Source organism: Cyprinodon tularosa, unplaced genomic scaffold, assembly GCF_016077235.1.
Source record: "Cyprinodon tularosa strain WSP-4 unplaced genomic scaffold, ASM1607723v1 ctg403, whole genome shotgun sequence".
Taxonomy (NCBI): Eukaryota; Metazoa; Chordata; class Actinopteri; order Cyprinodontiformes; family Cyprinodontidae; genus Cyprinodon; species Cyprinodon tularosa.
The window spans coordinates 360,213-504,391 of record NW_024039123.1 but is presented as its reverse complement, the minus strand read 5'-3'; the positions used below and the strand labels follow the sequence as shown (position 1 = coordinate 504,391).

The following is a 144,179-nucleotide window of genomic DNA, read 5'->3' as shown; positions in this document are numbered from 1 at the left end:
TGCTCATTTCATCAATATCCTTAACTTAATGTATAAAAACATATTCATATATTTTTACTTCATTTCTATAGTCTTGTTACAAGTCCATAACAAGACCAACACACATTCCTGATGAACATCTTCACCGGTTTTGATCTTTCTTATCAGCTTTCCAGCAGACGAGGATGAAAAATTATTAATTTAGCTTTTCCTTCCGTCTTTCGTCACACCGCATCAGTCTGCCATTGTGTCTCCCTCAGTGCCTCTTTTTTATGTTTATTCTCACAGCCTTCCTTTGCAAGTCTCCATCACATTCCTCAACTGTTTTCTACAGGAAGGGATGGTGAATTTAATTCCATAATAGGATTTAGTGGCAGTGTAATTCCCAGAACTGTGGATTTTCTCATGCATAGTGTCTGTACTAAAAAAAATATTTACTGCAGGAAATTTCTAAGGAGGTCCATGGGAGATGATCTGAAATGTTTGTGAATAAGTAAAAAATCATAAAGCAGCATTTCAGCAGTAATAAAATAAATTTGTTTTGTTTTAAATGTTGGAGTACTAGGGTTAAAGATCATGAACAAATTGAGAAACACAAGCACAAATTCTAAAGCTTGTATAAGTATAATCATATAATAAAGGATATGTTTTCAAAGACAAACTTAAAAAATAGACCAGGAAGATGTGAAGAGTGTCACTTCATACATTGCTCATTGGGCTGCCAGGTTCACAAAGTAATTCTTCAAACCTGCATAGCAAGGAATCAAGAAATGCCAAACTTCTTTAAAACATTTGACCAGCTTTTACTTAACAGGAATCCCTTTCAGGTAGGGTGACAATATTTTCATTTGGGAAAACCAGGACACCTTGCAGCGGGGGTGGGGGGGTGGGGGGGGTGATTGATTGAAAGAACAAATGTCTCATCATCGGGATTTGCTCCGTGATCAAAGGAAAGGTTACTTGGCGCAGAACAGTGGTAAAAATTGGAGGTTCAGTTTAATATAATACAACTCTGTGAATAGTTCCGTCTGAAATGAATGAAAATAGTTGTTTTAATGGTTATTGAGTCAGATTTTTGGCGGTAATGTTGAGTTTGGCTGTAATTTAAGGACAGATTCTAATAGATCTGCGGAGTGGGAACTATAAATCTGATAGGAGTTTAATTTTTTTATTGTTGTTTTGCACAATATGCTTAACTAAGTATTTTTTGTTGTTGAATATTAGAGATTTTGCAGATATATTTTTATACATACATTGTTTAGATTTACTTATATATTTCTACCCCTTTTATAGAATAGAATAGAAAATCCCCCAAATTTACAGCAGCAGAAAGATTATTGAAAATGGTCACACAAATGAGGACCTTAGAAAAATGTATAAGAATAACATAATAGGGAAGAGTTAAAATATAAAAAATAAAATTCTGTAAAGTGTTTTAACAATATAAAACTGGAGAATAAATAACCAATATGCAGCTATGGACATTTTTACAGTAATGGATATTTGAAAATAGCAGCAACATCAGAGATGTGCAGAACGACAGCAGCAGGTTATTTAAATGACTAAAATTTTTCTATCATTACATTTGATTTTATTTGTTCCTGCTCCCGGTGGTTGGAATCTTTATTCCACTCTGGATTCTTGTGAGTGTAGTCTTTGTTCACTTTAACTTAAAAAAAAAATAAATAAATAAACAAACAGTTTTGAAAACCTCGGTATTCATTCTTTTCCTGCTTTGTGTGTCAACTTTCACGGTTGCTAAGCAACAGAGCATACGGCGGTAAAACCCGCCGTAGGGTAGACCTGTTCGAATTTACAGCCAAAACTCTTCCGGCCTCCTTATTTTCAAGGACTTCGAAGGATCCAGGTAGACCGCGTCCTTGGAGGATGCAGCCCAGGTTTTCGAACAGAGCCTCTGATTAAGAGCAGGGCTGCCCGCACTGACGCGGCTCAGAGATTACGTCACACGGAGCATTGTGCGCAGTGAAATCAGGTTATTTCCTCACTTTCTAAAAAAAACCCGGGACGCCCGGGACAGGACGTGAAATACGGATATGTCCCGGGAAATACGGGCGTTTGGTCACCCTACTTTCAGGTGAAAAAAAGCATCAAATAATAATTATGGACAATTTATTGGTAAAAATGCTGAACTATTCTCGAAGTGAGAATAAATTTCAAATAACCATCGGTCCATAAAACCAAATAAAATTTCCTAGGTTCTGCAATAAATTATGTATAATTTATCTGTTTTACTCTGTACAAAAATAGGATTTGATCCAAAGCAAATGCTTTGTTTCTAGACACGTTTCAGTCAGAGTCATTATGGAACTCACTACAAGCATGAAAATAATATAGTTGTAACAAACCAGAGAACCCTTCACACTTTTGTAAATATTTTATTAGACAATATTATGTGAAGACAGATAAGATAAAATTAGACTTTATGACCATGTAAAGTAATTAGTGTATAGCTCATATTGAGGTCTAAATTTGCATTCTTTTTTAAATAACTCATTAGATAGCTGTTTAAATCTAAAACGCTGGCAAAAAGTGAATAAACCCCTAACATATTCTGCCACCATTATTTTCCAGCACTGCCTCAATTCTCTGCAAAAGGCTAAATAGAACTTTTATGTGGGTTACTAGACTATAACCCAAACTCTTACCCTAGCTGTTGACTGTTCTTTTGTTGCACAATATATTATGATGTACTGTAGCCCATTTTATACTAGAATTTAAATCACTTCTAGCAATTACTTTTAAATAGCAAAAAATGTAGTTATCAAGTGAAAAACTAGGTTTGAATAACAGCTGACTGATTGCATAGAACTCCTTTGTCAAGTCTGGAGCACTCATAAAATTTGATTCTGCTTGAAAGAAGATTAGAAATAGGAGAAAAATAGTGAATGCTGCGTTTTCTACTAAATGAATTGCATGATAAGAACAAATGTATTCATACGAACACTTCAGGCATTGACTCAACATCAGTCCCTCACACTGAGCATGCATCCAGATCCAGCCACAGTAAGGAGAAAAAACTCCCTTTCACGAGGAAGAAACCTCCAGCAGAACCAGGCACAATGTAAGTGACCTTCTGCAAAGGCCAACTTGAAGTTCAAGTAGACAGACAATACAGACATACAAATTAAAAATAGAAATACTGATCTATAAAAAACTTTCTGTGACAGAAATGGTATATCCATGGCTGAAACTTCTCAAATATGACACAACAGGCCCAGACCTATGATAAGGCCAGCCATGAAGTTTTCCTTAGTCTGCTTAGGGGCAAAATATAGATTTTCTAATTTTTCTCAAAAACATGTCAATAGTACCTCACCGAAAATCTGGGGACAATAAGCAGTAATTTAAGACATCAAATTCTACCTTCCTTTTTTTTCACAAGATCTTTCCAACTCGGTCTAAGTGATCATCTGATTCTGGCCATCTATTCAATTTAGTTCTCACACAACTTCCAAATAACAGCTAAACACCTAGACTCACAATTATATGAAGATGTGTCTGTCACAAAATGTCCCTCTGGAAACTCCTTTCAATTATATTTATTTTTCTGTTTGTTGTAAAAATCACACTCATTTATTTGAGTCTAGGGTGCAGTCTCCCATAGCAGCATCAAGAAAAATAGTTTATTGTCTGTAAAAGAATAGTAACATTTAACAATAAAGATCTTCATGTTTACTGTAGATGTAGATTACAGCAGCTAGAATTAGTTTTGGGGGGCATCCGTCATCCCTGCCTCACATCCACATCAGATAGAAGACTTTAAAACAAAGGTCAGTTAAATCATGGAGTTTTAAGATAACAGCCTGGACACAAGCACACACACATACCAAAGCATACCAAACCCTAAGCTAAACCCAATTCAAACCTTGGCCCTAAACCTAATCCAGTGCAGAACAACTTGTGAGGACCAGAAAATTGTGCTCACCTTACGACAACCGGAGCTCACTTTGCTTGTAAAATAAGAAAAATGATTCCCTTCAATGGCCAAACGGGGAAACACACACATAAAGCACATCACACAAAGGTCAGTTTCTCCCCAGGACTCCTCTGACTGCAGCTGTGATCAAGTGGCTGAACCTTATGACCAATCCAACACGCGGCCTTTGCCACATGTTTTGCTTCTCCTTTAATGTCCTTTCCCATTTTTCATTCACTCTATTTGCATTCACTCTATGTAGGTCTGCCTTACCTATGTTATAAGATACAATGTACTTTAAACAATAGGATCTTAATCTTTTATTATAATTGTACATTCCAACAAAATGTATCCTCTGCATATAACCCCTCACTCCTGAAGAAAGACAGCAAGCACTTAGCTTTAACCACCAGTCCGCCACTCCCCGGAGGCTACAACTCCTATAAATTCATCAAATTGTAGCGCTCGCTGTCCTTGCACCTCCGTTCCTTTACTCTTTGTGGGGTCGGCAGTAAGAACACTATCATGGGAAGGAAAGAAACTCCAGACTGCTGTGCTGAATCTGGACAGCCTTCAGCTTTGTGGAGATCATTCCTTATAGAAAAGCACACCAATGATACTTGTCATATTCGGACAGCAGTCTTCCACAGAAAAACCCAAGAAAAAACAAAAGTGACACATGTAGTAAATGGCTCTCTAATATAAAACTAAATATATATGAAAGTGTGGATATTTACATGTATCGCAACCAGTACATGTGAAATAATTTCTGTTGTTCAACACCAGGAAGTGGACTGTGCTTATATATCTTGTAATGGAAGGGATAGTGGTATAGCTTCAATGTGGTAGATAGGAATTGGAAATTCATGGAAAATATAAACTAATAGTTCCCTATTTGTTTAATATGAGTAAGCTAACTAAAAATTAGTAATTAGATGTTGCAAAAAATATTAGTTGAAATCCAGCCTCTAAAGAAATACCCTTCATTTCCTGTCATCTTTACCTAATCATTTTATCACCTTATCTCTAAAGCCATAAATATATTTCTACATCCATGCCATTCAGAGCACAAGGCTTATGTTTATGCAAGCATTTCCCCTCAGGGGGTTAAAAGTGCAGACAGAAATGTAATAATGCACGTGTTGTACGTGTGATAGTGTGGTCCTGTCACATTGCCTCTGACTGATCATGCATCCTGACTACTTAGCCACAAGGGTATCTCTTTGGATAAGTGATATAGGGTGTATTTTGTTTTTATTTTTTTGGTTGGGGGCTTTTGCATCACTGTATTTTTTATTTTTGTTTTTTATAAGTACTGAGCCATCTTCATCAGCAGGTGAACAGAGGGAGTCTGGCAGTTAAAGAAATGAATGCTCTAATGGTGCGGGCTACCCGGTTAAACTTAATTAAGGTCAGAATTTCTTTGGGTAAAGGGTTATCATAAAAAGAAGAACAGATGTTTTTTTTTGTTTTATTTTATGAAGATTTTTGTATAGATCAAATTCTTACTGAAATTAGTTAATAAAATTACATATTGCACACAGAATTACATTTCTTGTAAACATCTCTAAGCCACTAAAATTGAGTACAATGTGATTTAACTCAGTATATATGTACAGTATCTTAAAGGAATAGTACACCCAAAACATGATTAGCCTTCATTTTCTACTCACCCCCATGCTGAACAACACTCTGGAGTACTTTTTTGATATCTCAAATGCATCTGGAGATCTGTGAGGCTTCTTGCTGTCTGCTGACATTCAAATAATGGAGGTCTATGGTGACCGAGACAGAAAGGTCCATAAAAGTCCACAAAAAACGTGTAAATATTCCTCCATACTGCTCGTCCAATCTATTCCAAGTGTCCTGAGTGGGTAGCATCCAGAATTTACTCGAAACGAAGTCATTTAGAATGTTTTTAGAGCATACACAGTAGTGTATAGGATTTCCTGAAAGCGCGCACATGCGCGCTCCCGACGCTACGGAAGCCGGCAGACCAAACCAGCGCATTCAGCTCGGCAAAGAACTCATGCTCTTCCTCAACACTGAAGTCCTCAGACATTTTTCTTTCGTTGTTTCTTTCTTTGCACAGGTAAACAGCACATTTCTTCTTCTACGCTTGCATTAGTGGCAGAGCAGACGCTGAATGCGCACTTTCATCTGGTTTGGTCTGCCGGCTTCCGTAGCGTCATGAACGCGCCGGCGCGCGCTTTCAGGAAATCCTATACACTACTGTTAATGCTCTAAAAACATTCTAAATGACTTCGTTTCGAGTAAATTCTGGATGCTACCCACTCAGGACACTTGGATTACATTGGACGAGCAGTATGGAGGAATATTGACACGTTTTTTGTGGACTTTTATGGACCTTTCTGTCTCGGTCACCATAGACCTCCATTATTTGAATGTCAGCAGACAGCAAGAAGCCTCCCAGATCTCCAGATGCATTTGAGATATCAAAAAAGTACTCCAGAGTGTTGTTCAGCATGGGGGTGAGTAGAAAATGAAGGCTAATCATGTTTTGGGTGTACTATTCCTTTAATGCTATTTAAAGCCTTAGGGAAGTCATATTTAAATTTCAAATCATTCATGCTTAAAGATGTATATAAATGTACTCTTTATCATACCATATTGTCCCAAAATGTAGAACATCTCTATATTTAAAAAAATCCTGTCTTAAAACCTGTATTTTTTCCCTCGTTATTTTATGCAGGCCAGTTAGTTATACGTCAGCTTGTACACCTAAATGCGGCCAATCATTTATCAACACACATCTGTACATCTATACATCTTTCAATCAATTTTTTGGGGTCATAGCATCTTGATTCATATGTTGCAGCTAATATATGCAATGTTTGAAATAAGAATCATTTACTCTTCTATTGAGTCACGTCCCAGTGTTCACGGGGATGGACGTCTGTGTCTTCAGCAGGCGTAGAGCTAACAGAACTGGCAGCGTTGCGAGACAAGGTCTCAAACATGTACGGCTGTAAGTCTTCTACACCAAACGAAGCTTCTGCCACCCTGGTGTCATCTTCCACAAAAACTTCACCCCTGCTTTCCTCCTCTAAATAAAAAATGTATGACAGAGGAGACATCCACAACCTCCGACACAAAAATCTTCTCCTCTTGCATCTTTCCCCTGTCCATACCATTCCTTGACAGTGTCGTGGCTAACTGCTACTTGGTCCCAATGTAATTTACCATTGGGAACCTACTAGCAATAAGTTGCCAACTAGTGAGCAAGATGCTTCCGAGACACCGGCCACAATAAAACTTGCTTGCGAACCTTCTGCCAAAACAATCCCGCCCCCTTGGTAAACGACCAATCACATTCACTTTATTCACTCGTGTAAAGTCGGGCACCACTCGGGAGAATTCAGAACTGCAACCGTTGGAACAGCCGCTTCCCTACAACTATAAGCTTTGGCTAATACCCTCTAAACTAAACTTTGCTTGAAAGTAAGGACATTTGAGTTTGATTAATAATTTCTCTTTGCAATAAAACGTTTGCCACTGGAAAAGATGATAATATCACCTCAAATCATGCATAATTTCCTAGGAAAATGCTTTTTTATATGTAGCAACTAAGCTGGCCATGTGGGTCACAAAAATTACAGTGCAGGGGGAGAATCCAGATGAGATTCTACCAACATTTGCACAGTGCTGTCTCTTATTTTAGGATGCATTCACACTGATTGCTGTGTCTTCAGTGATTTTCAGCGAGCATCACGGGTTCACCACTGTGCAATTCAGTGGCTTCACCACAAACAAAACATAATCGTAAAGGAGGAGCTTGAGTTACGTGAAGCTGACACCCAACCCATGTAAAAAAAAACTTTGCAGATAAACTGAATGGCAGGTGCTTTGTTAATAAAGGTTTGTGCAGTTAAAATTATCAATCGTGCTTTTTGTTTCAAAGATATTATAGATAAGTATTAGGTCATTAAAATGTCAGCTAAAAGTTCAAATGAAGTGTACTTTTTAGTGCTACTTTAGTGCAGGTTTGTGCAGGTAAAACTGTTGTTTGACTGCTTTGGTTTTTCCTAAGGTCCAAATTAGTGTTTCCTATAATCTTTTTCCTGTTGTAAACATCAGAATTTCCAAATTGTGGGACAATAGGGGGATTTTCTATTCTATTCCATAAAAGGGGTAGAAAAATATAAGTAAATGTAAACAATGTATGTATAACAAAGATATCTGCAAAATCTCTTATATTCAACAACAAAGAAATACTTAGTTAAGCAAATTGTGCCAAATAGCAATAAAAAAATAAAAATCATATAAGTTATGATAACCACACTGCAGATATATTAGAATATGTCCTTAAATCACAACCAAACTCATTTACACAGTAACAGATAAAAACCTTTAGATAAATCAAACATTACCGGCCACATATCTGACTCAATAATCATTAAAACAACTATTTTCATTCATTTCAGACGGAACTATTCACATACTAGGATTATATTAAACTGAACTTCCAATATTCACCACTGTACCTTTCTCCTCTGATCACGGAGCAGCCGGGTTGGTTCTATTTGCAATGAATCCTGGGATAACCAAGGATAGGTAGGATACACTGGACCCATCCTTCAAATCGGGCAGAAAGAAGGACGCATTTGTATCCTGCATAATGATGAGTCTTGGAATCTGACCAGACCTCGGCGCCACTCTATGACGTAATCGGCCTCCGAATATGGCCCTCTAATGATGCATCCCATAAATCCGAATGCAGCCTTTATATAGGAGACATCTAGAAGGAAGCCAAGGGGAAACGTAACAACAGGTTCATGCAACTTGTGTTTATCCAAGCAGGACATCTACCTTCCGGTAGTGAAGTACTAGTATCAACTCAAACAGTCTATTGGATTTCACCATTACAGCTTAAGCAGATCGTCTCGCCAACCAGCAGTCTATGCACTGAAGGAACTTCATCTATCTCCACTGCACCACCAGTTTCACCAGGGAAACAATATTTAAGTGAAAATCAGCGATAATGTTGCTCTCCAAGGTCTGAGCACCGAAGTCTTAAAATAACTGTATTATTCAAATTCTTCTATTTGTCTTTTTTTCCCCGTGTGAGTTATTTTAGATTGAAATGACTGTGAAACATAAAGCAGTTCTAATCGACATTTTTAATGCCTTCTAGTCATGTATTAGCTTTCACAGTTACAATTAAAACCTTTTCTGCGATTCAAAATTACTTTGATTTTAAAATGATTCACAAAAAATAGTGAAAAAAATTTGTTGATATTAAATATGGTACAGAAAATTCTGATTAAAAACTCCAAAACAACCGTATGATTAGCAATAAGGTGCACGGGTGAATTGACATACCAGCAAATGACAGAAATACTTGCATGAAGAAGGATTAAGATTTTAGTCCATAAATAAGCCTGTCTAAACATGCAATCAAGTCACAGCACACATTCAGCAATGAGTGTACAATGGAAAGAGGAAAAGAACAGGACAAAGAGTTAAAGAAAAAATTATGAAAGTGCAAGTCAAAATGGCATGATGCAACATGTTTACCTGCTTACCAACTTGAACTAATCTGCGTCTCTCTCACGCAGGCAGGCTTAAATGTTTTAATGTATTTTGATACTCCTTAGAATTTCACTTTAACGACATTCCCAAGGTATGATTCATGTGCAACGTTTTTTTTTCCCTTTTTAACATGAGTAATTTTTCACCAATCAACATCTAAGATAAAAACAGTTTAAAGCACTTATAACAAGTCATTATAAAAGTGATGGATTATGTAAGATCAAATGGCAGCTTGCCTACATAAACAAGTCTGAAGTTGACTCAGATCAACCTGGCAGAGAGGATCTCTTGTGATCTCTGATTTATGGTTAGGAATGGATGTATTGAACATTATTCACAGTGGATATATTTCCTATGATAAGCAGCATTAGGATGGGGTCACCTTCGTTGAGTCCAACCTTTTAATCTCTGATCTGATTTTTTCCATGTCACTTTGACTGCGTTTAAAGAGGCCCCAACTACACAGGGTGAGCACATCTATGCTGATCTGTGCAGATTAGTGTACATGTTTTGTTCACTTCTGCATCTGTGCCAAACAAAGCAAAACAATTTCCCACATTTTAATGGGAATGATTATAAAAAGTTATTAAAAAATACTAGCAAAACCCCACTGAATGAGTCTATGAAGCATCTCTTAAACCAGAACAGATGTTTTTGTTGTTTCTTTTTTCATCGAGTTGAGAGTAATAAGCTGTGCTTACATGCACCGTCTACCAATCGTTGTTTTTTTTCTATCAATCTAAACAAAACTGAATTGCTATAAAATGCATAGGAACCTAGAGACTACTCTATGGTCCCAAATATATAGTATTTAATGGTGATCTGAACAGCTAAAGAAAATCTCAATGGTTTAATGAAAAGAAACAAAAAACTAAGCTGCTATGTCCAGATCAATGAGCTAATGCTACGTTCAGACTGCATGCAATGGAGGCAGCAGAAGCTTTTAGTTTACATAAAAAGTCTATGGTTGATGCACATCAAGGCACATAAAAAAGGTCCTGTAGCATGTTGCAAAAAGCAGAAGCAGTGCATCTTGACGCATCTGATCAGTCGAGCTTCTGAGCACCTGAGGCACTGCACAAGCAGCAGCTGCTGGAGTTGGAAAAATTTTACTTTTGCTGCTCGACACAACAACCAGTTAGAGAAGCTGACCAGGGAGCTGGCAGGGAGAGGATGCAGTGTGGTGTGCAGTATGATGACTCCACTGAAACAGTTTATCGTTTAAATTAACTTAAAATTTCGAAACCTGACGGCAAAATATGTTCACTTTTATTATTCTGGTACAATATGAGTAATAATAACAATATCTTTTTTTAATCATTATAAGTTCAATTATATTTAATTCATTAGAAATGTATTTAGTGAAAAAAATATAAATAGCATTTAAATGTTACTTGCCTATTTTGCCTTCTGTATATGTTGCTCAATCTGAATTTCCTCACCAAAAATGTACAGGAGCCAAAATGCCAGGTTTTCATCTTCAGAATGCAAACTGTTTTAATAAACATTGTTCAGTAAGAAATAGAAACTTGGCTAAAGCTTAAAGGAGAACATAAAGGGACAGCAGAGAGAGATATTTAAAGTGACATCAGAAACTAAAAGAGACAGAGCAGCACCGGAGATTGAATAAATGAAAGAGAAGGAGAAGGTGACAAAGGAGAAAAGGAGGGAAAATGGGGGACACTGACAGTTATAGGAAGAGAAAGCCCTGAGTTACATCTTGAGAGAAAGAAGTGCTTTAGTGCTAATCTAAAACTTTTATCCTCACTCTACTTTAAAAAAATGAAATAAAAACATGAGACATGACAACTAAATCTGTCTTATGTGGCAGGTCACCAGGAAGTCATTTGAGTGACTGTTACATCATACTGTACAATAGAATAAAGGTTATTGTGTTATAAGCGTTGACACTTTTGCTGGGCATGCCCATATCACTAAAGATGCCTTCACACCTAAGGCGTTTTGGGCGTTAAGGCATCTGATTTACATACAAAGTCTATATTGACAACCTTGCGGGGTCCAGTAGTGTGTCTCAGCACAGGGAGCGGCGTGTCAAAGACAGGCACTCAGCTCTGCAGAAGTGATAGAAGCTATCACTTCTGCAGAGCTGAGCGCCTGTCTCCCCATTAAAAAAAAAGAAAAATAAATAGATATGAATGGATAAAAGTTTAAAGGTTTAAAAAAATACAGGAGAATGTATTTGCATCCAGTCTGTGTGGGTTGATCCAGAGAAGAGGGGACATGTTGAAGATTGGACTGGTAGGCACTCTTTGGACCCGGAGGAGCACTGGAGTGGACTGTCACTTGGATTTCCGTGAGGGACACATTGGGAGGTTTCTCCCCTGCTCAGTGTGAACTCAGACAAGACAAGGTTAGACTCAGTGAAACAAAAACTCAGCTAGGCTCTGTGAAACAAAGACTCAGGTTAGACTCAGCTAATCTAAGCATGGCTAGAGTACCCAAAACTGGCATACACTCTGGCGTTGATGTAGTGACAGTCCACTGCTTAAGTACTCCTCCAGATAATGATCAAAAGAGCCGTAGGTGTGCAGGGAGGACCAACAATGACAGGGCGCCACCTGGTGGTGGAGGGAGAGACAGACACAAAACAGACCACACAAACTGGATTCCTGACAACTGGAGCCCACTAAGAATGTGTAATTAGAATCTTGAAAGAACCCAGTACATTTATCCTTCATTGATTATTAAAAAAGTTATTTAAGTGGGTTAACATTAGCAAATCCTTTATTTATTCTACAATGTGTAACTTTGTAGAATTAAAGCAACAGGCAAGTGCACACAATACAATCACAAAAGGATTGGGAGATATAATAAAAAAAGATGGATTAGAAAAAGAAAACACTATCAGCATAATATTATCAATACTATTATTATTCAATTTTAATAATCAAATAACACAAACACAGAAAGTTTCCATGATACATCAAGCTTAAATGTAAAAAGCGATACTGACCCTGTATTTTCTTGGTATTGTATCGATTAAAAATTTCCAGTATCGCCCACCTCTACCGAAAAGCATTTTTTTTCAATTTAAAATGAGACGAACTGATTAAATCCAAAACTGGCACTACTCATATTGAAAGGTATTTTCCTGCCAGAATGGTGGCGTAAACACAGCGAGTCATGTGGCATGTGAGTAAACTATGGTACTCAGAACTCATTTTCTAAAAATTTGCAGGGTAAATCAATTAAAGACAAGTCAAATAACTTTAATTTTGAAGTCGTAGAATTTTTAATAAGTGTCTCTGAGACATTTGCTATTTGAATGAAAATTCTTTAATTTTGCCTGGTTGGTGGATTACATTCTTCCGTGTTGCTGTGTTGTGGAAGCTGCATGCACAATGATTAGTGTGACTCTGTTTAAAAGAGGAAAATAAAAATAAAACTTAATCACACATGCAATCAATTTCCGAGTCTGTGATCCCTCAAGCAATGCTCTAGTAAAGACACAACAAATTCTGTCTTCCATTGCTCTGTCATTCTTTATGGGTCTTAGATTCCAGAGAAAAAGAAGCTTGTAAGAGAAGTGGATGTGGACAGACAAGCAGTCCTCAATCTTGCCAAGATGTCAGCATCAAGAGTGCCCTGAAGAATAAGTGGTTATGCTTGATGCATCAGAGACAGGAAAGGAAAGAAGAGGTATGTTATCTTTATCACCAAAAAAGGATCAAATTTACCATACTGCATTGTATGTTGTTAAAAAACCTTGTGCTTTTTCACTTCAATTTCACTTTTTTTAAGGTCAGATTGTCAACGATGCAGTACTACTTTGGCAGCTTTTTATCATTGACAAGGTAAAGTGTCAATAAAAAAATATATATCTGACATTGTAGAATTATTTTTATTATTTAAGTTTCAGCTCTATGCATTTCAAATAAGTGAAAGGTTTGTACAGGGAAAATGTGAATGCTTTCTATACAGTGCATTTATTATTTTTTTTTCAGATTTTGTGTCTGTAAATGCTTTGTATTTTTAACCTTATTTTACCACCTTTTCTGAAAAAGAAGTTTAATGCTTTTTTTCTTTACTTATTTTATTTTACAGGATCTAGTGCTTCCAACACCAACAACTGTGCTGACAAACTGTAAGAATGAAAACACATTGCAGAGTGGGAAAATGGATGGCACCGAGATACTCAGTGATGATGGCTGTTGCAATTTCTTTTCCTCACATCTTATATGCTGAGTATCCCCAAAACTCCCAAATCCTTCTGAAAGCCTTTGCAAAAAAGAAACTGCACCTATACAAAGGTTTGGGTCTCTATTGATGAGATATGTGTGTTTTGATCAGGTTGATAAAAATATTTTCTATTTTTAACTCTATGTTGATTAAACTGAATGAATGCCAATATTATTCATCTTTATGAATAGCTTTATGTTACTTTGTTTCAGCATCTGTATTACAGTTAAGCATTTACTTTTTTTATTGGCATTTAGGTATTTGCCCAAAGAGAACAGACTTGTTTTTTTAAACTCTGCATCAAACTGTGGTGTTTTTATTATGGGGAAGGAATGCCCATGAATATATAAATGCATCTCTTTTAAAGAACCATGTATGGGCCTCTTTTTTTCTCTGTAAGTACTCTGTTATAGGTTTGTTGAGAGATCCCTTTATAACAACTCAGTTTCATCAGAGTATGAATAAAAACAGCTTGAATAAGTCAGTCATGTAAAATAAATCAGTCATAAAATTACAGTTGGTATGTTTTTTAATGTCCTTTTTTGGGTTTTGTGGCCGGAAAATTTAGATTTCTCTTCTTCCATATATTTAGTTATGCTATTTATCCAGTGAAAATTGTTTTTACTCAGTTTGTTTCACCCTCAAGGCTGAGAAAATGTCTGAGTAAGGGGTGGTTGTAGACTAAACATACTTATTCCCACGACAAGCCAAATTCTCTCCCAAGCTTTGTTAATGTGTTTGTAATTTGGTTTGACTCTGAAACAACCTTCACAGATTTTCATCAACATAAGTAAGGGAGACAAACTCTGTCTAGTCAGAACAGGGCAGATTACTGTGCCATAAGGGCCATATGATGAACTGTTCTCTTTGCAAAGATATGAAAATAAAGTGCTGACTTAGTGAAATCCATCAGTCTCCTTTTATTTAACTGGGGTAAATAGTTGAATACTTCTTTCCCACTACAGTCTCGAAATATAATACATGCAAAGAACCTTTCATGAGCGGTTTTTAATTGAATCAACTCTGTCAGGAATGTGATAAAGAACCTGTTATGCTTTTTATTTATGCACCAACTAAATAGGTTCTTAAAAGAATCCCTGTAAAAAAGATTATTTGTTGAACTCATAAAGGTTTTTGGTTTCAAAGTTACACATTGAAACTAATATGGTTCTTCAAAGAGCCACATAATATAATAACCTGCAAGTTTGCAAGTGAAATGGTATTAGTAACATTTCCACCACTCAATAAGAGATTCTAACTCTATTCTTTTTTTTTTTTTTTTTTAGAGAATAAATACAATCTCAAAAAATAATGTTTTATCTACCTATTTTCATTCTGAATTTGTTTGAACACACTTTAATTCTTCTTAATTATTTTCATTCCAAATTCTTCAAGGTTCAACTTTGGTTCTCAAACAAAAAACAACAACATAGTGAACTGAGACATTATTGCATTACTTTATTATTTACTTTATTATTATTATTTATTATGTTGATATAACCATTATTATTTTATTTTTTTATGTGTTGCTGTATGAGTTCATAGTTGCTTGGCAGTTTTCTGTTTTTTTCTTCCTAACTAAGATCTTTTAAAAGAAATAACCCCCAAGTTTAAATATCTATCTTACTAAATTCTTATATCTCGTATTTATTTTCCATATGTGTACAAACAGTTTGCTGTTTGACCATGACTGCTCTCATGCTTACTGTCTTCCTAGCAGAACAGCAATGTAGGCATGTGGTGGTAGAAAATGCATCAGACCAAATTTGATTAAATATTAAATTGTAGCTAAACATGCTGTGTAAACATGTGATTAGCTATGTTTACATGGACATAAGTTATGGGAAGCAACAGCTGATTGGAATGCTAGTTGAAATATTCTGATCACATATGGCAGGATGAGAATGAAATTGAAAACCAACTGAGAGGGATAGTTTATAGCATACTTCAAGTTATCCTAAATGAGGCAAGCTGACCTGAGTGCACATGTGGTTAATGGTCTCCATATTGATTTTTCTCTAATTCTTTTAGTTCAGGATGTGGGGAGCTATGGACCAATACATTGCTCTCCAATGCATTGGACCAACACAATGGAAACAATACATTGCAGGATAATGTTTTTGATCTAAACCAGGAGAGGGATCTAAAAAAACCAAAACCTGTAAGGAGATTACCAAAGGTGATCTTTTGATGTTTATTTTTGTATTTCTATGATCAACACAGCAGGGAACAAGGGCATGGAAGCCAGAGAGACTGCATGGAACAAGTCCTAAAAAAAGAAGAAAAAACTGATAGCATGCATTGGATAGCAATAGTGAGAAGAAAGGCCTCATTATCTCATTGAATCAGGAATCAATCTGGCATAGGCCTCATGGAGCACGTTTTTTTTTTTTAAAGCTAGTTCACATGGCAAGATTTTAAAATTCCATCCATCCATCCATCTTCTTCCGCGTATTCGGTTCGGGTCGCAGAGGTAGCAGCTTCAGTAGGGAGGCCCAGACGTCCCTCTCCCCAGCCACTTGTGCTAGCTCTTCCGGGGGAATCCCAGGGCATTCCCAGGCGTGTTTTTTCAGCATGTTTCTTCACGCTGAAGAAACATAGTTCCTCCAACGTGTCCTGAGTCTCCCCCTGGGCCTCTTCCTGGTGGGACGTGCCTAGAACACCTCACCAGGGAGACGTCCAAGAGGAATCCTAATCAGATGCCCGAGCCACCTCAGCTGGCTCCTCTCAATGTTGAGGAGCAGCGACTCTAAGTCCACCCCGGATGACTGAGCTCCTTACCCTATCTCTAAGGAAGAGCCCAGACACACTACGGAGAAAACTCATTTCAGCCGCTGGTATCCGGGATCTCATCCCTCATCTATGGTCATGAGCTTTGGGTCATGACCATAGATGAGGGTAGGAACGTATAGATCGACCGGTAAATCGAGAGGCCTTGCTTTTTGGCTCAGCTCCCTCTTCACCACAACATACCGGTACAGGGCCCGCTTCTCAACAGACACCGCACCAATCCGCCTATCGATCTCCCGCTCCATCTTCCCCTCATTCGTGAACAAGACCCCAAGATACTCCTCCACTAGGGGCAGTACATCCTTCCCAAGGACTTCACCCAGAACATTTAGCTGTCATACTGAAATACATTTATTCTTATCCATGATTTCAAGTTTGTACTATTTTAACAAATGAAGGGTCTGTGTGCAAAGTTCTGCACTTACTCAGGTGTTACCCACATTTGATGTCCAGCTATGTTCCTATTTCTGCAATGATAGTGATTAATGTGCTTGTCATCCCGGTACGAAGAACACCAAACAAAAGAGACTTTTCATCTGCAGGGATTGTAACTCACCTAAGGAGATGATATTAACCCAGCCCATGACTGTGAAAATGTTTCTTTTTTTGCACAGCAAACCTAGGAGCAAAGCTTGAATATCAGTGCGTAAATACCACAGTTCATGAAAATAAACTGTGACCATAAATTATTAAGAGCTCTGAGGTATTTGGAGCCCAAGGTAAATTCTTTAAAAATTATTTTTAACATTCTACAAGTCGTTTTTCTTATGTTAAAAACAAAAAGTTTTGTCAAAAGAGGCTTTTTTTAATGGATGTATTGTTTGCATGCTACAGACAGTGTATTTCCATTTGTGAGAGAAAGAAAAAAACGTTTTTATTAGACTTGTTTACCACTGATAATCTTGAAGTGCAGTATGCACTAGTATGACTCATCAAGCAATAGGATTGCACTGTTAAAACAGTATTTTACTAAAGATGCATAAATAAAGCAAACACTCCTAATGTAAATGAGCGGCTGGTTGTATAAAATGTGGTCACTGCATAGCTCACACCTATTACACATGGGCTCAGGCAAGCTTTTAATCTGGTACAGATTATAACAAATGACGATTGCTCACTGGAGATGCTCATAATGCAGAGATAAAAGCCTAGGATGTGGTTATGAATAGATGCTTTCTCAGTTGTCCCGGGGGGGGGACACCACAACGTAGGATATTGGGCCAAGACAATCCAACATGTTGGATTTCCATGATCTACAATCAGAAGGGTCCCGGAATTCTACAGAGTTGACCAGGTCAATACACAGAACAATTTCCCTGACATCAGGTAGATATTCATATAGAGAGGTGTGGATATCTGGGCCACTCAGAAGGGAAAATCAGGGGTCCGTTTCATGAAGCAAGTGTAACAAATTCAGATTAAAATCCACAACTCTATTTATCCCGCCAAAAGTCAGGAACTCTTAATTGTTCGGTTTAACAACGGCTGCTATCAATTAGTTCAGTCAATTTTAACAAGGTCCACTCAGAATTAAGCGCGTGTGCAACAAGTGGGAAAAGCCATCATCAGTGGGGCACCAATTTGACGAATCTCAATGACAACAGGAAGTGCTTATCTCCTCCAACTGGAAGTAGAGATTTTAATGCAGAAATGCCCAAACCTGTACACCTTTTATACATGAGCATGCATACATACCACGAGAGTTTAGCTTCAGGTGTTCACAGATACACACTAATACTAAGCTGCAGCTACAGGGATATATTCTGTGCTTGAAGCTTTTTTGATGTTTACGTTGGTTTTCTGTTGTTTCTGTCTTCTTTTTGTTGTAAAGTTTTCCGTCCCTCTTGTCTCACACAGATGTGGAAGCAGACATCTAGGAGTTACTGTATATCTTCTGCGTTGTCCATTTTTGCTATTTTATTTTATTTTTTCTCTTTTCATACACTCTTTCCTGTATCTATCTCTTTCTCTCTCCCCTTAATTCTTATCCAATTTTTCTTTCTCACCTTTCTTTTTTTTTTTCTGTGTCCACTATATGATTTTACTCCCTAAATAATTATCAGAAACCGTCTTTGGGCGTAATATACCTTTATCCCGAGGGAGAATAAATGGGTTTTTTGGAAAAAGAAAATGTGTAATGTACCCAACTGAAGACTAAGTATTAAACCAGAAAGAACAGAACGCATCATTACAAGTGCTATAGTGGGGGTGCAACATTAATTATCTGCTCCTCCTATGGGGCAAAACATCCCCTGAAATATTGAGCAGAGCACAAAACTATCCAAATCTATAACACCCGAACAAACAGTAACTTCTCTGTAAAAATTGAAAGCTGGAGAAATTGTTTCCAAAAAAAACAGAACGCTTCAGCCCAGCTACTGTTCAAAAAACACTTATCTCGAATAAAAAACCTGATGTAAAATAAGCACAATATCCAAAAACACCAAACGCACATGAATAACAAATCAAAAATCTTCACGTCTTTATGAATTATTCATGGATAAATTATTCTGAATCTGTAATAAAGCACTAAAAACACATACAAAAAATAATTTAATTGTGTAAATAGTATTATTATATACAGATAAGATGCAACACATTTTTTAAGATTTCATTTAGTGCAACAATCTACAACAATATGCCACCCAAGGGAATTGAAATTATACAATGGTACGATACAATGGATCAAAAAGATTCAATGCTTGAAAAAGCCTAATTTTACCATTACTTGTATTGAGCATGGGGTCGATTTTCAACTAGCTGGTTAAATTGGATCATTGGTTTAAGGGGCTCTGACATTGCCATTACAACCATGAGGCAAAAGCAAGACCAGAATCGGGTGTGAAAGAAGTACAATACAAGACATCTGATGCTGTGAAGATTTCAAATAATCTAGCAAAAGTAACTGATTTGAAGTCTGGTTAAATAGGCAGGGGAGCAGGTAGTAAGCATGAGCACTAATGAGAACCGGCAGAGCTGCACAGGTGGGAAGAATTAGTGATAATGATGCCAAGAGCAGAGCTGAATCTAAACAAACCAATTACTTTCCTGAAATCATAACAAAATGCCCTATTTTGTAACATAAACCATATAAAACATCCCATATGAAATTATAGATAAAACAAAAAATATATGTAAAAGAAACAAATAACATAATACCTATAAGAATAAACTAGCACCCCAAATCCACAGACATAAAACACATTTTAAACTCCGTCAGAAAACAAATATTTTCAGAGTGTTGGGAGCTGGAGAAAATTCCTTCTTTCTCCAGCAGAGTCCGCCGTGGATCCTCTGAGGGAGCCTCCTGCACAGCTGCAGCTCATCTAGATCATCAGAGGATCCACTACTTAAGCTGCGTTCAGACCTTGCCTCAACGCCGCAGCGTTGTTCCAGTTGGTCAGCGTTAAAGCCTAGATCTTTGTTGTATCTCCATGACTTTGAATCCAGGTTGGATTCTAACCTCTGTCTCTGTGTTTCCAGAAAACCCGTGCCTCCTCCGTGAAAGCTCAGGAAGAGCTAACCTGCCGAGCCGACCCTCTGAGCCAAACCCTACAGATCCTCAGAGAACCTCCAAGCAGCTCTGGACTAGAGCTGGGAAACCAAGGTCAAGGTCTGAACGTGAGACGCTGAAGCAGCAAACGGACTCTGCTGACAAGCTCTTCTCCAGAACCAACAGTGACTCTCCCAAAGAGAACCTCAAGAACCCTCAAGACTCCGGTGAAACCTGAACCCAGGCCCGAACCAGATCCTGTACATTCTGTGTGTTTGTGCAGAATAAACTCTGTTTAACTCTACTCCTGCTCCCGCCTCAGTGGTGTTCTGCATAATTGGGAACCTCCTTGAGAACCAATCATGACAGAACGCTGCGGCCAGCAAGATTTCCCAGCGGAACCCCTCTGGAGGCTTCTGAAGGATCTCCCGACCCGGGTTCAGAACCTTGAGGACCTCCTCCGTGGGAGCCTCGATGAATTGGCTAGGAGAATTGAGTGCGCCATCCGTGATATTCAGGACCGGCTTGTGGACTTAATCATGGGTGAGCTCAACACTCGACTTAATAGGTCTCCGCAGGAGCTTTCCAGACAATCAGCTCCCAGAGCGGAGCCCGTTCAACTTCCGTTTCCCGAACCGGAGCCTGTCACGTCACTTCCTGAATTTCGCCCGTCTCTCCCAGAGAAATTTTCAGGTATCCCTAGCAAGTGTAAGGGGTTTTTGTTTCAATGCCGACTTATTTTCCAGAACTCTCCAGGCAGCTTTTCCACAGATTACAGGAAGATAAACTTCATCCTTTCTCAACTAACAGGTAGAGCCTTGGAGTGGGCTCAGGCTAGATTTCCCACTGACGACAGTCTTAATGGCTATTATTCAGACTTCATCTCCGAATTTACTCAGGTTTTCAACCAAGATTCTGACCAAACAATTGACTCTCGAGCTCTGTTAAATCTTAAACAGGGGAACTCCTCTGTAGCGGATTTTTCCATAGACTTCCGGGTTAAAGCTGCAGCCTCAGGCTGGAATGAATGTGCACTTAAGAGTGCATTTTTCAACGCTTTAAACGAGAATTTAAAAGATGAACTCGCCACACTCGAGACACCTGAGACCCTTGAGGAACTTATCAGGCTGACAATTAGTTTGGATAACCGTCTTCGAACCAGATCTAAGTCTAAGATTAGAAGCCATGTTTTACCTGTTTCTGTTTCTACAGCTAAGAGAAGGGACACCCCTTCCTTTGTTTCTCCCGAAGAGGCATTCAGCACAGAGAGCCGTGCTCAGCCTGAAATTATACCTGTGTCAAAGGCTCACTTTGCTCCTCCAGCTTGTGAACCTGCTGAGGGGGAGCCTATGCAGATTGGTCACACCAGGCTCACACCCGATGAGAGGAAGAGAAGGTTTAAAGAGAAACTTTGCTTCTATTGTGGTAAACCTGGACATTTTGTTTCTTCTTGTCCTGCGAAGAAAAGGCTTCGGGGGTCATCTAGAATTAAGAGGAGTCTGGTGAAGCACGATCTAAATAGAAAGTCTCCTCATCTTTTGTTACCTGCCACTCTGTTTTGTTCTGATCAGACTCTCACTCTGTCGGCCTTTATAGACTCTGGTTGTGAGAGGAACCTTATCGACCCAAATCTGGTTCAGCAGCTGAACATTGAGACCATCCCTCTGAGGAAGCCTTTTAAGGTCTCAGCCATAGATGGAAGGAGTCTACACCAAGTTACCCACAAGACTCAGCCTCTGCAACTTCAAGTTTCTGGTAGTCACCAAGAGACCATAACCTTTTTGGTTTACCCTTCAGCCTGTTCTCCTTTGGTTCTGGGATATGAGTGGTTGGAGCGACACAACCCTCATATAGATTGGGCTCGTAGACACGTTGAATCGTGGTCTCCCTCCTGCCATGCCTCCAGTCAGTCAACCAGTTCCCGCTCCGCAGAACCTTCTGGAGTCCCTCTTCGGCCGATCCGAGCATCCAGGGGCCCTCGGTGGGCGCCTCAGGACACCTCGGAGGCTGCTCCGGTGCCGCAGTGGGCGGCCCCGCCCTGCACCTTTTTCTGAGCTGCTACTAGGTGTCTCCTGGTAAAATATCTGAGACTTTCTTTGTTGACGTCCACCTTTTGTGGATTGTTTTTTGTTCTGGGACTCAGTTTGTTTTTTCCTTTTTATTTCCCTCCGTCCACCCTGGGTGGGTTGGTTTTTTGTTACGGACTCAGCTTCTTGCCTACCTAGTTTGGTGCCCCCTGCGCCCACCCTTGGTGGGATGTTTTTTGTTGCTTCCTTGTCTCCCTAGGTCTTGTCTGTAGCGTCTGGAATCCGCCCTTGAGGGGGGGGTACTGTTGGGAGCTGGAGAAAATTCCTTCTTTCTCCAGCAGAGTCCGCCGTGGATCCTCTGAGGGAGCCTCCTGCACAGCTGCAGCTCATCTAGATCATCAGAGGATCCACTACTTAAGCTGCGTTCAGACCTTGCCTCAACGCCGCAGCGTTGTTCCAGTTGGTCAGCGTTAAAGCCTAGATCTTTGTTGTATCTCCATGACTTTGAATCCAGGTTGGATTCTAACCTCTGTCTCTGTGTTTCCAGAAAACCCGTGCCTCCTCCGTGAAAGCTCAGGAAGAGCTAACCTGCCGAGCCGACCCTCTGAGCCAAACCCTACAGATCCTCAGAGAACCTCCAAGCAGCTCTGGACTAGAGCTGGGAAACCAAGGTCAAGGTCTGAACGTGAGACGCTGAAGCAGCAAACGGACTCTGCTGACAAGCTCTTCTCCAGAACCAACAGTGACTCTCCCAAAGAGAACCTCAAGAACCCTCAAGACTCCGGTGAAACCTGAACCCAGGCCCGAACCAGATCCTGTACATTCTGTGTGTTTGTGCAGAATAAACTCTGTTTAACTCTACTCCTGCTCCCGCCTCAGTGGTGTTCTGCATAATTGGGAACCTCCTTGAGAACCAATCATGACACAGAGATGTATCCGTTTTTGCCACCCAGAAGACGCAATAAAATTAGTCTACTGAATCAGTCCATCTACTCAACAAAAAATGAATGGCTTGTGAAATCTTTTCATATAGAAAACCTTACTAAGAGTTCCCTGAGTAATGAAGAAGCTGATTTATGTCAGATAATTGCCTTTTGAAAAAGTGACAGTTAGAGAAGCACCCCTAGATAAATTATTTGAAGCCAATGAAATGCTGTAGATAACACCAGCGTTAAAGATGTAATCAATAAAAAAGAAACAGGAGAGAGAAAAGGGTAAAAAAAAGCTGTATTTTGCCAATAAAGTTCTATTCACCAATATGCCTGTTTCAGCAGTTAGCCTGCTTACTCTGCCAAAATCACAGTGAATTAAAGGCAACAATTGCAGTGCAGAAAGGCTGCTTAGATAGCCTCAGTAAAAATGTATGAGCTAACAGTACACACTGGAGATGCTTTAGGAAAGTGGAAAGAAATATGAAGGAAGGCATCATTGAGAAAAATGACTGACGGCAGGCAGGAACAGCATGTTTTACATATAAGCAGAATACTGATTTAACTGTGCAATTTGTAGAGCCACGGGTAGGACTGATTGCTTAATTTGGTTGACATTTTCCTCTCATCCAACCATCGGTGGGTCCAGTATCCCACTTTGACAGAGCATACTTGAATACATTTAACCATTTCACTCCTATTTCTTAAATCAATTCCTTTGGCTCTATACATAATTCTCTCAGTGTTGCAGTTTTGGTGAGACCTGGGCTCTTATTTTCTGCATTATTATTGCATTCTTAAGTGAAATTTCTGTTTAAAACAATCAGCCTACGTTTCTTCCCCCCCAAGATTCTTCTGACTCCAACTCCATTAAATAATAGACAGACAAATTATTTCACATTTAGGAATACCTCACAGTATGCTAATATGGTCTATAATGTGCCTTCTGACCTCTTCTTTCTTTGCCTTAGCCCTGTCTTTGTGTACCACGCATAGTGCAAAGGGACATCCTGTCACCCAGTGAATAGTGGCTGTTCATCTCTGAGTACAGCTGTGCCCTTACTACCCTTTCAGTATGACCCATATTCCACCAGAAACATGTCCTGGAACTTCTTAATGGGCTTAGAAAAATGCCTTCTTTTATTATCTAGAGACAAGATAAGAAAAACATTAAAAAACAATCAACTGGACTTTGTTTCCAAGTTTGAACATGTTTCCCTTCCCATCCAGGAAGCATTTTCAATTCAAAATGTCAGAAATAGCATTGAGTTCCAGGCTTTATCCATTAGCCCAACAAAGCCTTGTTTTTGTTTAGAAAACATGCAAATTGAAAAGGACGAACGGGTCCACCCCTTCGGAATGGTGGTCGTTTTGTTAGCCTGCAATGCCCCATACATGTCTATGTCTCTGAAAGGGGTGTTGTTAAAGCAAGGGTGTAACTTTTTAATGAAAGTTGGTAGGGACACTCGGGTGGTGGCTGATGGACTTAGAGTTACTCAACCCAAACGCTTTCATTAGGTTTTTGTATTTTCCAAAAATTAGCTCAAACATAGATTTATTGAATACACTGATATTTATATTTATAGATAGGGAGATGCCTTTTAGTGCATTGTATATAGTCCCAAAAACATTAATGACAATAACAGATTCCGATGCTAAAGTCGATATATCGTGCATCCCTAGAATGTACAATTTCAATTCCATCCATCCATCTAGAAGTCTATGGATATGATGCATTTTAAATATAGCTTAACATTTTTTTTCTTGTAAACATTCTGCTAAACTTGGAGATATGTTTTATTGCATGTAGCATATCCCAGTGAATCACTTTTACCCTAAATCTGCAGCTGTCCCTATTTCTCTCTGTGCTCTGTTTAACAAGATTTATGACCCTCTTTAACTAATATAATTATGCGAGAAACTAAATTTCAATATATGTAGAAGCTCTGCAGTCTGATTCTGTCTGTACTATAATGAAAACGTTGTAATTTTAACCTGTAACTGTGAGTCATGGTCCTCTGAGAAGCCCAGCTTTTTTTTAACTAGTAAAGAAGAACACGTTTTTAGCTGAAAAAGCTAAGTATGTCTAAGGAACCGTTTTCGGTGGTCGGTTAAATTTTTTTAATCAACCTGTCTCCTAACTTTTACTTAAAAATACATCGAAGTAGCTCCCATTTAATGCTGCTGTGTGTCTCTCCTTCAACCGCGTAGCTACTTTGTACACAGTTAAATGCGACCGCAGAAGTCTGAAAGCGATAGATACGATGATGTTACACTGAGAGGTGGGACATGGGAGCAGCGCCAGAGAGGGAAAAAAAAACACTCAAAACGCTCTGAATACAGTTATCTGCACCCAACCTTTGCTAATCTAAAGGAGCGGAAAGGTGGAAAAAAGCGGAGATTATTGCTGGGGCCTGTCCTCAAAGAGTCAAGAAGGGGGTGATATGTCCACACCAGTCCTTCAGAAAGTTACGCTTGTGCGTTAAAGGGAGATTTTGGCCTGGCTGAATAGGCGAGGTCTTCTGGTCGCCTGTAAAGGGGTTGGGGTTGTGATGATAGCGGGAAGGGTTCAACTCAATTGCTGCATTGTAGTTTTTGAAAGCTAAAATCTATGTCCACCCCCCTTTGTTTAAGTATGTTTTTTCTTTCTTAACATAGATGGCTTCCTTCACGGTCCACTCAATCCTAACCTGACACCGCCAGATGGATTTGCTCCACATATCCAACTGGAAACCTTCCTTTGAAGTAATTTGGGGAAGGGGCGAAAATAGTGGTTATCTGATTGGCCTATGTTGGTGATAGACGGGCCAAATAAACCAATCAGATCAACGAAGCATATGACGTACTAACAGAGCGACGACGAAAACACAACCACAAGATCAAACTCTTGCCGAAACCAGTCGGGAGAGGAGCAAAAACATCTTTTCCTCTGAGAAAAGCCTCCAGAGCAGTGTTTTGCTCTTCTTTCAGTGAAGAAATACTCTGTAATTCCGATAAAACTTGCTCGATAGCCACGCTAATGCTAGTTTCATCGTCTGAAGCCGCCATGTTCTTTAGACTGAACCGTCGCGCTTCTCGTTGCGTCACACCTCAACCCACCTCAAAGCCAACGTTGATTGGACGTTCGTTTGGTGAACGGCTCCAAATTTTCTTTAACGGAGAGTAGCCAGACTGATCTGCGAGTGAAACCTTGAAAGTTCGCGAGATCAGGATGGTCTCACGAGGCTATCTCAAACCACCTATCTTCAAAGAATGTTCACATGATCCATCTTCTCCCCTGCTGGGCATCTACAACACCTATTTTACCCATGCACCCTATAGACTTTAGATAACCACACCTAACTCACAGCCTCTTCTGCCAGCAGCCATCAGGAAGACCGCTGGGAAGCCTCCTGGCCAGAAATTGCAGGCTAAAATGCAGCTTTATTCGTCAGGTAATGAGAAAGCTTAATTCCCAGCATTGTCACCGCTCCCCTTTCTGTCCCCTGCATAAACAAATTCTACACCCGCACCCACCTGCCATCACCAGGAGTATTTCTTTTCTATCTGTTAAACAGTGGCAATTAATGAGCAAGTCAGAATCTAAACCACAAATGTTATTATCCATCTAACTCATTGTGTGCAAGTGTCAGCCAAGGGCTGAAGAAAGGCAGCAGGCAGGTGCATTCTGATGTAGCAGGTGGTTTATTTGCAAGGAAGTGGAGCAAAAAGAATTATTTTTCTTTACAAAAGAAGAAAAATATCAACTCATTGGTTATTTAGCAAAATTGTCAGAGCTGAAAATAGGGTTTTGCTCCATGAGCTTGATGCATAAGCTGATGCGTTGGTGTTCCATCACTACCTCAAAGACTTTCATTCATTTTGCCTGAACCTCCCTTAAGAAGAAGTATACATCAGCTAGACAATGAGAACAAAGGCTATACAAACCAAGGACCAGAATTTGTACACCTATCAAAGGCTGAGTAGATCTGATGGCCAATTTCAGAACCAGATTGTTGCAAAAACAGACTTTTTTACAACATTGTATTCTTTGAGTTTATAGGAACTTCTGAGATGCCAGTGACTGTAGAAGTTGACCGTCTGAGAAGAGGACAGCTTCCCTGCTGCAGGCCTGGCAAATGAATGCTACAGAGAACTCTGACGTTTCCAAAATGAAGATGACCATAGGTTTTACGTCTGGCAAAGTTAGGGAAACAGTTTTCAGCTAAACCACTAATTTTTCGATGATTTTTGCTAATGGTAATGACATGTTTTTTTTTTATGCTGACATGGTTTGAGCTGTTGTTTTTAAAACTCAAACACACTTTATTTCACAAAAGGTTTTCAACAGTGATGTACTGTCAATGTTTAGGTGCTACTCTTGTTCACAGCACATTTGAATACCAAAAAATGACCAGAGTTCTTAAAGATGAGTCCCCTGATGTCCTCTAACTACTAGCTCTATTGTTTCATAAGCGAAGCCTAACGAAGAGAAAAGAGTTCCAACCCTTGATTATACCATTGGAAACACACACATAAACCTAATAATCAATTAACTTAGAGTTATTTATCTCTGATTAAGCAAATAATTTCATCAAATATTCTTTAACCTAGTAATACTTTATTTTATACTTTATTTTCCTTTTGGATTTTTCATTGTGAATTGGTTTGAATCATGGACATTTGAGCCGGTAGCTGATCTAATTACTCACTTCATTCAGGTGCCGTTCCCTTCCCACGCTCTAATTATCATTCATCTTGTTCACCTGTTCAGTCTGCTTTATATACGGTTCAGCCCGGTTATCAGAGCCAGCTCATTGTCCTTAGTTATCCTAGTTCATGTCCTGACTCTTGGTCGCTTGTGTGTCGAGAGGTTGTTAGTGTTTGTCTCCTGTTTCCAGATTATGTCCCAGCTCTTCTCCGCGGAGCCCTCAGGGTTTTTGGCTTGACGTGCCGGGGGAGCTCGGGTTCGGGCCTCTGCAGAGCCCTTAGTGTGCGGGGGAGGCCAGTTTCAATTCCCATAATCCTGGCTCCTAGGTGGAGTACAGTTTACAGTAGTAGTTAGTGTTCAGCAGTTATCCTGGTACCATGTCATGTCTCTGTCCCTCTTGACCACTGAGCCCATCTGTCTCCATCTGAGTGTGTCTGTCTATGCTTGCTGCTGGACTCATAGTACTCTGAACCTGCCTAAACACTGTGGATTCCTAGAACCATGGATCTGTCTGTTCTTGTTTGGATTGGAACCCCTGGTCGGGCTACGGACTCCTGGATCTCAGAATGGTCCTGTTCTTAACTGTTTCTCTAACCTGGATCAGTCTCCTGCCTGCTCACTGGGGTTGCTGCATCAATGATCTACATCAATCACTTCGGACGGCTCAGCTGCGCATCTCGAGGGCAGTGCACTGGCTGATTCTGCCTCTCCCGAGATATTCTGACGATAATATTCTGTCAGATTATCATGGTCACTTACCTGTGTTTCTCCCACGACCAGAGTGCAAGTGATGGGTTGTGTCCCGCCCCCCTCCTAGCGCTCCATGTCCGCTGATTCACAGCAGCCTACATTTCAGTTTCTGTTTTGTTTAAACATTTTTGAAACTTCCCACTGTCTGGCCTGCCTAAATACTGGGTCCATCTGTCCCGTTTCATGACACTCTCTTCTGGCAAAATATATTGATGCAGGACATGATCAATTAGACAATCTGGGGTGCAACAATCCGTGTAGATTAAAAACACTAAGTTTTACAATTATTATGAGTTTGCATATATAAAATCACATTTTTAGATTGTATTTTTTTTCCTTTTTTGATGATAATAATATTATATATAACAATAATACATTTGATCTCTCAGGACTGTTAATAACAAAAATATACTTTACAAGGTTATTGAAATTAACACATTACATTAACACATTAACGCATTAAATTAACACATCTGATATAACAACCCTTCTAGATTAGATGACAAATGAGAAGAAAAAATTCCTAATTTACAGTAGCAGACTCCCTCACCAACTATTGTCTTTCCACAAGACCGTAACTCCTGGACCGTTCAAGTATAGAGAAAATTGAACCAAAACGTACTAGGGAGCAGAGATAAAGGCTTGCTTCACTACAGTTCTAATTGCAGTAGCACATAAAGCCGGGCATACACTGTACCATTTTTTTGCCCTTTTCTGGCCAATTCGGCAGTCGTTCGAAAAATATTTTGACTGGACCGACTTACAGCCTCATCGTGCACCCTGTAGTATATAGAGGGGTAACGTGGAGCGATCAGACTCTAGTGACCACCTCCTGATCAGGAATCGTATGGTGGGGAGAAAATGAAACATGTTTGAAATCCAGTTGGCCCTGCAGAGGAGTTTGTGGAAAAATCTTGCTGTTGCAGCAGAGCTATCAGCGTCTACCAGAACTTTTGTCCCTATTTCATTTCGAAATAGATGATCATCACTCTTTTTTTCATTAAGAATCCAATGAAGGCTGAGTCTTTTTTAATTAGTCAAATGAGTTTGCTAAAAAGTTTAGATTTGTTGGCCCCAATAAGGTGTGTTAAATAGAATAACGAATGAGCATAAAGCACAACATTTCAGTGTCAGGATTGTCTTCCACTGGACATTTTGTTTCTACTATAATTAAAGCTTAAATTAGATGGACGGCCATGCTCTGGTAAGTTTTCTGTGCAGGCTCTTTGTTTTGGAACATGCAGTGAACAGTGCTCTTTGCCTGCAAAATTAAGGGATTAGTTTATATAGCTTGCAAACCCCTATTCATTTTATTTTGCGGTTTTGATTAGATGAAATAGAAAATCAAGAAATGTATGTAAATTTTACAGCTTAATAGACTTGATTAGACAGACTTTAGGTGTGGTAAACTGCTTTATCTGAAAATAATGTCTCAATAGCTTTGGATCTACTTTAACTGCTTAAGATCCATTAAAAATAACTGAATTACAGAGCCTTTTGTGAGCTGCCCAGCAAACTGCCTGGTGTTAAATTGCGGCAACCTGATCAATATTTCTCCCATTCCAACAGGAAATGCCATTAGCTTAGGTTGCTACATTTCCACTTATTGTTCCATTAAATTCAGGAAAACATGAAAACTCTTCTAAACATTACTCTAACCTCTTGGACACTAGGCCTGTTTTCGAGAAATATGCTTAAAAATAACATGCCCAAAATGAATTGAATATATCTCAAGAACTACAGAGTTTATTTTAATTGTTTTGGTATCAAAATAAAGGCAAGACCCTAGAGAATATGTTACAGGTCTAAAAACCATCTTGGGGCGAGTGCTGAGGACCCAAATTTGGGTCCTCATGTTATGAAAAGGCTAAACAAACACAATACATGCATTATATACATACACACAAACATATATATATATATATATATATATATATATATATATATATATATATATATATATATATATATATATATATATATATATATATATATATATATATATATATATATATATATATATATATATATATATAGATAGATAGATAGATAGATAGATAGATAGATAGATAGATAGATAGATAGATAGATAGATAGATAAATGAAACTATCAAATTACTGCACTTTTTCTGTGTGAGTCTCTTCAGGATAAACTTAAAACTAAATATATAATTACTATTCATATGAACTTGTAAATGTTGAATCTAAATGTATATCTTAAATATTTTTTTTCATCTAGATATCAAATCTTAATATTTAATTAAATCTAACTATATATCTATCCCTCTAAATCTTATGGTAATCAACCAAAGCCCTTTTAACAGTTAAGAGATTTAAGAGGTAGATTTTAAATCTTACATGTCAGGTGTAGATATACATATATATATATATATATATATAATTTTTTTTTTTTTTAAGATTTAGATATAAGATAAAGATTTAGATATAAGATAAAGATTTTAAATGCACATTAAAAAATGATTGTATACTTTGGATGAATTGTAGATACCCCTTATTATGGTTTTGTCTCTCTGTTGTTTACCTCAGCCTCAAAGGAAAAGCACCTCAGCTTTTTGTGCCAGAGATGATTTAAATGCTCAGCATGCAACTCCATCAGTTCTTCCTGCTGTTTTATACTTTATTTTTTCACATTTTCCTTTTTCATTTTCACCTAGAAAACAAGGTCAGAGCGTCATAGAGAGTCAACTCCTAATCTTTTAAATTAATGGAACACATTTCAGACTCTACCTATAATTTAAGAATGACTGCATTTTTTTCCTCTGAGAGTTACTTCATTTCATAGTGCATAATGTGTTTTAAGCAACACTTGCAGGACTTAAAGCTCAGGTACATGCTATAATAAAAAAGATTTCTTCCCCTTTTTTAAAAGCTAAGATTTGAAATTCAATGTCTTATGCCACACAAATTGATATTTTCTTGCGCAAATTACTTAGCATATTTGATTTATAAAAAAAAATAAAAAAAATCAGACAAGTAGTTATGCTCAGAGGGATTGACAGAACGGAAAGTTGGATGACATCTTGCAGACCTAAGGTTGTACATCATACTTTGTGAGGCAGGCTACGGGAGCTGACATTATTAGATCAGTAATGGTTCATTAAATCTTGACAGGACATATTCTCCTACAAAGGTATGTGGACAGAGAGTTAGAGGAAAAGGAAAGGGAGGGCAGACGGGCAAAGAGAGAAGGCTTATCACAGAGAAAAGGGGAGGGAAAGGAAAATAATTCATCAGTTAAAAGGACAAGTTTATGCTTAGTGAAGTGATTAATTGGATCTCATTTAGTCAATGGAAGCAGTCTCCAATAGTTTTTATTTTTAAACCTCATTGTATCTATTGGGAGATAAATAGTTCATTTCAATAAATTAAAATATCTTTGAAAAGTTTTGTTTAGCTATTTAATTCAACAAGTAAATCTCATAATTTTCAAAAATTAATGACATAAGGAAATATACAGCTTAAAGGGGAACAGCATTTTTCTTTAACATTGGGCCCTTGATTTTACGTTATTACATCATGTTCTACTCACCCATATGAGTTTTGTGTCAATTGGAGCTGTTCTGAAGATATTCCGTTACGTTATATCCAAGTAACGTCTTCCTTTGGGCAACGAGTTAAAGGCACAAACTAAACTGTTCATAATGTATTCTTCATCGTACGCCAGCATTCATAACATGTAGGCGAATCACTGTCCCCCAGACATCCGCGGTTATATTTTTTATATATATATATTTTTTAAACAAAGCGGAGTGTGTATGATGTCATCCGCGCGCCGGACTGGAGTTGTGACAGGCAGCCCGGGCCACAGGCGGCTACGCTCCACCCCTTATATTCATTCGGCTAGCTAATTTGAATTTTTCAATTCCATTTGGAGAGCGAGATCATCTGTGGTAGTAGCACTAGACATCTTCCAGGCATGTGAGGAAAACTAGCAGCAGTACAGCGGACAGCATAAATAAATGGTAGCCGGCGCGCGCGGATGGGTTAGGTTAATTGGCTTCTCTACAACCCTTAGGTATGAGTGTGCGTTTATGGTTTCTGTTTCTCTGTGTTGCCCTGAGATGGACATAAGCCGGACATAGGCACTGACCCCACCGCAACCCTGAAAAGGACTAAGCGGGAATAAATGGATCGATGGATGGATGGATAATAATCAGTGTTGGGCACGTTACTTTGAAAAAGTAATTAGTTATATTTACTAGTTACTTCTCCCAAAAAGTAATTGAGTTAGTAACTGAGTTACTCCACAATAAAAGTAACTATTGCGTTGCTTTTGCGAGTGTATGAAATTAATAACTGGGGATGTCTAATTCTGAAATCCTGTGTTTGGGTTGTTATAGCGAGCATGCACGTTTCCTGTCGCTTGCACGGTGAATCGTGCCTCCGCACTGTGCGGAGATGCAGGGGAAACCCTATGTGATGGGGAAACGCAGCTCGACGTAACACCGGTGTTTCCATCTGGAAAGCGCTGTTTTGCCGCTGGAGTCCTCCTCACTCTCCATCCTCCCCTCTCTCATGACGCGCGCACGAGTCCTATCATTAAAAAAGGTTAATTGTGCGACCTGAGTAACGTGCAGTAACGGGTTGTCGGCAATTGTAACTGCGTTATAGTTACAGTAAGAGTAATCATTTTGATTACTCGTTACTAAAAAAAGGTAGCGGTGTTAGTAACGCCGTTACTTTCAACGCTGTTACTCCCATCACTGATAATAATTTTGCTTAAGCGAAAATGAAACCTGGAAGACTCTTAATCAGCCAAATCTAGAACACCTGCCAATATCCCTTGCTCTAGCATCAACCAATCGAAGATGGACCACACCAGAGATGGCAAAAGTACTCACTTTCAGTACTTGAGTAAAAGTACAGATACTTGTGTTAAAAAATACTCTGGTAAAAGTGGAAGTACTGATTAAACTTCTTTACTCAAGTAAAAGTAACAAAGTACAGGCTTGTAAATTTACTTAAAGTATAAAAGTAAAAGTAGAAACCACTTTTTTCATGCCGTTGCCTACATTTTAAATGGATGTCTGCCAATAGGACTAGATCTCCATTGTGTTCATTTTCAATCATCTCGTCGTCCATGCTAACGCCACCGCCACCAAGCTGCAATGATTTGCCGCAAATGAATACCGCAGAATCTGTCGATTCATCTTGTAGTGGTGCGTCAAATGCAACGTAGATTCCCATCCAATTAGATTGAATTTGGTATTGATGACGTGAAAAATAATAACAGGAACTCCATTGAAATGATTCAAAGCTAAAGTAACGAGCCAAATTTTTTTAAAATGTAAGGAGTAGAAAGTACAGATATTTGTGTAAAAATGTAAGGAGTAGAAGTAAAAAGTCGCCATAAAAATTATTAGTAAAGTAAAGTAAAAATATCAGAAAAATCTACTTGAGTACAGTAACGAAGTACAGTATTTGTACTTCTTTACTTCCCATCTCTGGACCACACCCTCTCCGAAGCAAATAATCTTGAGAAACTCCACCCCATCTGCTCCCTCTCTTGTAGTCCACTCTTAGACCCCCTGATACTCTGGGTTATTCCACCACCAGTGTCAGAGCCCCGGGAAGGAAGATTACTTTAATTCTCGTCCTAAGTTATTCATCCAGCCTCATTACGACTTACAGCATAATGTCTTCTGCCGGGGTTTGAGCGCCAAAGAATTTATTTTCATTCAAGTCAACAAAATATTTCTAATTGCTTTGTTTGTGAGTATGAGTCTCTCCCACTAATTTGTATTTATTTCAATTTCTCTGGATATGCAATTGGCCACTGGTAGTACACATTGGTATGAGGTCACCAGCCCCCATCTATCTATCTATCTATCTATCTATCTATCTATCTATCTATCTATCTATCTATCTATCTATCTATCTATCTATCTATCTATCTATCTATCTATCTATCTATCTATCTATCTATCTATCTATCTATCTATCTATCTATATATCTATCTATCTATCTATCTATCTATCTATCTATCTATCTATCTATCTATCTATATATCTATCTATCTATCTGTCTATCTGTCTGTCTGTCTGTCTGTCTGTCTGTCTGTCTGTCTGTCTGTCTGTCTGTCTGTCTGTCTGTCTGTCTAATTATCTATCATCTATGGGTCAAATCTTTCATCAGGATAGTAGGATACTGTTAGTACATAAAATTTTACAATTACCTGTGAATCTTATTCCCTCCAATTCCTCAAGCTCCATATAGTAAATACCATGAATCCTTAAGTTAAGTTAGAGATAGACCAGATGAGATACTCTATAAGGATTTCTGGCTATGAAATGCCTTTAATGCTATCAGTATCACAATTTATACAAAAAATATCTCTTGAGTGTATTGCATTTAATGTCAACAGTTTAGCTTGCTGCTGAAATTATAATAGTAACAGTGCCATCTGGTGGCTTTGCTTTGAAAGACACAGCTTACATAGAGGCATGTGTTAACATGAAGCCATTTAAAAGGAATTCAATGAACTATTTTGGATTATATCTATTGCACTAATCCTATGTTGAGACTAAGCAAGAACGCTCACACAACTTAAAGAGTTGGTGATAGAAAAATGTTTTTGCAGTCTTAGCATCTTAATGTGTTTTCCAAACAAACTGGATCCAAATGAAGTCACATTCAGATTCTATCAAAACACTGACACTTTCGGATAAATGAGCCATGCCTTTCTATCTCAATTAAAATCTTTGTTCCCTAATGAGAAGCTTCACTGGTCAGGGCAACATGATGCATCATGCATAGAGCTATCTCAAATAGGATTTTAATGAATACCACTATTGGAAATAGGTCTCTAAGTGCTTTGGGAAGATTAAAAAACAAGTTTGAAAGATATTAGAATAATAAAATTCGAAATCAATTGCACTTGTTACTTCCAAAAAAACAAAACATTCAAATTATTACACACTAAAGCATTTTTATTTTAGGCAGCAGACATTATAATTATCTCTATTCTCCCACTCTGCAGAATCTATTAGTTCAATCTCTAACGTTATGCTCTCTCTACTTTTTCTCATAGTAGCTTTGCCTCGCCTTTTCCTGTTTGGCTGTGACACTATCCTAGAGAGAAATATCCGCTGTGCTGCTGCCATCAACACCTTTGTTTACAGATGTTGGAGATCTGCTTGTTTTTCCAGTGTAGTCCTGTTTTGCTGACTGTGACTGGCTGGATGCGCTCTCTTCATCCTTTGACATGGGAGTTGGCTCGTAGCTTGTGTGTCTGGCTGTCTGTTTCCTGGACAGGGCCGGGTTATACAGCTGCTTTTTGTATCTCTGCTTCTGTGTTCTTGAACCCAAGTCAGCCTCGGCTGGTTCTGCTGGAGGTTTGTTCCTGTTAAAATTAAGTTTTACCTCTCCACTGTCACTACAAGCATGCTTAGTGTGAGGGATTGCCTTCGAGTCAATGAGTCGACACAATCAACTGGCTTTCCTTAAATAGAAAACTTTGTATCAATTTGACTGTATGATCTGGTGAACTGTAAAGTGCCTTGAGATGACATGTGTTGTGAATTGGTGCTATGCAAATAAACTGAATTAAATTGAATAATTATAAATGTAGCATTAAAAGCAGCTTATTGCATCAACAGAGGTTAGCATTTATTTTTGTACAACATAATACTGTATACTGTATACAGTTGTCCCTCAGACCAAAAATTGAAATAACACAAAACAAACAAAAAAAGGAATATTAGTCTGCAGCAGTATTAGTCTGCTGGATATCATATCCAGCAGACTAAAAACTTTTGAGGAATTTTCTAAGAAAACCGGATGTGTCCTATTTTTCATATATACACTATATATACAATAATAATAATATCGTATATATATATATATATATATATATATATATATATATATATATATATATATATATATATATATATATATATATATGCTAGATAGGCACTCAATGAGCGCAACCATCCGCCAAGAAGGACATTTTAAATAGTGACTATCAATCATTACCAAATTGAAATGAAATCTCTTGCTAGAGGCACATTTCTGATAAAAAAAAAACATCCATTAAATTTGCACATGTTGGGAGCTGGAGAAATCCCATCTTTCTCCAGCAGAGTCCGCTGTGGATCCTCTGAGGGAGCCTCCTGCACAGCTGCAGCTCGTCAAGATCATCAGAGGATCCACTACTTAAGCTGTCTTCAGACCTTGCCTCAACGCTGCAGTGTTGTTCCAGTTGGTCAGCGCTAAAGCCTAGATCCTCAGTGTATCTCCATGACTTTGAATCCAGTCTGGATTCTAACTACTGTCTCTGTTTTCCAGGAAACCCGCGCCTCCTCTGTGAGAACTCTGGAAGAGCTAACCTGCCGAGCCGACCCTCTGAGCCAAACCCTGAAGATTCACAGAGAACCCCCAAGCAGCTCAGGACTAGAGCTGGGAGATCTAAGCCAAGGTCTGTTCAAGCTAAGATGTGAGACGCTGAAGCAGCAAACGGACTCTGCTGACAAACCCTTCTCCAGAACCAACAGTGACTCTCCCAAGGTTAACCTCAAGAACCCTCAAGGTACAATCTGTGAACCTGTGGAAATCAAACCCTGTCAGCAGTCACTAACTGTGCCATCTCCCACGCAGACTCCGGTGAACCAGTTTCCAGGCCCGAACCAGAATCAGTACATTCTGTGTGTTTTGTGCTTTAATAAACTGTTCAACTTTTCATCCTTGTGTCCGTCAGTGGTGTTCTGCATAACTGGGTCTCCTTCAGTGAACCCATCATGACAGCACATAGTTTTACAGTTCATCCTGCTAACACACCAATATTTCCTATTCTTGTTTCTGTAAAATTCCTCCAGATTTTTAAGTCCAATGCTGAGCCTGTAAATAGTCACTGCTGCCATCATCTGGTTTAGTGAGGAACTGCTTATTCTGCCAAATATACCTATATGAAAATGTTATAGAATGTTAAAAAAAAAAAAAAAAAAAAAAAAAAACATCCTGTATCAATATTATACTCTGAATCATCACCAAAATGTTATGTATTGTTCCTTGGCATGAGGCACACTTGTGATAAACATGTCATTAAAATCCACCTATGACTTACAAGTTACCCTTTTGCTGCACAGACAGAGTGACAAACAAAAAACAAACACACACAAACAAATGCTGCCAATTAATATATATATATATATATATATATATAGCAAATAAGTATTTGAACACCTGACTATCAGCTAGAATTCTGACCCTGAAAGGCCTGTTTGTCTGCCTCCAAAATGTCCACCTCCAATCTAATTTTTATTCTAAATTAGATGCACCTGTTTGAGGTTGTTAGCTACATAAAGACACCTGTCCAGCCTATACAATCAGTAAAAACCCAACTACTAACATGGCCAAGACCAAAGGGCTTTCCAGAGACTCTAGAGACAAAATTGTACACCTCCAAAAGGCTAGAAAGGGTTACGGGGAAATTGCCAAGCAGCTTGGTGAAAAAAGGTCAATTGTTGGAGCAATAATTAAAAAATGTAAGAAGCTTAGCATGACTGTCAATCTCCTTTGGACTGGAGCTCGATGCAAGATCTCACCTCGTGGGGTCTCAATGATCCTAAGAAAGGTGAGAAATCAGCCCAGAACTACAGGGGAGGAGCTGGTCAATGACCTGAAAAGAGCTGGGACCCCCATTTCCAAGGTTACTGTGGTTAATACACTAAGATGTCACGGTTTGAAATCATGGATGACGCAGAAGCGCAAGGTCAAGGCTGGGTCTTCCAACATAACGATGACCCGAAGCACACAGCCAGGATAACCAAGAAGTGGCTCTGGAAGAAGCATATCAAGGTTCTGGCGTGGCCTAACCAGTCTCCAGACCTAAACCCAATAAAGAATCTTTAGAGGGAGCTCAAACTGTGTTTCTCAGCGATGGCCCAGAAACCTGACTGATCTAGAGACGATCAATGTGGAGGAGTGGGCCACATCCCTCCTGCGGTGTGTGCAAACCTGGTGAAAAACTTCAGGAAATGTTTGCTATATTATCTGTAATTGCAAAAAAAAGGCTAATGTATCAAATATTATTATTTATTTTTTTTCTCAAGGGTACCAATTTTTGTTTGCAGCTGTATCACACAAATAACTGGTTAAAAAAATCATATATTGTGATTTATAGATTTTTGTTTTTAAAGATAACGTCTCTCACAGTGGACATGCACCTTGGATGACAATTACAGACCCCTCCATGAGTGGGAGAACTTGCAAATCCGCAGGGTCACGAGGAGAGCTGGTGCCTATATCCAGCTGTCTATGGGAGAGAGGCAGGGTACATCCTGGACAGGTCACCAGTCCATCGCAGGGCAACACAGAGACAAACAGGACAAACAACCATTCACGCACACACTCACACCTAAGGAGAATTTAGTGAAGCCAATTTACCTAACAGTCATGTTTTTGGACTGTGGGAGGAAGCCGGAGTACCCGGAGAGAACCCACCATGCTCAGTGAGAACACGCAAACTGAATGCAGAAAGACCCTGGGTCTGGAATCGAATGGCTCTGGAGCGACATACGTCGTACCTATAGTTCTGTGGGGTGGGCAGTATTTATAATCAGACAAGCAAAATAGATCATGTGTTGTATTCAGGTTTAGTTTCACACATGATCAGTCTGGGACTCCTCCTGCTGAATTTGTTTGAGGAAAGGAGGGATATTGAACAGAACTTTCACCTGATAGGGCGAACTCCCTGGCTACCAAATTAGTTTTAGCCAAGCAAGGTAACAAATGAAAATGTGAGCAGACACCATGAGAAACTAGAAACACTTATCCTTGTAACAGACCTCCCAATGCAAGGCATTCTGGGTAGTTGGAATCTTAAAGGTGGGATAAAACACATGATGTATAACATGGCAGCAGAGACAACGTAAGCAAAAGAAGCCAGACCAGCAAAACTGAACACATTGCAGAAGTATCTATTCTCATACTGTAGTTTAACAATATTGGTTATAGTGACTTTGTAAAAAAAAAAAATGATTTAAAAATGTTTGTAAATGTATATTTTACTAATGTATATAATAATACATATCAATTTAAAAAATATATATATTTAAATCAGAGTTTAAGAAAACATATTCAAGCTTTGTTAGCATGAATATGCTTGCTTTCATTTTTTTTCTTGGTTATCTTTGTTGCCTTAGAATTAAATAAGTGTCTCAATCAGCTGTTACCTTGCTTAGCAAAAATAATAATTATTGAAATTATCTCATGGTGTAAATATGGTAAGACATAAGTACAAATTCTAAATTAGAAAACAAATACACTTCAAATATGGCTTGTAAGATCCTTAAATTCATTTCACTGCTTTCATTATCATAAAATTAAAATGCAAACTCTCCACAAATCAGTTTCTATTCTAGTCTAAATAATTAATGTATAAGAACCTAGTTGATAAAAGTCACACGGAAAACGATTATTTTCTTCAGTTGTAAATTTTATTACATTTTATAAATGCATAACAGCAATAATATAGCAATACAGGCCCCATGAAAAAAAATCTGTTTCTCATAACTCCACACATACTGTAAAGTTGAAACATCGCTCCAAAGGTTCTATTAAATACTCTTCATGTCTTATATTAGTGCATATGGTGTAATCAGTAAAACCGAGGCATACGCACTTCTACCAACTCCAAAAAAGTATCAGCCCCACCTATTTATCAGCTCCTTTCTTATTTATATCTGATGATTGAAAGTTTATGGCTTTAGACTGTTGCAATCTATGCAAATTATTCTCCTCTGGTGCTTTTCTGACAAGGTAGCCAGCTTGCAAACATTACACATTCTTTCAAGGGGTCTGGAACAGTAAAACAAGCAGAAACAAACTTCAGCAGAGGACATAATACATCATCTTAGCACTACAGGCATAAATAAATCGAACAGGAAAACAAACAAAAAACTACCCTTTAATTTACATCATATCATAAATTGAAGAGTGTGCTTGTTGAAGAGAAAAGAGAACTGAAATATTCAGAGAAAAAGTCACTCTATATTATCAGGTAATTCCTCAAAACTCAGAGCAGCATTTTTATAAGAACTGTTATGTTTTTTAGAGCCTGATACATTGCAATTTGCTTGGTTTATTATTTTATTTATTATTTTGGCTCTTGCTTAAAAACAATAATCAATAAATTAAATCTTTCATTGAAATCTAGTTGTTACTAAGGCTAAATTAAAATGACTTGGAACTAAATTACTAAACCAAAAATGATGTACTCAAAAATTGTGTTTTAGTTTTTGCTGCATTAATACTGCAAATGTACATTAGAGGAGATAAAACATGAGAAAGCAGCATGGAGCAAAGTCTGTAGTTTATGTAAAGCAGAAGCAGGGAGGGGCTCTGCCTTCTGTCGTCTGCTGTTCAAGGTGAATGCAGCAAGATGCTAAGGTCAGATGCTTAAAATGATCACAGATTCATGCTGTGTTCTCTAAAGTATCAATGAACACTTAAATTAATCTACCAATTAAATATGTGTGGTTCCAACCTGCAGAACCAGGTTGTCTTCGTTTTTCTATTCCATTTGCACAACAGCATATGAATTTAATTCTTAGTCATTGTTGCTTCATATGTGGACAGTTTGATTTCATGGAGGTTTAATTTAATTGAAGTTATATTGTGTTTTTTTTACGTGTTCCCTTTATTTTTCCAGCAGTGTATATTCAAGTTTCTTCATCATTATTCAGAGCCTACAGAAGGTTTAAAAAACAAATGCATAAGCTAGACGTCTTTTTTCATATTTAACGTAGGAGGGAATTAAAAATGAATTGTTCTTTTCTTTTTTTTATTAAAGGCCAAGTTAATAAAGAAAAAAGTTATTTTCTTTGTTGGTTTAAAATTGAAAAACAAATGAGACACATATTATTTTGTCATCCAATCTGTAGTTAAATATTTCACCGAGAAGAAATGTTCATTCACTGTATCACAAGTTACAGTACAGCACACGTTTCATGGAGGAAAATGGTGATGTCCCAACGTGAACAAAAGTTGTCAACGTCTCGTTTCTTCCATCCTGGGAAAGCAGGACTCTTACATACAGCAAAACATGCTTCACGTCTAATGAACCAAATTTAGGTTTTTTATTTTAAATGGCCCTGATCACTTATATTAAAAGTAACTAATGGAAATTGCTTCTGTCATCTGATTCTTCTAATAAGCCATGTAACTTGATCCTGTTTTATAACAGGTGCAATGCTGGTGTGTGACCACAGCATGCAGATCTAATATTGCTCACAGTGGTCTTCAGTGTACTCAAGGAAATGAGTATGTATGCCCAGACACATGGAACATTTAGAAGGAAGATTGCTCATAATTTGGGATTTCTTCAAGATACTATTCAATGTTGCACTGATATTTCTGTTTTATCTTTTTCCTCTTCTACAAGCACAGCTTACATAAACATAAAGAAAATACTTAATAGCTATTGTGTTTGTGTTGCATGTATTTTATTTCTCCAAGTGGTAACACCTTAGTAAGTATAGTCTCTGGAATCTTTTTTTTTATTTTTTATAAACCACTATTCTATTTTGTATTTCATATATATTTTACTCCATTACATTGATAGAATATTGTATACTGTAAATACATCTTTCTATGTAAATGATTTCTTATTCAATATTACTGTGTTGAGAAGATTTTGTAACAGTATATGTTTTTTCCTTTGACATGCATTCCACTTTGAGTTAGGTAAATAAACAGGACATGTGGTAGGTGGGGCCTGGCTGGGCGTAGTCATGGTGCAGACCTGTCAGTGCAGGCAGCTTAATGAAACCAGACAAACCCAGTCAGGCTCTTGCGCTGCAGGAGGGCTGTGGAGGCCCACCTTCCAGAAGGTTACCAGGCAAACTACAAGCTGCTGACAAAAAAGAAGAGCAACACTTGGCCTTTTATTCTGAAAGGGGTAGGAGAGTGAGAACTCAGCCCCCTTTAAATGCAAGCAATGTTTGTTCAGCCTTTCGAAATATTTTTTTTTTGTTGTGCTAGCAAAATTCCCTGTCATCAGACATATTTTTTATTCAAAATAAGATCTCAATATACATGATTCTCTCTTTTTTGACTATGTACAGAAGTGCAAAAAAGTCAACATTTATTACCTTTATCGCCATAGTATTCCCCACCCTTACCCCTTGTTGTTTGCAGCTGGCAAAGTTAAAGGCTAGTACAGTGGATTCAGTTCCCTCGCTCGCCATGTTTACCTTCACCATGCCAACAATGCCTGTAAAAGTGATTTAATATGCAGCTTGTTTTCCAACATGGCCCAATTTCCAGGGAGAGTAGAAATAATAAAACAATAGTTACTATTCGAAATGGATAAAGTAGAAAATAAAATTTTCTCTAAACATCAACTAGACTTTTAGATAATATTTTTAAATTATAAGACTAGTTAAAAATCTAACAGCTGTTAAAATATTAGTCAGTTATTGACTGTTGTTGTCACAGTGACAACTCAGCCTGTCTGTTTCTATTCTTTCAACACTGTTAGTCATATAAAACATCTTTGCTCAAAGAACACAGAACAACTAGAGAAATTAATCAAATGCATACAGTTCAACAATATGCATAACGTAGAAAATATCAAGCTTACAATCATTATCATACTAAGTGTAACATTACATGGAATCTCAGGACGCTCTGAATGGAGGACACACAAACACACACACACACAATGTCCCTAATATAGTCATTATTATAAAGATAAATATCATCAGCAAAACTAAAAATAGGAACTAATATCTAAGTATAAAAAACAAAAGAAAAACACTCCTTTCCTAAGAAAAAAGAAAGAGTTAAGAAAACACATGCAAGAATCACAAGTGACAATCACTTAGTGCCTTGTGTGTGTTGTAATATGGCGTGAATTAGGCAGCTGCATGGTTTAAAATGGCATGTTGCATTGTGCTGACCCAATGGTACATTCTAAGGCTTTGGATGAGTAATACAATCAGTTTGAATATTCTGACACTTGTTAAACCTGACCTATCCAACAATTAAATATGCCAACACGAATCACTTAAAAACATAGAAAAAGAAAATAAAAAATGGACAAACAAGTAGTTAGATCTACTCTAAAGATCCAAACCTTCTTTGAGCTGGACATCCTTTAAAAGACACTCCCTCTAGTCTACTCATAATCAACACGTATTAACACTGACACAAAAAGACTTTGGGTGACTATCTGAAAAATGGTTTTTCGGGTATCAAACAAACACTCTTAAATATGTCAGACGATATATACAAACACTCACCACTATTACTTTTCTTTGAAAACCTGCCTTAGTTTCTGCATTACCATATACAAGAAAAACAAATCAAGTTATTTGATCAAGTACACATTCATCAGAAATTGCTTTACAGATTTTCTGTTTGGCCTTACAGCAGTTATTTCATTTATTTCTATCATTCTATCAGTGATATTTTTATCAAAGAGAGAGTCTTTGGTCTCTCATTCAAACCTACATGCAACTTAAACTGTGTTGAAAAAGTATCAATACCTTGCATTATTTAATTTTGTCACTTGTAAATCACAAACTTAAAAATATATATTCCCGGGATTTTCTTATGACACACCAACATAGAGTAACACATGAGTGTAATGTTCAATAACCCTAAAGTATGTCTTAAATTTTGAAAACTAAAAATCTGAAGTGTATATTTAGTCTTGATTGCTCTGATCTCCTTAAATGAAATCCTATTGTTTTTAAAACCCACCTGCAGGGCAAAACATGGAGTTTGGCTGAAAACAAGCATGCTTGGCATGGGGGGGATTTTTCAGCAGAAGAGAAAACCTGACTAGAGTTTATATCAAATATTGAAGTAAACTGTAAGTAAAATAATAAAGTAAACCGTAAGAAACCCTGTTAGATGCTACAACAGACCTTCAATTAAGGGAGAGTTTTGCCTTACTGTACACCTACATTTAACTTAAATTGCTACAGCACACTTATAAGGGTTAACAAAGAATAGGCTAAGGTTACAGTCTCTATGTATGCAAAGATGATACAGAGACATACAACAAATAAGTTGCAGCTCTGATTAAAGCAAAATGTGTTTTTTCTGATTGTAGTTTGACAAAATGTGAAACGGAGTATGAATATTTTGACAACAGACTACCCATATTGGCACAGACAAATAGATCTCTGTAGATACAACTGTTGTATCTATAAACATCTGACATAAGCCAGCTATAAAATAATATAGTAAAAAAACATTTTTCAATCAGTAGAATATTTAAGTAACTGAATCAAATAATCTGGAGTGTTATATAGAAATCATATGAAATGATTATGACATGCTGTCCCGAAACAATCTAAACATTTATGCATGTTTTAAAGGGAATTGTTAAGTTAAAATTTTTTGTAACACTGAACGAATACAGCTTCTAATTATTTTGAGATGTATGGCACTTTACAGGGATCCCTGTGGGATAAAAGACATGTGCTTAAGAGACAAAAAAGTAAGTTACAAAGGTTTAAAAGACATCTCACAGACATTCAGTTGTCTTTTAGCCTCTAACTCTGACTTTTCTTGGGTAAATTTCCTCATAACAGCTGGAAAAATAGAGCCAGAAAAAAATAACATTATGCATGCATATGTGGTTCAGTCAGATTATCTGTTCCTTTACCTTAAATTAAATGCAAGGTGCACCTCGGTGTAAACAAATGAACACATTAGAATTCAGAGACCAACAATCAATGAATAAACAGATAACATAAGTCTTTATTCTTGGTCAGCGGATGTACCTATTCAGTCCTGATGACACCTCCACAAGTTAACCTTATGTTGACATTCAAAATGTGTCTGGTGAATAAAGGTTAGTTGCCTCTGCAAACATGAGGCACGCATTTAAATGCAAATGATGCTCTTTTATCAGTTGTTGTGTGACCGTGGTGAACTTCACATGAGAACCTTTCTAATAAACTGTTCCTTCTATGTTGACATGCAGATTTACTCCAAACCAATCCAGCTCTTGTTGTATGAAGGTTCACCTTTAATCTTAGACTTCAGACCAGCTCACTCCATCTCCAGATCCATCTACACAGATTCACAAAAATACAGCAGATTAGAAACTGTCACTATTATTATTAATGTTTATTCATTAATTAAATCAATTTTATATGAGGGGCTTCATATATAGATTGAGTTTGCACACAGAAAGCTTAAAGTGTAATGTTAAAACCTAAAAAAAATATTGGGATGTATAAAAATTAATATGTGAAAGATTGCAGGAATCTGTGCATATTTTTGACCTATAATGAGGATTTATGGCAGCAACGAAAGTTTTTTCAATTGACAGGTATAAAACCCCTAAAATATAACTAATCAAATTTTAAATGGACATGCATAACTTTACAAATGTCTTTTTATTAGACCCTCTACTAATAAAACATTTGATGATTAGACAGACACTTCATTAGTGTTATGTGCTTCGGGCACATTATGATTTTTGTCTACTTCTTTTCTTTGTTTTCTTACAGACTTTAGTTGAAGGATCTTTTGTTAATATATTTTGGGATTCTTTTAGCGAGTTAATTACGTTAATTTGTGGTGCTGTCGTCCGCCTATAAATAGGCTGGCTTTCAGCATGTTGGGGCGTTCCTTTCCAACTTCGTTTGGACGCCGCTTTCCACCTGCTTCCATTTGTTCCATCGTGCGCGGTGCGCACTTGTCTTGTCGCTGCGGCCTGCAGCGGACGTTCCAGCCTGCCATGCGGTATTTTTGTTAACCGATTCTTACCTTCTTTTCTTGTGGTTTTTGGCCTGGCGGGACCGGTTGTCCTGTTTTCGATTTTTCTTTTGCTTAGGTTATTTTTGGCCTTTAGTCCGGTACCAGTAGGGGCTTCGACGGCCCTGTATAGGGTTGGCCCCCTGCTGTACCGTTTTATTCTGTTTGATCGGCCTGCCAGGTCCAACTTTCTGTTGTTACTTTGGGTTTCTATTTTTACTTTTTGGGGCACAGGATTTGAGGGCCTTTAACCTTTTTCTCTTCGCAGAAAATCTGAAGAAGCCGAACCAAGAAAAACTAAATCGGAGAGAATTGATAAATAAAATAATTTTTTTTTGAACCCTCATCTTTTGTCTCGTGTCCTCAAATATGTTGTGCCCTTGGTGGACGTAACAATTAGTTCATCACCCATAAGTATAAGCGTGTAGCCAAATTTCCATGAATCTACCTCAGGTCAGAAGGTCCCACGCTCTTTTTGTAGATGTGATATCAAGCGCATTCCTGTTAAATGGATCAAATCTAGCAAACAATTGAAGTGCTATATTCAAGAAGGAGCAGAAGAGTGCTGCAATTCTGTGTTTTGACCACAGGTGGTTTTATCATTAAAAAACTCTGTCATGCCTCTTTAAAATTGGCAGATAAAACTAGGCCACATTTAGTCCCGTACATACAACACCGTAAAACACCTAACAATATGGGGACAGTCCCCTGGACTGGCAGACTGCAGTAGTGGTTCCCTTTCATAACAAAGGGGACCGGAAAGGTGTGTTCCAGCTACAGAGGATCAATCTTCTCAGCCTCCTCGGAAAGGCCTTTTATAACGGCCATACGGTCGCTGGCATAAAGTCAGACCTGTTCCCGGTGTGCGTTGGACTCTGGCGGGGCTCCAGTCTCCCCATTTCTGTTTATAACTTTTATAGACAGGCAATGGGAACAGCCATGGCCTGGAGGGAGTATGTTTTATGGAAATTATTCTGGGCTTTGCATGTTTTGTAGCATATCAGGTTTAGCAGAAACTGAAAGGAATGGATACAGATGAATCCAGCTATTTAGAGCTTAATCTGCTTTGAATCTGACCATGGCTCATTTTTGTTTGGGAGGGGTAGGATGGAGGGGTTGATCAGCACAGAAAAAATTCTTAAGTTTTGTATTTTAATTTTCTTATATTTATGAAATGAAATGTTGTTCGCAGCAGTTTGAGATATCTATGTGAAATGCATAAAACATATTTAGTATTATCAATGTTAATACTTAAATAATTTTCATTTTTACTTTCAACCTCATGACTTAGTATCTCATCTTTCTTTTAAGGCCATTTTAAAACTGACGGTATCTAATTCAATCCATACACATTTTAATGGGGTAAAAGTACATGTGAACCTGGGACCAGTTCCAAACAAGCTGGGTGCATAAAAAGGAAGCGTGCTCTGAGAAGATGTGTGTGTGCGCGGTTTTATACATCTGAATTAATGTATGCAACATAAGTTTTGAAATCCAAGGCTACCTCTAACTTTTTGTATTAAAGCTGATTTGTTCAATTACATATAGTATATCAGGTAGTGAGGGCAGAGAAAGCCAAGCACATAGATTATGGTGAGTGAGCAAGGAGCAGGCTGAGCACAAGTGCAGAAAGTGAGCTTAGCACAAGGACAGCTGGAGGAGCTTAGTTTGTTAGAGTTTAGAACGCACCAGACCTCTATTGCATGAGCGTGTGTGAGATTGGTAACTGTCTGTTGAAGTTTGTGGCACAAAAAGAACAACATTGTAGGAGGCAGTAATACGTACTGCCCCTAAAGCTTATGTAGTACCAGACTGTCTTGGTTTACTTGTACCTCTGCTTTCCACCAGCAAAGCAATATATCAAACTTAAAACAGATTGTTGGCACATTTTTGTATCTATCTATGAAGTTTAGAATAAAGTTGCAAACATGCATGCAAAAAGTTCTGCGGCCACAAAAGAGGAATTAGTACAATGACAAACAGTGGAGAGTAGGTTTTTGTCCATGTGGACATATATGGACAGTCAGAATTAACCTTAGTAGTATAATATCATAATCTCACATGCTGCCAACAACTTACTTAAAAACCTTCATTATTCTTAATAATTGACCAGCTTTTTTTATTTTGGGGTATTTAATTATTTTGGTCACTTTTTTGGTGAATATAAATTTAAATGTATGTCTGTTTGATGCTTAAGTAGGAAGAAGTACATACTGTATGACTGAGACTCCTACATCTGGGTCACATACTTGTGACTATTCAGATGATCTGCAGATATTATTGGAATCTGACAGAGAGGAGAGAAGAGAAGTAATGAAAAAATAACCAAAACAGGGATAAATAAACAAGAGGATCAAATAAAACAAGGACAATTCACTTTTAAAAATGTAAAAGATGTGCTCAGAGATTGTGTACTTAATCACAGTCGGAATAATTGGCAAAAGATTAGAAACTACCCTTGTTTATTGTTCATGCATTATAAAGAGGCATATCAGAGTCATAATACAAAGGACAGACAAGCCTGAGCTGAGTTACCCAGACATGAAAGAGAGCAAGAGGAGACAGGAGAGGAGCAAACCTGATTGGCTGTTGCTGTTGCAAAGGGAACACTTGTGGCAGATGTGGCGGCTGCAGACACAGTGGCTGAAGAAGCACCGTGCATCATGGGTACTTGGGGGGGAAAGATCACACAAACAGTTGAAACAGCGAAGATTTAGCCCTATTCAAAATTTGCACCATTTGCATGTCTATTTAGGGACTGCTTATAAATATGAGAGAAGTATTGTGTTTCTTTAAAATGCTGCAAGTTTGAATTCTTAAATATGCAATATGATATTTTTTCATTAGAGTAAGTGCAGCGAATGTAAGTTCTCCCAGGCTTACCTAAAAGCAACAGTCTTTCTTGCGGAATTAGTAACTTAAATAAGAGGACTCAAAGTTGTTCAGGCTCAGTGAGTAGTTTAAATTGACTTTGGAAGAAGGGGATACTCATAAAAGCTGTATAAAAGGATATTGCATTTTCTACCTTGGCCTTGCTTATTCATTTGAGCTTTGAGTTGTAATAGTACATGCTACATAGATTTATAAATCACAAATTTGAGATAATGTTATTATGGTGATTGTTAATGTACTAACATACAAGGCAAGATATTACCTCTACTTCTTCTATGAATACTTACAGATCAGGCTCTGTAGGAATGAACATAGACATTTTAATTTTGTAATTTATTTATTTATTTTTTTTTGAAAGGGGAATCAACATCTAATGAAATAATTATCAGCCGTTGATTGTTTTACATAAAGTAGAGATTGCAAAATGTCTATAAACTTTGGATTGGTGCAAGTACTAGGTGCTCCTAAACACTTGTGATCTGTCATAACTTTTTTAATATTGTTAGTTACAGTAAGCAATACCTCAATCTGCCCTGCGTTCTTGAACAAGTGGAAGCTAAACCTCCAAATTTAAAAAGAGTCTTAGCTAGCACTTAAAATGGTTGTTGCAAAAAGGGATTCAAATTGTGGGAAATATTTTAGTTTCTTTAGTTAAAAATTAAAATTCTCCCATATTAAATAAAATTTACAAACTGATACTAAAATGTGCCTAAGAAGTTAGCGAACTGAAAAGGAGAATATAATAAAGAAGGGACATTTCAACTGCAACAAGCATTAGGGGATTTGCAGTTAAAAAGGGTGGACATTTCTTTTTTTAAAGATGTACTGAATATTACCATAAAGCATTTTATGTTTGTTGAACCTGCCAACAAAAAGACTATAACTTAATTTTGAGTTTTGCAAAGCAAAGAAAGTGCTCAAATAAAAAAGTGAGTATGTGAGAGAAGAGACCATAATGGATTCAAACAAAATCAGTAAGGAAAGCTGGCACCTACCAACACTTGTTGCAGGTGTCATGCACAATATCGAGCCTGCCCATCATGCATTGCAACAGAGATTGGAGTAAATGTGGGGGACACATCAAAAAAGTGTTTTAGAATCAGACAATATGGAACTTGACCTGGATGTGAATTAATGATTCTAAGATTAGGTTAAACTGTTGTGCAAACTTTAATTGCTTCAGCCACAATACTGATTGTGAAGATTATTAACATACAAGGTAACCTAAATTCAGTGTTTAACTGCTCCATTGAAATAAAGTTAAATATTAGCGGTGGCCTCATTTTAAAATCTACCCCACAGCAACTGTTTGTGACATGAAACATTTGAATGACCTGCTTTCTGAATCCCCTAAGTGGTTTGTAGTGACTTGACAGCCCAATGGAGTGAGACATATGAGGAACTGCTGGAAATCAATGGCAAGCTATTCTTAGATTGTCAGATGAGAATACTGGCCACATTGTAAGATGACACTGCAATGCCTAAAAAGTGCACTTCAAATAAGCTGTTCACGTATGTGTCCATTATAATACTAGATATATGCGTTAACAAGAGAAGTAATCCTCATTATATTAGCAGAGGATGTATCATCTAAATTAAACCATAAAATCCTGTCAGTCAAATCTATAATCTACACAGATTCTCAGAAGCCAATAATTGATTATTTATTCTACCACCAAACCTTAATTCTTGCAGTCCCGACACAGTTTCTTACAAAGATATCCATACCCCTTGAGCTTATTCAAATTTTGTCACACTGAAACTGATCTTTCTTTAACTACAATTTTAAAAAGAAAAAGGATTCCACAACAAAAAACAACCATTATTTAGTAAAATTTATGAAAATCTGTAAAGTTTGCATTCCTTTTGTCTTCTTCTATTTTTACACGGATATCCCAAGGAATAATTCCCAAATAGTGTCTGTATTTGATCTTGCTATTGTATCTATATGACCATTGACAGGACAGAGTGTGGTAATATGCCAAAAGACTCATGGTAACCTTGAAGGAAAATCTAATCCATAGCTCTGGTGGGGAAATATGTTGACAGCAAAGTTATTATGGGTGCAATCAACAAATTTGATCTACAGTATATAATAACGTATCAAGAAGAAAGCCAACGTTAAAAGAAAGCCATAGGGAGGCTCATTTTGACCTATGCTATGTGTGATAGATAATTAAACTGTACACCTCTCTGAACACACCGTCCATCCAGTAAATTAAGATGGGGTAGCAGCATCAAGGAAAAAAAAAAGGTTTGCCTTTAGCAGAACATTGACCCTAAATATACAGTCAGAGCAGCAATAAAAAGGTTCCTTCTAGTCATGACTTGAGTCTAACTGGTAATCTATCCCAAAACTTAAAAAAAACACGGTCCTTCTTTAAAAAATCTGATGAGCTTACGCTATATGCAAAGAAAATTTGGCAAAAATGTTGGTCTAGATGTGCAAAGTTGATTAAGTCTTACACCAAAAGACTTGCTGGTATATTGCAGCAAATGATAGTATTGAATGGAAAAATTACACCGCTCATTTCATTTTCTTGTTTGTAAAATTCTGGTATGATTTCTATTCCAATCCACAATAAAAAAAAAAACAAAAAAAATAAAAAAAAGCTTTTTTTTTTGTCTTTTACATATAGTAAAAAGTCAAAAATGCCATTGAATTGACTAAATGTGAAAAGGCTCAAGGGGTATGCACATTTAAATAAAAGCAATGTATAAAGTAAAGTTCATGCAAGGTTATTAATCAAGTCACTAACACATAAAAACACACATTCAGCCAATCTATGGTGATGCCAAAACAGAAAATGTGATTAAGCAGCCTGTATGATTACAACATCTGTATATTATAAAGGAACCAAGGTCTTACCTGACGGTATGAAGGCAGCCTGCTGCTGAAACTGCATGTTGGCCAGGGCCTGTTGATACTGGAAAACGCCAGCATTGAACATAGTGTTGGCACCGTTGGCTTTTTCAAGTGCAGGTCTCTTTGGTAAAGGAGGCAAGACAGGAGGGAGCCCCTGATGAGGGGGGACAACGGCAAAAGAAAATAATGGTAAAGAAAGAAAACAAAGAATGGTGACAGTGATAGATAAGAGAAAACAAAAGAGAGAACTCCATTAGAAGTTTAAACTTCCTTTTCAACAGAGCTCTTAAAAGTAAAATAAATAAGCAGTGTCCAACAATAAAAGGATCTGAGCAGCACAAAATGTAAAGATATTCAGCTAGATCTACAAAACAGTCAATATACAAACTTATGATTAATGCTAAATAATCCTAACAGTTAATTTTAAGGATAATATAAAGCAGTTTCAGTATTTTTTTATAAACTCAATTATACTATTAGATACAGTTGTTGTCATTAGTTAGTAAAAAGATAGATCTTTAGAAAAAGTTGAAATGAAGGTTTCATGGTAATATTAATTGACATGTTAATACTGTTATGACTTCTTTTCAACATTTACTCATGCGAAAGGAAAACTAATGTCAACGTGCAATAACTACTAAGATATGAATACATTCCACAACTGTAACAAAAGATTCACCAAAAGGTGATGAACTGATACTGCAGTATGTCAACAAAAGATTGTGATGTTCTGAAACAATTACATAATTTGGAAAGTTTTCAGGTGCTGAAATTTATCAGTTCGTCACCCCTCAGTGTTCCCACAATTTCATTACTTAATCACCAATTGTATATACGTATGTTTAAAACTGTGGCTACATGCCAAGCTAAAAGTTGAAAAGTTATAGTACCAGATCAAAAGTTGCATCGAGGGGCCGCTTCAGTGATTTGACAGGCGACTGAGTCTTAATTAGCAGGCAGCGAGCACATGGTGTGGCAATGGGCCAATGGGATTCAAGCACAATAACATAAACCAGCAAGCGGAGGTGCATCATGGGAGGCAGCGGTACAGTGTGGGTTGTAAACACAAAGAAATGAAAAAAAAAAACAAACAAGGAAAAAAAAAATCATTGGAATGCAATATACACCACACAAGACTATAGCATGCACATACTGTAGGGTTACTGAATTAACAAAGGCCCATTTACTGTTAGAAGAAAGCTGATGCTCACAATTTCAAACTACTGTTAGCAAGGTGTTCTGCTTCAGAAGTGAGGATTTTATTTGATTAATGAATGGATAAACAAGACAATCAATACATATAAATGTAGTTTTAATCAGAACATATTTCAATGTTAATATTTTAAGTTCACTGGCTTCAGTATTAGGCTTAGAAACTAGTGTGGAAAATGCCTGGTGGTGTATTTAATTCTACTGAACAGTAAACCAAATCATTCATTCTGCCCTTATGTGTTTTTACTTTTACCCCCCCCCCCCCCCCCCAAACAGCCTAAGCTGCACGAGCTTTATATTAAACAAAACAGTCCATCACAGGTCACTATTAGGTTAATTCAAACAATAATTCATTAATGCAGCCTTTTTTCTGCATTAAAATGTTTTGGTGTAAGATATTTCTGTTTTCTTCTTAATTATTTCTTTAGAGTAAATAACTAAAGCTGATAGGCATGGCAATGGATTATGAGTCTGATCGGTTTTTATTTCCTTGCAACATATTTTCTGTTAAGACACACATATATTGCTGAAGCTTGAAATGTGCAATCCCATATGTCACCCCCTGCTCCCTCTGCTGCGCTGACAGTCAGGTCTGAGCAGTTACACCTGCAGGAGCTCCAATTTGCAGGAGCTGCTGCACCTGGGAGGAGAATTATTTATTCCTGGCTTCCCCAATGGGTAACCACCAGATTCTTACCAGTAATTTGTATGAGTAGACCACCCATAAATACTTGTTTTAACCTGAACTCGACCTGTCTTGTTCCTGTTTTTCTCTCTCCTACCCTGTCCCTGTCTGATACTCGTATTGGCCTCTGATCTCTGGACAATGGAGTCTTGCCCCATGACCAAGTCTGTTTGCCAGTAGCCATCTAAACAGTTCCATCAATTGTGTATGACCCATTCCTGGACCTCTGATCTGCATCTGTCCCTTTGGAAGCTTCTGCCTGGTTAGTGTGTTTCCTGTTAAAGATTCTCTTGCCTCGATCCTGGATTCCCCACTAGTCGACTCCTTCTGGAAAACATCTGCCTCTTGGACTGCTTCTCTGTGCATGATCCTCAGAATGACTGCAACTCTGTCTCAATATTTTCACTACATTCTGCCAGAGGTGAGAGATGTGCAGTCAACAAGTCATGTGCTTGTTCTGCCCAGCCACTGAAATAGCTGAGTTCATTCTGCACAGTGAATTGAATTGTGCAGATTCGACTCACCTGGTTCAGTGGCTGAGTAGAACAAATACATGTCATAAAGATGACTTGTGGACTCCACATCTTCCACCTCTGCATGCTACGTACGCCCCTCCATCAAGTGTCACCCGGTGGAAGTGCACCCAAGGGTTCGGGATCCAAAACATGCAAACATAGCCACTGGGATCAATTAACAGAGCCAGGACAAGCTCCAGGCTTCTGAGAAGGATAGTACCTTTCAGTGCATCTTCAACACCATTGACTAGTTCCCTGCCACTAATCATGTTCTCCTCATTACAGTTATTCCAATTCCAGTTAGGTTTCCATTTCTGCAGCACCAATTTAACTGTGATAACACTTCTTAAGATGAATTTGGGGTCTTCAGATATGTGTTTATATATAAAAAGCATATATTAAACTGTCATAATAATTTATTGCCTGTAAGATGTCATGATTATGACAGAAATATATTAAAAGTGTGTAAGAAAATTAAAATATCAAATGTTTTCAGACCAGTAAACAGCTATCCTGTTTTTCTCTTCAGCTCAGAGGGATTGCTTCCGACTGCATCTCTGGTGAAGGAGCAGCTGAACAAGAGCAGTGCAATACTTGTAGTCCATGTGTAGGACTGTTGCTCTTGATATGCTATTTCCAGCATCAGCCCACTACTAATGAAGCTTCCCTAAATCTTTATATGGATTTTACTTGACAACCCGCCTAAGTCTCTGCTTCTTCCTGAAGGCAGTGTATGTTTTCAACTAATCAAATTTTCTTTTGTTCAATTTTCTTTGACTGTGCTTGGAAAAAAAAAAAGCAGAATTTGAATCACGAGTTTCTTAGCAGTATTTTGTCGCTGACCCTACCTGTGGGGGGTGTCAATGGCTTCTAGACATTGGTCAAGTAAGTAGCCTTCCCTCAGATTGTAAAGGTCATATTGCCATTATACAACATTTATACATTGAAATGATGTTAATTTTGGTTTGGATTGGGTTAAATTCAAAAGTTTTCAATTTTAGGTTTGCATTATATGTAAGCCATAATAATCCAAATTACAAGATATAAATGTTTGGAAAACTTACAAAATTATCTCTGCTTAAAATACATGAATGGACAAATCTAAGTATAAAAGTCTGATTTTGGTGATGCTAATCCTCTTCTACGGACACCTGGGCAATGTCATCTCCAGCACTTGGCTAAGCAAAACGTTGCATCCCTGGAGATTGTGATCACTGCATTGCACAACACATTAAACTGAACAGCGGCATCCACAGAGTTGTCCTCTCAGCAAAAATTTAGCACAAGTTGACTATTGACTATGAACAGCGAAATACACAGCTAATGAAGCAGCAAAACAACGGCGAGCAAAAAAGGAGCAAAAGGCTCAGTCATATACTAACACATTCATATAAGCTCACACACACCATGTACATCTGATTGCATAATTAGTTACAGTTTTACAGTTACAGTTTTTACAGTTTTAGTCAATGTACTGAGGATAGAAAAATATTTTCATATATTATAGGTAACATAATCTGTAGGATGTGTATGTTTTTATGCTCCAATTTTATACATTTTTCAAGGCAAATGAAAAATACTTATTTTGGAATAACAATCTGAACATTTAAAAAAAAGGATATATGGTAATAGAACTGTTTTAGATGTTTACTTGCTTTAGCAAATGTAAATATTGGACAGATAGATACATACCAAGGCTGCAGCCGCCGCAGCCTGGTTGACTTGATGTTGAGCGGCTTTAATTTTGGCCTGCAGGTGAGCTGGAGGGTGAAAGTACTTGCACTTCTCCCTCGTGCAGCGGCCCTTTATGTAGTCCATGCACACGGTGACTGTGTTGTCATTGGTGTCAATCATAGTACTATCTGCCGGATGTGCAAAGCGACAGTCGTTCTCCCCTCGTGCACAGTTACCTCGCTGGTATTCCCGGCATACCTAGGTTAGAAATATACAGTAAGCATGTTGAAACCTCCGTCCATATATGAAAATACACATCAAAGAAAATTATAAAGTTGCCAAAAGATTGATTGACTTTGACTTTTTTCTGTTGTTCTTATATCATAATTGCTAACTACAGAGTATTTTATTTGCAGTGACAGGAAAAAATGTTCACAGTTTTTTACAATAAAAAATCTGAACAACTATAAATATTTGTCCCACTTAAGTCAAGGTCTAGTAGAGCCTCCTCTCAGCTACAATACAAGCAGCAAGTCTGTAGTGGTATGTCTCCTTTAGCATTGTAGTCTAACAATCTGATTTAAGTGTGGATTTTAAAGGGTTTTTGTAAAATATTGCTATGGTTTCATCTAAACAATTTAATCAAACCTCTGCCTGTATGTTCACAGTTTTGTCCTCCTCAAGTCTTTTGCAACCTCATACAGGTTGTCTTCAGGAATTTTCCAATATTTAACTCCAACATCTTTCAATTAACTTTGATCAGCTTCCCATGAATTCATTAAATATAACATATTTTGCATGTAGAGGAGAGAGAAACATTTTAATCTCCTTTTAATGGAGGACTATTTGCCACATATTTACTGTGTGCTCTACAGGCTTTTTTCTCCTTTTTTTGCAAACTGCCTATTTTAATCTCTTCTTTTTCTCTTTGTATTTGTTTCCTAAAGGCCATAGAGTGCACAACTGTTCTGTCAATTTATCTCTCTCCCATCAAAATTGGTCATTTCTGCAGCTATTTTAAAATCACTTTTGGCATCTTTTTGCCTTTGTAGGTATTGCTGACCTGCAAATGTATGTGTAAGGCCATTTCTTGGTGGCATTGCAGCTTTATCATATTTTTTTCATTTTCAAATCAAAATTTAAATTGTGCGAGGAGATTGTCTAAGAGTGTTTTTGTGAAATCCAACCCTTACTTTAAACTCCTTGCAACTTTATTCCTGACTTGTCTATTATGTTGTTGGAATTATTAATGCTGATTGTTATGTAAAGTTCTCTAACACAACTTGTAGACCTTTGCAATGCAGCCATTGCTATACAGGGTTCCAACTGCATACTGTACAGCCAAGACATGTATTTAGATCTGTAATTTTAGAAGAAGCTAATATAATTGCCTGATTAGGTTTATTAAAAAAAGCAAACAACATTTAGTCTGACATACCAAAATATAGATACAACATTCTGATAAGAGTAAACATGAAAAAGTTTAATTGGTATGATTATTTTTGCTGTACACTGTACATTTAATTAAGGACTCAGTTTGTTATTTGTCATTTCAAAGCTCGAAAACCCAAAAGACTATACAGATCTACCCAATCTATCTAACCAGTTTGATTCATAAGCTGATCATTCTTTGAAGAACGTTTGCAAATTCTCTAGTCCAGTTTTTTTCAACCCCGGTCCTCAAGGCACACTGCTCTGCATGTTTTGGATGTTTCTGAGCTTCAGCACACCTGATTCAGATGATTGCAGTTCAGCAAAGCCTGATAATCTGCTATCAATTGATAACAGGTGTGGGAAAGCTGGGAAACATCTAAAACATGCAGGGCAGTGTGCCTTGAGGACCAGGGTTGAAAAACACTGCTCTAGTCCCACAACTTGCATTCATTGTTTAAATGAGCATTTTTTTTGTGTGTGCTGTCCCAAAGGTGGACAGAAGGGGGCAGCATTTCCATAATCTGGCACAAAACTAAGGAGAGACATAATTGCTTCTGTATGAAATTTACGAGTTTAAGTGAGGCCCATGGGAAATACAAGGCTGGTTACCCTCAGGGGAGGTTTTAACTGACGCAATCCTCTGAATACACTTAATGAATAACACAGAGAGATAGACATAAGCTGTGTACACCTGAATAAACTTTTTGTTGTAACTGAAAATAAATCCTAACCCTAAAAAAGCAATAACCTCCTATCTCTGGCCAGCTGTGTCTCTGAACAGCAATTTGAATGTTAACTCTGACCGAATCCATATTTTCACAGAATGCATTTTTCATGACCTGAATTCACCTTAGATGTGTTAACAGAAGGCCATTCTACAAGTAATCAGTACTGCCTGACACAAAGGAAGGATACTGCATATTACATACATCTTATTTATTTCCTATTTTTTGCTAGACCTGCTTGAGTTTTTTTTTTTTTTTTAAGATTGATTGCATTGTCAGGTAGACGTTGGTGGAGCAAGCAAGAGGAAGAAAAGATGTTAGCAGGGCTAATGAATAAGGAGAAGTCAACTGACAGATGAAGACTTCTGAGACAGAGGTGCTGCATAACAAATAGATTTTAAGAGATGAATAAATGATACATACATTTTAGGTGTGAACCGATTAGGTTCTCATTACAGTTATGCAGTACCAGGAGAGAAATCAGTAAAACTAATTCACTTGACAAACACACACAGGCCCTCCTACTGTATTCATATTTACGCCCACAGGATAACTGTCCCTATGGAACATCTGCATAACCAGGGCTGCAAGTAAGGAACAAACTGTTTAATGCATGGATAAGAAGAGAGATGGCAAAGAAATATTTTTTCAGCAAAACAGTCTACAAGACTGTCTTTCTAAAATAGATAAATAGTCAGTAACAATATCTTATGAACTGTCTGGTAAAAGTATATTTTAATATTATTCCAGCAAGCGTTATTTCGCATGAAACACAATATATACTAAAATATGTTAGGCAAGTCTGTTTTTAGAATTTATTTAAGAAATCATGATCGAAATTACAAAAACAGGCAGGTTTTTAAATCAGAACATAAAGCGATTTGAACCATTAACTTACTACTTTTTACTTTAACTCAATACTTAGCAGCAGTACACCTAAACATGCTTTACTGGGTTTATTGTGATAGTTAAGAGGAATTAACATAACTACAGTATGAAATAAAAGGTTGGACATGTTTTTATTTTTTATTTCCTGACTTGGCAAAAAACATATCCTCATAGATCAATTCTGAAACCACTGTGTGTCTTTTTGAGGAAGATTTGTTAAGAAGTCAGTTCCCTGCTTCATACAGCAATGTCATTAAGATCCAAAACGTTCAGTTTCCTTGTGATACTACCTCAACAGGAACCAGTATTTATCCCCACTTTGAATAAAGACATATGTGCACCTTCTCTGGTGACAACTCTTGCTCACATTTAAGCTTAATCACTCTTTTGTTTATGAAATCCAATCTGATCCATTTCTCTTTTTGCTGTTATCTTTGTCTGTGACTGCCTCAAACCCTCCTCTGATGAGCACAACAGGTCTACGAATTGATTTCCAATCGCCTGCTCCATTTCTCTCTCCCATCATTGACCCATTGCCTTGCTCCGCATGTCGTCCGCTCATTCACCACATCCAGTGACTTACCCCCATTAATTACCCTGCTACCAAGCATTACAACTCAGATGCAAGCTTCCCTGTGTTCTCACATGCCTCCTGCCTGCCTCCAATGATTTCTCCATTATTCCGCTGCAAGTGTTTCCCGAGTGCAGCTACATAATGGATGAGATTGACTTACTGTCCAATTAGTAAGCGAGGGGAGGAGTGCTCATCAGGTTTCAAATGAGTAATTGTTTTCATAGAAAGGAAGCTTTTTTAATACAGAAACACACTTTCTGTTCAGAACTACTTGCTGTTTTGCCAAACGATGTTGTCTGCTGCCTGTTAATTGAAACTACAAGCCTAATGTTTATTGAGAGATAATCTCATTAGTGTCTTTTTCCCTCTGCTTAATCTTTGGCAAAAACTGAGTTATGGTAATAATGTGTAGTTACTGTGACAAAAAAAATGTGCAAGATACATAATTAAAGTCTACAAACAAAATTTGTTGAGGCAAGACTTTTCAACTCCTGAGTTTATTATTCAAATAGGCATCAGTCTACATTTCAAAGCCTAGTCTGTGTGCACAGTTTGAAAAAATATCTCTTGGAGCTGTGCTGGTTTGGAAAACGGCATTTGGAAATTACAAAAAAACATTTTTATGTTTCTATAGTTTCTTACTTTTTAATGATTTATTCAATGTTTTATTTATTTTCTGTATGAATTTATTTCTCACCTCCAGTCTGTCTGTCCTCATAAGCTTCTGCGCAGCAGCGGCGGCAGCAGCGGCAGGTACTGGGATGCTGGGGTTGCTGGTGACCAGTACAGGTGCACTTGGCAAGATGTCAGCGGGCATCAAGCTTGGTGACACAGGGCCAAGGTAAGGGTTAAATGCAGCGGCTGCTGCTGCAGCAGCATTGGCATTCGTTGCAAGGCTGGGCGTGACTGAAAACATGGGCTGCAGAGCAAAAGAAGGAATTGGATTAAATTAAGCAAAATCAACCAGAAACAACCCACTCAAGTTACACAGGAACTTACCAATGTATTCAGAGACCGTGAAGATTTACTTAGACATCGTTATACATTTTATCTAGATTTATTTAATATCATACATAAAGCAGTACATAACTATAAGTGGATGAAAAGGAATACACATTTTCAGTTTTCCGATTCTAATATTGCTTCCCAATATGTGTGCTTGTGCGTTCTCCCGGATGTTGTTCTCACCCCTCCCCATTTACCGAGTATGCATCAGAGCAGACTTGTCCGTCTTTGAGATTGACAGCTGTCCCAGCATGCACTGCAGCAGCAGCAGCTTCCAATGAAGCACTCACAGAGGTCAGGGTATTAAGATAAAAAGTTATCTTTTCTGTTGCCGTTGTTCGGTAAAAGTACATTTAAAAAGATAATTTGAGGCAAGAACATTATACTTTTAAGCGTCACTATATAGCCAATTTACCAATTTAATGCGTAGTAAAAAAAACAACACAGGTTGGAGGACCGCGGCAATAAGAGAACCTCTGAGGGTAACGGCAGCCGTGTCTAATCCTAGCAGCAGCCCTCTCTCGGCATAGCCGCGTGTGAAGGACCTATGGCTCCGATGGTGAGTTTTTTGTTTTATTTGGCAAAATGTTCATTTGATTTGTGTTTATCTGACTGTGTTAACTATTATTCCCCCAATGAATGAAAAAGTAAGAATTTGTTATTATGTAGAGACTATTAATAACAGGAGGTGAAATGCAGCTTCAGACTAGCCGATGGTGTGGTGACGTCATCAGTACGCTTCTGTTCCAATTGACCCATATTTATGCTGCATACTCCCGTTCCCCCCCAAGTCCACACTTTTCTTTGTTCTTCTCAAGAAGATAATTGTCAAGGACATGAGTCCGTACTCACGTTCTTGTGAATTGAGAAACGACCTAAATCTTAAAGGTTTGATGTGGAATGTATTTCAGCCTCCTTTCTCTGTTGGCTCAAAATATAACCAAACACTACTACTTGCCCACAAGAGTGTCTGCAAATATTAATGTTGGAATAAATCCAGATCTTTTTAGAACATCAGTAAACAAAAGGATTATGGAGACCAAGGAATAAAGCACGCTGGTCAGGGAGAAAGTTGGGAGGTTAAAAACATGCATCAATTCTACAACACCTTCATGGACCACTGTTCAGTCATCATCTGAAAATGGAACAAAATGAAATAATTTCAAACCTATGAGGGTGGAGCCATCCACATTAACTGACATACAGTATCGAGCAAAGAGAGCATTACCCGGGGAAGCAACCAAGAGGCCAATGGTATCCCTGGAGAAGCTGCATACTAGGTGGAAGAATCTGTTGCTATGAAAATGTTTTATCAAAATGGAAAATTGAAAGCCATGGATAAAAAAGCCAACATGGCAGAGGGCTAGTTAGTCTTTCATTTGTATTGGTCAAGGGACAAAATCTGCTAGACCCTTGCCTGTTTACATGTTAAAGTTAATAAATGTGGTACCCATCAATTAAATAAAAGAAAAACCCACATCATTACAGAAATTACTTGAAACTGACAAAACCATTATTAAATAAAAATCTATAAGAATGAATAAATGAAAGTAAGAGATTACTTCTCTTCCATCCTTCAACAGAATGATTTTAAAAATAAACTCATATCACAGGCCTGGACAAAATGATGAGACCCGCTAGATTATATTTTGTTGCACAACCTTTAGAAGGAATCACTGCAATCAAATGATTCCTGTAACTGTCAATGAGACCTCTACTCCTCTCAGCAGGTATTGTATTTTAGTCCACTCCTGATGTTTGTTGGTTTTTGGTTTTCAGCCGTTTTGCTGGGAGATTTTGCAAATTTTTAGTCTGTTAATGTGCAAAAGTCATAGATATACCCCAAACTACTTGCAGCTGTAATCTGTTTTTTTTTTTCTTTCTTTCTAAAAATAGCAAAAACAGTAACTCGAAGGAGAAAAGGGGTGGTTCCTCACAGCATTTACTCATGAGTTGAAAAACTGCACAATATTTAAAATGTTTTAGTTTCTTTCCACTTACCAACTACTAGTTTGTGCTTCGCTTATGAAAAATCGGAATAAATATATACAGACTTCTGTTGTTGTAATGGGTATGTAAAGATTTGCAAATTATTATTGTGTCCAGCCATGTAATAATAAAAGGTGTAAATTGCACACAGATAAAAAAAAATGGAAAATTTAATATACAGCAGTAACCCATTTTCAAGGCAGCTTTTAAACTGCCTGTACTTCTATAATGCTTTAAGTTCAAGTTCCCCAAAGAGCTTTGCAATACATTGAGTCATTCAAACTCATAGTGGTAAGCTACAGCTGCCAGGGGAGACTGACAGAAATAAGGCTGCTTAACCAGCACCACCATGCCTCTGACTGCCAACTGCAGGTAAGAGAGGTGAAGTACTTTGCCCAAGCACACAGCAACAGACAAAGTGTTGGCTTGAACCTACTACCTGCCAGTTACAAGACAGACCCCTATCCAGTGGTGGCTGGCCCATAGGGGGCCCTCCCTAGACATGAAAGGGAAAAGTCATAAATAATATATATATAGATTTTAAAAGTATTATCAATGTAAATTTTACTTAATAGTATGCAGCTACATGTAAAATGAATTATTAAAACAGCACCCTTACCAATTGAGTCTCATTCAACAGTGCATTTCCACCAACGTATCATTTTTTTCTTGGGCGCTTATTCAAAGCGGCAATCAGCATTGCCAAAATTAACGGCTTTGGGCCTCATTTAATTTTCGCCCCTGCTACAGTGATATAGGTGATGTAGCTAGTAATCAGTCAGGCAGTGAGGTACAGATTATGGCGATGATGACAGTTGAACTTGAAGAGCAGCTTTCACACAATTCAGTGAGATCTTTACTGAATTACCCTTCTGTGAGAAGGATGATGGTGGAAAAAATGAATGTAAAGGAACTGGGACCTGACAAGCCCAAAATAAATTTAATGCAGCAAACCAAGGAAAAAGCTAAATCATACAACTGGACTTTTAGCAGGAGTTGGTTCCAGTGTAAGTCGTGGCTGACAGCCTCTGGGACAGCTAATGCACTTTTTTGTTTTGTGACCAGAGGGATTTGACATGGACACAGTCTGGACAGACAGACTTGAAACACCTCTCTGATCTCAAAGCACTTTTTAGAAAAGGCAAAGAAGAATGAACAATCTGGGATTCACATGGAAAATAATATAATATAGTGTACTTTTTCTAGATGTTTGTTAATTTGCAACCAAAAATAAACTCTTAAATATACACATTCTCAGAAAAAAAATAGTTTTTATATATTAAGAAAAAGTATAAAGCTGACTAATAGCTTCTCCATGATTAAACTGGCACATTATGTTTTTTAGGTCTGTGACATTATATTGGATCATGCAAAACACAGATTTACCTTCACAAAGCCTCAGAAGGGCAACATTTATGTACAAAAAGAAAACCTGTACATGAAAATCATGTTTTATTTTTTATAAAGTGTTTTATAATGTTTATTGTTGTGAGCCTTCAAATCAGTATACTTGTGTGATAACTATGTATATGTTTGATTAGTTTTTGATATACGTCTTTTTTCAATTTATAGCCCCCCCTGGAGAAAAAAACCCTGAGCAGCCACTGCCTCTATCTCCCTTCAAGGTGGGAGGAGTTCCCTACAGCTGAAAAAATTTGTAATGCCATCAAGGCAGGTTAAAGAGTGTATCTTCAATGAACTTTGTATCTAATATAAGTCCAATCTGGTGTTCGCATATATAGCGGCCATACCCCAAGAAGATACAATTTCCTCAATTGGTCCAAGACGTTTGAAGAAGATGGTAGTGAAACTAAACAAATGACTAGGCGTGTTGGTTTAATAATTTTTTGCTCATAATGGTTCATGTAATTAGTTAAGTATGTGAAGATAGAATAGGGTTATTATAGAACTAATTTGGTACATTGTGCTACACCATTGCGTCTAAGGTCACAAGAATGTGTCATAATCAGCTAGAGTCACAAATAAGGTATATACTTATACAGTAATAGTCCCTGTAGGTGTCTGCTATATCCTAGAAGCTAGTGCTAGAGCTAATAACTTTACCAATGCTAGGACTGTATGCATCATCTGCTCTGCCATGTTCGCTAAACATGTAATGCTTATGCCGCAATTAAGCATAGCATGCTGCTAGCATTTATTTTTGCACTAATGGCACCTAAAGTGTAAAGTTACCCATGTAAAAAGATGATTCCACCCCTGACAAATTAAAAAAAGTTTAACCAAAGTGGTGGGTGCCCAGAGACCCTAAGGCACATTAGCCGAGAGGCTTAAACAGGGGTGCGGTCAGGACATGGCCGCTAGCTTAAAGAGAGTCAGCAGAGGGACACTAGTAGCTATGCCACTGATGGATCTTTTCAGGTGGATTCTTTCATCCCCTTGACACAAGATGTTGAAGGAGTTTTTTTCAAAGCCCAGTGGGCCAGAACCATATCGGTTTCATCTCTCTGCTCCAGCACACTGCCCAAAGCCAATGACGCCAAAGAATGATTTACTATGGAGTAGGGTTGCCAACTCCCTGAAAAGAAAGAAAGGGACACCTCATGTGCGTGCCAGGTGACCCGATTACCTGTACCCCTCCTGGCAAAATCTTTTTTTTTAGCCCCCCTTTGTGTGTGAAATGATTTTTTTTAACTATTTGACTAAAAACTGTATTGAATTAGATGCATATTTGTGACATAAAAACATGGAAAACAAATAATTATCCAGCAAGTCACTTTAATACAAAATAACAAACTTTGCTGAATAAAATAAGTATCTTAAACATAAGTCTGTCCCGCTTAACTTCAAACTGTAAAAATGAATTTAAGACAATAAATAAATATTGCACATAGAATCTTAGCTCGGCCATTCTCAACTACCTTAGGAGGTGTCTTCCATTTTGACCTTGGGACTTCCAGCCCATACTCATGGCAGATGTTTCTGTACACTATGACAGCTACCTGGTAGTGGCGTTCCATGTATGCACTTCCTGCCTGCATTTTACACCCTGCTGTTATGTGCTGTATTGTTTCAGAGGCATGTATTATATATATATATATGTATATATATGTATATATATATATATATATATATATATATATATATATATATATATATATATATATATATACATATATATACATATATATATATATATAATACATTTTAGGCATCATGAGGATGTTTTTGCCGAAGACATAATGAGAACCAGGATAAGGTATTTAAGTTCAAAAGGACTTTGAATCATGATTTCTTTTGTTTTATAGGTTTCATAGACAATTAGGCAGTGTCATGACTTTATAAATTTTATTTTTTAGAAACTGCCTTTGGACCTTACAGTATAACCAGGCAGTTATATCTAAATTCTATATGATATTTTCATTATAACCTGAACGCAGCTGACAAATTAAGCTTAGGTTGATGTGGAACGTCACCAATTTTCTTAAATTATTAGCTTCAAACAGCGTCACAAGCTGAGAATTTAGAAAAGGTGGGAGGGTTTATAGCATGCATGGCTAATACAGCTTGTGCAGGGATTTTAATAGAGGAAACATCCTCCTTACAACTCTGAGGCATATACAAGCTGACATAAAGCATTAAAAGTTTCTTTGCACGTTTTCGACCTCAGCCCCCAGACTGAGGACTTTCAGCTGGGAGGACACAGTGAGTAATAGAGGAGTAGCAGCAGCTAGATCTAGACATCTCCATTCTTCCTAAAATATCCTCTCTGCTCTGTTTTTTTTTTTTTTTCCCTCAGGAAGTAAGATATTATATTTTGAACCATCTAATTACTCCCGGTCCCTTCTTAGGAATGTCTGAAGAATCCTGATTTGGACGAGTTAGATGTGATAGAGAAATCCATTTGAGATATTTGCAACCCAAGGTTGGAGATGACAGACATGACATCACTGCTAAGGCTCACAATCATGAGATTTTAATATTGCAGTGATGTCATGCTGCAAAAAGCCGTAACCTCAGTTCTGGCCTTTTTTGGAATGCCTCTTTATACGATACTGCAGATTGTAGCACTAGTGCGACATATTTAAAACCACTAACCCAAGTGTGTGTTGAAAAGGGATTGGGGGTGGTTTGGGAGTGGGATCTGATGTAATGAATATTATTTCTCATGAAATACTTTCCTGTTATCATCTGTGTTTAAACAGTAATGTACTTTGGAATATCTAGCTTTTGATCTCAATGCAATGACACTAAGTGTGTTTATAGAGAACTGCAGTTCATTTTAAGTGTTCTTTAAATGTTCTAAGCCATCCACAAATTAGTACTTTTCTTTTGTAATATACAATAAATACACAGCTAAAAATATTTCCGGTTTTGGCCAGTTAAAAGAGGCTCAAGGGGACATTGCTAGTCCAAGAGAATAAATAGTGTTAAGTGTTTAGGAATAATCACAATATACCCAATAAAAAAATAAATTAAAAAATCCAAATGACTGCGAAATAATTTGAATTTTAAAAGGAAGACAGTTTTACTTTGGTCCTTATCCTAGAGCTTTTTCTCTGATCAATAAGTATGATTTTAGTTTATTTTAATTATTTTTATGCAGTCTGTTCTGCTTTCACCTGGAGAATTTAAAAAATGTTCCCCACATCTGATTGGATGTGGATCATCTATTGTCTGCAAAGCCTTTCCTGTTTTTTATCATGTGAGAAAGTAAACAAAAGAGAGCATTAAAAAGGCAGCCTGACAGAGAAGGACAAACAGAAGAATAAAAGCATTAAGTGAAAGTGTCAGGAAGAGATAAAAAGACAGTAAAGGCTGGCAGACAAGCAAAGAATAGAACACCAGAAAACCTTTAGACCTACCCGGCAAAGACAGGTTAAAAAAGGGATGTTGAGTGTAAAAGGAACTAAAAGATAAAACAGATTTGTCTATTTTTTCCAGACCTTAGACCTTGTATCTTCCTTTCTTCCAATGGTTTTTTTGTAGTTCTGTTGCTTAACTCGACTATTTCTATTTATTGTTTGTTTTGGACTGTGCTCTAATAATTATGCCTTGTCCCATAATTTGTGAAAAGGGCTGTTTTCGTTTCATTGAGAGTGAGGTAAAAGAAAGTAAGGGAGTCTATATCAGTCCAAAGAGATCAGTGTAGTACGTATGTCATTACATAAGTATAAGTAATTTTCTGGCACTAGCATCTGTATATTATTTGCGTAAATATGTTGCAGTCGCACACATTTTATAGTATGGGTGGCATCTCTCTGTTAGAAGGTTATATTTGAAGGAATTTTCCAACATTCTCCATTACAGTAGGTAAGACTGCATTCTTTCCCTTGAAAACCTTGTTCTATTTTTGAATTAACTACTTTGACGCTGGTATTCTTGCAGCGGGGCAGAAACGGCAGAAGTTGCTTGTGGTATTTGAGGAGAAAAAACTCTGGAGTGTTCCAAAAATAAACACCAAACCTGTTTTAGAACCTCATCAGTCCAGCTCAGTTTCTTTCTCCCTCATCACGTGAATCGATGCTTGCTGTCCAGTTACTGATGAGCTGTTTATCTCTTAGATTTGTTGTCTTTTTTTTTTCCATTTAACTGAACTCATTGTATTTAAATCATGATACAGTAAAACAGGAGTAACCAAAAATTTCTGAGTCATACTCAAATTTTTTCTATAAATTATTATCTGGTTGCTATAACAATGCTGTGTGAGTGTTGTTTCAATTAAATCTGAAGGCTGATTGTTAAATTATTATTGTAATCATTTGTTAATTATTTGTGATTATTTGTTAAATCGAGCAGTATTTAGAGAGTGCTCTGAATTGCCTTCAGAGGACTCAGAAAGCTTATGTTTTACCCACATGTAAAAATGTATTCTTAATTTGAAATAATTCACCCAATTTTTTTTTTTAGTTATGGAAATTTTCTTTTACTCACTACTGGTTGTAGCTGGGCTCCTGGAATCATGACATTAGCGAGCTGCATCTGTTGCGCCAACATGGCCATGTTTTTCTGCTGGATGAGGTTGTTCCTTCCATTGATCTCCAGCTGTGTCTTTAGGTGGGCAGGTGGGTGCAGGTACTTGCAATTCTCTCTAGAACAGCGTCCCTGGTGGGTTGGCACAGAGGAACAAGGTAGCAGGAGAAGACAAAGGAGAAGTGATTAACAGGATCCAGACCAATAAATTGCTGGCTGTCTTGGTAAGTGCTGCTTATCAGATAGAAAGACCTTGATCGAAGTTTTTGCCCACTATCCACCTGATATTTGGACCTACCTTGTCATCAGAAAACAAATCAGTGCTTACTTTGTTCTATTTTTGAGACCTGTTTCTTAAAAGGATATTTTGACAAATCCAAGATAAGAGATAAAGCCCTGCATAATCTAGTGTGAAAACTGTATTGTGGCTTTATAGTAATATAACTGTGGGAGCCAGCATTGTAACAGGTGCAGATCTTAAAGCAGATAGATTTAAATAACTTTTTTCTCTTGGCATTCAGTCCCTCTGTGGTGTAGTGCTCTGTAGTAACTATTTGACTTGAATGTGAAAGATGTGGGATTAAATCCAGGATACATCATGCAGTATGGCATAGGGCATAAGAACTTTTTCATGGATATGGAATATGGTAACAGAAGACATTACAGCAGGCCAAGATTAAATATAAAAAACAAATTATTTACTTCTAATATCTAGAAAAAATATTGACTTTGATCTAAAAATAACATGTACTGATGACTTGTAAGGTGCCTGCACACACATTTAATCCCCTTATTTATGTTGGGTGTTAAAAAGGCTAATATGTCTGCCCCTTGGGGGTGTCTCACCTTCCCCAGAACTCATGTCAGCAGGGAAGCTGGCCCTTAACCTTTTTTTGAACAGATTTATTAAGGGACGGGTTCCGTTTTATGAATTGAGCCAGGCTACTTTTCCTCAATGCTGCAGTCAGCATCACAGATCATCTTAAGCAACATGATGCGTTCAGGTCATTTAATGGATATAAAGAATTCATTTCTTAGACAGTGTTAATCAAACCTCACTCCAATGTGATCCTTGATACTATGAAACATTTTTTTGTTAACAAATACACCTCCATGTGCTCTAGAGAAGATCTTTACCTTAATGTGTGTGCAGTCCAGCACTCCCATAGCAAATGTAGTCCACCTGTTCTAAAGTTTCTTGTGGTAAGAAGACATCGGTAACAGGTGTTTCTGTTTTCGTGAAACCGAGTTGAGGTTTGATTAAACCAGGATGTCTGGAAAATCCAAGCTTAATTCCTTATCTTAAAGTTGTGAAACAGGCTTCTGCACTCAATGGAAAAAATAGAAATCTAGATAAGTCATTTTTTCTTAAAATAAGTGCATTTGTTCTTGGATTGAGGAGGTAAAAGAGACATTTTGCCAATGGAACAAGACAATTTACACTTAAAATAAGAAAATACGATTGCATTGTCTTATTTAAAGTGTATGCAATCTAATGTTCTTACTTTAAGAGTAAAAATAATCATTCCATTGGCAAACTAGCTCATTTACAAACTCAAATTAAGGGTAAATATACTTAATATAAGTAATTTTTACTTATTTTTAGATCGTTTTTCCAGTGCAGAGCCATTGGCTACCACAGCAATTTATGCAAATCACTACTAGGAGAGAGAGTAACAGGCCTAAATTACTGCTCTGTCTGCTTTTGCTATGAAAATCTATCATGCAAAAAAAAAGGGACTTTAAATGGCTCCAGAAACCCTGTAATACTTTTATTGTTTTATTTTTTATTTATGTAGAGTATTCATAGCCACACAACACTTACTTCTCTATCTTAATAGTAGATATTATTTGGAAAAAAAAGCACAATAGCTCTTAAACATTTTTTATTCTCTTGAATTAAAGTTAGAAATATCAATCAAATTTTACAGATATTTTGTTGGACCAGCAAGAAGTATTACATAATTGAAAAGTGGGGAGAAATTTGCATCTTACTTTTCTTTTTACAGGGAAAACCCTTAAAGCATGCCAAGCATGTTCATCTCAACCAGACTGAATTAGACGGAGTGTAATACTGTCTGGTAAACTGCTGTCGACTCTGGCCAGATCTGGCTGGACCAATCACAGCCCGGGAGGCAGGATTCTATGATGCATCACTCTCAGCAATTTTCTGCTAGCATTACAGAAAGATGGTAACTACAAAGGAGCAACATTTTAATGATGCCCCTTCTGTATCCTAAGTAAGATTGATCTTACTTTAAAACCTCAGTAAGAGACAACTTTTGTGTGATTTCTTTTAAGAAGGAAGTTTTTGCTATTTTTGGCTTGATTCACATCCCAGATTATAAGATTACAAAAACAGCATGGTTGCTTGGAGTTTTGGCGTCACATCTGTAGCTGCCTGATTGGTTCTCACCTGCAAAGTAGCTGAATCTCATTCAGACTGAATGCAAACCATCTACCAACAGCTATTTTCTAATCTTGCCAAATATTCTGAGTTGGATTAAGTTCTTCTAGTTAATTTATGTCAGAGTAGAGTCGCTTTTCCAAAATGTTGCTCCATTTACTTTGTCTTTTATTCTAAACAGTTTCTCTGTCCTTATAAAGCAAATACATTCTCGTAACATGGTGCTCCCGCCACCATGCTATCCTGTAAAGATGCCATGCTCTTGATGATGTAAAGTCTTATTTTTCTACTTGAACTTGTATATGCAAAAAAATGTATCTTGTTTTCATTTGTCAAAACCTATTGTTCTATATGTTTGGTATGTCCCCTGTATGGCTTATTGTAACATTTAAATGGGATTTCTAATGACTGCTGTTTAAGATTTTGCTGTTGCTACTCATTTGTAATGGCTAAATAAAGCCGCACAACTGATATTGGCCTTGCAACAGAGGGTTGATTGAAATTCAAAAGAAAACAATTTTAATAATGTCATGTTGCAATCGTCCTTTGCTTAACCACCTTTGAGACTGTCAAACTAGATGCCGGATGTATTACAAAGCTCCATAAATGACCATCGATTACCTCCCGAATTACCCAAATGAGTTATGTGTCAATATTTGAGATCATTGCAGAAAAGAACAGGCTGGATCGATACATGACTGAAGCCCTTTGTGAAAGTGGCAGACAAAAACACACAAAACAGCAGTCTAACATTATTCCAGTGTCTATAGACAGAGCAGAGTATGTGTGTGTGCCAGGGTGCTCACTGTTGTGGGTGATTATATTCATCCAGCAGCCTAGGAGAACATAGAGAGTGTAATTTACACTCTCATAATACCTGTTCTTTCAAATACTCCCCCAGATAGGTGTAATATCTTAGATGTCTCCTCTTCTTTTTATCCGTCGTACTCTCCCTCTGTTTTTTATTGTTCCATTCTTTCTGCTTCAAACAAATCAATATTCTGAGTCCTGATATTTACTCTCCTCCTTATGACTACAGATCAGTGAAACTGCAGTGCTGCTGTAATCCATTCGACAAATATGAAAAAGGTGCCGGAGTGCTACTATGGTCCGTTCTTCCTGTAGCAATTTCTTTAGATTGAACTCACCAGCATTTGCAAGCAATACTGTTTTCTAATAAAAAAATATTTCTGAAAAGGATCCGAGGTCAGCCCGGTGACAACACCACAGTGCCACCTCTCATGAGGAATAAGGGATGTACCCTTCATGCAGCTGCTTATCTTGGTGAGATTAACTGCAACTTACTGAAACCCACTATAACAACTGCTTTCAAAACACATCCACTCCAACTCCTCTTTTATTCCATATACTTCTCTTTCCTCCTGCATTCTGTTCCATTTCAATCTTTCTTATCTGCACTTACAATTTCTATGTGCTGCATATTCTGCCTAGCTACAGCTGCACAGAGACTTTCGTATTGGAGAACAGCTGTTTGTCAAGGGTTCTATCAACGTTTCCATTGGCTGGGAACTGAGAGGCACAATATTCCCAGCCTGCCTCCTAGCCTCGAGGCCCACATTAACAGAGCCAAGCATGGCTCATCCCTGTGTGCCTCTGACTATTGATCAGAGGTAATTGGTAAATGTCTTTTGATTTTCAGAGTACATTCCCTCTGGCTGACTACACTTAAGCATGTCATCTCCTGAATGTGTTTGTCTGTGGGTATCTAGGCACAACTTACTGTTACATAAAAGTCCTCCATGCGCATTCGTAAGCTCCATTTAGCAAGTTAAAACAAAACGTTTTTGTAAAGGCATGATAGAAACAACCACTCCAAGAACATTCTGTAATGTAACTCATCAGTCTATGTATTAAAATTTAGTGCAAAGATAGACAAAATGATACATATATCTATATTAAATATATATACATATATGAGACAGAGAGAATGATGAAAGGTTTTAGTAATGGAGTTATGTGAAATATTATGCTTTGTCTTAAAGCAATAAAAGAAAAAAAACTAGATAAATTAATTAGATAAAATCATATTAATTAAAAAATGTTGACAGCACACTTACTGGATATTGTTAAAACATATGTTTTTATACCAAACTCATTAAAATCTGTTTACTGTATGTATCAAAGCCAACCAAAGGACCAGTAAAGGGAGAATTTCATGTTTCAGCTCATTTCTCTCTTCACCAGTCACCAAACAATGACTTCCAAAAAGATTTTTAGATTTTGATGTATAAAGCCACAGGACATATTTCTTATGAAAGAGTTATTATTCACCGCTTAGAGCATAGCAGTGTTGAAGTTATAATGTCTTTAAATGTCTCCTCTCTCCGCTGTTGATTTTTTTAGGTACAATGACATCCATCATTGTTTAACGCAGAAAGTGCAGTCATTTTCCAAATTCTGCCTGGAGTGTAGCCTAAATGCTTGATCATATCCTTTTGATGACAGCCTTCAGCCTTATCTTAGGCAAGTAGAAAGTAATCTATTTATAGCAAGATTATTTTTTTTCAGTTTTACAGAACTTTTCAGCCTATGGTCCCGAAGGACTATTAAACTTGCTCCAACTGCTGGCATAAAACATTAAACACAAATGGGTTATACGAAATTATGCAATTCTAAACTTGTGTTGCTCATGTGTCATCTTTAGATCTGACAGCACAAGAAATTTAGGAAAAGTCATATTAAACTAAAAATCTTGGTTCTGCTTGTCCTTTTTTGCAGGTATAGGATTTTTGCTAGTTCATGAACATTTTGATCAGAATGTTATTGATCTTTAAATTGTCTTTCTGTTTCAACTATCATGTGTTGCAGGGCTTCTGTCTGTGAATACATTCACACATAAGCTTAAGGTTTATGACAATTACTGCCAGTGATGGAAATGTCCAGGCATTTGTCTCTTATTTTCTTGTACCTGTCCAACTATTTAAACAGTGTCATTGAAAGTTAATCGTGGGCCTGTCTAATGCCACAGTTTGGCGATGGTTTGCAGGTGCCAGACTTTTAAGTTGACTCTGTTCTGCCATAAGCTATCTGTCATCCCGTGACACGATAATGTGCCAACACTACTAGCATTTGTCTTCCACACATTCTCCCAATTGTCCCATTTTCTTATTATCTTGTCTTATTAAATTGCCTACTAAGAGTTGGTTTCCAACTTCTTCAGATACTGTCCCTAATGATGGAGAAAAGCTATATTAGGAGTCATTATCAAATTGTTTTGAAGCCATTTGTTAATTTGTCATTTACTATCATATGTTATCCTTACAGAATAAACAGCATATGTGTTTGAGTCCTTACCAGACACCTTGTCTTGCTATAGTTTGGAATAAATTTCAAAATAGATTAATTCTTTGCTTGAACATGTGTCTGTTTCTTTGGCTCATTTAGCAGCAATGTCTTATATCAGTGTGCATTTGTACAATATGTTCACATTTTTATTGAAGAGATGGAAAAAAAAATAGAAGCATAATACCTCCCCCAGCAGTTATTCTGCTTGAGCTTTATTACCAGTAAGGCTTTCACATTAAGTGCAGTGTTAAAATATAGGTAAAAATGATTGTTTTACATATTTGTTTAAACTATCACCATGTCCTGATAGCAGAATATGACGGCTAAGCAACTTTATTTATATAGCACATTTCAGTGGTAAAATGCTGTAGATGAGAAAAAATAAGAAAAACAAAATGATAGAGGTAACACAAAGAAATACAGACAATAAAAGTGAATAATAAAAATAAGATGAATATAATAACAGAAAAGAAGCTAAAAGGACTTGAAACTTAACTGATAATATTTTGATAGCAAGGTCAAAGACCCCTCTAAACAATTATGTTTTGAATCCCAATTTTTAAACCATCTGAGGTTTTCAGCAGTTTTACAGTTTCTGAAAGTTTAACCTAGTTTAGTGGAGCATAAGAACTAAATCCTGCTTCACCGTGTTTGGTTCTGGTTTTAAGTATGCAGACGAGAATTGGGCCACAGGATCTGAGGTGTATGGGTGGTTGATACATGGATGGCAAGTCTATAATGTATTTTGAAGCCAAGCCATTCAATGATTTATGGCTGTAGAACAATGACTACATTGCAGCTGAGAGCAAGAAGGAAAGACCTGGAAGGACTGCCTGTTTCAAATTTAATTTCATAAAATCTCTTTTACTCAACCTCTTTGCACTTCTTCTGCACCCAGTGATTGACTATTTGCGGATTAAATCACCTGCTTTCAATGCCATTTTCCACTTGCCCCCTAAATATATACTGTGTTTATTGCTGCTAATTTGTCCCAGCTGGATACTTCCATTTACTTCTCCGTTGATTCTGTTTCTTCAGCTGTTTCCTCCATGTTATTTTCAGGTTCTAGTAATTTACATTCATGGTAAATTTGTGAGTCATTGTTTTTTCACTTCCAGAGGCTCTTTTCCTCACCTCTCTGCCTCTGGCTCTGACTGAATTTGTTTATATTTAAACCAAACCTGAAATGTTATCCAGGGTGGCATCAATTCATGTTTTGAACCCATTTGAAACTGATGTCTTCAGCAGTCAATAGACATGAGGTACAGGAAGGTATACAGTATAATGGACAAGATATGAATCCATCATAGAAACAGAATCACATGTGGGCTCACTTATGTGAAGAAAGATGTCCTAATAATTCAATGTACTTTTTGTCTCAGGCATTGTTAAAGAGGACATCAGATTTCAGACAAATATTCTGCTAGGATTTATACCCAGAACAGGCAGCTAGAAACAAACCCATGGTTCAGCCATTATAATAACCTTATATATTGTTTCCTCAAAATTAAGATGATTTTAAACTTGACTACCGAAGGGAAAACTAACAAATAAAGTCATCACATCTCATGAATAGATACATTTAGTAAAAAAGACAAATAAAAACATGTTGATCATTTTTAAGTCCTCTATTGTTCTTACTTAAAAAAAATAATTTTCAAAGACACTTTTAATTCAACAATATACAAAACAAGTATGTCACCTCAAAGGGGAGTATTCCTGTTACCTCATATTTTCTACTCACTATCTACAGTCTCCTTTAACCCTACAGAGCATTGAAAAGCTGTTAATTTTGACAGCACTATTTTGTCCCATTATCTGATAAAAATGTCACCATTGCTGAGTTTGAAAAATTACAAGCAGCGATCTGTTACAGAGTCTTCAAGTGTAAATGTTGTCATCTGATAGGAGGCCAGTGGCAATGTGCAGACAGCTATGTTACGCTAAAGGTATGTCAAAAATCTTCTCTCTACTTTTGTTGCTATTTCACAGATTTCTCACCCCTTATATCTTACTACAACAGACTATTCTACTGACTATCTTAAGAAATGAACCAAAGGGAGAGGTGGGTTTAAATATCTAAACCTAGAATTAGAATTAGATAGCTTCTTACAAAAATATATATTTTTTTTTTTCGTAGGATGGTGCCAAAGTCAATAGCTCCATACAACTTTCAAGGGTGTGTTAAACGGATATATTTTTAACTTAAGTGACCTCTAAGTTGTAATTAATTGAGAATAGATAATCTTAAAGTAAACTGGGTTTGAATTAATCAAATTCTCATACTTTACATACCATCTATACTGTAATAAATTACCAGAGTCCTACACCTTTTAAGAAACAGAAATATCCTGTAACGAAGTGAAACATAAACTAAGAGATACATAATCCTTCAAGAGAAATCGACTGTTTGGATGCTAGCCTAGAATTCAGTGTCAGTTAAACTGCTTTATATTTGGTGTTTTACATAATTATGTTTAATAAAACAACAGTATAAACAATAAGGAAATAGCAAAGTGTTTGATCCAATTTGAAAATTTTAATGGCATCTAACGACTTAATCAAAGTCTTAATTTAACAGGCCTTTATTAAACAAAGAAAAGATTAATGATCTAAAGATAATTGTGAGAGCATGAAATGATGTTCTACTTTAAGTGTTTTAGGAATTTATAAAGTTGCTGCTCCTTAAAGAAAATGGCTGTCAAATTCAGATTCTATGTGTCTTTTTTCCAACCATTGCCTGGTACTTACACATTTTGCCACATCTAATATTTTCTGTTTAATTGTGAAAGTAATTATTTGTTAAATGGAATATAGGTTGTCTTTGAATTCCTAGAGTGGAGGTGGTTTTATCTCATAATCTTGTCCAATAAATAAGATTAGGATTTATTTAAAGTACAAAATTAATATTGCTGTGCTTTTGAAAGGAAATTTGAAATTGTATCCCACCGGGGTCAATAAAAAAAATAAATAAATCACTAAGTATGCAATCATTTATTTATGATGTGCCATCAGTAAAGTAGAAGAAGTTGGCATTTTGAAAATGGAGAAAAAGTAGGAAAATGATAAATCTCTAAGAAAAGAGGGATTTTGGTTTTAATCCGAAATGTGCAAGTTACTCATTTTTGTCTGTAAAATGTTCATATCTGGCCTTTGTTTAGCTTTATGTTGGCCTTTGTTATGCCTGTTGGCACATAAGCTGCATGCTTCAAGTAAACAGTTTTCTATTTAAAAACATGTGATGGGATTGGGTGTATTGGTGTTTTAGTCGGTCTCTTGCAAAATTACTTATTTAGTCTTACCTGTACGTAAGTAATTGTTGGATGACAGATGCAGCTCACCCTGCAACCAGAGAGATGCCAATTCAAACCTCAGCTCTTACTTTCTCAGTTGTTGTCTCTCTTGTCCTTGGGCAAGACACTTCACCTGCATCGCCTGCTGATGGAAGTCAGAGGGCCTGGTAACATCAGCTTTGTTTCTGTCAGTGAGCCCCAGAGCAGCTGTGTCTACAATGTAGCTCAACACCATCAATGTGTATGTGAATGTTTGAATGTCTGAATGTACTGTAGTGTGAAGCACTTTGGAATCTCCTGACTTAAAAAAAGGCACTATATACTTTAAGTACACAGAGATAGTCAGTCGTAGAATCTTGGTAGAAACCAATCTGTAAGGGAGAGAAAGTTCTTTTCACCAGGAGGTTCTTACTGTTCGTTTACTGAAGCTCTGAGGCTGTCGAGCTGCAACAAGGACACACAATCTTAATGTTGTTGCATCGTTAACCTGCTACAAAGCCTAGCAAGTGGTGGGAAAAAAAAACCTGACAGAAAATTTGACAATCCGGGCACAAGAATTGCAAGACAGTACAGTTTGGGCAATCAGTGCATGCTTCAATAAACTGTGCGCTAATATGTACTCTGTGACATATGTAAGGTTTTATACCCGTGTAACATAAACAGTCATACGGCTAGCTCTGAAGTGCGCTAATTAAAACATACCAGTGCTTTAAATGTATAAATAACATCAGATTGACTAAATATATAGCAAGTGTGGTCCATGCCTCCAAACTCTTGACAGTTATCTTTAATCTGTGTGCAAGGGTTAGAAAAACCTAGTACTTTTAATTAAACCATGAACACAGGTTGGACAAATGTATTCTTATCCATCTCCATAGACTGCCAAACTAGGAAAAATGTTTAGCAACCTATGTCTCCCGATTCAAAGACCAAGAGCACAGTTTAGTAATCAGTGCGCACAAATAGATTGCAAAACTGAGCCAAAAGTTTAATAAAGTCTGAGCACAGATTTGGACCCGCTTCATTTTTTTCATCCAAGTGCACGTATTACTAAACTGTGGTCTCGGCTTTGCCATTCTTACGCCTGTAAGATTCTGAAAATAACACCCACAGCAGAGGCGAAGTCAAGGGCACCAGTGTTCAGACAAAAACAATCCTGGAAAGCTTTAAAAACAGAAAGACAATGAGAGGCAGACACAGACACTCTCACACACAATGTGTTTTCCCTGTTGATATCAATCAAAGCTGTCTGTGAATGTGATTTCATCACTGACACTGAAGGTGTATTCTTGAAAGAATTGAATGACATTTACTTTTCAGTAGTCTTCTGTGTGTTCACACCCACTGATGCAAAATGATCTTTTAATCTTCCCCAACATATTACACATTATGACTAAAACCACATAATCCATTTTTTCTGATCTTTTTTTGTGCTCTCTGTGTCTGACCAGTGTGACAGCTATGGAGCAATAGTCTGGATGTCCCAAATGCTGGTGCATTATTAATTATCTCCCGGCAGCTCTGCCTCTCTGCCCTGCTTGCAAAGGCACACTTCAGTCGACTAAGAGCGGTCTGGATAAGGGCTGTGATGGGAATAAAAAGCATAGGTGTTTGCACACACATACATACACATACTCACACTGGCATGGTAACTGCTTAGCTAAAGGTTCCTCTTGGCAAGCATAAGTAAGGTACATTACGACATCAAACATGGCACAAAGACAAGCTTGTCTGAGGACAGTCAGTGCTCCCAGACAGGACAATAATACGAAAAACCGCATACACACAGTCTAATATAACTATTTCTATAAATGAATACAGTCCAGCTTTGATGCCACAGAAAATCACAGAAAACATGCTTCTCTTTGGCTTGTCCTTCTTTATCTTTTGTCTGTGCCAATACAAGATGTCTGCAAGTCAGATGATAAGTTTCAAATAGCTGATCAAATCAGGCACATCCGCAATGCATCATTATAATAACGTAAATCAGTTAATGACGTTAAAAATCTTATTTTTAACAAGGGAGAGGGACCGCTGGGACGTCAAAGATAGATACATGGACAGAAGACTCACTGTGAACACCCAAGGGGAAATTACATAGAGTAAAAAATGTCTCTATGATAAAGCAGTGAATAGGTTCACAGTCAAATGCTTCTCCAGTAAATCTGGTACATGCTGCAAATGACACACCACCTGAGAAAAGCTTTTAGCTATAGTGCTCAATTAGTCCAAAGACCAATTACAGCCCCAACTGCTCCACTTAGCCTGGCAGAGTTAGCATGTTTAGGGTGGTTGTGGGTACAAAATCGTTATCCCAGAAAGCTAATGATTGGGCAAAATCATTAACCATAATGGCTAATGACATAACTCTTACACAGTGGAGCTTAACTACCGTAAATTCTCTAATATTGGCCTGTATTCCAATAGCGGCCGGGTCTCTAATAATGGCCGGTCTCGCTGTCAGAGGAGGTAAATAATGGCCGGTCTCTAATACAGGCCGGGGCTATAAACGTTTTTTCTGGGCATACCTCAACATTATACTTGTGGTAGTAACATACAAGTACCACAGCCCTGCGCAGCTGGTGACAGGCCCTGACTGCTGCCCGTCTGCGCGAGGAAGAGAACAGACACGCAGCAGAACAGGAGGAGCGCGAGTGATGAGGAGATTAAAGGGAGAGATGAAGAGGAGGAGAAAAACTGAGGAGGAGAATTAAACAGAATTGGAGGATTTTTTTTTTTTTTACTTCAAACCAAGCGAGACATGGTAACTGTACTTTTTCAATAAATGAACCTAGTGTTTTATAGGTTCAAATAGACACAAAATCTCATTTTTATTCATTCCACTGGTAGTCTGTTTTGCTCAAATAGCAATAGAGGCCTGTCTCTAATTCTGGCCTGTATCCAATAAAGGCCTGGACCGCGATGCACTTGAGTGAAATAAAGGCCCGGGCCTATATTAGAGAATTTACGGTATTTTAGATTTGTATTCTAGCTTCATACACTATTGCTTGTATTGTTGTTCATTATGTTTGGTCTATTTGAAAAATTATTTTATTGATCCTATTTTCAACAGTCAAGGCTGTAGGAGGAAGTTGAAGTAGAAGTTTTAAGGGATAAGTCAGAGTCCTGGTTGAAACCTTTAAGGGCATCTCCAAATTCAGGCATCTTTACAGTGCCAGTCTTTAATCCTGTGGAGGTTACTTTTTAGTTCATTATCAATTCGCTACACAGCAGGCCCATCAAATCGCAAGTCTTTGACAACAATTCAGAACCAAATGCAAAATCCTCATTGAAAGGAAAATCAAAGTCAAGTATCGTTTCTTTAAGGGGTTGTTATTGGCTAATTTCCAAATCCTTAGAGAACAAGCCAAAGTCAAAACTAAAGTACTAAAATCCTCTGAATATAGTTCCGAGGTTATAAATGGGCAAGTCCAAGTCAAGTGCAATTTCTTTGTGTATTTTTGCAGAGAATAACTTGTTTCATTGTTTAAAGCATAGGTCTTCAACAGGGGGTTCGTGACCCCTAGGGGGTCCACGGAGGTACTGCATGGGGGTCGCGAAAGTTTTGGTTGATAACTCTCTTTTTTTAATATTCCCCCTTGCAATTTTTCCACTAATTGAAAAGTCTTTAAATACACATAAACATGAATTAAACACACTGTATTAAACAGATAAATGGAGGCAGAAGATGTCTTTCAGTCATCAATGCAGAGATTCAGCGACACACAGGAGCTCTTTTAAGCTGGGCACCGTTTCATTCACAACACCTGTCCCATCAACCAGGAATCAGAATCAGAAATACTTTAGTAATCCCAGGGAGAAATCACTTCCGTTACATGACTCCATCTGTAATAGAGTGACTATAGGACTAGTTTGATATAACACAATTTCATTCAGTATATATAATTAGGGGGTCCCCGCTCTATCTCGCCATCAGTTTGGGGGTCCTTGTCCTGGAAAACGTTGAAGACCCATGCTTTAAAGTAATTATTTTTTTCTCACCATCGTCTAGCAGAACCAACATATTTTCATTCCCACCTTGTCACCTGTCCCAGTATGTGACACGCACAAATATATATTTTTTGTTAAACATAATCTTATAATATATTAACATAAAACTTTTTGTTTATCATATTAATATTTAATTGCAAAATATAGAACTTTGCATATATTTCATCCAGTTTGAGCTCAGTTTAAATAGTTTCTCTTCTGAATAAATATGTGTAATCTAAATGAAAGGTAATTTTAGAATTTGTTTTGGTCTTTTAAAGGGTTGAGACATGTAAGAGATTATTGTGATATTATCTCTGACTCATCTTTCATGTGATTAAAATTAGCTCTAAGGAGCCTCCCATTAGATCAAACAACAGCTGTCTGAGCTGTGGTCCGATCCAAGATGGCAGCCCTCCAGGCACGTCGGCAGCTACCGACAGCAACCAATGAGGCGTCTAAGTATATAATGTCTATGTGTATAATCACCAAATGTTACTTTCCTTCCGTTGTAGTTTTATATTTCCATTGTGGCTTTTATATATCTGTTGTGGCTTTTATATTTCCCTTGTGGCCTTTGTGTTGCGGATTTTGCATTTGTGTTGCAGCTTTTACATTTATGTTGCAGCTTTTGTATTTGAGTTGTAGCTTTTGTATTAGTGTTGACACCTCTGAGCCACCCTCTGTATGCACTTCCAACTTATTTGTTGTAAAAGCGGAGACAAAATAATTAGGAAAAATAATGTCAATTTATGCTTGAAGCCCAAAAAAAGTGGTCATAATATAATTTACAAAACCACCGATCCACACCAGACATTTACCAAAAAATCCACCTCCACCCAGTACCCGACGTGCTCTTAATTCCTCAAAATAATGGGAGGGTCTAACAATTAACAACGTAATCTAAACATTTCCAAACATAACAAATTTATTACAAAGTTTGGTTTTTAAATGAACTTAAATACATTTTAACTACCCAAAGAACAAACTAAATTCTTAGAAACCACAAACTCCAAAAATTTTCATAAATGGCCACAAGTAGATTAAAATGTATATTTGAATATAGATTTATATTATTTTATGTGCATTTATCTATCATCCATTATTAGCTTAATCTCTGCTACAATTATGTTTATATATAACTGTATCTTAGTTTTGCTTTTGGTCTAACACATTTTGGGCATTGACTATAGTTTTTCAAAAAATACTTTCAAGTTAAACCAATAATTTCTAGTACATTTGTGTTTCTGTTCTTTATAAAGTGGGTCCCAACATAAAAATATATGTTAAAACTTTTTTAAACCTTACAAAAAGAGATCCCAGAGATATAAAACATATCTAAAAGAAATGTATTAATTGAATTTTCACAAAGATGAAAGCCTTTTTACATCTGTGTAGACTTGTTGGTCTTAGAGGGATAATCTTCTTTCTACTGTAACCCATTGTTTAGTATTCTGTCAGTGAATTAGGCATTACAGGGACTGCAATGCCTAATTCACTAATTAAATAGAAAATGTATAGAACCACAAGTAGAGACTGCTTGTATTTCTGTACATTTCAAAGGAATGCTTTGAGGCCTGACCTTTACGTAATCTGTAACCTGCTACAGCATTATAATGACACAAAGACATCTAGTTTGTCCTTTCTCTTTTGTAGTTGAATGGCTTCAAAGTCGTATGCATTTTATTAACCAAGAAGCATTAAAAGTCATTTATCATTCCTTTAGAGATTCAGCCATTTCCTAATATAAGTTGGCAAGACCTTGAGAAAATCAGCTAGGGAAATCTAGTTATAAAGTATAAACAACATGTTAATGAAAAAGAAGAGACAGCTTCGTTAAACTATCAAGACTGAACAGAATATTTTCTTTAGCCAATACTAACTCACTAATGCAAAATTACTTTAGTTTTTACCAACTGCAGACAGGTTGTTTAACAACTGTACATAATGCCAAGCCTGTTTTAATATTTTGTGAAGCTTTTCAATCAATTGGAAAAAAAAAGGGAACAGCTTTATTTTCTTTTGTACACATGAATTACTATTTGTTTGCAACATATTTATTTAACATATGGCAATGTATCAAGCTTGAATTATGGATAAAAAGGTTTACATTTGCAATTCAGTCAACCGTTTGACTGATACATGCTGTAGAAAGTTAGGAGTATCTTTCTATCAACGGCATTTAACATCTCAAATGTCTGTAATCTGTATTTTCTTATTTAATCATCACTCTTTATCCTATTTCCTATTCAATCTATTTTTATGCTTGAAATTCATACAAAAAAAAACTGATTATATTTATAAACTAATATATTTTTTATGGACTGATAAACATCTAAATTGCTTAAAATCCTGACATATATTTAACTTTCTTTTATTTGGCCTCATTGGTATAATTTGCAGGACTCTATCTGAAAAAAAAAAAACGACTATACCAGAGCTCTTAAAAATAAAAATAAATTATGCAGTCTTATCAGAAACACCACAAGACATAGGTTGATCACATTGGCAGATGAGAGAAATAGGCCACAATATGCTGGCCTTCATATCATGTGAATACTAAATCACTTGACCATAAGCCTATCAGAAAGTGATGGTGACTGCTTTGAACGTTAATGTCCTTGTCGTTAGAGAAGAGGAGTCATTAAATCCAACGGCAAAGTGCCAACCTTAGTGGCAGGACATCTTCTTATTTCTTTTCTCAAAAAAAACCACCCTTTATTGACCTGGCTGTGGTTGAACAACAAATACTTCTTTCAGGGAACCTTTCTCTTAAGGAGCTGTAGCATACATGTAGGTAGTAAGTGCTGTTGTTGGTCTTCTGAGAATGTCACGCTGAGTTGTGCAAGGCAGTCTCTAATTAGCTTTGTCCTCATTAGGTCTACAGCACTATCTCCCCTAAGACAGGGGGAAAAACACACACGGTCACACATTCACACTCACACATGTAAAAACAGAGAAAAAGAGAGCTACAGAGAGGCCACTCCACAGCCCCTGAGATCTAGCCCTTCTTCTTCCCTTTCGCTTTCAATTAACCTTTCTTCTGCAGCCACTATCCATTCATCTTTTCTGTTCATCTGTTCTTTACTCTCAGCTTCACCGCCTTCTATTCACAATCTTCAAAGTTTATTGCAATTCAGTTTTATCTCTTATTCACCAGGCTGAAGAGACGTATAGAGAGAAGACCCATTTAAAACGGCCAAAGTGGTAGACGAGTGAAAACACACAACGGTACCAAGGGCTTTTAGGCCTAATTATTGCTAACACTGTTGTAAAATTCAGAATTAATGTTACAACATTTTTTAATAACTTTAAAGTCCCTGTATATTCACACATTTAATAATTAAAGATGCTGTGCTTTCACTGTGAAGAAGAGTTGAGAAATGGACAGCAGACTTCTTAAACTGTCTTCCTGCATCTCTGTTCAAGTACTGAAGTTAATCCAGGTGCAGAAATAATAAAATAAAGAATTTATCCTTGCAAGTGAACAAAAGCGTCTAGCAGCTTCCTTTGATTTATGCTGTGATCTTTCACAGACTTAAAAAAAAGTGTTTCCAAAGTGAAAACAAAAGACGCTTTTGGCAACAATACAGTATGCTGCTCTCTGTAATCTTTATCTGCAGGATGCAAAACAATAAACACGTCAACTTAGAAACACAATAAATAAATAATGTGGGTAATTTGAAATGATAACCTGGTAAGAGATTAAGCATCAAATGGGTTATTTTTTTAATAATACTGTCCAGATGAAATGAGTCAGTATCAGATGCTTTTTGTCAGGATGTTTGAATGTATTATTAAGTTCAACCAATGAATCATGTATCTAAAGCAGATAAGCAAATGACCACACCCTGGAGCTTCAAAGAAAAATATATTTACATATATATATTTTCAAATGCTGCAACAGATATCTCTTCATGTGTTGGCACAATAGCACAAGCAGTTGTGTGGAAATTGCCATTTAACAAAAGTTGCAACAGTCAGAGTTGTATTCATTATTCCATCAAGTCATAGTAAACCCAGTACAAGCACACGTAGAATACTGTACATCAGGGGTCAACAACCTTTCTACAGTTGAGGGCTAATTCAGGGGTACTGAGTCACAGGAAGGGCTACTAATACTGACCTATGAATTGCAAGGGTCAACGTTCACCTAAACTTCATACATTATAAACATATTTTTATCGTTTCTTTAAATTTATAATTTTCTTTTAGAAATTTTCATTTTGAAATCTCTATAAATGCTTAAATGCCATATGCCATGATTAAATGATAAAATGTTCTACAACCCTATTAAAAAAAGAAGAGCAACAGAATACAATGAAATTTCAAACATAACTCACTGTTGAGTTGTTCTATTTTCAGAAGACTCTAAGGGGACCACCTTGTGGTCCTTGAGGGCCCCTTGGTGCCTGCGGGCACCATGTTGGTGACCCCTGCTGTACATAGTCAAGCATAGCAAACCTACACCTAAAAAAACGTTTTCTCGTTACCACAACTTTAACATTTTATGAAAAGGGACACTTGTATGTCTTTGTTTAATCTGCAATATACTGTAGAAATTTAAAAAACAGTAGTTTTGGCTATTCTTACATCAAAGACAACATCCATCAATGATCATCCTTGTGTAACACATTATAAATTTGGGTCATAGAATATGAACAATGTTTTGTTAGGAATTAAAGATTTAAAGACGGAAACATACAGCAGAAAAATTGAATTACACAATCAGGCCATTTACCAGAAAGTGTGTTCAGATCTAGAAGATTTTCATAACATGACAGACATGTATGATTAATCACATGTATTATTATAATTATTAGATTCAGAGCCATAATTAAGTTCCTGTCTATTAAAATATATCTGTGTAGTGCCAAGTGTGTCTTTCTTATAAAAGAAGGGAACGTGCAGGAAACCACCTGTTGTATAAAATGAATCATCCCAAAAATTAGAAAATTTTCAGTGAGAAGTGGTTATGTAGATTAATAAATTACACCAAAAAGCACTGATTGGCTTCTAAAATATGAGATAGAAAGCATAGGGGAAAAAAAACACATTCTGACTACATATTGTTAGCACAACATATCCTGGAGGGATGCATGACACCAGAGCATCTTAATTTCCTCCCACACAGACAGACCACGACAGAGCAGAGGGACATCACCCCCCCCCCTCTTTGCCATGAAGTGTCTTCCGGCAGCTCTCTCTTTCACATTGATCCACATCGATCACCCTCAGCTTGTACCACTTCAGGAAACAGAAGAGGATCAGTGGTCAGGGTTATCACCTTCCATTAGGCTTCTAAGAACATGCCAATTTTCAAAGTCCTTCTAAAATCCAGCTAAACTGACTTTAAAGGCATGTGAAAATCCCTCTAAATTTAATGCATATTTCTTAATAAGCATGGTGTAATCAACAGTATTTATGATTGAAATCACACATGCATTTATTATGTTGCAGTGTCTACACTCTAAGGCTATAACAGAAACCAAACTGTGGATTAGATCTTGCACAACGCAGCTGCTGTTGCCATTTCAGCTGAGCCTGAGACTGCTGTAATTCTGTTACAGCCTTGTGAGGAATCACAATGACCAACAGCAAGCCCTTCGACAAGCACAATAACAATAAAAGGGATATTACAGACATTATTCAATCCCAAATATTTCCAGCTGACGACTGACACAACTACCATCATATTACTTTTCTCAATCCGTACCCCATCCATCAGCAATTGCTTCCTCACCTTCTGTCCATCACTGTTCAAATAATCCACTGGGTGTCTCTGGACTCAGCCATCATTATTTTAGTTTATATCACAGCAATTGCTGACTATTCTATTCTAAAATCTGATGATAGTCTGCTTAAATGAAACCCAAGCCTTCTTCTTGTCTGTCTCTGAATACAGTAGATCATATTCTTCGCCTGATATCATATCAAGCATTCCAGTAAACAGCATCAGATCATTTGGTCGTTTCACAGTCAGGCTTGTCTTAGCTCCAGTTTTGCATTTAGATGCGAGTGAACATATACATTTGCATAATTTAGTGATGATCATTTTTGTTTGACATTGGAGGGAGAAGAAAGCAAATGCTGAAAGCATTTATTCCATCATGGTCACCAAGGATTAAAATGGAATGGGATGAAAGTGCTAATAAGTAGTGAGTTTTTGTGATGATTGGCACTACTTTAAAGGTATGATTTCTGATCATACTATATAGTTTCTCCCATTTCTTTTAAGCAGGGGAAGTTTTCCCTGAGTAGGGGGGAAGCCAGCACACGATAGGTGATGAAAAAGCAGTACCTTATAAAATGTCTAATTAATTGGTGAGTTGGATTTGAGGCAGGCCAAGTGGAGCTGATGGAGAAGAGAATTATTTGACCAAATTAATATATTTATCTAAATCATTTGATATGTTAAAAGATTTCATTTCATTGTTGCTTCAAAGCTTTCAAAAACATACAGATATTTAAGTCTAGCTTAAGAAAAGGTAGAGCAGAACATTGTGAAATAAGTATCTGAAGTAAAATGTCATGTCCACTGCAAAATATAAGAGGTGTGATTTACTAGATTCAGCAGGTAAAAAAGAAATGTGATTTAATTAGAGAGTTTACCATGAGGCAGTTACATTGCACTATGGATTAACATAACATTACAGCTTTTAAGTGAAAATAGCAAAGCTTTTTACTGTACCAGAGGAACTTTAGTTTGCATACACAAATAACCATCCTAATTATAGCTTGTACAGATTATGTTTTTTTTTTTTTTTTTTTGTGTCAGGAAGAAAATTTTTTGCAAATTTAGTCAAATGCACCACAGTTATCCTGACTTCAAATTAGCCTCTGCTTACATTTTATTGAAAGATCGAACAGAGATATGAAAGCAATACAGCGGATGAGATTACTATTTGGAGTATAACATTGCACAGGCCTATGCAAGACCTCCATTAACATTTTTGTTAATGCAAAACATACCTCCTGTGATTAAAATTTCAATGTAGACTGTTTTCTGGCAAATTATATTAAATAAATAAATACAAATGGAATTGACCTGTGCTCTGCCTTTCATGTTCTGTATAAGCATAATCAATTGGAAAAGAAAGTGATTTCAAATACTGCTTGTCTGATACCTTTGATACTTGTTTTATTCGAACACACAATTCCAAAGGCATCAATATTTTTCTATTCTGATCCAAAATAGGGTTCCAGCACTTGATTATTTGGGACTTCTTCGCTTTGCATCTGCCGTGTAGAGATGAAGGTATGTGTATGTATTTGTAAAAGTTAGGTTGAGGTTTTTGAGGACCCAAATGGAGATGTGAGGAGGCAGAGATGAGTTTTGTAGATTTGTTAAACATCCAGACGGGGGCAAAAAAAAAACAAAAATACAAAATACTGATAGCCAAAAACAAGAAAACCTCAGGCAAAAACACACATGGGGAACAAGGAGACGATGGAGCATCAAAACAACAAGAACCAGCAACCAGTGATTCAACTATGAGGTGTATAAATGGGAGAATGAACAAAGACCAGGCTAATCAGCAGATTGGGAGCAGATGTCTACAGAGGAGTCTAGAGAAAAAGAGACTGACACAAGACGACAGCAGAGGCCCAACAATACCTAAGAACTCAAATACAATCAAAAATAAGTAGAATAACACAAAATGGAAATGAAACCAATAAAGTAGAAAAGACAGAAAGACATGAATCACAGTGTAACTGAAAACACCAAAAATAAAACTTGAAAAAAGTGCTGAGTAATGACACAGTATAGAGAGGCTTTAACTAGGCAGTGCTGGCAGATCTGCACAGATTTTTTTTCACTTCTGTCTTGGTTTTACACAAAAATTAAAACAATTTCCCACATTTGACTTGAAAAGATAATGAAAAGTTTTTTTTTTTTTTTTTAAACACCGGCGCATTCTATAAATTTATGTTTAATTTCATGCAGTTTCTAAGCAGATGGCAACAAAAGTTAAATCACTGGACCTGAAATTCCAGAAAACAGATAGCCCTAAGCTTTTTCATTACTTTTGCTTACATATCTTTACATCTTAACTTTTTGTTAAGATGTAACAAACATTCTGTTTGTTTTGCTAACTTGGTATTAGATAAATGATAAGCGTTAACTGCAACCTGGGGAATCAGTAGAGATAAGGATGGAAGAAGGGGGGTGCTTAGGAAGCACAGAGAGGTGTAGAAACACGGGAAGTTGTTATAAGAGAGAGACAAGCAGAGATCAATCCACCTATATTCTACTTATAACAGCAAAAGCACAAGAAAAGGCAACAGAAATTGCTCACAACAACTTCAGACTGTTTGAAACTCCAAGGTCCTAGAGCCAGGAGATTAGTTATACTGAGAAGTTTAAGGTGAACAAGTAATGTTGGAGTTATAGGCAGTAGGGAGAAAAGGATGTCTACATATGGCAGCAAGCTACTATTCAATGCCCTTGTAGGTTTGTTGGCACCGGGGTTGTTGTGTCACATCTCCATGCCGATACAGCGTTTCTAAAGATGGATGCGAGCAAGTCCATGCTGATGCAGCTTATCCACAAATGGATGTTGGAACGATGGCCTCTCTGAGGACACAGAGACATTTAGGGCATATGTTTCAGAGAAAGCTAGTAGTTGGTAGTGCCTTTACTAGTTATTGAAACATGGTAATAAAAGTCTTGTTTCATGAGGTCCTGTGCTGAAATAAATGAGCTAGGTGTATCAAATATGATATCTTGTTTTGTTGCTCCAAAAAGTATTTTTTATAAATGAGGTTTCACAGAGTGAAATGGTAAAGACAGAGCAGCAACTTGATAGGAACATAATCAAAACTATTAGATGATAATTAACTGAAGTTTGATTCAAAAAAATACTTTTTTGAAAGTGGGATAATGTTAGCTATACAGGGTTTTTTATAACGAGAATAATACTGTTAAGAAAACAGTGTTAGGGGTCAGACTCCGGGTGCTCTCGTCTGCCCTTCTCAGGTGGGTGCGACCATCCCTATGTCTGCTCTCCTTGTATCTCAGTGATCTGTGGTGCTTTTTGATATTTGTGGCTCACGTTGCCTCTATATCCATTCCGGACCCTGTAGAGCGAGTCTGGAGTCACCCACACCTGCTATTAAACATACATTCCTTCTGAAGAAGCTTTGTAAATCCTTTATACGCAGGCATGCCCATGCATACATACCACAGGAGTTTGGTTCCAGGTGTTCACGGTTATACACTAACACTAAATACTAAGTTGCAGCTAAAGATATATACCACTATGAATAATATTGTATAATCATCACAGGTTTTGCCGTTCACACGCATGCATATCTAAGGGAAACCTGCTTCTGTGAAGCTCTCTTTATGTTTCCCCTTAGTTCTTATCCCGTTTCTTTCTCACCTCCCTTACCGTCTCTGTGTCCCTTATACTGAAAGCGATATTACTCCCTAAATAGTTTTCAATAAAGTTTTATATACAAGTAACAAGCGGAACCGGAACAAGCAAAACTGTTGGCTTATCATTTGGCTCTGGGATATCGATTCCCAGAGCTATAACTCTTCAGCAATCATGCAAGCAGGGATAGTGAAGAGGAAAAATAAAATTTTTACAGAAATAAACCTCCAGCAGAACCAGGCTCAGTGTTAGCTACCTTCTTCCTAGGCCGACTGGGGTTCAAGGAGACAGAAAGAGACATACAACAGAAGCAGCTATTCAAAATGGCAATTGTTAACCTGCTCCACAGATAGCCCAGTCCAGGAAAGACATAGTCAGACAGAGAAGCTCCAAGCCAGTTCTTTAAAAGAAACAGAACTACACTTAAACAAATAAGGTCAACACCAACATCTATAAACAACCATGATATTTAACTCCAGGATTTAGTGGCATTTAAACAAGATTAGAACAGATGATGCTACTGTGATGAGAAAAAGCAGATAGAACATAATGTTATGGGTGAAACTACAGTAACAAACACTGTAGAATTGGAGAATTGGAGAATAGAGATGGAATGAAGCATATTGATGAAAGGGATCTCTATTTTCTCCAGTAGTCTAGATTTATTAAATACAGAAAATAGCTCAAGACAACTTAACCCACCTGTGTATATTCTTACTCATCTGGGTCATGGCCACCACAAAGCCTATGTACAACAAAATATTCCAACAATCCAGAAGAATGAGGGGTTGCTATTTTATTTGTATCTGAATTGGAATGTGTGCAAAAGTATAGACTTTAATGCTGCCTAAATACACCAGAGCTCTAACTACAGATTGCTATGGTGCGAGCTAACAGAATTGACAAGAACTGATGGATAGGTGTCGAAACGTCTTCAGGAAAAAAAAATGAGCAATCAAATTTAAGCCTGTTTTTAATGACAGCATCTATTATTGATGAGGTATGAGAAAGGTAGAGCCAAGAAAAAAAAATTTAACTACAAGCTTACTGAAAAAGGACTCTTTTAAGCCTATTCTTTAAAGGGAACAGTGTGTCTGCCTCACAGACTAAACTGGAAGTAGTTCTGACCTGACACCTAAAAGATCTGCCTCCCAATCCACTGTTAGAAATCCTAGGAATCACTAATAAATTGGCAGATACTCTGTAAGGAATATAAGAAACAATCAGATCGCTGAATAAGATAAGATTTAGTTATATGCATACATGAGGAGGATTTTAAATTAGATTCTGGTTTAAACAGGAAGCCAATGTCGGAAAGATAGGAGAAATATGATCTCTCTTTCTAAATTTCATCAGAACTCTTGCTTCAGGATGTTGGAACCATACATTTTATCTATAACTAAGCCCGTGCAATAACAATGAAAGAAACTTAAAAAAAAAAGAAAACTTTACCCATGATCAGAGTTCAGGAGAACAGAAAAGGGATAACGTAGTGATCCTCTTTGAGCCTTGCAAAAACAACGAGGGACAGACAGTGAAGTTTATTAATCTTCTCAAAAAAAATAAACTGCAGGAGGAGAAAAGACGGATATGGTAAAATAGTGATCCTCTTTGAGCCTAACGCAAATCAAAATAACGCGGGGCAGACAGAGCAGGTAAGCATGGAGTATCTCTCTCAACTCTTTATGAAAAAAAGAAATAACTAATAAACTTAATTTATCTCTCTCTGAGAATTGCCTCTTGCTGCTTCAATCAGCATATAAACCACCCCACAACATTTATTACTGTCTTTCTTTTCCTTAGACGTAGAACTCATTATGTTTTTAATATAGGCATATGAAAATTATCCATCTGTTCTTGTTTGAGATGCTGCACAGACTTGTTAAGTGGAGCTTTGCTTTATAGAATGCACCAGTGTTTTTTTTTTTTTTTTATAACTTTTCATTATCTGTTCAAGGCAAATGTGGGAAATTGTTTTAATTTGTGCGTAAAACCGAGACAGAAGTGAAAAAAAATCTGTGCAGATCTGCCAGTACTGCCTAGTTAAAGCCTCTCTATACACAGTCAGTGTGACATGAAAAAAAATCGGATTGGAGATTAAAAAGTCATTTGAATCTGGAATGCCCACAAGAGAGAGAGAAAGAGATCATTGGGGTTTTGGTAAAAATAGATTAACAGAGGTAATGAGAGGAAAGAGGATCAGAGCGGGAGCATGACAGTGGAATACAGATACAGGGCAGATTAACTCAGTTTGAGAGTGTTTTCCTTACAAAGAGTTCTTACCCATAATATTGTATCCCTCTGTGCAAAGCATGCATACATCCATACTCCTGCTGGGGCCCTCAACTCAGTATGCATTCTATTGCTTACATGGCATTATCTCTTTTCTTTGCACTTGCATGTTTTGCTCTTTTTCGATAAACTCATAATTTGCCTTACATCTACTCTGTCTATGAACATCCAAGTATACTGTATATAAAGATTCAATTTGTCAATTGTTATCTGTTACTATGCTAACTTACTGTACCTCACGGTATCAGTGTACAATGTACTGAAATGTTAACTGAATACTGTATGGAAGTAAAAGTGTGTATTCATCTACAAAGAATAAATAAGAGAGAGAGATATATTTCTACTAGAACAACAAAACAAAAATAGTGGTATACAAATGTGTAATGATCCCTGTCTTTTCCTGCCTGAGAGGCTGCTGTTTGCAGTCCCATGACATCTCTCCCTCCTCTCTCTGCTGCACTGGCAATCAGGTCTGATTGGCTGCACCTGGGAGGAGCAATGTATACTTCTTCTTTTCACAGTGGGTAACTGCCAGATTCTTGAAAGTCATTGGTGAGAGTACACCTTCCAGCAAGCATGGTTTTGACCGTTGTCCCTGTTGGCTACTTATGTTGGCTTCTGATCTCAGACCTCTTGCCTTTGCTTACAACCAAGTCTGTTTGTGTCTGGCATTGGGATTAGTCATTCAGTGATCTGACTCATCCAAATTGAGCCTCTGAGATCAATTATTAGAGCCAGCAGTACTTCCCGGCTTCTGAGAAGGCCTGCATCTTTCTTTCAGTGCACCCTTAACACCACTAAGTTGTTCTTCGCTACTAGCTCTTTTCTCTTACCCGCAATGATAGCAGATTAAATCAATTCCCCTTACTGCACTACATATTTAATTTTAAATAAATTCTTTAAATTCTTACTATTTGTGTAAGCTAAGCCATTCTATCTAAATTCTGTCGAGGCATTCCAGTAGAATTTGGCAAAACGCAAATCTTATTCTAATGCCAGTGAGGTGTTAAAAATTATATTTCCAGGTTAGAGACACATTTGGCATAGCTCAAACTGCTCCAATGAGTCACTTTCACTTTTGTCAGTCAGAATAGCTGCTTCTACCTCTGTTAACCCACCTATCTTACCTAAGGTCCTTAACGGAGAGCCTTGATTAATTCCTCTTGAGGTGGGATACACTGTGGTATACACTTTTAGCTGTAACCTTCCTCCTTTCCCTTGGGAACAAGAAACCTGTCCAATGTAGATTTCACAATATCATTGGTGTCCAGAAAAGCCAAGAATTGAGGCACTACTAAATGGCTGAAGTATACTAGGATTTGTTGTTCTTATGAGTTCACTAAAGAACTAATTTGGGCAATCAATCCAACTGTGACCAGTCAAGACACTTGGTCTTACAGCTGGCTACTCACGACCTGCCCATGTCTCTGTAGGAGTCGGAAGACTTGGCTACAAGCTTCAACTAAGATTAAGAAATACAATAAAGGGGAGGACTTCGGGAGGTTAAGAAGATAGTCTTTCCTGATTCTATGGTTTTGTTTTCCTTCAGCTACCCTCAGCAGGAGACTGGACATCAGGAGGAGCCCACGGAACTAAGAGGCAGCAAGCTGTCCATCAAGCAATGAGACCACAAAAGAAAATTAAAACTATGTTTTTTTTTATTGGAAGTAAGGGGTACAACAAGGCAACATGCACACTATACAGTATAACAATCTCAGGAGAAGGTAGGGGACTTCTCAAGATTTAGAGCAGAACTGATTCCTCCCCATAAATTGTAGAAGTCAGGCAACTATCCATATGGCTATCGAGTTATATTCATTGTCAATGTTTATTGAATCTGTAGCTGACACAGAGTTTGTGGATGAAAAGTTTTCTTTCATCCTTGAAATTTAACTTGTTCCTATTACTAGACCCCTGCATTTTAGTCCTTTATGGGCATTAACTGCACCACTCAGATACCTGCCTGGAGCCCAGGAATTAATGTACAGTACTTTGCCATCATATACTCCTTACAGCTTCCTAATGTGCTTGGTGCTACCTTGATAAAGAAACAAAAACCTCATATAGATCGACCCTCTAAAGAGGGTTTACTTTCTAAGGGTTTACATGATACTGTTATCAAGACACCACCCAAGGAGGGGGAGGAGGCTTACCCTTTCTTAATTTACATAGGTCTACCACAATCTCAGGAAGGTTTTCAATAAACCCAAGGCTATGTCCTTACCTCCTCACTAATCATTTGATTTTCCGATAGACCTGCTCATTTGAACTATGACGCCTAGGGGTTGCTTGTATTCTCTCTGACCAAGCCATGACAAATTCCTTAAACCTGAGATCATTAACCTATAATGTGCAAGGGCTTGGTTATTTTGTTTATGGGCAAAAAGGATGAATCCCTTCAGCCCTGTATTGACCTAAGCAACATCACTATAAAAATGTGTTATTCCCTTCCTCTCATGGACCATCCTTCAACTTCATCCAAAGAGCTAATTTATTCACCAAGCTGAATATCTGAAATACCTAAAGCCTGGTTTGTATCCAATAGGGGAATTGTTGAATATGGCCTTTAACAGACCCGCAGGTCACAATTACCCCTCTCCAATCAGCTTTTAGTGGCAGTGGGAACAGGTCACTGCCACTCAGCAAGCGACCCGCTCTCCTCTGCTCTGATTGCCATGCTGTGGGAACACCAGAACTGGGTCAACACTCTAATTTACCATTGAGCGCAATGTAAGGATGTCAACACGCTGAGCCAGCCATGTCTAATCTGACTAGCTAAAACAACTTTGTTTACATTCGATAGACATGTCGCAACAAAGGTAAGAGGTATTCGGAAAGATAAAGAGAAAAACAATAAAGCACACTTACTACCCCCTGGCTTCTTTACTGTTACTCTCCATTGTATACTTTCCCTATTTCTGTTGCACTGATGACATCACCAATGCTAACCTGTGATGGTGTCACCAGACAAGCAGTGGTGGGGAGGAAAGATGCATAACAGCTCACCAGCTAGTGGTTAGATCCAGCTTTTTTTTGCTAGTGGGAAGGGAGGCTAATGATGATTGTTAGCGGGTCATCCCATATTTGAAAAACACGTGTTAACTCTTTATTTTCAGTGGGACAGAGGCTTGAGTATCTAGTGCATCCCCTACTGTCTTCTAGGGCCTTGTCAATGACATTCTTGCCCAAACTTTATGTCTTTGTTTATCTAGAGGACATTGTGATTTTCTCTAAGGAACTAATTTGTCAGGTACATGCTTTTCTGCCTGCTACAAATTTGCCTATTAATTTAGATGGAGAAGTGCAAGTTCCATTCAAGACACTGAAGCTCATGTTTCTAGAGATGTTTACACCACTCCACTCTGTGCACCCCTAATCCTCCCTGACAATTAATTGTGAAGGTGAATGCTTCCAACACCTGGATAATGCCATTCTGAGTCAAAAGGCTGCTGATAATAAGGTTCACCTGTGTTCCGATTTATCGTGGTCCCTGTCTGATGCTGAGAATAGCTATATAGATGGTGAACAAAAAATATCAATGGTTAAACGGACTCTGGAAGAATGGAGACACTGATTGAGGGGAATGGCGGCCTAGTGGTTAGGGCATTGCGCTTGGAATCCAGAGTTCCCACCCCACTCTCACTGACTGCCACTCTGGGTCCCTGAGCAAAGACCCTTATCCCTACACTGCTCCCCAGGCTCTGTGCAATGAAAGCCCACTGCTCCCGAAGGGGATGGATTTAATACAGAGAGTTTATTTTGTGGCTCTGTACTTGTGACAGTATAATGACAATATAAGCAGAAAAAAAAGATTGGAAGGATTAAGGAACAATTCGTGGTGTGGACGGACCACAAGAACTTGTGTAGCTGAAGTTGGCCAAACTCAATTCCTAAAAAAGTATTGTAATATGTGGCTACATGTCGTTCCTGCAACTTATCCAAGCCACCCAAAAGACCACTGGCTTGCTCTTGTCATTCCTCATTTGTTCTTTGCCCTGGTCAAACATCTCCATAGATTTCATCACTAGTTTCCCTTTGTCTAATGATCACATTGTGACCCTGGCTATCATCAACCACTTCTCCAAGATGGTCCACCTGGTTCATCTCATCAATCTCCCATCAGTCCTAGAGTTGGGAAGCTTCCTGACAAAGGTAGTTTTTTTGCCTACGCTGTTTGCTGTTGGACATAATTTCCAACAGAGCCCCACCTTTCCCCATTTCAAAGTTTATCAGTTGCCATCAGCTCAAATCTACATACTGTAGCAACATGAACATCCATCCCACCTTCAATGTCTCCAAGACTAACCTTCTTTGCTGCTCTGATCCTCAATTGGAGCTCTAGCTGGACTCTACGACTTTTTCTTATTCAGGAGGACTTTCAGTTTAGGAGTCACCCAGGAGTGGTTGTTTGGGAAGCTCCGTAGCCATTGTGTGGGCACCGGGCTCTCCACACAGAAGATCAAGTAGTCAATAATACATTCAGTCTGGTTGTTGAAGTCATGACCATGAAAGCTTAGAACATGCTCCAGTCTGTGGTTCTGAGGTGTCTGTCTGTTCATCAAACAATGCTTTAATCATAAAGGGTAAAATAAAAAAGCCATTTTAAATATAATTATCAGTAAAAACTTACACATTGTCTCTTTAAGTTAATACAGCTGAGTAGGCATTGACAAAATCCTTAAGCCTGGGTAAAGACTGCGATAAACTGACCAAGATCCATCTTGGACAAATCAATGTTTTCTCCTAATGTTTATTAGCTTGACAAAAAAATCTAAAAATAATTAATGCAATCTAATTTTAATATGTCAACTGTAACCTGAATTAAAATGTTCTTGAAGAAAATGTCAATTGCTTCTTTATTTATTTAGTTGGGACAGTGCATGTTAACAAACACACATGAATGTAAGCAAGCCGGATTATAACCATTTGCTAATTTCCATCCCTTGTTCCATTCTCAGTTTTTACCATAAATTACTTATCCAAATGTCTAAAGAACATACACAATACTGCAGAAAAATGTGATTGTTGACATATTATATCATTATGTTTTTTTTTTATTTCGATTACCTTATGATTATCCTTTTTTCATCCCTTTGCCCCTCTCTTAGCTAGATATATGTTAGGAACTGATGTGAAGATAAAGCAGATCTATCATTCTGTCAAAAAGCAGAGAAGGGAGGTAGAGTGTGGAATGTCCTGGCACAGAAGGCAGGGAAGGGCTTTTCAGTGCAATGCTTCTCTACACATTCCCCACTGCGTCTGCTCCTGCCCTCTCTGATTCGGCATGCCTGCCTGTTTTGATGGACCAGGAAACTCCCAAGTAACCACACTAATTCATTCCTATCGTACCTGTACCGGCCGACCCATATCATTGGATAACAAGCCAAACAGCCAAAAATGACAAGCCCAGGATTAACAAGAAATGTAGCTGCAGGGATAAACCAACGTAAACAGCAGTGTAACCTAGACGACTTAGTGTCATCTTTGATTTCCAGTTACCCAAAAATAACACCTATATGCCAATCAGATTGAAGATACATTACTGTAATGTGGGAGTAAAGATCCTTGAAGAATGAACTTGTAGATATTAGGGATGTCATAAGCCGATATTGAATATTGGTCTGTTAAATAAAAAAACAGATATTTGATGAAATTTCCAATATAGGCTTCCTATAAAAAAAAAGGCTTCTGTCTAAAGTGCATGTAACTGTTGGTCAATAATAAATGGATCAGTTGTGCCCATACCTATTGTTTCTGACTATTGGTTTTTGAGTAATATTATGTATTATTTGTGTTTATATTGTATCCAGTCAATATATCTGTGTTTTAAAATATGTAACATCGGTATCATACTGGACGTGAAAAAGTTGTAGGTCACTAAGTCTAACCAATGCTTTGACTCTAGTGATTTAAGAGTAAAAAAACCCTACCCTAACACCTTTTAACATAAAATCGAAAATATTTGTATTATTTGAAACACATCTGTAGAAGACTTTAATCTTACAACAGGATAGCCTTATAAATACAAGGAGAGTTACAGCAGAGTGGTTTACATTTAGTTTTATGAGTATTTTAAAAATATCTGACAACATTTAAAATAATCCAGATTCAGAATTTGTGAGAAGACCTGCATATTTGGATCAAGCTTTTCCATACCTACAGTCATAGCAATGAAAACATTTTACAAGTAAGTTGGAGAAGGACAGTATGCAGCAAGCTGGAAAAAAATCATTACTAAAGAGGTAGATTGGAATCATGTCATATTGGAGGCACCAAATCCCCATAGCATATACCTATTTTGCCAATAATACTTCTTAATAGGTCCCAATTAATAAAAAATGTTATTATAAATCAGTGTCTCTACTGTAAAATCCAGTGATGGGCAGCAGCGCCGCTACATGTAGCGAAGCTATTAGTTTAACTACATTTTCAAGTAGCTTGACCGTAGCGTCGCTGCTTTATTTATCAAGTAACTTTCCTGTAGCGACGTTATTGTTTTGATCAAGTAGCGACGTAGCGTCCACAAACGCTAAAAAATCCAGGGCATAACTAAGAAATGAAACCAGGTTTTCTATTTCTAAACAACAATCAGCCACAAAACTACTGTAAATAGCAGTTTCAGCTGACGCTTTATAAGTGGCGTAGTAGCACAGGCACACTCAGTAGGGTTAAACAAGCGCACCCTTTCCGAGGCTGTCGTTCTATTGGCTGGAAAGGTTGCTAGGCAACGATCCAACTGCAGTCTGAGAGAGCAAAACAAATCCGCAAGCAGAGCCTATGGCAGGGGTGGGCAAACTTTTTGACTTGCGGGCCAGAATGGGTTCTAAAATTTGACAGAAGGGCCGGGCCAGGAGCATTTGGACAAGCAATGTCATTAATTAAACCTGGGGATGGAAATGGATGTTACAAAGTTGAGATGATTATATGAGCTGTTTTTACCGAAAAATGATCAGGAGCGCCTTAAGAATGGTCAGATCTGCCTCTCTGGCTGCAATGCGCGCTCCCGACACAGGGGGAACAGATTTTCACGGGGAAACAGAATTTCGCACAAGACCTCTTCACACCGATGTCGAGCGGTTGAAGTTCCTTTGTCAGACCTCCCGGGATAACGGCGAGCACAGCGTTCATTCAGTCACAGATTAACAGCGATGGTGATGCGTGGAAAAAACCACCTGGTCTCCTCATACACCTGCCTCGCTGTCAGCTCCCAGATCAGCTTCTCTGATTGGTTGATGCGGCGCTTCCAGCAGCAAAACTTCAATTTTTCCATCTCGAGCAGCAGCAGCGCGTTGGCGGCGCGCTCCCAAAGCGCACCGATGTCGAGCGGTTGAATAACAGCGAGCACAGCGTTAATTTGTTTCACCATGTTTTTCACATCAGCTGTGAGATGGGCACGCATGGAGTCACAGATTACCAGAGATGGTGATGAGTGGGAAAAAAACACCTGGTCTCCTTACATTCACCTCCCTCAGCCACGCTTTCATCATCTCCTCAATGAGGAGATGAGGAGTTCTGCATGGTGCATGGTGGTCTCAAAAGTCGCAGTTACAACACACATAGGGCGCACCGCACATTTTGAGAAAAAAAAAAAAAAAAAAAGACGTTTATGTGCGCCTTACAGTCGTGAAAATAGGGTAATTTGGACAAGTTCGGCGGGCCGGATTAAAAAGCCTAACGGGCCGTATACGGCCCGGGGGCCGTAGTATGCCCATGTCTGGCCTATGGGTTTGCGAGCGTAACTGAGGCCCGTGCAGAGCGCGGTTTGTGCGCGAAGAGATGGAGGCAAGCGAGAGGAGAAAATATCTGTGATAATATAGAAAATATCTGTTTAAATCTGAGAGAAGAAACAAAGATTTTTGAGAGAAGAGAAAATATTTGAGAGAGAGCGCATGTTTTGAGTGTGAGCATTATAAGTTTTGAGTGCAAGAAGATGAAATTCTTTTCTCTAATTGAAGTTATGTGCTCTTGCATTATGGCAGGATAATTCTCCCATATCTATGTGCCACTAAGATACTCTAATTAGAGAGCAGTAATGAAACTTCGATATTGTATTTTCATGGCCTAGTTTACCTGACAGGATGTTTACATAAATCTGTTTTTAGGCTGTGCACAGAAATAAATAAATGCTCAATAAATAAATAAATAAGCATTCAATTAATTGCCTCCAAAAATACAATGAATAAATATTTAGGTAGAAATTAAATTATATGGTGAGTCATATATATGTATCTCTTAATTAGCTTCTTTATTTTTTCACCTTCTTTTGTAAACAGTTTTGTTTGTTACTTGAATCAACTGTTTAATTGAGGTCTTTTGTAGGGTTTTGTTTTCCCTAGAGATGTCCATTGAATGCAAACTCATAGCCATGTCTCCATGTGTAGAACACTACACAGTACCTTTAATTTGGTTCTAATAACAGCAGATTGTTTACTAGTTTGTCTACTAGTAATTACTTTAGTTTTTATTTTAATATGCTGATCATAAAGCAATGTTTACACTGTGTTATGCCATTGGTTGATCTTTAATAAATATTTTAACCAGTGTATCAGACTCATTTTGAATTGACATTAGGTTGGTACAACGTTAAGTAGCTTCTGATGTAGTTAAGCTACTTTTAACACATTAGTGTAACTTAGCTTGCTATAATTCTTTAGGTGGTAGCTTTTGTGTAGTGAAGCTTAATTTATTGTTGAGTAACTGATAGCTTAGCTCACTACAATGGACAAGTAGCTTGCCCAACACTGGTAAAATCTCTAATACACCATCTGCCAGTACACGGCTGAAAAACAATTTATCAGCTTATAAACCCATTTGATATGAGCCTTACATTGGCATATACAGCCATATAAATTAAAGTTGTATAACACTCACTCTCAGTATAAATCATCATGAACTCCACAATTTACAGTCTATAAAATGCATAAATATTCCAATTAGATGTACATTTTCCACATTTTATTGAATTTCTTGTCAAATTCCTTAAAGTAAAATCTGCTTCTTTTCTCCTTAACTTCTCAGCTCAGTCCAACCCTGTTTTCCTCAGCTATCTTCATTTCCAATGCTGTTGGATTTTTTTCTTCTTCCCTTGACTATGAGAGGAGCTGCATGGTAGGAGTGTGTTGTCTTAGTGCCAGGGCAAAAAATAGAAAGCAAATTACAGAGCCTTCTGAAAAGACCCCACCATGCAGCATGACCTCAAAATAACACCAACAGACATATACTCACATAGAAATGTGAAGTATACATTATGCTGTTCTACTTCTAGTTTAACTCATTGATGTGATGGCCACATAGAAACCTTTACAATGTGCCAGCCAACAGCCCTAGACTTTGTTTGAATTTATGTGCCTCTTCAGGAAATTCTTATGCTGATTCACAGATGTTAGCACGATTACAGCCTCATCTCATCTTACTATGAAACACAAGCACACATCTAAAAGTAGTTGCTGCTATATTTTAGTTCCTTTGAAAGGGTTCAACTTCCTCATTGCTATTTCCCTCAGCTCATCAACTATTTTTAAATGAAAAAAAATGTTCTGAGTCACAATGGGAATTGCTATACACCAATGCAACACCACATGAGTGTCTATATTTTGTCAGATTACAAACAGAAATAAGCGTTTTTCATTAGAGCTATTTTTCTTTTAAAAAACGTACACAAAAGGTAATGCATATTTGTGAAATGAAAGAAAGAGGGTATAATTTTTTCAAAATGTTTTAACAAAGAAAAATGTGAAAAGTGTTCTGGACATTTATGTTCAGTGCCCTTTTCTTTCATAAACCCCCTGCCCCTCAAAAGGCTTTTTGTGGTGAGGATTTTTAGAAAATGGCAACAAACTAGGCAAAAATGACAACAGCTGGATCCATATATAGTGTGAGAAAACATGTATAAAAGTTGACTTTCCAGGAGGACAGCGACAATAGAAATACAGCTGCAAATGCAATGGAATAGGTTACATTAAAACATATTCATATTTTAGAATATTCCTCACAATGTCTGAAATAACAATTGAGAAAGATTTGAAGACTGCCATTGCTAATGCCTTATAAGGTGACTCTACAAGGCAATAATTTCAGGGAGTTGAGGCGCATCTTTTCAGATTGATTATTTTTAAACACTTTTACATTTTTTCTTTCTTCTTTAACGCTAAGTTCTCTGTACCAGTCTATCCTATAAAATAGAAACAGAATACATAGAAGATTTTGATCATGATATGAATTGTGAAAAAGATTAATTGGTATCAGCACTCTAAGGCTTTATATCTAGGCTTCTGAAAATGTAGATTTACTATACAAGAAGCAAAAACAGACACCCAGGGGGAGTGATGAATGAATGTCACAAGTGTTTGTCACACTCACCTTGAGTGAGTCAAAACAAGCAATGACTCTGCCGTTTTCCACTTGACAGCTCTTGGCAGGGTGGGCGAACTTGCATTCATTGTCCGGTCGCGAACATGTTCCTCTCTGGAATTCTCGACAAACCTCCAGTGTCAGCCACTTTGTGTCCCGGATCGGCGTCACATTCACTGCCATTTCAAACTAGGCAAGAGGGGTCTTTTTGGGAGATCAGCTATCAAGCAAAAAGAACTGTATGTAGGGCTGTACGTTCCTAATAAAACTGGGACAAATAATGAGAAAGGATAGGTTGAGGACATGGGAAACAAAGCCCGGTTTTCAGGGCTGTTCTTCAAGGTTGTGATCTGAAAGATGTCTGTTAGGCCTTGGGCTCTACTAACATCTGCAGTCCATCCCAGGAGTATGTTTGTGGGTTAAACAGGAGTCATTCAGAGCCTGCCAACCAGGATCTATGCTGCTGACCAGAGAGCTTTGTCTTGTAACCTCTTTTTTAACGCACACACACAGAATACCAGTTCTCTCAATTTACTCGCTTGTCAGTTGAACCGTCAGATGAGATGAACAGCCAAACACATTATCGATCAAGCTTGGCCCATGATGAAAGAACGCAGGGCCAGCAGAAGGAAGAAAGCTGCAGGAGAGAAAGGCTGGCATGGAGGACAGCAGTGAAAAAAAATTGTTCAGTTCTCAGAAGCCGATTAAAGCTGGTTGTCTTCAATATCTGTCTGCTGAGGAAGGGGAAGTGTCTGGCCTCCACAGAGGAAGCTTGAGAAGCACACAGACGGACGGCCTTAGCGGATGGGGCTGGCAGTCGTGGCAGTCATGGCAGACCTGGTGCTCTTGGTGCGACCCGGCAGACCCAACAAACTTGGGCAGGCACAGGCGGCTTCAGACGAGCCAAACACACATGCGGGTCAGCACATGAAGGCACTTCTCTCTGTGGAGAAGCACAGAGGACAATCAGGACTTTGCACATACAAAACAAATTCATGCATTAAATTGTAGACATGTTTTCAATATATTCTCTCTTATATTTTCCCACAGGGGGGAGGAAGGAAATCATATTTTTAATTCTGATTCATAATTAAACTACGTTAGAATAATGCATAATGCACTTAAAACATTTCTATATGCAAGAGGAATTATGGGTTTCACTTCTAAGAATTAAAATCCAAATTTAAAAACCCTGGTTATAGTATGGTGATAATTAATAATGTTATCCTACATCTCAATACCACACTGAGAGTAACTGACCATGAAATGTTTTGATTAGTAAATGATAAGTAAGCTTATCCCTGTTGAGACTGCAAATGGCCAGTAAGGTAGCCAGATGATTCCAGCATCACTGCTGGCTACAGGCCAAATGGGATAAAGAGGTAATGACTGCATGAGGTCATCATGAAGGACAGAGGGAGACAGCCACAGACTAGTGTCTGTATATAGGCTACCCAAAATATACCCATCCAATCAAATATATGATCAACATGTGCATTTTGTAATTGAAAAGAAGAAAATTCAAAACAAAAAAAAGCATCTTTTTCTTTGATTATTTCTTCAAACTAAATATTTGGTTGATACTAGAGTGCTTCCAATGGCATTGGAACAGGGTATTGAAAGCACTAAGATGTTGAAATTTTGTAGCAGATAAAGGGTTTTATCTCCAAGACGGTTAATGACAGCAGCATTCTTTGAAATAGGCCATACTGCTTATATCCGAGGGAGTCATGGTTCTGGTGGCAGCACAAGCAATAACTTTAAAAAACTGTTATATCTCATGTTATATGTCCTCTGATGCACATTCACTCAAAGTGGAATGAGCTAACTCTGTATTGAATAGTACAATCACAAAGAAAATGGTTTTGTTGGGAAGTAAAACAAGGGATTAAACCAATAAGTCAACACAATCACATAATATTTTTTGTGTGTATTATTTACATTTTAAGATTAAATATTTGACATGCAATCTATAATAAATGTACCCTGCTTTTCGAACAATAACTGCTATAGTACAACAGCTGCTGTTAATTTATCAGTGAAAATTGATCAGAGTAAAAGTAAAAGGCTGATTTGTGTAACTTTTTTATTTTTAATCATCAAAATGTCTATATGCGTTTTTGTAGGAGTAGTTTTATTTCAGTTATCGTGTAAATGAATAAAAGTAATCTTTGAAATTGAATCAGAAATGTGTATATTATAATTACACTAATTAACTTTGCATTATACTGTGAGACCACTGGGTAAGCAAAAGAGAACAATAATTCTTGAGCAGATCTTTTAGCAACTGATACCTTGCACTTCTGATTGTTCCCCTTTTATGTGAAGTTAAAAATATAATGAGATAAAATAAGAACAGCAATCCTTTTAACTAATCAAAACTGTAATAGCCTAATTTCAAACAGTATTCTGTTCTGTGTTTGGAAAAGCCTGTATTAAATTGGTGGCAGACACAAACATTCAACAGATGCAAAACACCAGATGAATAGTGATGAGATGAACAGGAGAAAGCTGTTTAGGGAACCAAATGCTGTGTTTTGCATGTTCAGGTTAAAGTGATGCACAACAAAATGGAACGGAAAATTCTGCCAACAGTCCAACTCTCTATAAAGGTTAAAAAGATTTAAGCATGGCATCTTTTGGGCAGCTATACTAACAAAATACATTAAACATGCTCTTCCAGTATAGAGAAGAAAATTATGACAGTGATCTAAGAATTGAATAATGGGTTTTATTTCAGACTTTCATGAATGTAGATCATGCATCTAACCTTTCACTCTGTGCACCTGACTTCCAGTACCAGACAGAGTCCTGTCATCTGCAGATATACTCAGATGACTGTGCAGTCATTGGGTGCATCAAATATGGACAAGAAGCTGAGTACATAGATTGGCATTGTGTGTGGAAACCATCATGAATGTCAACAAAACAAAGGAGATGACAGTAGATTTTAGAAGAAACACAAAGAATTTGAATCCTATCAACATCATGGAAAATAACTGGAGTTGGTGGAGGAGCATAAATAATTAGGTGTTCACATGGACAACAATCTTGACTGAAGATGCAACTGCGAAGCCATCTACTGTACAAGAAGGGATAGAGCAGACTTTACAGTAGTTCCTAAGGAAGCTTAGGCCCTTCAGGATTTGCATCAAGGTGCTACATATCTTCTACAAGTCTGCTCTGGAAAGTGTGATCTCTTCATCCATAATCTGCTTAGGTAACAGCATCAGAGCAAATGACGTTTAAAAAGCTGTGTCTGTTCTATGAACTCATCTAGAATATGATTTCACAAAAAATATTTTTCATAAAGTGAAGAATATTATTGACAAGAGTAAGCATCCTCTTCAGAAGGATGTTTTTAAACAGTATCTTCAGTTAGAGGCTTCTCTAGATCCAGTTGAGACAGACCATTGCAGAAGGTCCTTCCTGCCTACAGCTATCAACATCTACAACACATGTTAAAAAACAGCTAGATTTAGACAAAGTTAATTGTCATTTTGTACACACAGAGTGTATACCGAATAAAATTTCGTTTTGTATAGCTCTCATGACATTTCAATATCTTAGAACGGCATATTATGTGGAATTGTCGAGAGACGTATCTGGTTTCTGCCACGAGGCGACGCTGTGAGCCAATTATCACTACCTACCCGAACATTTAATTTCCCTTATGGTTTAATAAAGTGTTTTTGAATTGAAATTTAACAAAATAACTAGCAAAGTTGTTGCGGTCTTGTTGATTGCTATATTACAGATCTGTGAGGGTTTTTTTCAATTACAGTGGATTCTGGATGAAAAAGTAAATCAAACTCTACCCGAGGATGACTTAGGCTGTGTCCGACCTTCCGCACTAACCATTATATAGGGCACTATATAGTGGTTACACCATTTTAGATCAATGTCAACACATCCAGTGGATATAAAAGTAGTGTACTCCAAATTTCCCATAATGCACCTTGAAAAGAGCTCTCCTTCCAAAGCATCATGGGATTTGTTGCTAACAAAGATAGCGCAGGCACTGTGCAGGGAGGCAGAGTTAGGTCACCAACAGGGAGCAAAAGGTTGGTATCATCTGTCCGAACAGTCAGTTAACTGAATTAACTACAAAGTCCCTGCTCTATATAGTGACTGAGGGATTTAGGGGTTAGGGTGGACATTTGCACATAGCCTGAAATGAAATGGAAATTGACAGGAAACAGATTGCTCTTAGATAGACAGATCATGACCTATATCTGCATTTCTGCCAAGCATAAACTCAAAATAAACTAAACCGGTCAAGTTATGCTCAAAGTGGCACATCTGAAGCTCTTAAAGCTGGAGATTCTTCAAGTTAAAATGAAAATATTTTCACCTCTATATGAAGCCAAATATGTATACATATTCAGAGAGATCTCTGAAGCCCTGAATGTATTAAGACACTTCAAACGTTCTTTCTGACAAGGCAAAGAAGCCACATCTAAAACTGGAAAAAGGGTCGGAAGAAACATTGAAGTAGGGTCCAAAAGCTGCCCCAATACAGCTGCACACTTAAAATGACATAAAAATAGGACAAGCTGTTGGATACTTGTCATTACGAACTGCAAATTTTTTTTTTAATCTATCATACAGTGGCATTAAAAAGCTACTTTTACTAAGTTCTTTGACAGGCAAGTCAATGTCTGATGGCTAAATATAACCTTTCAACATTAAATGCCTGCTATTCACTCTAACAAACAGAAGGTGGGTTATGAATTACATTCAATATATAATATATTTCTTGAAATTAGTATAACACAAAAACTGTCTTATTTGCCCTTGTCCTTTTCAGATTTAACTATATATTTAAAAAAAAATGCAACTTATACTGAAAAATATCCACAAAAATATAAACATTTATATTTTCATATCCTAACTGTAGAAATCGATTAACACATTAAGATAAGTGGAAATCATACTTTACAGTTATATGAGTGGAAAGTTAAACTAATTAGCTTTTGCCCTAAATGAACAAAAATATATTTAATAAAATGATCCGTTTATGAGTATGAAATAACACAAATAGATTGTGAGAAACTATTGCTACTATAAAGTCTATAAAAACATTGGAGTTAAAGGAGTAAAGCACAGATCTGGTGCAGCCTGGCCATTCTGTACGAATGGACAAGACAGCCTGGTGTGGTGGAACCAATAGCTCTGTTTGGGTCAAGCTTGATTTTTTAAAATAAACAGTCACTCTGTCTCACCAACAGTAAAGGTATCTGCCTTGATGAACCACCAACAGACAGAGTAGCAGCGATTAGGAGAAAGCAGACACTATCCTTTGCTATCTCATTTCTGTTTGGCAGAGACAGGTTCAGAGGCAGTGCAGAGGAAAGGAGTAGAGAGGGAGAGGATAAAAGGAAGAGAAGACTGACTGTGAAATGTTCTAAAATAAGTGTCAGGGAGCAGGTAACACAAACACTATGGTGAAAATGTTAGAATAGCTCATTCAGCACAAATAGCTTAATGAGGAGGTAAGATATGGGAGCAATATTGTTGCACAATTATTTGCAAATGTGTGCGGAGAGTTGTGTGTCTGTATCTAGATTTGTGTGTGTGCAGTGGGATTTGAAAATGTGTGAGGGAGATTTGTCAGTCTATACGAATAGCTGCAAATGTGTAAAATAACTTGTGTGTAATTGATTTGAAAATGTGTGAAAAATTCACAAATTTGTATTGCGATCTACAAATGTGTGTTAAGATTTATAAATGTGTACTAAGATCTACAAATGTCTAGATTAGTCTGTAAACACAAAGAGTCCCTTAAGTCAGATACATTTTTGCTACAACACCGAGAAATACATATAATAATAATAAATCATTGGTTACAAGTCAAGCGGTTTCTCGGTTGGCTCTCTTTACACACGGGATTCTTGCTAAACTTCTACCGTGTGAGATCTGCAAATGCGTAGAGAGGATATGTATGTGTAATTTCTTGATTTGCTGCCCTGAATGCAGGTTAGCAAGCTTATAGCGGCCGTTTATCATAAAATCAGCTTTTCTGGCCATCTGTAATTACTTCTAAGATAACATAGAAAAAGTTTTCATTTGGAAAAACTAAATTTTGACTATCCTGAATGATACTTTAAGATATCTGAAATTATATTATGAATAGAAAAAATAACAATTCAAGATATCTATCGCATTTTGGAGAGTCAAAATGCCTTTTGAGGGACCTAAGGGCGCCAACACAAATGATATTGAAAACACTAGAGTTCTACAGGTGCCATACATTGTTAATGTAAGTTTAGTAAATTTGAATTGTATTTACTGCACATAAAGAAAAGACAGGCTGGAGGTTAAGTTACAGAGCCGGTAATTAGGTGGTGATGAAAGATGAAAGATGATGGTGTGTCAGGCACATCATATTTACCTCATTGGCTTAAGTATCCCTATGATTCACAAAATGACTAATGAGGGAGCTGGTTACATCTGAGGAGCACATGTGATTGGTTTAACTGCTTAGGGACCAGAAGGGTTGCGCAAAAGGTATAGTAAATGGAGAAAGTAAAACAAAAATGCAACTGCAAAAATTTGAAAAAAGCAAAGGGAAAAAGAAAATGGAATAAGGGTTCAGTCTTTTTAAAAAAAGTGATGAGGAAAGGTATATAATACAATTTAGGAATTTGGTTTTTAAATCTCTATTTAGAAATAGGATTTAGAAATCCATCTTAAAACGGCAGCATTTAATAATAAATTAATAAATATAATTTACAATTCATCTTCAATAATCCAATCCAACATGTACAATTAAAAAATGCTTTACAACTTGGATTTAAATGTTTAATTTGAAATGGATTTTTTAAGCATATACTTTTAAAAAAATCTATTCTTTTTGCAGGAGAGATTGATGTCCCTGTCAAGCCTACAGTCTATGGTCTTTTTACTATGAGGGCTTGGTCAGTAAAGACACACAAACATGGAAACTGCCATTACATTATTTTCTCTGCCACATAATGTTGACCTAATATTTTTTGTTCTTAACATTAATGTGACAACAACTCATTTTAAATTTAAAAGGGACCACATCAAATGTTTTACTTACATTATCAGCACTTACTTTCTTACTTTCATCACTGTGGTGAGCCAATTTCCAAACTGTGGCAGATATTTTGGAAAGCATGTAATTGTTAAACCACGACAAAACAAACTAATTAGAGGAAGAAACCGGTTTACTTTCATTTTAGGGATGATGGCAATATTAAAAAGAAAGCTGTTACAGTAGAAGTTCTGGTTAATGATGATTTACAGTGGTAAAATCAAGCTACCTTTCCAGTTCTTTTTCTCATTGAGACAAATTCTGTTAACTTAATTGATGAAGCTCAAATATTTGTGTTGTCAGTTGGGGATTATAATTACAATTTCTTTTTCTGTATTTTTTCTTAATGCAAAACCAGAATATATGTACTGCCACAAGCAATACTGTAAGTATAAACATGTGCAGAGCTGTATGAAAAAGTCATTAACAACATATTGAGTTTGTAGATATTTCCAAAGAATGAATTAAGTTAAAGATAAAAGTTAACTATTCTGTATGGCATTAGGCCAACTTAGCTAAGGGTTAGAAAAATACACCCAAAGCTTACTACAGCCACACTCTTTCTTTTCCTGAAGTCATGCATTTCAGCAGAGAGGAAATGTGAGATCATAGCAGACGCTCACAGGACATCCAGTAGCATTTTCATGCCATGAAGCAAAACAGAAAAAATACCCGTTTAGAATAAGTAATGGAATTAACAGCCGGAAATGTTCAAAGATTTGATTACAGTAAGCAAACTTACAGGCCATTTACCATTTATCATTGTGTCAAAGGTTAATTGCATAATAGTTTTCCCAGTGCATTTTTTTTTTCTTTGGCCATCAAAAAACTTATTTTGCAACGCTGCACAGAGAACGGTTACATGTGAAAAAGCTGCAATTTCAAAAACCTTGGTATATCTTTTTACTATCGGTGACTGTTAAACATAGGAATGAATGAAGCTCACCCTAAAATAGAAAATATGTGTTATTAAATTTGAAAAATGACTTTAATGTTAGGGAAATATATAAATAAAGGCTTGAATATCTTAGCATATGTGAATAATGCATGGAGTCATTACCCATTGCCAGAGGCGGAGGCGGCATATATTTTCATACCTGTAGCTCAAATAGCCAGGTATAAAAAAAGCTGTATTCCACCAAATGCATGCTGCTGCGGTTGGACGCAGCCACTCAAGTTAATGAGTTTGGTTCCACCCAACGAGCGGCGGAACATGCTTGAAGCGTTCCAGAAGCGTTGTGTGGTGTGTCACTACCCGATCCAGGTTGCCCTATGATTTTAATTAGTAAAAAAGACCTAAATTATATTTTTACCTCCTTGAAAATAGTAAGTGTACTAAACTATAATGTTTTAAGGTTATTGATGTGTTTCCTGAGAAAAAAATGCATTAATATCCTTTCTGTTGTATCACTTGTCTGTGCTGGAAAAGAGTCCTATTCTACTTCCGGCAGCTAACTTTTTCGACTTTGGATTTACACATAAATCTAGTCCTTTTGAGTTTTATTTTTTACTGTCGTGTTAACCTTATGGTATATAGTGCATAATCTAAATAAAGAAATAACAAAAAAAAACATGGTATGAATATATTTTGCCGGACTACTTTGAGTATGTCCGATGATGACATCAGACAAGCTGTTTAAAGGAGAAAATTTAAGAATCATCAAATTATCTCAGAAAAGTTATAGAAAATGTTAAAAATGTTAGTATTAGCATTCTTCAGTGATTTAAGGATATAAATAAGCACTCTTAGCAACATTATTATATTATTTATGGCAACCTGGATCAATATCTGCTTCGACATATGAAAATGAGCCAATGGTACGGACCATTCTTCCTGTACGGATGGGGTAGTGAAAGGCTGGGCGCTCCCCTAAAATACGTGGCTGGTCAATTTTTCATGCTTGACGCTTCAAGTCCTCTTCAATCTAGAGCTGCTAAAGAGCAAAGTAGATCTGGTGGAATTTCAAATTAAACACTACATGTGCAGACTGGAGATCGCATTTGACTCTTAAACATCAAAACAACATGACTTGAGGCTTCAGCACACAGAAATCAGAGCATCTGATTTTATAGGACATCATGGACCATGAAATGCTTATTTTGGAGGTGGAAAAACAAACATGATTCATGTTTCATAAAGACAACACTAGAAAGGAAAAAGGCATAGGCTGAGAGGTAAAGTGACCAGATAAAGAGCAAGCATGCAAGACACCAGTTCTGACCAAATAACCACTTTATTTTTCTATTAAAAGCCTAAATGTTGAATGGTCCAAAGTGCATACCTAGATCCAAATTGAGATTCTGTGTCTTGAACCAAAATGCTCCATCTTGTAATGCAATAAGCTTTAGGGGACCCACATTGGGAAGGATAAAAAAAACATGGAAGTTAACTAGTCCTAAAACCACGTTTAGAACCACATTGCTGCAAAACAGGGAATCTGCATGTCTTTGAGTTTATTGGAGTAACTCAAAAGTCCCAGTGTTTAGAGGAGGCGCCACAAGACCACAATGGTCAAAGGCCTCCCAGTTAGGCCATTTAATCAGACCTACTGTATCCAAAGACACAGCCTGAGCTAAGCTTTGCTAAACTTTTAGAGTAACCTCACCTTTCAAAAACAGAGATCAACAGATATTACACGTCTGACAAAGTCAGGGAAAGAGTTTCCAGCGTAACAATTTGGGTTTTTGATCATTCTAATAATCTCGTGTGTTTACTGTTGTGTAAAGCAAGCCAACAAGAAGCTAACCACAACCACATTGTACCCAATGCTCATATGTTGGAGCTGTTGTTTATGAAGCTGAAACAAACTTTATTCCACTAAGGGTTTAAACACTAATATGACATCAAATGCTATTTTTCTTAAAAAGCTCATTAGATTTTATTACTAAAGCATGACCATAAGCTTCCATTTAAACTGAGTCCCTTGTGTCTGCTATGTACTTCTTAGGCAGAGCTAGGTGGTCCTATCCTATTCCTTTAAGAACAATCACAGAATGTTAAAAATCAACTATCCTAACTGTTATTTATTTCTAATTTTGACAAATCATTTAATATATCATGTTTGATTTAACTACTTGGATTTGCATTTTGAATTAGTCTGAATGCATTCCAATTATTCTAAATTAGTTTAAAAGGTAATGTGACCGACTTTCAAACTCTGCTAATTTTGGTTCTCATACACAAAATCTATGTGAAAAAGTTATATCATTGCATCAGTTTTAAAAAAATGAATTTCAACCATTTTCCTCTATTTTTTATTTGTACACATAGTAGAGCAGTTTTATTGAGTTTTAATAGTTAGTCAAGCATTTCAACTGAAATATGTTTGATTTGGAACTGAATTATTACCGAGTCAACTGTTTAACCATGATTTAACCTTATTTCACAAGTTTATTTGCTGTCTTAAAGGCATACTATGCAACATTTTTCAGTTAATTAATGTGTTCCATAACGTTTTGGATGTTTAAATGAGTCATTTCAGGTCGAACAAAGGTTTTCTTGGCCGCCCTGGTGGTCTGTAGGGGAAATACCGTACTTGCAATTGCAGGAGCCCTCGGGCCGCACCCACAGGCTCAGAAGTCTCGTGCATTTGGTCTTGCTTTACAGCGAGAACTGCTACACACCCCCAGGTAAAGGCATGCTCGTTGCTAGCGCAGTGGCGATATTTGTGCAGTTATCATGGCGGAACCAGCGAGAAAAGAGCGAAAGCCCATGTTGGAGCAGGCAAGAAAGAGGGAAAGGGCTCTCTACCGCAGTAGACATGTTGATTCGTTGTGTTCGCCTGTCTGCTAAGCTCAAAACAACCGTGCCTGGCTTGACGGAGAAACCAGGAGAAAAGCTTAGCATATTTACGACAGTGCACTTTTACTTTCGCCCTCTGGGGGGAGCCTCGCTGGAAAATCAACACCGGTTGCATAGTGTACCTTTAACACCAAATTGGGTATGTGTTCACAGAATAGCATATGACAGTCCAAAATTTATTGATTAAATGGCATATTTGGTGCACGCCAAATCTGAGACATTTGACACAATACCAGAGAACAAGGTTAAGAAAAAAATGTGATGGTCGGATGGTAACACAAAGAGCAAATAAGCAGACCAACTTTAAAGAAGTGATCTAGAAAAAAAACAGCTAGAGTTTGAGAACTGATTTATTTAACAAATACCACAAACCCTCATGTTAGAATAAACAAAAATAAAAAAGGCCTTTTGCCTTGTTTTGTTTTTCAGTGAAGTCATGCTTTTTGTTTGTTGAAAAAGCTGCAAATCTTGAAATTATTATGCACAGTTTGGCATAGATTATGTGAAATTCCACACTTAACTAAAGCCACATTTGGCTCTGTATGCATGTGTGAACAATATGTAAAATACGAATGAGGGAAAAGTGTTGCAAACAGAAGCCAGAGATCTGAAGAACATATTCACCTTAAAAATCCCTCTAAACATATGTGAGAGGGAAAACAGAAAGGATTTTGGACAGAGTTTAAGAAAGTGGGATTTTATATGTCTGATTTCTTTTCACAGAAGGATTTTTACCATTAGGTGCTCATCACACTTGGTGATCTTATATAGACCCTGTGTATACAGTAAGTGGTATTTGATTCAAATCGAAGTTTCCCAATATTTATACAGTATGTCAACTATTATCTTCTTAAATATCCCAAAAATGTCTGTTAGGCAATGAAAACTTTCTGTTTGTTAATTTGAATATTTTATGTTTCTTCATAACTGTTGTCATTTGTCATCTTTTTTCTTATCTTTTCACAAGTCGGGGGATGTAGAAGAAATCGCATTTGTCTACACATAAACAAAATAAAGCCTGTTTTACTAAATGTCACCTATTCTTAAGAGGACATTGGGCCTCATGCAAGAGCCACTCGTAGGCACAGATTCATTCTTAAATCCTTCCTACGAGTGATTTGGGAGAAAATGTTGCATTAACCATTTTTCTCCTATTTCTACTCTCTCAGGTATGAGGGCCGAGTATGTAGGAGTGCTGTGCTATCAGTCCTTGTTTGCATAGGTAGAACCAGGAAGTCACATTTTCCTTGATATTCTGATAGTAGGCTGTGGGGTGGATTTACTACAACTTAGAGTTGCTGTAGATTGGTTGTTTGATTGCAAAATCAATGGGAACTATTATACACACCTGCATAAACAACGATTATTTTAGATTTTACCATTGAAATACATGGCAGTTGGATGTTGCAATACATCGGGTAAAAGTGAAATAAAATTAGTTATCTCATCTTTTGGTTTCATGAGCCACCACAGGTTTGTTGGTTGGCTAACTGTAAGAGAGAGGATTTGCCATTTAACTTCTGGCCAGAGAAAAAACATGTAATATTTAGCCAACATTTTGAAAAAGAATGTTTTCAAGATGACTTGGATGATGGCGCGTACTGACAAACACCAGATAGAGCACTGGGACTTGCTCAAGAGCCAATACTGCACCGTGATTTCACAAACCAGAAGGTGGCATTTGTGTTCCAGATGCCTCCAGTAAAGCACATTCAAAAGAAATAGCTCTTAATTAAAAACAGTTATCATTCATTGAACAGTATGTAATAATATTATATTTAAAGTACTTTCAGAAGTTTGAATTCTGAATATGACCGGATATTCTCTTTGATGACCTGAACCTATTGGGCTGAAAATCAGACAATCTATGCAAAGCCTAATGTTGACTTAGACTGTAATTGTTTGCTGGTTATTTTCAGAAAACAGTCCAACTGCCCTGCTGCTAGACTCACATTTAAGCACCTGGCATGGTGAATGAATCTTTGTCAGTGAAGTTAGAGCTCCTGCAGAGCTAATAATGATCTCAGAATTACAGTAGTTCAGGGATATTGGACTTAATTTGCATTACTGTACTTTTTTAGCAGTGATGTATATTTGTGGTATACATTACATCTTTATGTTTGCATTGCTAATGCTAAATACATTTTGTGATATAGCAGACAAAATGGACAGCCAGGTTTAGATAAAGATCAAATAACATGCTAAAGTTGTGTACAAGAGGAGAGTGGAGAGATATTGACTCAAAGCTGCATATCATCATGGGGTATCTGAACACAAGGCAGATATGAAGATTTAGGTGGAGAGGTGCATCACTGTGCTCTTTTTCATCGGTTGCTGAAAAATACATTTTGTGAGAAAGGATAATCATCAGAAATCAGCTTAAACATATTCATGACCAACAATAGATCAAGGGTCAGAGTCTAGGAGGGGACCTGTTACAAAAACATAAATAAAACAGGAAATGAAAATAAGGAAGTAACCATGGAGCAGGAGAAGGATACTCAGTAATGTGAGAAGTTTAAGAACACTGAGTGCAGCAGCTGGATGCTTCATATTACACTGCATCGCTGGCAGGCAGGAATATCATCTATAAATGACCTGAGCTGCCCTTTAGATAAGTGGGAGCTTTGAAGAAAGTTTACATGGGGGAGTGAAGCCTGTGCGAGATGTTGTACTAAAGGAGGCTAGACTTAGAGTGATGGGACACAAACAAAAGTAATTAGTACAAGCTTGTGAGAGTCTGGGGTTGGTGTAGTGATATGTCATATGGAAAGCACAGGAATAAGAGCCTGAATGTAGGAAGGAAAATAGTGCTTTCCTTATATTTCAAAGGACTAGTGCTGCTGTGATTTCTTTCTTGACGATTCTTGTTATTTATAATTTTTCTGACTTTTACCTGTTTTTCTGTTTTTCTCTGTTTAGTCTTCTATATCCATTTCTTCCTTAAAGAAATCTTCCCACTGTCTTCTAAGTCATACTCTGTAATTTAACGTGAATAACGCAGTGAACCTGAATGTTCTATTACAAGAACTTGTCCTCATTTTATTTACCTATACTGTCTCGCCCTCCTATACCTCACCTTCACACTGTCTCAAGATTGTTTCTTGTTCACACAGTACCTTATGCTGCAGTATCACCATGATGTGCTGCAAGGTCACCATCACCACAGCAACGGGATAAACCAAATTCTTAGCTAGGACAGAGTGGTTAATGGTGTCAGGTCCATTTTCATGTCACAGCCATATGGTCAAAACAGCCAAAAATAAAACCGTCTTTAAATTATGCTTTGGCATCAGTGCAACCGTCAGTGTTGGGCAAGCTACTTGTCCAGTGTAGTGAGCTAAGCTATCAGTTACTCAACAATAAATTAAGCTTCACTACACCAAAGCTACCACCTAAAGAATTATAGCAAGCTAAGTTACACTAATGTGTTAACAGTAGCTTAACTACATCAGAAGCTACTTAACGTTGTACCAACCTAATATCAATTCAAAATGAGTCTGACACACTGGTTAAAATATTTATTAAAGATCAGCCAATGACATATCACAGTGTAAAAATTGCTTTATGATCAGCATAATAAAAAAAACTGAAGTAATTACTAATAGACAAACTAGTAAACAATCTGCTGTTTTTAGAACCAAATTAAAGGTACTGTGTAGTGTTCTACACATCGAGACATGGCTATGAGTTTGCATTTAATGGACATCTCTAGGGAAAACAAAACCCTACAAAAGGCATCTTATTTCTTTAGGGTCTCCCTTACAGAAAACGTCTTCAGACCTCAATTAAACAAATTGATTCAAGTAACAAATGAAACTGTTTTAAAAAAAGGTGAAAAAATAAAGAAGCTAATTAAGAGATATATATACATTTATGTCTCACTGTATGATTTAATTTCTACCTACATATCTATTCATTGTATTTTGGGGGGTAATTAATTGAATGCTTATTTATTTATTTATTGAGCATGTATTTATTTATGTATTCATTTTTATATATGGGAGAGCTGTTACTCCATACCTAAATAATCTTATCTGTGCAAATAAGCCTTAAAACAGATATACTGTATGTAAACATCCTGTCTGGTAAATTAGGCCATGAAAATACAATATCTAAGTTTGGCTACTGCTCTCTAATGAGAATATCTTAGTGGCACTCATCAGATTTAACTATCTGGAAATTAAAGGCGCCAATAAAGTTAAAGCTGATATATTTTTCTCATTTTTATTTCAAAAAATTGACTGCAGTTGACTGTTTTAATTAGTGTTTGGCTATGTAAAACAAATGGCTAGTCTTGGCCACATGAGCTCTCTATGGCCAAGAACCGAAATTTGAACACGTACTTTTTATCAGAGGATTCAACAAGTTTCAAAATCTCTGAAGATAAGGCGCTCTGCTCCTGTCTCCTCCATCCTGTGTGTGTGGCTCTGTGTGTCTGTGTGTGTCATTCTTTGAGTTCCACTGCAGTGCGCATGCGCATGTTTCGTAGATACACACAGGAGAGGCAGAATAGAGGCTCATGCGTGAATGTCCAACGAATAACTCCGATTGCTGTTTCAAAAATAGAAAACCTGCTTTCATTACTTAGTTATGCCCTGGATTTTGTAGCGTTTGTGGACGCTACGTTGCTACTTGATAAAAATAATAACGTCACTACTGGAAAGTTACTTGATAAATAAAGCAGCGACGCTACGGTCAAGCTACTGGAAAATGTAGTTAAACTAATAGCTTCGCTACATGTAGCGGCGCTACTGCCCATCACTGGCAACCGTTGTGTTAACTTAAATGTTGCATTGGTGTTTTGGCAATGTTTGTGAAATGCAGTTGTTGGAGATAATTGCAAATGTGTTGTTTTTGTTTTCAAATTTTCACTGCATAACACCAAAAATAAGTTCAGACTTTCTAAACTATAAAGAAAAATCAACAGTTAGCTACTGTCTCCACAGCCATCAAGCAAGATTATCATAATAACCATGTTACACTGTTGCCTCCATAGTCTGACATTTAGGTTGAATGGTTTGTCCCTGTACAATCCAGCCTTTTAAAGCAATTAAAGGTGTTTTGTGATTGTTTATTTTTATATAATTATTTTCAACCATCCTTTATTTCACATTACAGTACAGAGGGAACAAACTTAATTGCAGAAGGCAGCACGGTGCCACTGCTTTAAGAGCAGCGAAGAACTGTGTCAGAACTGACATAGCTAACCAGTAAATAGATTCCCATTGTCATCCTTATTTTACAGATGCCAGCGTTTGCAGCAGTATCAGACACTTTCACCGATTTCCAATACTGGTATCGGAATTGGAACAAAATAAAAAAGACACCTGAAGACATGGTTAAATTCGTTCAGCTCTGCTCCATAATCCTTGACTAGTACATTTTATCATACCCATGGTTTAAAATATCTATGTTTTTTTTTTCTTGAATGTTATTCTGTTCCAAATAATTTAGAATAAAGTGTTAACCTCACATACTGATTAAGTTTTCTTAAATGGTTCTGTTGATTTGTTATTGGTAATAATATGAGCAATATCAATTTCTTTACCTTATGAGGAAACGTGTCATATCAATATTAGCTTGTCTCCTAACAGGTTAGACACACACTGCTTTGTCTTATTATGTTGCCTTATCCATGCTGGCTGAGGTCCAAACGGTTTCACCTCCAGCTTCTCTTAGTAAGTTTGCTTCCCTCGCAAAACTTGGCCTGTCAATCACCCGCACAACAACTGTGACGAAAGTTCCTGTCTCCTCAGGGCGCACCAGAGCTGCGCCCTGAGCTCTCCTATGCATCTGTATTGCAGAAGAGCGACTGCGCATCTACAACCTTAAAGAGAGTAAATGGGCAAACATTTTCGTGCCTATAGGGCAGAAACACTTCACCAATCGGATGAAAAATTAAATGACGCTTTACTCCACATTAAAGATTAAATATATATCTTGCACCTCTATAAAATGTATATATCAATATATTTCGAAACATTTCAGTTTTATAGTTTATTTTATTTTTTATTTATTTATTTTTTGTGTGTTAAATTAAGACTCTTAATCAAAGTTATTGAGCTGGTGGGACGGCACCCTAGCGTCCTCTATTGGCCAGCCACCACTGGTTTCTATGTAAGGTTACATTGCAGGATGTATTTATTAAATTCAAAAATACCTTATTTTTTCCCAAAGGAAAATTAAATCAATCAGTTTAAATCGAATCAAATAAACTTTTTAGTTTTGACTCCATTCTGCCAACAGTGGAATAAAGGTCCTCCATTGGAGTTCAGTTATCAGTTGTCTATTGAGCTCAAGTAATTCTTTGATTTTTTTTTATTATTTTTTATTTATTTATTTATTTTACTATATTACTAAGCCTAGGGAGGTTGAGGCACTAGTAGGATAGTTAGACCAGGGCGCCAAATAGGCTAGGACCGCTCTTGTTTACAACCATCCATCCATCCATTTTCTCCAGCTTAGTCCTTGCCAATCTCTGGCAGTCTATGGGCGAGATCATATTGGATCATATTGATTGTCTCTTTTTTGTCTCTGTTGTTCTTGGGACCCCCTCGAAAACGAGATGGATCATCTCAAGGGGCTATCCCTTAATAAAAGAATTGAATTGAATTGCAGGGAACTTTTGCTGTATTAAAATCAGTCCAATACAAATTATATATGTTCAATTCTAATGGCATACATTCTACTTTGATTCAAACAGCCTGATCTCCAAAGATTCCTAATAAAAGGTGCTAAATTTCACCTTAATTTTTTTCCTTTTTTAGCATATACAAAAAGTGGATAAGTGGTGGCTGATCTACAAAGATTGTAAATGCGTAAATAAAGGGGAAGCCAGTATGGTTTACTGACAGTTTACAGTGGTCCTAAAAGAAAGATCTGGTTTAGAGTCATTAAGTTGGAGGTAAAAATTATAAAAAATTATTTAAAAAAGAAAATCATAATTTTAAAAGTGCATTTTTTTTCCAGAGCATTTTACATAGTTAGCCCATGAAAAGTGCTATGAACAGTTACTGGAACCCCTTGATTGCAGTAATTGCCTCAAAAATGAAGTTATAGCTACCATCATTTTTGTACTTTCCTTTTAAATTAGCTTGTTTTTTTTAAGTCACTATGTCAAAGCACTGCTGAAAAGGAGTGTCTGGGTTTCATTTTGTTAATTGTCTTCAAATTTGTATTTATAATTACTTTTGTCAGCATGTTATTTGATCTTTATCTAAACCTGGTTGTCCATTTGTCTGCTATATCTAACAATTTATTTGTTACATAAAGATGTAATGTATACCACAAATATACATTATTGCTCAAAAAGTACAGTAAATATTTCAAGTTATTTCTGTGATCATTGTGGATATTTTTTGTCATGGAATGAGAGTTACTAACCATTTTTCCAGGAATGTACTTATCTTAGAAGGCCCAGCTTATTAAATTGTTTCCTTTTGAGCAATCCTTCCTCAACAGTGAGCACAGCTATCTTTTTAAATAAATTTAGGTTGGCCAGTCATTGTTATTTGCTTGAGAAATCCATCCATCCATCCATCCATCCATCCATCCATCCATCCATCCATCCATCCATCCATCTTCTTTACACGCTTAATCCCAATGGGCTCTATGCACAGCTCCACTACTTCCTGAATTTAAGGCAGCTCCTTTGTTTCCTGTCTTTCATTACTGGACGAACTGATTAATCCAGGTGTGTCTGGCCAGTTACTTAGGTCATACACACCTGGATTAATCAGTGCATCCAATCATGAAAGACAGGAAACAAAGGAGCTGCCTTAAATTCAGGAAGTAGTGGAGCTGTGCATAGAGCCTATTAGGGTCGCAAGGGGTGCTGGTGCCTATCTCTAGCTGTCTAGGGACGAGAGGCTGGGTACACCCTGGACAGGTCGCCAAAACTACCTTGCTCAGCCTATAAGTATTTTATAAACTATGCTCAGCTAAAGAAAAAATAACAGCTTCAGCTCATTTGAAGAACCCATTTAAAGTGGGTGACATTCAGCTTAAAAATATTGCAACCTTGTTTGGACAAAAGACAAAATGATGTCTTTTTAATTCCATTTTTCAAAGGGTCATGCTACTGAAAAATGCAGTAACAATAACAAATTGGAAAGATTCGTAAGCATGGATGGCTGAGGAAATGTAATTTTTGGGAAAATTTGATTTCAGCTATATTTACATATATTTTGAACACATTTTTTAAACCTCTATTTGAAATGATCTTGTTTTACCCTGTCAATAAATGTAGTGCCTATGTTTCAACAAACATGACAAGCTAACAGGATTATCATACAGGTAAACAAGATTATACTTTTAATACTGTGCAGAATGTGGTCAGAGCGAAGAAGTCTTCTGCCTTTTGGGTTTGAAATGCGGTGCTGACACATAAAGGTTTTTTTTTTCAAGCAATACCACATTTTCTTGATATGTATATAGTTTTGGTGCCTCCTCTATATGAGGCATTTATTTAGACCAGAAACACAAACAACAGATCTACCACGGGAGGCAGATCTGTCTCTACACATACATATAGACATAAATAGAAGGTCAGTCAAGTTTTCTAGCTACAACCATATGAGCAGTACAGTACTGTGTGTGCACAAGAGCACAGTAATTTCCCATGTGATCTTTAAATGCATGATATGTCACACTCACACATAAACAAACTCAATCTATGCCTCCCTACTTCAGCGATAACTGAAACAGAGGGAAGGACAGACGACAAGTGCAGCCAAGTGGCACGTGTGCAAGCTGTTGTCTGCAGTATAATATCAGCACAACCATTTAAAGTGCCTCATGTGTACACTGAAACAGAAAGAGAGGCATTTAGGTATGAGGTGGACATGAGAGACAAGACCACACAGACACACAGTTACACAGTGAGTATTGAAACAACTTGTGCATAGATATATAAATATTGTCTTGTAGGTACATTTTTCTGTCTTTAGAGCACTATTGCTACCTGGCTGTTGAGGACCCACCATGGCATAATGCGGGGCCACTGAAGGGTGTCACTGAGTTCATGGACATAAAACAAGCCACCAGCAGACTAGTCTGCTCCTCACAGGAATAGCAATGGAGGATATTTGTACATGAGGTGGTTTGTGGGTTTTAAAGAGTGTGGGTGGGAAGATTAAAACGATTGGAAAACAGCGGAAAAAAAGGGAGCTTTAGAGGGACTGAAAGACAGATAGATGGTTTGACGGGTAGGCTCTAGAGAAGACGGTTAATGGTAGATATCCAGGGAAGTTAGTAACACTGCAGATAACAAGGACAGAAAAAGCAACCACTTTGGAAAAAAAAAAAGTCCTATTACTTTGATTTCACCACATCGGCATGTGGCATTTTAAGTATTGAAGCAATTATTACTCATGAAAATATGGCAAACAGCTACACACACACTCTTGTGCTCACAGGCAGGAACAAAAATCCCTTTTAAGGTTAGAATTGTCACTCCTCTGACATTAAAGTACATATCAACATGGAAAGGCTGGCAGCCATGAATAAGGAATTTATGTAAACAATGAGAAGAGAGACAGTGACAGGCAGATGGACAGACAGGTAGACTGGTGTGTAGAAACAATTGACATGGCCTGAGAGAAACAAACAACAGTGATAAATAATGAGATAGGAGCCCAGACAAGCTTGAGACAGAGAGCACATGTAAAGAAAGAAATAGTTTATAAGAGATTGGAGAGATTGAAGATTTCTGACAGAGGACTGATCACTGACATTGAGGTGTTTGTAGATTAAATGCTAAATGGCTGAAAAGTTTTTCAGCTGTTACGCTCAATAAATAAAAAAATACAAAAAGAAAAAAAAAACATGATGGGAATTGTTCACATTCCGTTGTCTGGAATTTTTCATCCAATCAGGAAATACCAAAGAACTAGATGTTCCCTGAAAGAAAGCTCCCGCTTTCTGAATCTCTCTTTCTGACACACACAGACAGTAGACCCCAACCCACCCCACCCTACCCACAAACAAACACACACAGGTGTGTGTCAAGCTGAACTTATGGGGACTTTCCTCTGACTTCCTTTCATTTTGCATTCATTTCTATGTCCTTACCCAGACACCCTTACCATTACCAGTTCATTACAATACTTATCCTAAACCTAACCTAAGAGACTATTTTAAAGGAGACCACTTATTGGTCCACACAAGTACCTGTAGGTCCCCTGGGAAATAACATATTCTTCACTAGGTTAAATTGTCCCCATAGGATAAAAAATACATTGCCACACACCCAGACATCCTCACATAAAGATAGTTTCTTCCAGAGAATCTCCTTCCTCTCGTCATCAGAACAGAGCAAAACGGGGGAATAATCTGTCTCCTTCAGTCCTCTATGACCAGTGATTCAATTTGACACCTTAATCTGTTGAAATCACAGAGGTCCCTCCATGGAGCTAACTGTATTTACTACAGATTACACCTTCCCCAAGTGTGTGTTAGTCCAGTGACATCTTTGTAGACTTTGTAAACAGCAAATATACACCACTCGCTAACTTCTAGTGATTTTGACCTTCAGAGAAATGCCTTATGGCATTCTGTAAACCCCACGTGTGAATGGTTGACAACCTGTTGCAATAAAACTCTTCCAAGGCTAAGGATATTCTAATTATGCTACCTCGATCAAACCCTCTGTTTTCTGATCACTAAATACACCATGCCTCCATGCCTATGCACAAACAGGTCTTTCTTTGGAGTGGCTGTTGTTGCTGATAAGAGTCTAAGAAAATGTTGATGTTTTCAGTGTATGTAGATTATTTTAGAGGAGACACTGATGTGTAGAAAACTTAAATAAAAGGGAAACTGTCCATGTCATGCTAACTGTCAATCTGTATCTAAGCATAGCAAGGGAAAACAAGAAATAAGCAGAATTTAGGAAGACTATATGAAGGACAGCAAATTCGATGTTTCATACTTAACACATTTAAAAATGTGCCTTTTATGTTGGATCAGCTTTTACCATGAAGCTTTTTCAATGCTAGCTGAGCTAAAAATAATTATCAATGGTATAAGAGTTTAGAGGCATTTCAAAATATCAAGTCCCTAACCGTTTTATCTTTGTTTTGAGGTAATACTTTTTTTTCACATAGACCATTCTATACACATACTATAATGGTACCTGGACTAACTTCTGGCAGTGCTGGCCTAGTGGTTAGAGCAGTGTGCTTGTGGTCTGACAAGGTTGAAAGTACGCGGTTCAAACCCCACACTGCTCCAAAGGCGCCACACAATGACAGCCCACTGCTACCTACTGTAAGGGGATGGGTAAATGCAGAGATACATTTCTCAAGTGTGAGATCAATAAAGTTAAATTATTATCATTAGTTACTCATCTGAAATAGGTAATCTTTAATTGTATACACCATAATGGTCATGAATATTTTGCTGATCTTATAGTTTACTATATCTCATTAAATTAACCTCAGAATTTGAATCTGTCATACAGCTGTTTAACCACCAATCTGTGATTTGAGATTCAGTAACTCATTGCTCTTGCTATTCTATATTCTAATGACCTTGTGCATTTGCGTACCCTGACATGCAGAATAGAGTTTTCCACATAATAAACCCATAAGACAAAAAATCTGGCAGAGAGCTGCAGAGAAAGAATGAGAGACAAAGGCAAGGATTTGCAAGAATGCAAAACTATGAAACAGAAAAAAATGCTAAGATTAGTTCTTGAGAAGGATGTGTACACTAAAAACAGTAGACTTAACAAGATAAAGATCAATACACATAACAACATGGAGCCACATAAATGTTAGAAAATGATCTGGCTGAAACAAATACCGTTTATGCTTTGAAGAACATGCATTTTAGTGGATGGACCACCCACATGGCTTTAAATACCCTTAAATATAACATCTTCTTTTAAATACTGCAGGTTCTGTTTTCAGAGTCACTCTCAATTTCTATAACATGAGACCTACAAGGTTTAGATTCTATATTTTCCTCACAGCATAAAAGTCTATGGATGTAAGCTTTTACAGATTTTTAAAACTTTTAGCAGCTGTAAACAGTTTCATATTTAACATATTAGATGAGCCAGGCCCTTGTGACCGAATTTCTCAAATTAGGAAACATATAATGCAAAAGATTTAAATGTGGTAATGGTAAAACAAGTAGTTAATGAAGATCAAGAGTGTTTAAGGGATTAAATAAATAAAACATCTATACTTACTGACCAATAAAAAATTTCTTATGCAGTTTTTTTTTCTCCTGCATATATGGCTAAATTAACCAATCTTACATCAAAAAAGAGCTAAAATGTGTCCATCAGATTCGTAAATTTAATCTGCTAAGGAATAATTACAGGAAAATGGCCTTCCAAGCTCAACTAATCCTCACCAAAGATGAATTTTCAAAGATTTTTGTTTGAATGGAAGAACACTGAATCTAAATACACCGGGGATATGTCTGTTTATATTATAGTTATTATTAGTTAATAATTCCGCTATATAATCGTAAATGGTAAGAAATCAATATTTTTCCAGAGCGACTAATATGTGTTGCTAAATGATTTTGCTTTCGGTGTGGCAGAGTCTTACTCAGCTACGTTTGTCAGCTTAGATCTATGTTACATTAAAACTGTCACAAATCTAACTAAAAATGATAGGTAGCTGCAAACTAGTGAAAACACAAATACTAACAAACATTTAACTCATTCAGACACATCACTCAGCATTTAGCTATTGAATTAAGAATATGACATGACAAATTCTAAGCAGAGGTCGTAAACGTAATGTGGTTTAACAGAGCTTTGTTTCTAACAAGGCACACAGCCCCACACATAAACAGACACAGCAAAGACTTACTGTATCCCTGCAAGGACTCATCTGACTGCTGCTGAGGGGAGAATGGAAAACGAAAACCTCATGCTTGCTGCGCGGCAGTTCTCTTTTTCACTCCCTCTGTCACTGCCCCATCTTCCCCTGTTCTCCTTTTGCTTACACCCTCCCTTTCCTCTTTTCCTTCTTTCCTCCTCCTCTTTCTCCTCCTTCTTTCTGCTTTCACTCCCTCTCACTCCCCTCCCTGTCTTGGCAGAGCCTAACTGTATTCAACAACACCAGTCTCCATATATGGCAGCCCAGCTAAACATGTCACACATAATTTATCCACAGCAGGCTGTGAGATCACCTTTCACAGCCCACACTTGGGTTGCATGAAAAAAAAAGAAAGGGGAAGGAAAATAGGGTAAGAAACTGTTGAATGACTTTGGCCATGTTTCCCCATAATGTCACACTATGCATAGACACATCTGTTTGGATGTTTGTATGTTAACAAATGCAAACAATCAGGCCATAAAAATGCTGCTGGATGTCAGAATGTGAGTTACCTACTCTTTTTCCTGCATCCCTTCCATCTGTGGATCTTTACACATGCTGTTTATGAGAACGGTCCACCTGCATGCCCACTTCTCCAACCGCCTCACTTCCTGTGATACTGCATTTAAAACCTGACTGACAGATCAAGGTAAAAGAAAAGTAAAAAAAAAAAAAAAACTGCTAGAAATATGTTCAATAAGTGAAAAAGGGGGAGTAAATATATTTTTGGAGTGAGTGAACGGATAAGAAAAGGTAAGATAAAAATAAAGTGTTAATAGACAAGGTGCGTTCGGAGTGCTTCCTGGTTTTGCTTGTGAGCATCACAACAATCTGGTGATGTGTCAGTTTTTGCACAATCATCTTATTTAAAAATATATGCGTGCTGACCTTTCCTCTTGTACTTGCTTTTTAACCCACTTGCAGAGGGGGAAAAAAGTACCGCACAGACAACAGTTGCAAGGCTGAAAAAGCAGAGAGTTGCAGAAAAGACAGATTGGGGAGAAAAATAATGATAGCAGGTCTTGAGTAGTGGTTCTGGCTAGTATTTTCTTCCTCCTCCACAGCTTTGGTCCACTCACAGGACAGCAAGAGTCACAGCTCTGTTGCCATGGCTTCTAACTCCATCAAACAGTACATCAAGTGCGCGTGTATGTGTGTAAGCATCTCTGACTCTGCTGTGTTTTGCTCATTGAGGTGTGTGTACACGCTGTACACCGGGTGGGTGTTACCATGTGAGTCAGAGCCACATCACCGTTTGCAATATATCAGGTTTGTTTGGGATTTATCGCTGCATTGGCTTTTGTGAGCTTGAAACTGTATGTGAGAGAGCAAGAGTAAGGTGTTGATTGAACAGCAGCCTGCAGCTTGCCCTCAAAAGCACCTATGATGAATCTCTGCGCTGCTCAACGTGTTAATGTTTAGCCCCAGCTACTATAAATATTTATTAGTTCGCTCATAGAGCCAGAGAAATGCACTGAGGGGCCTGCCTATATGGACATTTTTATTTTCAACCTGCCATTGTCTTTTGTCCTAAAAAGGTCCTGGAAAGATTATGCTAACATTGCAACAGAAAGTAGTGAATGTTGCATGGTGATTATGTAGAAGCAAGTCAAATTTTGCACTAAATAGATCAGACATAGCCAAATGCTTAAAGAGAGACTAGGGGTTTTATCAAATGAAAATACATCATAAAAAATACAAATCTAATCTTTAACTATAATAAATTCTTTATCAAATTTAAAGCTAGCTAAATATATATGATAGCTAACAGGTGCAAACAAGCTGAATATGATACAAACACCAAATACACTTTAAACACATGAACCATTCACACTCCAGAACACACAAAGTTGAATATTAAACAGTGCAATAGAAATAAAATGCTTCTTATACAGAAAATAGACAGGATAGAAAAATAAAAAAGAAATATTGCAATTACCAAAAAACCCAAACTTACTAAAAAAGAACTTGAGTGCTCAAGGCCACTTGGGGGAGTCAATCAGTAAGGGCAAGGACAAGGGCTTAAAGACAAACACGTAAATATTACCAGTAAAAAAGTTGCTGATTTTAAATAATATTGTAAATCGCCACATCATTGAAAAATCAACAAAACAGGACTTTTTTTTTTTTTTGCAGCTTTCTACTTGGAGCTTGTGAAGATTCTCAGTCATTTATAATGACTCAGTATTTGGAATGACATTTACTGTATATCTTAAGCGAGGGTTGGTCCCACCTTAGTGGTATATAAAACACCAAATATAGCATCCCACAGCTAGACTAAGAGCAACCTCATAGAAAAAAGGTCATTATACTTTAAATTATGTTGATAGAGAAAAACCTAATTTTGAGACATTTAAAAAATTTATACAGAAACAGTTTTCACTCTTTTATTAGTATCCAAACACATACAGTAGTAGTAGTAGTAGTAGTAGTAACTATACTCAAAAAGAAACTATCCAAAACTAATTCCAGTCTAGTTAATAAAGACACTTTTAGTAGGATATCCTGATCCGATGTTGATCTCAGATGTCCGTCCAATATCAGCAAAAAAACAAATATCGGAAAATATTGTCTTACATCTAAAATCTGATATTTGTCTGGCAGAAATTGTATCTGCTTTTTGTAAAGTTTATGTAAACCTTAGAATTAAATCAGTCAATTGTTCTCATACCCTTTATTTTTGACAATGGTTCTCTGGTTGAGTAATATTACTTGATCAAAGTCTTTTTATCATGATCTCACCAATTTTATTCACCTGCTTAGCTCTCCCGAGTTTCTCAATGTCATTTATCTGACCCAAACACTCCTGCTTCTATTTAACCAGCCCTCAAACCAGTCATCAGGGTGAGATTATTCTGGAGCCAGTGCTGAGAGTGTTCTAACATACCTTAGCGTTAGCGTCTGTTAACCAAACTAGGAAATGATCCTGACACCGTTTTGGATTTCCTTTTGGAAACTCTTCGGACTTCTGATCTCCTGGTTCTCTATACTTAGCACGTCCACGGCTTTGGCTTCGCCCTCTGGATTATCCTGCCTTCCTTCATCTGCCCAGATCTGATCTACTTCTTGTTTTCGTCCTCTGGGTCTACAGCATCAGGGACTCTTTGGGCAGCACTCGCCACGTCGCCAAGTCATTCTCTGGGCAGAGACTGAACTAAAGGACCAGGTTGGTGATTCACATTCACACTCATCCTCCATCAGATTGGTAACTAACATGTGTTTTCCACTTGCAGAGGTTCCTGCATTAGACGCCCTTGCTGTTACTTTGAAAAGTTTATTTAAAAACAAGGATTTAGTTATATGAATATCTGTCTGCTTACTGGGTCCTCTGTTCTGAACCCTGATGCTTTTAGAACATTTAAAGCTACAAAATAAGAAATAAAAGAATTTACGATTCTCAAAAGCTGCAATATTGGGTTTGTGTCTGAAATGAAAAAGTGTTATCAGAACACTGCAAAGTTTTAAACACTCTTGTTAAAAATAATATATATATATATATATATATATATATATATATATATATATATATATATATATATATATATATATATATATATATATATATATATATATATTTGCAATTTAATGTCCCCTTCCTCCTAACTTTACTGACACCACACTGGCACTCTTTTCTATGATGACAACCAGCCCACATTATCTAGCCTGGATAAAAAAACAGCAGGGTTCCCGTCAGCCCATTTCAATGTAATGGCCCATTACGCTGACATTTTTGCAAAATTACACTGACATTAGGCCAATACACGGAAATTCATTGAGTGTAACAGCTGAAGAAACAATACTTTTAACCACATTTACCTGCTTATTTGCACATAGAGTTGTGAGAAACCTATCTGTTTTAGACCCTCCAGGGAGCTCTATGAAAACATGTTATTTTTACTGTTACAGTCATGTGCGCTTGTTTAGTTGTTTGTATGTAAGTCTAGCCTTTCCCCTACCATTATTCAAGGAACAATACCCTCCTTGCAAATGAGACCACCCACTTGCAGTGCCCACTTCATAGTTTATCACCGACTGAGATTCACTTACCTGTATTGACACAATGCAGGTGTTCACATACATGTCTGCCAGCAAACAGGCAGGGAAGGAGTGGCCATAATGAGGTTGGGAAATATTTCCAAATTGGGTGTGTTAAATATTAAAATGAAAAAAACTGAACTCACTCATTTAATAATTATTAGGAGCAAACCGATATAGGCTGAAGTACAACATTACGCTCCTGTCATTTGTAAAAGGAAGACAATGAAACACCAAAGGGATGGGTTAAATGCAGAGGTAAATTTCCACAAAGTGACATTAATAATGTTCATTTAAAACAATTTCTTTAGATTTTTTGCCAGAGGCCTTTATTTTGAAAGTCGTCATGACAGGAGAGAAAGGAGAGGAAATTGTGACCCAACGGAGTGGAGGAAGATGGATGGATGGATGGTTTTATTTATTTTTTGTCATTGTCAAGACGTTTTTATGAAATTGTAGTGAATGGCAGATTAATGTTGTGTCGAACTAAAGGTTTTTTTGTCCATATAAGTCTGTCTAAGCGTCTAAACACGCACACCCGAAGAAGGAAGCTATCCTGTGGGATCCAAACAGATTTATACTCAAAGGGATTGTAATACCTAGCCTATACACACAAAAACATATATATATATATATATATATATATATATATATATATATATATATATATATATATATATATATATATTAGTGCTGTCAAAATTATCGCGTTATTAACGCGTTAACGCGAGGCCATTTTAACGGCGATAATTTTTTTAACGTGAGATTAACGCTATGTGGTTTTATGGTACAATTTTCCAAGTGCATCCCGCTGCAGCCTGCAGGAAGGCGGGGCTATTTTCCCCCAGTCTATGCATTTCTCATAGGCTTCAAGAGCGGACCTCCTCAAGGGAAAAAGACGCTCATACACTGGGTGACGCTAGTGCCTTTTCTTTACGCCCCACCACCAACAAACAAGTTGAGTGTCTGGTAACTAGTAGCAACCTGAAATACGCTGAGAAAACAGATTACTGAGGTGAAACGGAATCTGCTACGGCACTCTTGCTGTCACAGGTCGGTATCGGGTGTGTGTGTGTGTGTGTGTGTGTGTGTGTGTGTGTGTGTGTGTGTGTGTGTGTGTGTGTGTGGGGGTGGGTGGGTGGGCGTTTGCTTGTGTGTGTGTTCTCATTTTTGTTAAGAGGCTGAAAAGTAACTTTCTAGAGCATAGACTCCATCTAGTGATGTCGGTCTATTGATTTTGATGTATTGATTGAAAATTGTTCATTATTACCTTGGTTAATTAACATCTAATGTTAACTCTACTAAATTTTATAGCAGTAGGGTAAAATGCTTGTCTTTGTTCAAAAGACTGTATTAACTGTAAAGACTGTCTTTTACATCAGCCTGTTTTCAGGGCCTTTTTTTGGCTACATATGTTATTTTTTGCTACATGCCTCCCCATCTTCTTGCCATATGTTTCTATGGCATAAATCAGTATCTGTGACCTGTTTTCATTTTTAAAAAAGAACATTGGCACAAACCTAGCCTGTATGTATTTTTTTGTATGTCATCGAGAGTATTTAAATGATTTTCAATCAGGAAAAAAATGTGCGATTAAAATGCGATTAATCGCGAGTTAACTCAGGCATTGATGCGATTAATCGCGATTAAAAAATTTAATCGATTGACAGCACTAATATATATATATATATATATATATATATATATATATATATATATATATATATATATATATATATATTTATAATTATATTTATTTAACTATAAATACATAGTTACATATATGTTATTTAAAGCACCTGCTTTCATCCCTGTGAAACATTCTCATTTTCAGTCAGCCAAATTATCTGGAAATCAGTTGAGAGTTCACCAGATTCCGAGTGTCTAAAGTCATAAAGTAGGGTTAGCATCCATTGATGTATATTTTCTCTGACACAGCTTGGTCTGACCCACGATGGCCGCTCTGTCAGCACGCCTCTCACCCAATGCTCCGGGGTCTATCCATGTCTATGGACTTATTACCGACTTCCTTCATTGTTTCTAAATAGAAGCTTTAAGCTAGAAAAAACAATCTTTCAAACTTGAAGCACACAGCTTTATATCCTAAGCCTAATACATTATATTATTATAAAGAAAAGTTATAATAAGTTAACGTAACATGAAATAAAGAATATTATAATATTCTTAGTACGACCTCACTACTTAATATATTTTTATATACCACCTAGAAATACCACATTGTTATATTGTATCCAAATGGATTAACTAAATTAATAAAATTTTCTTTTTGATGGGTAAGTATGGATGGCATTTAGGCTTATAACGATAATAACAAAAATAATAAATCCAAAAAATGAAAACCAAAAAAATCAATGATCAACCACCTATGAACTGTTCAACTGCTTTGGTTAGGGTAAGATGATAATCTTCCATAGTTCTTGTCCTTTATAGCAATGCAGAAAGATGCAACAATCTTTTTTATGTCATGATAGTAATGAATAAAAGTGAAGAGGATTAGTGGTCATGTCTTTTTTATTATGTATTATTTATGTTTTAAAATGTTCATTAATGTTACCCTCCCTATGACTGCCTTTTAAGCTTAAAGTAAGTGACACTGTAATAAGGCGAAGAGGAACAGTGAAAGGTTTTTGACTAACAGATAATTGCTGCAATTGTAGATAATCTAATGCACACTAAGGTTAATGCTCCCTACTCTGCTGATGTCTATGTACAGCAAGAAAAGAAACCAATTACCTTTTCTCTTTTACATGAGTTGGTGTTCCTCATTCTGTTCATATTAAAACAAAGAGGATGGTTCTTGAACAGATGTGCCCTGTGTTCTACACCATTAAAGACATGCATGAGGAAAAAGTGTAGAAAAAGAACAAAGGCAGGGCTACGTGGTTAGACAATGAGATCTGGTTCCATATATCACCCCTGATTCATTCTACTAAGAAAAGCCAGAGCTCCTCTAAAGAGCAAAATAAATTCCACTAGGAGAATTTTCTATATCTCATGGAAAATTCCAAAAGGGATTCCTGGTGTGATCCTGACATGTTTTCAACATTCACAGCAGGGCTTCTATTCCTAAGTTTTTGATAATATGATCATGTTGACTGCCTGTGTCTGTAATGTGAATCTGAGCAACTCTCCATGCAGAAATCCAACACATTCAGCAGTTTTAATGTGGAATTGTGGGAGAAAGTTATGGCATTCAGCCATATACCTCAGTTTAAACGTTATTAGTAAAAATGACAACTGTATGTATAAATTTTTTTTTTTAATCTATTTATCAGAAAGTAAACGTAATTACTTTTTGTGTTGCTAAAAAATACACATTCATCTTCAAATCTTTTAGTTCCCTATAAAGAGTTTAGTTCCATGCAAAGATGGGTGATGCAGCACACATCTCAGTAAGCCTTTTTCTTTTCTGTAAAATAAAAGTGAAGAAATATTTGTTTTCTGTAGCAAATACTTTAAAATGACCCACATTCACCCATTTTATCTAGTAACGCACTGGCAATCAGTCCATGGATGGATGGATGGCTGGATGGGTACAAATGGTATAGGCCACATAATAAATGAGACATTTATTTATTGTTTTTGTTACGACAGGGGCAGCTGGCTAGAAATATATTTTCTCTAAATCTTATCTACAGTAAGACCAATAATCGGTGAGTTTGACACATAACCTGCCACAAACAAGATTGTGTTTATTTTACTAAAATGTGCTTTAAGATAACAGTAACAGGTGAGTTGTAAAAAACTATGGTTATCTAAGAGCAGCCAGTATTTTACACCATGCTACTGTAAAAAACCTGTAAAATAAATATAAACTCATAACTTCAACGTATTTAATGAGTGGAAAAATATGTTTGGAGGCCTTATTCAATTCAACCTCTCTGTCAAAAAAAATTTACCACAGTAGGTCTGAAAATTATTTTAAAGTAACTATGACTAAAATATTTTTATTCACGATTCTTACTGCATTGAGCTTGATTGCTCATGTAGGATTTCTTACAGAAATGGCTATTAGCCATTCTTTAAAATGGGAAAAGGAGATATGCTGGTGAAGATTCTCAGCCATCCAAAAAAGTCATGCCAAAAAAGTTTTAAAGAACAACCTTGTTTAACTTTTTTTGGAAATAAAGAAGAGCATATTCTTTGTGCTTTGTGTGGATCATTAAACATTTAGGAGACTATAAAAAAAAAATCTGATAACTACTTAAACAAACCCAGAAATGACAGTCAGAGCAACAATTGCTAGACAAAAAAAAATAAATAAAAAAAATAGAGCAGTGATTTCTATTAGGTTTGCAAAGGGCCTAAGGTTACTTTGCTTGCTGCACATCTTTATGAGAGGTCCTTATAAGTTTAGATAACACAATATATATTAAGATGACTTTACATCCACATACATGTATTTTTCTGAGTAACTATATACACTGTAGATCCTATTACCATACAGGCATCTGGTGGATAATTGTGGTAATTGGAAACTGATGACAAAAAAAAACACTCTCCATGAGAAAACATGAAATAAAAATGAGGAGCTTCTCTTTTTTGTGACAGGTTGATTTCATCTGGGAAACAGCATAAAGAAATGATGCTCTGTCTGTGCTTACTGGTGAGAGAAGGATAATTTAAAAGACATCTTTTGTCTGATCTGCTTTAGGGATGCTTTATTCTGCTTTCTCCCAGACACAAAAGCTGTTTGCACCATCTATTAAAGTGCTTAGTGTAAACAGATTCCCCTATCAACATGAATTAGTCTGCTAAAGCATTTAAGAAGCAAAGAAAGAACAGTCTCAAATCTTCCCTATGATATTGTGTGAATATATGAAACACACACTAAACACACTAAATGCAATTTTTATTCAAAAGCTGAATAATCTCAAAGCACTGGAGGTTTATTTCTTTTATAATAATAGCTGAAATACATCTGTAATTCAGAAATGATCAGCTGTATTTTATATTGATCATGTTTTTTTTAAATTTATGTTGAGTCTTCTTATTACAATGTGACACAAACACAATTTTATGACTTTCCCGTTGGGGGTTAGCTTCAATTTTCTCATTCGGTCCTCAAGTAATAAAAGTCAAGTGTCCCTGCCCTAAGCTGCTTCAATTGCACTTTCCAGCCGTCTGTGTCTCTGGTGCAGCTGATATCGTCACGAGCCTCAGTGGCAGTTAAAACCACAAAATGACCCATTAAAGAGATGGTGCGCTTTTACAGATTAGCTCACACTGCCTTCATATGGATACTTCTCAAAATAAGGGAACATGTCTATTTTTCGCATATGATTTAATTTAATGGAACCAGCTTCTGTTCTAATATATACAAACAATCCTCTTTATAATTTATGATATAAACAAAAAATTCTAATGTATACTGTAGTTAAGTCAGACATTTTCTTTACTCTATAAAAAGCCATACCTTTGAGTTTCTCTGTTAACTACTTATTTTCACTATTAACTATGCAAACATTGTTCCCTTCTCCACATGCTTTACCATTTTTCTAAAAGTTATTCTAGGTGTTAAACCGGTCTTGTCATTATTCCTCATGCAAAACCTTCTCAGCGCATTCAAATAAGACTACCGTTCAACCGTATATGAAGCACAAATTAAAACTAAAACATAGTAAAAGCAGCTAAAATGATGGGGGAAAGACCCTGAAATTTCAAGTTCTTGCAAAAATATTTATATTATCCCTTCTTCCTGGGATTATTGCTTTTCGGTGAGACAGAAAGAAATCTGTCTCATGCAACAGGCGAATAAGTTGTTAGAATCATAACATGTCAATCATTAATAACACTCTGACACTGGTTTAGAGCTGAACAGAGCCACTCTCTCCACTCTCAATATGTAAGAAGAGACGCAAAGAAGATTATTATGTATAACAGTCAGCTGTCTGCACGGTTGGTGCAATGTCTCCTTACCTGCTTGCCTCTCTGTGTGTGATTCTTCTGCGCTCGCTCTGGCCATATGGGTGTGTGCACGCTTCCACACAAGCACACAACCCCTCAAACAGGAACTGATGAATCTGCACGACTTTAGCCCTGCAGCATGCAGTGCATTATGGGTTTCGCTCTCTCAGTCTCTCCTCTTCTCTACCCTCTCTCTCTTTCTCTCTTGGCAGTGTTAGAGGGGGATGTCCTCACCTCCTGTTTGGAGAAAGGAGGGTAAAGTCACACATGCATATCCACGCAGACACACACACACTGTCACGCAAGCACGATGCAGAAGAAGAGTCGTGATGACGACTGCCGCGGCTTTGGTCACCATGGCAACAGCTTCCCTCCCCCTACATCCTCTGCTCCTCTGATGTATCTGAGCCTCTCTGAGAGATTATTTTGTTAAAATCAAGAACTAAAACATTTTATATTTTTCTAAAAAAGCCATAATACGTATTTCTATCTCTTCTTGTTTCCTCAGTCGCCAACAGGAGACACAGAAATGACAAAAGACTTATTTACACAATGATAACCAACTGTTGCATCTCCTTTCTTTGATAAAGTGAGGAGATTATGGAGAAAGAAGGGACAGAGATAGCTACAATCTTTGAGGTTTTGTTTGCTCTTGGGTTCTGCTTATTTGTGCAATTAATATGGGAAGTAGAGTACAGTTCCTTTCAACAGCTTATTTTATCTTCTTCACTCCTTTATCCAGTGTTGTAAGCCTGGAGCCCTTTGATAACACCTTTAGATAAGTAGTCAAATTACAAAACAAGAAAACTAACAAGAACCATCATCAAAGATCCTGGAAAAGAAGAACTTTAAAAACTTAAAAATAATTGTAATACCTCATCAATATCCTGACCATCTGTGATGATTCTGAGAGCAATAGAAAGAGATGTTGGATACAAACAAATGAAATACTTGTATTCTACTGAGTTACTAGGGTCAAGAAAAAGAAGACCCAGAAGCCAATGCATATTCCCTTTGGCAGAAACAGTGGGTGGTAAGGTTGGATAAGACAGGTACAAGTGAAAGAATTACCCGAAAGGAAATCAGGGTGACTAAGAAATGAAGTTAAGATATCCTATCTTGTGTCTCCCTTGGTGACAGAGTGGGTGGAAGGCCGCAGCTGTCCTTCAGGCCCTGCAAATTAGCAACTTACAGCTAAAACCCGCAGAAGAACCTTAAACCTTCAACTCTCAGTTGTCCAACCATTTCGGCATGGTTTATATGACAACTATAAACCATCTCCTTAAAATCCCTCCCAGCAGTCTCTCACTTTTCTCCATCTGAAGGCTATGATCCGACCACGCAGCAGTCTTGGCTGGAGTTGCTGTTTACTACTATAAAGTTATATTTGAGTTTATGAAATGCTAATGCGCATTTTAGAAGAAATATAGACAAAAAAATTATTTGCATGGTGCTTTCTATCTCCCTAGTTGTTATGAGAACTGCTTGATGGATTAACATGAGATTCATTTCTTAAATGTTTCGGAAAACATTTTCTGTGGGCAAATAAGATAAATTGGAGTGTTAATAAAATTAAAGGAAACTATTTTGACTGATTTTAAATTTTCCAAATTATTTGCACTTAAGGACACCTATCTCGTAACACAAATATAAGATCTTACTATTATGACGTGTTCCCTGGTATTTTCACATTCCGGATATGCTAGGGTTGGATTTTATTTATTTAGTAGATGAGGAGACATAAAGATTGTATTCTGTTGCGAAATGCTTGTAGTTCATTAAGCTTTTATCATATTTTTGTGGTTGCATAAAAACAGAAAGAGAAATATTAGACATATTAGCATATAGCTTGACCATGAGCTCAGTTCTGAGGAACTTTTGTGTAGAGGAGAGAGGTGCTTACGCTATACCGAGTACCATATGGAGCATTCTTCCCTCCACTTGGGACCTCTACACACCAAGATACAGGTAGGGGGCTTTCTGCAACATGAAAAGCTCCACCCATCCTCCACACCATATCTTAGCCTTTTCCCACAGGCATGCGGCCCAATGAGCATCCAGGGCAAGATCACCCAGCTCTGAAACATTTTCTACCCTGCAGTTTTGTGGAACTATAGTCACACTTAATTCAACCTCATCTATTTCTCTTTGTTTTTCTTTAAAATTAAGCCTGTTGAACTGGAATAACATTTTTGAACTACAACCATCAAGTGTGAATGGTATCACAATATAAAATAATTTAATCCTTCAATACTGTAATGACACAAGGAAGCAAAGATGGAGGTTTCCCATACAATCTCATACAATTTTAGGACTACATTTTAATCTGAAGGATACAAGCCTAAAACAGACCAATAGAGCTCACTTTTCCATTCCATTTTTATGGTTGGGGGGAGTATACACCAGCCGGGACTCCTGGGGTTCCTATAATGAATAGTTCTTGAATTTGAGGGACTCTGGGCCACTTGTTCAGATTTTAAAGCTCGTATGATTAGTCTGCTCATTGGGGCTAATGCTATTACAAGGTGTCCACAGGCTCGATGAGCCACATCAGCTAATTATAATTATTAACATTAGCTACCTTCACACATACACAAAAAACCCCACTTTTCACTGGAACAATTTGTTAATGACACTGCAGTGGCCCTTGAGCACAGTGGCCATTGATTAGGCTCATGAGTTATGATGGTAGCGGAACTGCTGGTTTAAATACTGCTGCCATTTTACTTCTTTATTTAGATTTAGATTACAAAAAAGTAGAGCAGGTATTACCGGTATGTTTCTTTCTGACATGCATAGTTGTAGTTCACCTAAACTGATGACTGCAGATTTTTGGTTTGAAAGACAGCAGACACTAAACTTATATCAGTGCTATTTTTCATTTTTGTATATATAGTACTTTAGAGGTTCAAAGTTTGTATTTTTCTTGTTATTTGTGCGGAAAAAAGCAGCACTTGGGTACAATGCAGTTTTTGTGCAAAAAGTCACAGCTTTATTAATGAGATAGCAAGTATGAAAAAGACACTATGCTACAGAAGCAAAACAAAAGGGGAAAAAAAGAAGAAAGCATTATATTAGAATAAAAGTGAAAGTAAATATTTGCCACTTTTTTAACAATAACTAATTATGAAGCATTTTCCTGTACCTAAATATATGACTCATTCTTAATCCATAATGTATTGCAGTTTAATTAACTGATTAATACCTTTTTTTTGTACAGTCCTTAGGCTCTTTAGGTATTAAAGGTCAGAATAGGTCTTTGCTCTAAAGGAAATCAGAACCTTGAAAATCCGATATGTACTTTAATATACTGCCACATAATCCCAGAAGAACCAGCACTGTCACGATTAAAAACAGAGCACTCAGTATTCAGGCAAGACAGACAGTGGGATTATTTAAAAAAACGTTTATTAAAAACTGGCGGATCGGAGTAGCAGCGGCTAGGGCGTCTAAGGCAGGAAACTCTGAAGGAAAGAAACACATGTCAGTGATCGGGTAAACCTGACGGAGGAAGATTATGAATGCAAAAAGTTGTCAAAGAGTTTTTAACTTGATTTGCTGTGGAAGCTTGTCCTGCTACTGGTAGCTTCCAAATGGTCTGCATTTCCTGAGGAAACTCAGCTCATATTTTTTGCACAACCAATTAACTTTCACCTTTAACGGCCGCGACGAGGACGACAGCCTCTGTACATGTGTTGCCTTCATACAACCTAAACCCCCACCACGACCTCCATGTTTAATCAATTTTTATCTATACCAGCTCATATATCGAGGAAGAATAGCTATGCACATTATCTCCTTATCATCTCCTCTGATGTTTTTTTACCCTTAACAAATATGTTGATAATATAAGAGGGATTCTTATATTTTCTGTCATTTTATGTCTTTTACAAGCTTGATTTGTGTCATATGACGTAAGAAAAAAAGAGTAGAACAAAAAGAAGAAAGAGGAAGCGGCAACTAGAGGTTGATTGTTATTGAACAGAGGGAGAACAACTTTTCATTAAAATTTGTCCATACATGATCAACTACAATGGCTTTGAAATATGTCATAGGCCAAATTAGAAATGATTTATATCACCTTAGCATTTCAACAAAAAGCTCCACATAAAAACATTGTCAAGGGTAACAAAAGGTGAGTTCTCTGAAACATGTAGCTGTATGTATTTATTTATCCTTGGAAGGAAATAAAGCCACTTTACGTATGTAACAATTGTCAGCACACTAAATGCACTTTTTTAACTGAGATAACCCATATTCGAGTAGTATCTTGAGACCACCTTGCAGAAACTGCTGCCGGTAGAAATATATCAGGAAAAGGCAGACAGGAAACTCTGCAGGGTATGTAAAGTCAGTAGGGAGTGAGATAAATGTGAAACAATCACAATACAAAGATGGACCACATTTTACTAAAGGAATGTAGAGTCTTATTTCCTGTTTTTATTTTACAATGACTTTAATGAAGAATTACACTTTGATGCAATATTTCCAGGTGTTTACTCTTAAGATTTGGATTGGTATCTGAGGAAAAAACTAGACATCCCAACCAACTAAACCAATTGAATTATTTGCAAGCACATTTTGCCTTATCTTTGCAAGAAAAGTTGAATGGTAGAGAGACATACTGTATATCAGCCTGATCCTGCAAAGACTCACAATAAACAGAATGGCCAAGCACCACAACGCTTATTTCTGTTTAATAATTCCTGACATGCAGATTCCCATCTGTGCTCTAAGCATATCCCCAACAGTAATCAACAGGCCTCATGCCATTTTAAATTCACATTAAAATTGTATCAAGCACCACACTCTTTCATTATCTTCACCGGAAAGAGGCTAAGCAGTATGAATAGCTGGCTAAGACTTCAAAATTACCCATGGAATCTAATCATTATTTTATAGGAGCTCTGTATTAATAAAATGTACTTATCTGCTTCACAAGACAATTCTGCAAACAAACAAAACAATGGAAACATTTTTACACTGAAATGAAGTACTCCATGCAATAGAAAAGTAGTTCTCTGATGATTATATAGTCAATATAAATCTAAACAAGAAGATTCATTTGACTTAACACTAATCTTTTACCTAATGTTGTTTACATACTTAAATTTGCTAAATACAAAATTGTTGGAGCCTTCAGACAGGCCAAATCCGAGCTCCAATCAAAAGGCAGCTGGCAAAAATTTGGAACAAGAGTTGTAGCTGAAGGCAATGGTATGGAGCTCCACCTAAGCCTCTGTCAAGGTGTGATGTAGAAAATATTGACCATGAATGTAATTTACACAAAATGAAACCAGTTATTAAACCTTTAAAAGAAACCAGTAGATATTTTAAGTTATTTATGTCTGAGGTTAGGCAAATTTTAATAAACATCCCCAAGAAGGGGTCCTTATCTGAAGTGGAAATAAGAAACCAGAATAATAAAGAACTCCTGGATCCCCGAACTGTTACTGCCTATTATTGTGAGGATGGACTGAACTGTTAAACCAGAGTGTCAGTGATTAGGCGGTGCCCTGCCCCCCTCATGCAGTCACTACAGGTCCGCTGATCATCAGCCGTCAGTCGTCTGTTTATTTTAATAAATGTTTTGAACTTTCCTACTGACTCTCTCACCTTGAATATTGGGTCCACTGTCCCTGTTTTATGACAATCAGTTTCTTTGATCAACAACGCTTTAGTCAAGTTTTTCTACTTTCAAATGTAGAGGTACAGTCCAGGTGCTACACCATATTGTGTGGCCTCAACATGAATCATGACTCAAAGGAGCGCTGTTCCACATTCTTCAAACCACTATGCTATCTACTTACCCTAATATAACAGGATTCATGACTTAATACCTAAAGAAGTGAAATACATGTAGTATACCAATGCCTGCTTTTGAAATCCTACTGCTAAAAAAAATACAAAAGTAGGGGATGCCAAAAAGTGTGCAACATTTAGTATTTGATGTTAGCAAAATGAGCAGCAGCCTGAAAACATGGAAGTCAGCAAGATATTGTTAGGTTTGAACACCAAACACCTTATTCAGCAACCTGCACAAAGAATGACACAGAGAATTTAGTATATTTTACTTGCAAGGAGAGGGGATCAGAAACTGCATTCAGTTACAACTTCAAACCCACTCTGAAGCAGTATCTGCTCTCCAAGCCCTTTATTGAAGAAACGCCCTGATTACAATGTGGTTTCAACCGCTAAAGGGGGAGGGAACAGAACCCAGTTGAAACCAGAATTTTCGTACAACATCATACAACATCATACAACATCATAGGATAAGGAGAACCCCTCTCCTTATCTAGTTGCACAGTTCTCCATTCTCTTCCACACCCTTAACGACATCTGTTAACAGCAGTCGCAGTCAGCATCCCTCCTGCACAGACTTAAAAAACATTAATGACACAGCAAACAAAACTAAATGTTTTAACACTCTTTGTAATATGAGTAAGATAGAGATAACAAAATGTGTAAGTATAATATGATTAAAGTAATATGATTAAAGTAGAATAACTTATGTACAATTAATTAACCCAACATTTCCCTCCTGTTTATTCACTTTAAGCTATTTATTTTATCATTCAATAGTTACTTCTTTTCAGATTTTCAACTAAGAAATCATTCTTTTTTCTTTTTTTAGCTGTAAAGGGTACACTCAGAGGTACTTTAAACTGGTGGGTTATTGTCGTTGGGATTAGGATAAAAGTCAGGAAAGTGTAAAGAGAATTCATCCTCTTCGCTGTCTTCATCATCCGATAGGTGTTCCTCAGTGGACATAAGGGCATACATTTCTGTTTTCATGGGTTGTATTGCAGTGGTAATTAGTCTATTTAGCAGCGCTCTAATACATGGAATACAACAACATCCACATAAGGTCAGGATGGCGGCAAATATAGCTACAGACATCAAAATAGAAAGTACCAGTTGTTTGTATTTACCAAAAATGTCTCCAGATCCATCCCACATTTTTGTGTCAACTCCAGAATGGTCTTTCATTTTGCTGTTAAGAGAGCGAAGAC

The 144,179-nt window shown here is 37.2% G+C and overlaps 1 protein-coding gene across 6 annotated transcripts; it reads right to left on the bottom strand.

Annotated features, from left to right (window-relative positions):
• Positions 1 to 41,813: 41,813 nt before the first annotated feature.
• LOC119791878 (muscleblind-like protein 1) lies at positions 41,814 to 104,275 on the bottom strand. 6 transcript variants are annotated; one of them, XM_038298233.1, is made up of 10 exons: positions 103,509 to 104,275; positions 68,443 to 68,613; positions 60,254 to 60,475; positions 55,954 to 56,193; positions 52,740 to 52,793; positions 51,853 to 52,003; positions 49,979 to 50,014; positions 48,670 to 48,761; positions 48,306 to 48,378; positions 41,814 to 45,401 (listed from the first exon to the last, which is right to left on the bottom strand). In XM_038298233.1, exons 1-9 carry the CDS (start codon positions 103,680 to 103,682, stop codon positions 48,322 to 48,324), a joined length of 1,197 nt encoding a protein of 398 aa, XP_038154161.1. In that variant the 5' UTR covers positions 103,683 to 104,275; the 3' UTR covers positions 41,814 to 45,401; positions 48,306 to 48,321. The 6 variants fall into 6 exon arrangements, with proteins under 6 accessions (XP_038154161.1, XP_038154162.1, XP_038154163.1 ...); XM_038298234.1 differs by lacking the exon at positions 49,979 to 50,014; XM_038298235.1 differs by lacking the exon at positions 52,740 to 52,793.
• Positions 104,276 to 144,179: the final 39,904 nt, after the last annotated feature.

Excerpts from the sequence above, each read along its gene's own strand:
- LOC119791878 (XM_038298233.1), bottom strand. The coding sequence starts at position 103,682 with ATGGCAGTGAATGTGACGCCGATCCGGGACACAAAGTGGCTGACACTG. Across the intron at positions 68,614-103,508 it reads CTTGTTTTGACTCACTCAAG|GGACGCTGTTCTAGAGAGAA; the intron begins GTGAGTGTGACA and ends CCAACCCACCAG. Across the intron at positions 60,476-68,442 it reads GAGCCCAGCTACAACCAGTA|CCCATGTTTTCAGTCACGCC; the intron begins GTGAGTAAAAGA and ends TTTGCTCTGCAG.